Source organism: Thalassophryne amazonica, chromosome 6 (assembly GCF_902500255.1).
Source record: "Thalassophryne amazonica chromosome 6, fThaAma1.1, whole genome shotgun sequence".
Lineage (NCBI taxonomy): Eukaryota > Metazoa > Chordata > Actinopteri > Batrachoidiformes > Batrachoididae > Thalassophryne > Thalassophryne amazonica.
Window position 1 is genome coordinate 91,007,569 of NC_047108.1, and position 139,474 is coordinate 91,147,042.

The following is a 139,474-nucleotide window of genomic DNA, read 5'->3' on the forward strand; positions in this document are numbered from 1 at the left end:
CTCAATCAGGCATTAACATTTTCTCACTTTTCTCTCCTGTGTAAACAATCTCTTTTTTCTTCTGGGTGAGAAGATTATAAACAGACACACGCAGAACACAATGCGCGTGCTCTCCCTTCGCTCACTGCCTCCGGGGGTACGGATGCGGGACCTGCAAAGAATCCAAGTCATGGCCACGGAGCTCTGCGGCTGTGGTAACCGAGACCATGCAGCGGGCGCTGCAGATTTTTCCACAAGAAGTCTATCCTTGCGGGCTGCCAGAGTGCTCCGCATCAAAACAGCGAGCGTAGTCTCTGAACCTGTTGCTGGAGTGGATGCAGCTCGGCACAGCAGACAGGGGGGCAGTGTGAGTGGCCTGCTGCAGCGTTTAATGAGCCCTCAGACTCAGTAAGTGCATCAGAGGCAGTGAGAGCAATCGCGGTGATGCCGACCAGTGCCGCGACCGGCCCAGCTGATAAAGACGCAGAACACAATGCGATGTTTAAAAAAAAAAAGAAGAAGCATGCAAAATTGCACAAAAAAAAAAAATCTGTGAAACTGCGAGGCCGTGAAAGGTGAGCCGCAATATAGTGAGGGACCAATGTATTTCATAAGTAGCCACAAGAAGCAAAATCACAGAGAAAAATTATCCTGAGATATTTTCTTTTTGTACAAAAAAGGTTAATTTAAACTCATTACCAGGTGTTTTTCCTTCAAAAATGCATTTATAGTCCCCCTCTTGTAGAAGTACATCCTTTACAGGTCTTGAGGCCCATCAGGTCATTGCGTATCCCCAGATAGCATAGTGGGAAGCACATGAGAGTCTAAAGAGCGGTGGAAGTCTATAAGTCCCTCTGAATGGGACACCAGTCTAATCCAGGTTACTTCCAAAGCCAAGGCCAGCAATGCATTTGCAGCTGGGTGGAATGGGACAATGCAGATGAAATGTCTTGTCAAAGGAGACTGGCAGGTTGCCTGAAGGACACACTTGGAATTGAATCGTAGTCCATATATGGTAGTCCAACTCCTATCCCACAGGTCCACCTGCTCAGTCACATCCTGGAAATATGAAATAATTGCAAGACATTGTTAATCTGTATCCTCTGAATGTCCATGCACATTTGCAAATGATATGATCATTTAAAATTCCATGAATATTATGTTTTCCAGCTGGAACCTCATTGTTTCAAGTAGAAGGTTTGCTCTGGTGCTGTTTTTAAAACAAACTGCCATTAGCATCCACTGTGGCAGTCAGTAATGAGAGCTTTTAGTCAGCTTGCTGCTGCTTGTTCAAAGTGTGTCTACTGTATACATGTATTTCTATGGTTGTGTAGGTGGGTGGTGGATAACTGAATGCAACTGAGTTCCAGAGAAACCAAATATAATCCATATCTGTCGGCCAGGTGGTGGTGGTTTTTAAATATTAAGATCCTGACCTTTATGTTTGACAGTAGTGCTTTACATTTTTCATCCCAGGTAAGTCCCTTTGGCTGCTCCCTTGTTGCACTCAGGGTCGCCACAGCAAATCCAAGGTGGATCTGCATGTTGAATTGGCATAGGTTTTACGCCGGATGCCCTTCCTGACGCAACTCCACATTACATGGAAAAATGTGGAAGGGGTGGGATTTGAACCCGGAACCTTCTGCACCAAAGCCAAGCGCATTAACCACTTGGCCACCACCCCTGCTACATTTTTCATTCCAAATGACTCAATAACATTGAATAAGTATGACTTCTGAGAGGAAACCCAGCGTATTGCTTCATCAGCAACCCTTTCAAGCTGCTGTTTGTCTCATCTCGCAGACATGTCATTATTTTTCAAACAGAGAGATGTGTTTAGATTCTGCAACTGTTAGGTCATTGAGTCCCCACCTTTGAGAATTAGTGTCACGCATGCTGCGTGTGTTTGTGAAGGCACTGTGATTTTCCTTCAGTGTGAAGGCCTCGTCACAGTGTGTGGGAGCCAGGATCTAAAGAACCAGGGTCTGTGCCCCTGACCTGACCCTGAATATTTTCTAACGTGCACCTTTACCAAAAGTCCATCTTATCCCTGAGTAGGCTTTGACAAGCTGCTTCCGTGGTAATGGCTCTTAATTTCTGAGTAATTGCTATCTCTAAGTGATGAGGGACAAGCCCTTGCCCAGGTTGAGGAAAAAAACGTATCATGGTACGTAAACGACCACAAGTTATGAGGTTCCTTTTTCATCTCTTCCTGAAAGGCCGAGACCCCTGCTGTTCCTTTGGCCCCGAGAGAGATTTGTGTCGAGGTATGAAGCCATAACCTGAGGAGACAGAGTGCAGCGAGTCATGTGCTTGTCTCAAGATGTGTTTGTGCTGGGGAACAGGAGGGGAAGCGAAGGAAGTGAAGAGGGTAGAGTGGGATGCAGGGTCAGGAGAGAGAGAAAGGGGTGGGCAGGCACTGCAGGTGAGGGGGATTAGCTGCAGCTAGAGGCCCAGAGAAACTAAATACAGATCTGTCAACCTAATCCTCACAAATAGAAAACAGAGCTGCCCTCCCTTCAGAATCCACATAGTTCAGCACATCCACCTCCTGCCTCTTTGCCCCCCGCCCACTACTCTCTACCTCAGGCCCTCCTGCATCTCTGTTTCTCATCAGTTTTTGGCCTCGGCCGGTCTGCCTGTGCCGCCTGTTCTTTAATGACTCCTCAGACCCGCTTCCCTTTAAGAGGAGCTGACTGATCACCCACGGTCGCCTCTGACTGACAAGCGAAGGCAGCCTTATAGAGTGATGAGAGCAAGAGGCAAAAGGTCACGGCCTCTCACTGCGCAGACAACGATCTAAAAGGGCCCTCTGCATTGACTGAATGGCGCTGGGCTGACCTTTATCAGGCCTCACACCTCAGCAACGGACCTGCTGTCTGTCAACCTGAACCCTGCCGATGATACAATTGACAGAGTGTCCTGAATGATAGCATCCTGTAATGGATCAGCACTACTAAGCTGGGCATGGGTTATGGGGAGCTTAAGTAAAACGGTATCACTGACTGTCAGTAACTGATGGTTCTGGCTGGACTGCTGAGAGCTATGAATCAGATCCAAGTGACTCTGGTGTTCCTGAGAGCCATATCAGCTGCAGGCGGATGCAGGAGTGACAGGACATAGCGGATACAGGCGAAAGCAGGTATTGAATGATACAAAGAAGGAATGCAAGGTGCAGAATTTCCACCATCCATTCATGATCCAAAATCTGTGCAGGTGGAGCATGTTGATAATTCCATTGCATTATGCCAAACTGATACTGGTTTATTTTATGACAATGACAGGAGTATTAATTCGATTTCAATTTAATTCCTTTCAGCAGAAACAATTCAAACTAGGACCGCAAGCAGTCATATACGGGCCCTCGTTCCGTGCGACCGCCTACCCAGGGCAGTGTGTTCTCTTGTGACCAGATGTGGGCATGTGCGTACAGGGGCAACCACTCATCCCACAGTTCAAATTTCAAGCAAATCACGCAATGCATGAAGGAGGTATGACATGTTGATGGTTCATCCACTAGGGGGTGCTCAGTGTACAAACAGAGGGGCCAGGTGTGTTGAGGGGCCAACCGTCATCATACATGCGAAGTTTCAAGTCAATCAGGCAAAGCATGAAGGAATTATCATGACTTGATGTTCTATGGCGAATGGTCAAAATGGCGGCACCACAGTGGCCACACTCTTCAACATAGAGAAAAGCTTTCAATAACTTTTGGTTAGATTATCTCTGGATGCTGTTAAATAAATTTGAAGTGCATTGGACAAAACCTAGGAGGAGTTCGTTCAAATATAACGTGAGGAAATCATGGCAAAATGACAAGAAAATTAAAAGTGGCCGCTTCCTGTTTTGAGTAGACAAATGGTGCAAGAGACTTTTTTGTACGTCTATGCAATTCACACATGTGTACCAATTTTAATCTCCCTAGTATAAAAAAACCCCTATGGGGAGGGTTTTTTTGAAAAGTTTCAAGGGGGCGCTATTGAGGCATTTTGCCCCCACCCACGGGCAACGCCCCTATGAATTGTAAGAGGTTGTCATGCTTGATCTGTGTATCAATTTCATGATGATATGACAAATGAAAGCCGTCAAAGTAAGAACGTAATTTCATGGCAAAAGAGCGATATTCGGTACGGCACCACACAGAAGCCGTTACTCGTAAGTTCACGGCGATCTTGCCTATGTTCACCAACGTTGGTCTGCATGTTTTAGAAGTGGGAGGAAGTTGAGGGTGTAAGTATGTGAAATCAGTACCTGTTTAAGTATAATGTTTCATGGCGAAGGGTCAAATGGCGGCGCCATACCGCCCACACCCTTCAACATAGAGAAAAGCTTTCGATAACTTTGGGTCAGTATCATCTTTGATGTTGTCAAAGAAATGTAAAGTGCATTGGACAAAATCCCTAGGAGGAGTTCGTTCAAATACAACATGTGGAAATCATTTCAAAATGATTTGAAAATTCAAAATGGCCGACTTCCTGTTTGGAGTAGACTCATGGTGCAAGAGACCTTTTTGTACGTCTATGCAAGTCACACGTGTACCAATTTTCATCTCCCTACTCCAAAAAAACCCCTATGGGGAGGGGTTTTTTAAATTTTCAAGGGGGCGCTATTGAGCCACTTTGCCTCGCCCCATTGGCGAGGCCCCTATGAATTGTAGGAGGTTGTCATGCTTGACCTGTGTATCAATTTTCATGATGATATGACAAAATTAAAGCCGTCAAAAGGAAGAACGTAATTTCATGGCGAAGGGGTGATATTTGGTACGCCACCACACAGAAGCCGTTACTCGTAAGTTCACGGCGATCATGGCCTACGTTCAACAACTTGTTCTGCATGTTTTAGAAGTGGAAGGAAGTTCATGGGGTTAACTATGTGACTTCAGTACCTGTTTAAGTATAATGTTCCATGGCGAAGGGTCAAATGGCAGCACCATAGTGGCCACACCTTTCAACATAAAGAAAAGCTTTCAATAACTTTTGGTCAGTATTGTCTCTGGGTGATCTGTAAGAAATTTGAAGTGCATTGGACAAAATCCCTAGGAGGAGTTCGTTCAAATACAACATGTGGAAATCACGCCAAAATGACAAGAAAATTCAAAATGGCCGACTTCCTGTTTGGAGTAGACCCATGGTGCAAGAGACTTTTTTGTACGTCTATGCAAGTCCCACATGTGTACCAATTTTCATCTCCCTACTCCAAAAAAACCCCTAAGTGGAGGGGTTTTTGAAAGTTTCAAGGGGGCGCTATTGAGGCATTTTACCTCGCCCATGGGCGACGCCCCTATGAATTGTAAGAGGTTGTCGTGCTCGACCTGTGTATCAATTTTCATGATGATGTGACAAAATTAAAGCCGTCAAAAGGAAGAACGTAATTTCATGGCGAATGGGCAATATTCGGCACGCCGCCACACGGACGCCGTTACTCGTAACTTCACGGCGTTCATCGCCTACGTTCACCAATTTGTTCTGCATGTTTTAGAAGTGGAATGATTGTGACATCAGGACCTCTTAAAGTAAAAATAGGACATTTCCCGCCACCACCGGAGGGCGCTATGGCGCAGGTGGGAACGTAAGATATGTAGATGTTCAGGGCAGAGCCCTCATCATATCCAGCAAGTTTGAAGGATCTACGATGAAGTATGTGGGCGTGACAGCCGTTCGAAGTGAAATGGCGTGCTCCGAAAAGCTCGCCAAAGTTTGACGACCCCTAGCAGCCACGCCTTTTGACTTAATTAGAATCTTTTGATAACTTTTGATCACCATTGTGTTGTGATGATTTTGACCAAATTTGAAGATGATCGGCTGAAATCCCTAGGACGAGTTCGTTCAAATGTAAGTAGTGGAAATGGGCAAAAATGGCAAAAATTTGCTCCAAATCGAAACTTAAAATCAAAATGGCTGACTTCCTGTCGGTATTTCACCATGACAGTAAGAGACTTTTTCGTGCGTCTAGCATGTAAATATGTGTACGATTTTCGTGAGGCCACGACGAAAAAAGCCCAATGCGGAGGGGTTTTTGAAAATTTCTAGGGTGCGCTATTTCGCGGTTTTCTGCGACGCATTTCCCTGATCTCTAGTAATACTGTGAGAAATCTTGGAGTTATTTTTGATCAGGATATGTCATTCAAAGCGCATATTAAACAAATATGTAGGACTGCCTTTTTGCATTTACGCAATATCTCTAAAATCAGAAAGGTCTTGTCTCAGAGTGATGCTGAAAAACTAATTCATGCATTTGTTTCCTCTAGGCTGGACTATTGTAATTCATTATTATCAGGTTGTCCTAAAAGTTCCCTAAAAAGCCTTCAGTTGGTTCAGAATGCTGCAGCTAGAGTACTGACGGGGACAGGAGAGAGCATATCTCACCCGTGTTGGCCTCCCTTCATTGGCTTCCTGTTAATGCTAGAATAGAATTTAAAATTCTTCTTCTTACTTATAAGGTTTTGAATAATCAGGTCCCATCTTATCTTAGGGACCTCATAGTACCATATTACCCCATTAGAGCGCTTCGCTCTCAGACTGCGGGCTTACTTGTAGTTCCTAGGGTTTGTAAGAGTAGAATGGGAGGCAGAGCCTTCAGCTTTCAGGCTCCTCTCCTGTGGAACCAGCTCCCAATTCAGATCAGGGAGACAGATACCCTCTCTACTTTTAAGATTAGGCTTAAAACTTTCCTTTTCGCTAAGGCTTATAGTTAGGGCTGGATCGGGTGACCCTGGACCATCCCTTGGTTATGTTGCTTTAGACGTAGACTGTGTTTCATAATTATTGTATGGCCTTGCCTTGCAATGTGGAGCGCCTTGGGGCAACTTTGTTGTGATTTGGCGCTATACAAGAAAAAAGTTGATTGATTGATTGATAACACAGTCAGATTGCCACATTCATATATTAAAAAATGATGAGCATAATAGATCCTTTTAATTTCTTAATATTATGACACAATCACATTGCCACACTGACATATTAAAAATGACAAATGTACTCTGTACACATTAACCTTACATCTACAAGAATTAAGAATTCACAACTGGACTCATCGTTCCCCTCTGAAATGAAGCATGCGCAGTGAAGGCAGGGGGACCGATCAGAAGAGGGGACTATTCAGATCACAGTTGGTTTGACTGATCGTTCCCCTCCAAAATGACGTATGCGTGCTCCGAAATGTGCAGTATGCAAAAGGGGACAATTTTTAGGGCTCCTTCACACATAACATGATTGAAGCCGACTGGCATACGAAGGAAGAATCACATGCCACTCATGCAAAATCGGAGCTGCCTTGAACGCCTCGTACAGCTATCACCTTAACCATTCAGCACATGCACTCTACATTTGCGTGCTGCTTGCGCCTGTAACCCATTTCAATGGTGGGCAAGATGAGGTCACATTGTCAGCTGATCGTGTTCGCAGCATTTGCACTGCATGGCGTACGCAGGTCAGACATATCGTGCTGTGCCACAATATACTGCACAAAATCATGGATGGATGGATGAGATTTATTGTCATTGTCATTACACGAGTGCAACAACAACGAGATTACATCCACAATCCAATTACCACAGACATACAGCAATTAATCCACAATTATTACTTGTTTACCGTAATAATGGCACACATCAGAATTAAAGACAACACATATACATTTGACATTGTTTATGTGCACTAAACTTGAACAGTCCGTTTTCCGAATTGAGGCGATGTGAGTGTGTGGGGGGGGGCAGCAACATGTAGTTGCGCCGCCACCAGCTTGGGGGGGGAACGGGGAGCTACAGCAGCTAAAACTGCGCGGCACCCTGGAGGGGTAAGGGAGTGGCATGCGACATTGCCCATGTTGCACCATGACCGAATGACACAATCGAGGCAGCCTTCACACCAGTGGTCGAAAGACAGCGAAGTGCCACTCATGAACATCCAACACCACTCGTGGGGCACCTAGAAAAGACGGGGCTATTCGCGCTGCCAGCATGACAGTACAGTGCAGCTGACCACATTCGAGCTTTACTGTGCAAATGTCTAAGTGCCCCACATGTGGCGTTACCGAGCAACACGTGTCATGCAAGTGTACCTCCCCCAACACGTGGTATGCAAGTGTGTTGCTCCCTCCTCCGCAACACGATCCTCCTCCGCAACACATGTGGCGTGCAAGTGTGTTGCTCCTCCTCCGCAACACATGTGGCGTGCAAGTGTGTCGCTCCCTCCTCCGCAACACATGTGGAGTGCAAGTGTGTTGCTCCTCCTCTGCAACACATGTGGAGTGCAAGTGTGAGGCTCCCCCTCGCAACACATGTGGCGTGCGGGGGGGGGGGGGGGGAGTCACACTTGCATGACATGCTGATAATTACAGTGAGGAAAATAAGTATTTGAACACCCTGCAATTTTGCAAGTTCTCCCACTTAGAAATCATGGAGGGGTCTGAAATTTTCATCTTAGGTGCATGTCCACGGTGAGAGACATAATCTAAAAAAAAACCAAAAAATCTGTAAATCACAATGTATGATTTTTTAATAATTTATTTGTATGTTACTGCTGCAAATAAGTATTTGAACACCTGTGAAAATCAATGTTAATATTTGGTACAGTAGCCTTTGTTTGCAATTACAGATGTCAAACGTTTCCTGTAGTTTTTCACCAGGTTTGCACACACTGCAGCAGGGATTTTGGTCCACTCCTCCATACAGATCTTCTCTAGATCTTTCAGGTTTGGAGTTTCAGCTCCCTGTAAAGATTTTCTATTGAGTTCAGGTCTGGAGACTGGCCAGGCCACTCCAGGACCTTGAAATGCTTCTTACAGAGCCCCTCCTTTTGCCCTGGCTGTGTGTTTGGGGTCATTGTCATGCTGGAAGACCCAGCCATGACCCATCTTCAATGCTCTTACTGAGGGAAGGAGGTTGTTTGCCAAAATCTCGCAATACATGACCCCATCCATCCTCCCTTCAATACGGTGCAGTTGTCCTGTCCCCTTTGCAGAAGAGCACCCCCAGAGTATGATGTTTCCACCCCCATGCTTCACCGTTGGGATGGTTTTCTTGGGGTTCTCATCCTCTAAACATGGTAAGTGGAGTTGATCCAAAAAGCTCTATTCGGGTCTCATTTGACCACATGACCTTCTCCCATGCCTCCTCTGGATCATCCAAATGGTCACTGGTGAACTTCAAACGGGCCTGGACATGTGCTGGCTTGAGCAAGGGGACCTTGCTGCCCTGCAGGATTTTAAACCATGAAAGCATCATGTGTTACTAATGTAATCTTTGTGACTGTGGTCCCAGCTCTCTTCAGATCATTGACCAGGTCCTCCTGTGTAGTTCTGAGCTTTCTCAGAATCATCCTTACCCCACGAAGTGAGATCTTGCATGGAATCCCAGACCGAGGGAGATTGACAGTCATCTTGTGTTTCTTCCACTTTCTAATAAATAATCGTAACAGTTGTTGTCTTCTACCAAGCTGCTTGCCTGTTGTCCTGTAGTCCATCCCAGCCTTGTGCAGGTCTACAGTTTGTCCCTGGTGTGTGGGAGCTGCATTTCTGAACTGAAGACTCTGCAAGTGAGACGTTGCTCGTCACTGCTTCCGTGGTATGCTAAGTGACGGACACGTGAGTCTGCCGGTTTGAAGTATCTACGATGCCTAATATGAGGACAGCTTCGTGTGAGAAGTGTCTTTACAAGCTGACGAAGAAAGGGAAAGGTACTGTGTGCTCTAGATGTTCAGATGCTATCTCATCCAGTAATGCCACGAGTGACGACCCAAATGGTTTGAAATTGGTAAACGAGGTGCTAGTCTACACTGACCATCATTTGGAAACTAGCACTGCAGAAAACCTCACTGATGTCCTTGTGACTTTCTTCACTGTTGATGAACTGAGAATTTCTAAAGAACTGTTATGGAAAACATTCGGTGGTTTGGGAATTCTTGAGGACTGGATCAGTAGGAGAGACTCTAACAATCATTCAGAATCAATGGCTATCTGTGACGACATACTTGATGCTCTGTCAGTCTTACATGCCAACAGTGTGAACTTTGTGTGTTATGCTGCTAATTGGATCAAGATACCAAAGTGCAACCCTGAACGTAACAATGTATTAACTGTTGCAGAACGCCTTGAAGAACTTGAGGCAAAGATGAAGGTGTATAACACCAGAATGAATGCCACAGATAGTAGTGTGAGCACACGGCACGATCATCCAGGATATCATCTCTGCTGAGCAACAGAGAAATGTCACATGGCCAATCATCAATGCCGGCAGGGCTACAAATGCTGTCAATATTTCACACCATACCAATAGTCGCAATATTACTGCTGTAGGTAGCAAACCTGTGCGTGGTGGTGTTTCCACTACTCGTGGTGGTCCTGGCAGTGTGACAACCCCTCCTGGCAGTGTGATGACCTCTTCTGGCAGTGCTGGGGGACCTGGTGGTATGGCGACCCTTTCTGGTGGTGCTGGTGGCCTGGTGATGAGACGACTCCTGGCGGTGCTGGTGGACCGGGTGGTGATGACTCCTGGCAGTGCTGGTGGACCTAGTGGTGTGACGACCCCTTTTGGCAGTGCTGGTGGGCCTGGTGGTGGGACGGCTCCTGGCGGTGCTGGTGGACCGGGTGGTGTGATGACTCCTGGCAGTGCTGGTGGACCTAGTGGTGTGACGACTGCTTTTGGCAGTGCTGGTGGGCCTGGTGGTGGGACGGCTCCTGGCGGTGCTGGTGGACCTGGTGGTGTGATGGCTCCTGGTGGTGCTGGTGGGCCTGGTGGTGTGGCGACCCCTTCTGGCGGTGCTGGTGGACCTGGTGGTGTGACGACCCTTTGTGGCGGTGCTGGTGAGTCTGGTGGTCAGACGACTCCTGGCGGTGCTGGTGGGCCTGGTGGTGTGACGACTCCTGGCGGTGCTGGTGGATCTGGTGGTGTGATGGCTCCTGGCGGTGCTGGTGGGTCTGGCGGTGTGACGACCCCTCCTGGCGGTGCTGGTGATGTGTCGAACGGATTCGTCAGACAAAATCATGAACTTCGTCGTGAACGCAAATTCAACAACCGTCTGAGAAATGTGAACAGTACTCGTTCGCAACAAGGTAACAACAACTACAATCAGAATCAGAAGAAAGGAACTGTGATTGGTCAAGCTGATGGCACTGGCTTGGCAGCCGCCCCTGCACCTTCTAGAGACTTTTTTATATCTAGAGTTAACAGGGAAGTGTCTGTGGAGAGGTTAGCCAAGTATATATCCAGCAAAGGTGTTGTAGTTAGAGAACTTGTAAACAAGACTTGTAAAACAAGTCATGTTGATGCTGTGAATGCCTCATTCAAATTGCCAATTGGTTTTGACCATGTTTATAAGATTAGAAATGCAGCCTTTTGGCCCAAAGATATAGGGGTGAGGAAATGGAAAAAAAGGTCAGAAGAGTCTGATGAGTTGGATGTTAATGATGTACAGTTATGAGTGAAGTTGATTTGTCTTAACTTTTATTTTAAAACCTTTTATGAACATGGATTCTAATGCTACTGATTTTAATCTTAAAATGTTAAGTTATAACTGCAAGCACTATGTTGTAAGTGGTCCTAAATTTGAATTTTTGACATTGTATTGCTTCAAGAGCATTGGCTTTATGAGTCTCAGCTGTGTAACTTAGCTAAACTTGGCCAGGGTTATTGTGTAACAGGTACCAGTTCTATGGTTGAAAATGCCCCTAGGCATGGTAGACCATATGGTGGTTGTGCCATACTTTGGAACCCCAGTCTTCAGTGTAAAGTTGAACCTATTGAGTGCCAATCCTCTAGGGTATGTTGCGTTATGGTGTCACATAATACATTTCTCATTGTTAATGTTTATATGCCATGTGATAAAGGTTATAGGGATGAGACAAATTTCCTTGAGTTTATGGACTCATAAACTCCCTCAGACAGGCATGATCCCAATTTGGTCATATGTGGTGGTGATCTCAACACTGATGTAAGTTGGTCTTCTAGTCAATCAACAGAATTTACCCAGTTTGTCACATCCTGTCAGTTTCAGTTGTGTCTAGATTTGCCATGTTCAAATGTACCATATAAGTTTCTGAACAGTAACAATATTTCTTCAGTCATAGATCATTTTGTGATATCCATCAGTCTCAGTGAGTTTGTCGAACAGTATTCTATTGTCGATAACCATCTGTACTCTGATCACTTTCCACTGAGTATTACATTTAATATTGATATTTCTCATAATCATAGTACCACTAAGGTTCACAAACCTAAAGTATCTTGGAGGAAAGCCTAAAGCTGAGTATTTGTCTGATACAATCACAGATCCATCTCTATTTATCTGTGATGATGTACATTGTGCATACATAAGAATGCTATCTGTGATGTTTACACTCAGGTGATTGAGGCTGCCTAGATGCTGCTGATTTATGTATTCCTCAAACTAGAGCTAGGAAAAATGTACACCTGGTTGGAATGAGTATGCAGAAGAACTGAAGCAAGTTTCACTGCACTGGCATAGGTTGTGGAAGTAAGCAGGGTGTCCTGAGCAGGGTGAGCTAGCTGATAATAGGAGAGTAGCTAGGCATAACTATCACAATGCTGTTTAACAACTTAAACGTGATAATGATAAGATCAGGTCTGAGAAAATGCAAAGCCATGATAAATATAATCACCATAGCTTGTGGCATGAGGTGAAAAAAAAATGAAGGGTCAATTTAACTATCAGCCTTCTTATATTTAATTGTACAAATGAAGATGATATCTGTGATGTTTTGCTAACAAATACAGTAAGTTATACATAGTGTACATATGATCATGAGATGTTTGCCTTAAAATCTATTGATGAACTGTGTAGTAAACTATGTAGATCTGTGGTGCATACCAATGATGTGATGAAAGCTGTGAGTAAGTTAAAATCTGGTAAGGATGATGGCTATGAAGGCCTTTGCTCAGACCATATCATCAATGGTAGCAAAAATGAGTTTATTGTACACAGCTATGCTAACCATGGACTAGCTCCCAGCTCTATGTTATTAGCAACTATGGTTGCTATTCCAAAGAACAAGCATAATCTCTGTCAAGATTCAGATAATTATAGATCTATTGCCCTTAGTAGTATGTAGGCAGGTTGTTTGATCTGATTGTATAGATAAAGAGAAGGGAAAACTCGTCACATCAATCTTCAATTTGGATTCAAAGATAAGTCTTCAACTACCCAGTGTACATAGGTCCTAATGAAACCATAAGTATTATATACTATAAATGTACCAATGTGTTTGTCTAATGTTGGATGCCAGTCGTGCATTGACCGAGTTCATTACTGTAAATTATTTCGCTTGCTGATAAAGCGTAATGTGCATCCAGTAGTTCTACGATTATTGATCAACATGTACACTTGTCAACAACTTCCGGTTAGATGGGGCAGTAGTGTTTCTGTCCCCTTCAATGTTACTAATGGTGTCAAACAGGGTGGTGTCATGTCACCAGTATTATTTTCTGTTTATGTCGATGACTTACTGTGTATTTTATAAAAATCAGGTATTGGCTGCCATATAGGCAACAAATATGTTGGTACTCTAGCTTTCACTGATGACCTTACACTTGTTTTGTCCATCTGTATCTGGTCTAAGAAAAATGGTTACAATCTGTGAAATGTATGCAAGTGATTATGACATTTTGTTTAATGGCAAAAAAAGCCAGTTGTTTTTTAAAGGTCGCAATTGCAAGGACCACAAAGGTGATATTTTTGTAAATAATTCTCTTGTTGAGTATAGTGATACTGCTGTTCATTTAGGTCATCACCTATCTAGTCAAGATGATGTATGTATCTGTCAAATATGCTATTGGTCAAGTCTGGAAAAACTTCAATCGTTTATGTCAGACTTGGCCATTGTTAGTCATTCATTAAATGTAAACTATTCATCAGTACTGTTGTTCATACTATGGTGCTCCACTATGGAATCTCAATAGCACTGCTGTTAATAACTTATGTATTGCCTGGAGAAAAGCTTTGAGAAATTTATTTAGAATTGATAACAGAACTCAAGTCATATAATTGAACTTTTTGCAAATAAGCTCCCTTTAAAAACTCAGTTGATCAGTAGGTTTTCTAAATTTTATAAGAAATGTACACATCTGAAATTCAGTAGTAAGAAGTGTTGCACTTATATGTACTCAAAATCCAATGTCAGTATCAGGTAATATGTGCAAACAATTTCTGCAACATCATTTGATATAAAATCAGTTTTTGTGCCAAAGTATAATGATTCCACTACTTGCCATTAATATTGCTCAAGGAACTATTGACATTCGCGATTGTGTGCTATGCAATGTCGCATTTTTGAATATTGCCGAATGCAGTGATCTCATCTATGAAATTTGTGTAAACTGATACATGACCTTAAATGTGCCAAACCTATACATGTATTTTGTTTTACTATTGTTTTTATATATTTTTTATCTTTCTTTTGTATATATTCCGTTTCCTGTATTAATTGTACAGTTGTTTTGGGTTTTTTTTGGCAGTTGTGAAATAAAGATTATATATATATATATATATATATATATATATATACATACATACAGGTAACAAGTTCAAACAGGTGCAATTAATACAGGTAAAGAGTACAGAATAGAGGGCTTCTTGAAGAAAAATTAACAGCTCTGTGTGAGCCAGAATTCTTGCTGGTTGGTAGGGGGATCAAATACTTATTTGCAGCAGTAACATACAAATAACTGATTAAAAAAAATCATACATTGTGATTTCCGGAATTTTTTTTTTTTTTTTTTTGGATTATGTCTCTCACAGTGGACATGCACCTACAATGAAAATTTCACACCTCTCCATGATTTCTAAGTGGGAGAACTTGCAAAATCGCAGGGTGTTCAAATACTTATTTCCTCGCTGTATGTACAGACAAGATCATATGGGAATCGGCCAACCATGTCTGAGCATGCACAGCATGACAAGGTGCTTTTCAGCTGATCACCAGCCAGCAACTCACTGACAGCTGGAAATGAGGGCTCAGTGCACACGACGTGTTAAATTAAAAACACAGAGACCACAGCCAGGACAAGTATATAAATAAATACAATAACTACATACATAATTGCATAACAAATACTTAAAATAAATAATCAAAGAACAAAGTAACAGAGAGTGACACTTTGTTCTGTGCGCCGATCGAAAAGATGAACGTGGTGCTGCGAGCAGCAGCTGTTGGGATCTGTGAACCTGCAACTCACAGCTGGAGAACATGTACTGTGTTATGACGGACATTACCTTACAACACTCCACCATGAGGCACGTGCATGTGCATGCTGTCCTCATGGTGGAAATACATTAAAACACATGTCGCTTTTGCAATGGCCTGCAGCGAATGAGCCAGCACGCACATCAGCAGGTGGCTGCCCCATGTGACAAGCTCCATGTGATCATGTGAACACACAGCTGGCAATTAGACTGCGGTGTGTTTTTTTTTTTAAACAGTGACAACAGATTCATGACTAGTAATGTGACTGTGTTACATTTAAACAATGCATCATTGGTCCTCTAATGTTCTGAATCTGTGCTTCGCATTATTGTGGGCTTCCGTATATCCGCTGTTTGTGGGAGTGCAATGTGGTTGCCACACGTTCCAGGTGCTTTCACTGTGTTCGTGCACACACACGAGCATGCACAAAACCATCGCTGCGGTATTGTGCACGCCTGTCCGACCGTGTGTCCCTCCCAACAGCAGGTGCATTTTGCAAAACAGCATTTTGTTTTTTGTTTTGCGGATTTTCGGCTGGTTTCTGCTTCTTTCGTCCAACTTCATGTGAAGGGACCCTTAGGGGGGACCATTCAGACTCTGACTGCGACACTGGATCACCCTGAGGGAACCCATGCAGACATGGGGAAAACACTCAAATGCCACACAGAAAGGAGGGGAAGCAATCCCACGACCTTCTAGTCCACATACAAGTATTTAAAGGTCATGTCCATACTGAAATCATAAACAATTTAGATTCAGGCTGTTAGTGGCCATCCGATGAGCCACCTGGATTACTTTGTGCACTTTGTGTACTTGTGTGTTTCCGACAAGTGACGTCACAACTAGAAGCGTCCCAGTGTGGTGCTTCATTGGAATGCAGCTGATAATGTTAACGGAGGCACAGATTAATCCAAAGTTGACATAAGTGTGATTGTCGTGTTATGATGACTAGTTTTTAAGTGATAACTGTTAATTTTGATGTAGTAACGGTAAAAGCTGTGGCTCCAAGAAGGTTGATGTGCACCTACACTGCCATGAGTTCAGAAACGCAGCCTGTCAATAACAATCTCTGCTCCCAGGATCAGCTTTGTGCATGATTAATTATGAGTGTTGTTATCACTGAAATCTAAAAATAAATCTGCTGCCAGGGAGGACGAGCATCTCGTCAGCTGCACAGCGCACACATGCACACAGACACACAGCAGCCTTTGCAGCACACATGCACAGCTCCAAATTTACACTCAAAGTAAAAAAAAAAATATAAATAATAATAATTTAAGCCACAAAACACAAAAGGGGTTAAATCCTGAACCCGCCAGACTCACTGTCGTGTTATGGATTAATTTCCCAAACTTAAACTTCACGCGATCAAAGAAGCGTGAGATCACCGGCTACAGCTCTGCCTCTGTCTCGATCGTGGCACGTAAATTAACGTCCATGAACTCCTGGAAATAATGTATTCTGACTTTTTCCAATGTAACAAATCCATCTCCATGTCCAGGTAGTCTGTTAAAAACACAGTCAGATGTCCACACGTCCATGTACACAGCTTCAGTAGCAAACAGCGCATCACCGACACTTTAGGCTCCAAAATCTGACACGCTGAAAAAGTTAAGAGTTTCGGGGGGAAGTGTATCATCTCCTCTCTCTAAATCTGAGCCATCACTTTTCAGAAGCTTTGTTTTCGAACAGAGCAGGTTTGTTTCCCTCTGTCAGTCATTGGTAAGGATGGGTATTTGATAAGATTTTATTCATATCAGTGCCATTATCGATTCTGCTTATCGATCTGATTCCTTATCGATTCCCTTATCGCTACATCTTGTGAATTTTCTGTGTACTAAACGTAGGCTTTACAGGTTTTCTATGTCAACAACATTCTATTGAGTCCTTAAAGTAATATAAATATGAAATGGTCACTGTATCCTTGATCTCTGGACATAAATAAAAATAAACAAAATCTGTAGATTTTGTCAAAAGCATTTCCTTTCACTCCCCCTCTAGCTGCCACCTTATAGTGGTGGGGGAGTTTGCTTACCCGGATGATCCTAGGAGCTATGTTGTCAGGGCTTTGTGCTCCCGTAGGGTCTCCAAGGCAAACAGGTCCTAGGTGACGGTCACACTAAGGGCAGTTCAGGACCTCCATGACCAGTAAAAGATCAAGGAACGAGACCTCGCCCGGTATGGCGGAGCCGGGGTCCCACCCTGGAGCCAGGCCTGGGGTTGGGCCCGGTCCATGCTCACAGCCCCTGGCTGTTGGGACATGGAATGTCACCTCCTAGGGGGGAGGAGCCTGAGCTTGTGCGGGAGATTGAGATATACCGACTAGAGATAGTCGGGCTCACCTCCACGCACAGCTGGGCTCTGGTACCCAACTCCTGGAGAGGGGCTGGGCGCTTCATTTTTCTGGCGTCACCCACGGGATAGGCGGAGAGCTGGGGTCACATTACTTATTGCTCCCCAGCTCAGTCGCCAGTGTTGGAGGTTCACTCCGTGAACGAGAGGGTTGCGTCCCTACGCCTTCGGGTCGGGGACAGGTCTCTCACCGTTGTTCTTGACCTACGGGCCGAGCAGCAGTGCAGAGTACCTGACCTTCCTGGAGTCCCTGGGAGGGGTACTAGATAGCGCTCCGACTGGGGACTCCATTGTTCTGCTGGGGATTTCAACGCCCACGTGGGCGGCGACCAGGATGAGACCTGGAGGGGGGTGATCGGGAGGACAGCACGGCCTCCCCGATCTGAACCCGAGTGGTGTTCAGTTGTTGGACTTCTGTGCTAGTCACAGTTTGCCCATCACGAACATCCATGTTCGAGCACAAGGGTGTCCATAAGTGCACGAGGCACCAGGACACCCTGAGCCGGAGGTTTGATGATCGACTTTTGTAGTCATATCATCTGACCTTCGGCCAAGTGTCTTGGACACTCGAGTGAAGAGAGGGTGCAGAGCTGTCGGATGATCACCACCTGGTGGTGAGTGGATCCGCTGGGAGGGTAGGAAGCCGGTCAGACCTGGCAGGCCCAAACGTATTGTGAGGGTCTGCTGGAACGACTGGCGGAACCCTCTGTCAGCGAGGTTCTTCAACTCCACACCTCTAGGAGAGCTTCTACCAGATCCCGGGGGAGGTTGGAGACATGGAGTCCGAGTGGACCATGTTCTCCACCGTCCATTGTCGATGTGGGGCTGCTCGTAGCTGTGGTCGCAAGGTCTCTGGTGCCTGTCGCGGCGGCAATCCCCGAACCCGGTGGTGGACACCGGACGTAAGGGATGCCGTCAAGCTGAAGAAGGAGTCCTACTTATCTTTGTTGGTAGTTGAGACCCCAGAGGCAGCTGACAGGTACCGGCAGGCCAAGCATGCCGCAGCCCGTGCGGTCGCAGAGGCAAAACTCGGGTCTGGGAGGAGTTCGGGGAGGCTATGGAGGAGGACTATTGATCGGTTCCTCGAAGAGATTTCTGGCAAAACCGTCCGACGCCTCAGGAGGCGGAAGCAGCTCTCCACCAGCACTGTTTACAGTGCAGGTGGGGAGCTGTTGACCCTGAGTGGGGATGTTGTCGGGGTGGGGAAGGAGTACTTCGAGGATCTCCTCAATCCATCGTCACGTCTTCCGAAGAGGAAGCAGAGACTGGTGGACTCACAGGTCGGACTCCCATTACCCAGGCCGAAGTCACCGAGGTGGTTAGAAAGCTCCTCCGTGGCAAGGCTCCTGGGGTGGATGAAGTCCGTCCTGAGTACCTTAAGTCTCTGGAGTGTTGCCTGGTCTGGAGCTTGGCTGACACGCCTCTGCAACATCGCGTGGCCGAGTCGGGCACAGTGCCTCTGGTATTGGCAGGACCGGGGTTGTGGTCCCTCTGTTAAGAAGGGGACCGGAGGGTGTGTTCCAACTATAGGGGATCACACTCCTCAGCCTCCCCAGTAAGGTCTATTCCAGAGTACTGGAGAGAGAATTCGACCGATGGTCGAACCTCAGATTCAGGAGGAGCAGTGTGGTTTTCGTCCTGCTCGCGGGCACACTGGACCAGCTCTACTGCTCCATCGGGTGCTCGAGGGTTCATGGGAGTTTGCCCAACCAGTCCACATGTGTTTTGTGGATCTGGAGAAGGCGTTGACCATGTCCCTCGGGCACCCTGTGGGGAGTGCTCCGGAAGTACGGGGTCCTTTGTTAAGGGCTATCCGGTCCCTGTACGACCGCAGCAGGAGCTTGGTTCGCATTGCCGGTAGTAAGTCAACTTGTTTCCAGTGCACGTTTGGCCTCTGCCAGGGCTGCCCTTTGTCACCAGTTTCTGTTCATTATTTTATGGACAGAATTTCTAGGCGCAGCCAGGGTGTAGAGGGGGTCTGGTTTGGGAACCACAGAATCTCGTCTCTGCTGTTTGCGGACGATGTGGTTCTGTTGGCTTCGTCAATCAGGACCTTCCGCGTGCACTGGGCAGTTTGCAGCCGAGTGTGAAGCGTCCGGGATGAAAATCAGCACCTTCAAATCTGAGGCCATGGTTCTCGACCGGAGAAAAGGTGCTTTGCCCCTCTTCAGGTCAGTGGGGTGTCCTTGCCTCAAGTGGAGGAGTTTTAAGTAGCTCAGGGTCTTGTTCACGAGTGAGGGACGGATGGACCGTGAGGATCGATAGACGGATTGGTGCAGCATCCTGCAGTGATAGGGTGAGGAGCTCGAGTCGAGCCGCTGCTCCTCCACGTCGAAAGGAGTCAGTTGAGGTGGCTCGGGCATCTTTCCGGATGCCCTCTGGATGCCTCGCTGGAGAGGTGTTCCCGGCACGTCCCACTGGGAGGAGGCCCCGGGAAGACCCAGGACACGCTGGAGGGACTAAATCTCTCGGCTGGCTTGGGAAGCCTTGGGGTTCCCCAAGTGGAGCTGGGGGAGGTGTGTGTGGATCGGGAGGTCTGGGCGGCTTTGCTTGAGCTGCTGTCCCCGCGACCCGACTCCGGATAAAGCGGAAGAAAATTGGATGGATGGATGGATGGCATTTCCTTTCAGACATTTTGGCATGACTGTCTCTCCATACCTCTGAACTGAGCTCAGCCGGCTGCTGCATGTCAATGCAGGACATCTCATTTTGGGAGGAAAATTAAATTTTTTTGTCTGTTCTCTAAAATTGTATTGTAGCAATGTAGTTATTATTACTATTGTTGTTGTTGCTATTATTATGATTATTAGACAGTGTCTATTTTGCTGGATACGGCAAACACGCACCTAGCGATATTTGACCAGATCTCCCTCGCTGATTGGCTAGTTCAAATGACGTCATCGTAGAGTTTTATTTCAACATGGCGGCGCCCTCGGCAAGTTGACTGGACAATATTTTGCTGTACGCGGCACCGGCAAAACGGCGGGTTGCGCTGTTTTGTCAGCCGTTCTAAATTTATTCACGGCAGAACGGAACGGCCGCAGTTGGGTGGGAATTTAAAGGCGATCGGAGTTTAAGATCTCCTTATTTCACATTCATGATAGTAGCTTGATATTGGTGATTTTCATTATTGAAAATTGGCATATTTTACCATTCACTATTTTCAGGGTGGGACTGATTGAAGGTTTTGCAGACATGACACTGACAGAAAAAAAACAAGATAAACACACGTGCCGACGTGGACTTCTGTATTTTCGTTTTTTATTCTGTCTTGAATTTGCAGGTTTGGAAATCACAAATCTAAGAGATTATTTCTGTTTACCATGGCATTTTGAATGTTTTATCATGTTAGCTACACAAAATGAGGCCACTTAAGGCCAAATTAAAAAATAAGTTGTCATCATCCCCGCCCTACACAGAAATTACCAGGACTGGAAAAATTATTTCCACCGTGCCCAAAATTATTTCCACCGCGTGGTGACAAGCACAGGTGGACATCATTTTGGGCGCAGCAGTGGAAATAATTTTTGCCACACGGTGGAAATAATTTCAGGCATGGCTATGTCACTGTTTTTGAGCTGCTTTTAGCGTCCGAGAATCCCTCCGCTAGTAGGTGATTTTCTGTTTCCAATTCAAAGGGCTTTATGGCCCCCAAAAACAGCATTTAAAGATGAAAAATTAGCACCACACTCAATGCAGAGGGCACCGCCATGTTGTAATACCTTCTACGATGACGTTATTTTAACTAGCCAATCAGCGAGGACATCCGGTCAAATATCGCTAGGTGCGTGTTTGCCGTATCCGGCAAAATATACACTATGTTATTATTAATATCTAAACAAAAATAAATTTAAAAATATTTACAATTTGTAATACATTTGACTCTTTTACGACAACAAACGCTGAGCCATTAATTATTATACGAAAACAAATACACAGAAAGTGCTGAGATGCGAACAGGTTAATGCTAACTTTAACACTGAAAATGCATAGACATGCTAACGCTTTAGCATCGGTCCCGTTTTTAAGTTATAAAATACATCTATCAACTGTTTCAGAAGACCATATCAGGTCTGTTTAACATAAAAAAGGTAAATAATACTCACAGACATATGCTCTTTGGGGTTTTAGTGGGGATCGGGTCAATGCTTCATTCCTTAAAGCTTCAAAGAAGAGCCACGCTGCAGAAACAGTTGATTACAGACCCTGCAGGGGTTCTGTAATCAATGTGACATGATCATTTTTCCAGACAAAACACCCCCAAAAACAACGGCTGCTCTGATGGACTGATAAGGGAATCATTAAGCAAAAAGGCTATTGATGTCGGTGGATCGAATCTTTTCTTAAAGATACCCGAAAAGAACTGGTTCTCGATACCCAACCCTAGTCACTGGGATGTTTCTGTTTTGCTAATAAGGACGTCACACACTGAAAATGCTGAGGACTGCAGAGTGAAACATTTTCCAGAAATCCACCTGCTAACGCTCAGAGTGAGAGGAATAAAATACATCAGAGATCACTAATTATTAGCACATTTGTGCAGAGACACTTACAATATTGAGTACTTTTATGTTGTCTTACTGGGATGTTAAAAAAACGTGAGACATGTCCTTTAAACAGATCAAACATGCTTAAATTAACTACTTCTGTCTATAGGAAGGCCCCTTCAGCTTCTCCCTGCTGTGATCCCCCCCCAACTCACTTGGGGTCACCACAGCACACTGAGTTGAATCTGCATGTTGATTTAGCACAATTTCACACCGGATGCTCTGCATGACACAACTCTTCATTACATGGAGTACAGGCACAGGTTGTCTTGAACCAGAATCCTTCTGCTCTGGAAACAAGCGCACTAACCCCTTGACCAAGCTTAAGAAGCGCACATGAAACTTTGTGTGTTTTGCGACTCAGTTATACATCATGCTCCTATCAAATCTTATCTCATGAGAGCAAACACGTGCACACTACCACATGTAGTGATCTGCGAGGAACCTTGAGCATGCAGGAGATATCATCCACAATGCTGTCAACAATTTTCTGTGAGCCATACAGCTGTGTATTGTTGTAATAGATGTCTCTGTGGAGACAAACAAATATCTTCAAGTGAGCAATTCAACAAATACCGAACAGCGTACTGTCAAAACAGTATGAGCTGTAAGAGAACATTTGAAATGCAAATAAGACACAACCTTTTTGTGGCATACGAGTTGCTCTGCACAAGTTTGTAGATGACTGAGAGAATCTTCAGAATTTGTGCTGAAAACAAAAGGTATATTTTGAATTATTTTTCTCGGCATTAAATATAGGTAAACTTTTGCATCATAGTAGGGGGGAAAGCACTTTCTGTTGTAATTAGGATGTCCATGTGGGACAGCTAATCCTTAAAAGCCTCTTTCAACATGTTCTGTCTTTGCCAATTTGTCACTTAAAACAGACTCTGACTTTTACCACTGTTTATGTATACGTCCACAGTGAATATAAATGAAAGCCATATGAAACACTGTAAGGTTCTTCAATGGAGACAGGTAGGATTTCCAAAATAAAAACACTGCATATGAGCAAATAGTAAATATAAGAACAGGTTTTTGTTTATTTTCTCACCAAACTTAGTGACAGATGGACAGTCGCTCCTGATGGTGGTTACGGAACCTTCTGAACTCATCTGAAGCCCAATGGCACTGTCAAAACTCAAGTGGGAAGACATGAAAGAAAAAATTATGGACAGTCAGCAGCAAAGAACTGAAGAAACCATTGAAAAAATTCAAACGCTTCATGTGTGCTTTGTTTATCTCTAAAGCTTTGAAAATGAACTCCACCTGTACTCCATCTAAATTCCCCCACACCCGGAGGGGCTACCTGTGAAAAGATCTCCCACATACCTCAGCATCCCATTCCTTCTCTGAAAACTATAGCTTTCAATCTGTGTAACTGAAGGGCTAAACTGCAAATATTTCTGTTTTCAGTAAACCACGTTGCTATATTGTTATAAACTATAAACCATTGTTCCTGTTCTTGCTATAGTGTTTTTTCAATTCCTATTACCTCCATCACACTAGAGGCCAAATTCCATCGAAATGAAAATTCGACCCACATTCCTGAGGTGTCGTGCTGCATTCAAGGATGTCGGGCAGGAGTCTGAGAGCAGTCTAAACAGTCGGCCAACTCCAGTGGACACCCCCAATGTTTTGCACATGTGCAAACAGTCAAGGTGCAGTCGAGGTGGAAATATATCGAACTACATTCGGAGTGCAGTCTGACCGCAATCTGACTGCAATCTAAATATTTGTACGGCATGAAAAAAAAAAAAAAAAGTTTTGTTTTTTGGTTCCCAGTGGATAAGCAAGACGAGGCAAATAGGAGCGGTCGTGTCAGTAAGTGTTAGCCTACACAGCTAACCAGAGTAGCTCCAGTCTCTTGCCTGCAAAACTGACTTGACATGTTTGTGCTCCGGGTCATAAACAAACTGCAACACATGTCCCCTTTCCACCGCATCGTCACTTTTTTTTTTTGCATTTTAATTTGTGTCTAATTTGCCTAAAAAACTCAGAGAAAGTGCCATGTTTCTGTCCCTCGAAATACAGAAATTATATCATATGCGCCATATTTTTTAGTGCCCGCCCTCAAATGAGACTGCGCTGCCCAAATGGACCTCACTCGTACAGCAGTGTAAGTGCATTTGTCATATTCTCACTGCATTCAGACAGCTGTCTAGGTAATTCTGCAAATTTTACAAATTAAGATCTGGATGTTGTATTTTTCTCTTTAAAGAAAGTAAATAACACTCTGAGCATCTTGTGTGGCCTCTGCAGAACACAAAACACTTTGTATCAAAATGTATTTCTTTACCACAACATAAGTACCTGTGTTTATCTTTTAAAGGTGCGGTGGCTGACAATTAGTGTGCAAAATGAATGCAGCATCCAGAGTGAGAGAGACATTTCATGTTGCTGTGTGTTTAAATCAAGTTACCTGACATTCGCCCATCTGGATCTGTTGGGCAGCACAAGGATAGGAGCTTCATCTTTAGACAGACTACTCACTATTCCAAGGATTACTTTTTCAATTCTGGTCAAAATTTCTCTGCTAAAAATAAAAACAGAGTGACAGACAGAAGTAAAAATAAAAATCTAAAAAGCTCTACAAGTAAGCTGCTTCCTTTGGAGCCATCTTGAAAGGATTTATGGGGTCACAAGCAACTGTGATTTATTATACAGAAAAATTAGAATATGGGCTCATACACACTTTACATCATTGAGGAATGATGGACTACATCAATAAACAGTCAGATTCTGTGGAGACTTTCAAGTCCAGGCTTAAGACGTACTTTTCCCTTTCATATGGCTAGCATGCTGGTATAGTTTTGTTTTACCCTTTTACTCTTTTAATTAATTTTATTAGGAAACGGAGTGTGCTGCGGCCTTAACTTTACCTAAATTCTGGGTCTTTTAGTGAAGCTTAGGGCTAGCGGCCGGTGATCACCTTAGTCTTTCCTGTTTTTCTTGTTGTTTAATACTGACAAATTATACAGTATTTGTCTTTCTGAAGCCTGATTCTGTTTTTTCTCTCTGTTTAAGGTGCAGCTCCATCCAGAGAAGGGTGTGGTATTTGTGCTGGAGAGCCTCCTGTCCTGTGCACCAACAGCATAACCTGTATATTCGGTTTGTGAATTGTTTCTGTAATTTGTGTCTGTAGTATGGCCCGAGCAGAGGGTCACCCCTTTTTATGCCATTTTTATGCCAAAAATAGCCATGCTGAGCACGTAAAGGCAATTTTCTCAAAACTCTAACTTTTTCTAATTCATATTTCACATCAAAAAATTACAGTCATAGATTCGTTCATTTGGAAATGTAGCCATTTTTATGCTGAAAACAGCCAATTTGAGTATTCTGACTCAATTTTCTCAAAAACTGTCCGTTAACTTTTAATTTAACAAGGGCATAATATTGGTCATGGACATCGTTCCCGTCCTAAAATTATTTGCATAGATTCATTTCTTTCTAATTCAATATCAAACCAGCAGATATCAATAGACAAGCCTACAGCCCAAGCATGTTTTCACCGAGCGGCCAGTGGCAGAAGTACGAATTCTCGCCTTCGGATTGGCCACTTCACTGGAAGTGATGTGGTGCCAACCTTGAGAATTGTCTCTAGCTTCTTTCTATCAGCCAGCTGATAGCTATCATTGCCTAGAACAGTGAGATTTAGGCTATAGATCAAGCTGACCTGAAATGACCATTGTACATTAAACTGACTTCACTGACGAGTCTGACCCCTTTGAAAAGTGACCAAATTACATATAGAGGTTTTTCATGTGACGTATCGGTCACGTGATTTTGCGCCCCACGGCCATTGTGGATTACGACGCGGTGGCCGCTGTGATATGCTACGTGCATTTGGCGAACAATTGCAGAAGCTTCAACAATGGTCAATTTTTGTGCTGTCGTTGGTTGTTCAAACAGAGGTGATAAAAATGAGGCAGGTCACTCATTTTACAGGCTGCCAGCAGTTATTGTGCATCAAGCAGTGGAGTGTTACGAGCTTCCTAAGCGACGCAGAGAGACCTGGCTCAGCAGGCAGAGCAGATCTGAAGGAAGCTTTAATATGGCCAGAACCAAGCAAACCGCCCGTAAATCCAAAGCCAACGCCGCCCGGAAGAGCACTCTGGCTACCGTCGGTGTGAAGAAGCCTCACCATTACAGGCCCAGCACCGTGGCGCTGAGAGAGATCTGCCGCTACCAGAAATCCACCGAGTTGCTGATCCACAAGCTGCCCTTCCAGTGCCTTGTGAGAGAAATCGCTCAGGAATTCAAGACTGACCTCTGCTTTCAGAGCTCCACTGTGATGCTCTGCAGGAGGCCAGCGAGGCTGACCTGGTAGGCAGCTTGTGGATCAGCAGCTTGGTGGGTTTCTGGTAGCGGTGAATCTCTCTCAGTGCCATGGTGCTGGCCTTGCAATGGTGAGGCTTCTTGACACCGACGGTAGCCGGAGCACTCTTCCGGGCAGCTTTGGTAGCGAGTTGCTTCCTCTGAGCTTTTCCTCCGGTGGATTTACGGGCAGTCTGCTTGGTTCTGGCCATACTAAGCTTACTCTGTGAAACTGCTGGACACTTCGTTACATCGTCATTAAATTCACGATCCGGTACAACATACGGATCCACTGAACCAACTGTTACACATCGATCATGATAAACAGCTTTATTTCGAGTGTTTAAAGCCTCGTAATAAACTTTCATTCTCTCTATTTTCTTTCACGCGCCAGCTGCGTAGTAATCCAGGATGGAGATGGGAGCAAATTGGTCACGTGATTGAAAACTCTCTATATTTGTACTCAGTTCGGTGATGTTTTCATCTGCCAAAACGGCCACCAGATGGTGCTGGGGTAACGCCTGACCTTGAGAATTAATTCTGTACCTCAGCCAAATGTGGATTCTCGGGATTCTTGGATCCACGTTGTGCCGAACTACTTTCCTTCAGCCATCTTTGTTGATGGAGGGACAATAGTTCCACACCAAATGGATCCCCAATCTTGTTTAACGTATCAGTTTCATAAAAATACAGTCACAGCTGAGGTATAAAAACAAAATGCCATCCCCAACTCACTGGATCTGTTCACATTGCTCCCCAGACTCGGGGTGTTTTGTCATTACATCCAGTCACATCTTTATTTTAGCTAAGCTAATTTAGCAAGTGCTAGCTGACAAGCTGGCAAGTTTACCACACACTGAATTTAAATCAAACTAAAAGCACACACACACACACAACATATCTGCCTGATAAACTAGTACCTCTGACTGTTTTGGTGTAAAAAAAAATAATAAAAAATGATAAATTAGTTGTGAGCACACCCTTATTTAAATCTGTTAGCCACTGTGCTAACTGTAGCATGAGCATGTGACTATGCAGAATTACCTGCTGATTTCTTCCACACACAAGGAGTCTGTCATGCCAAGATTGTTCAGTAGTTTACCTCGCAGGCGCTCAATTTCAGTAAACTGGTCTGCTGGAGTAGATTTCATCATACATAAATAAATGTAATGCTAAGTAGCACTCTGTTGCTGTGTCATCTTGGTCATTATACATTAATAGTGGTCATTGGTCAAATCTTGCTGGTTTTGCAAGCCTTCATCTGATTGGCTGAACATGGAGGCTGGCTTTATAGCAGGCAATCCTTTGTTCCAGGCACTTTGATAATAATGAAGACGGAAAAAACAAAATTAAAGATATGTATTAAATTGAATAAAACAGAAAAAAGACAACATAAATAGTAATAAAAATGTATATCAAAATTGGTTCTTTGTTATGAGGTTTTCCATATTCGACAGTATGTAGACTGATTTTATGTCAGTCGTCATACTGATAAATACAGCTGAGTCATCAGTAATGTTATATTAGCGTCAGCTGTGTTTTTCATCTTGTCATATATAAAAAGGTGTGTTTTAGGCTAACTTAATGTCGACAATTCAGCACAGAGGTGATAAACTCTCTTTTTTCAAAACACAAACAGTATATAAACCACAAAACAAAGAATGGGATCAGCATTATGGAATGTTCAAGGTAATGACACAATCAAAGGAAAAAATAAATAGACACACTCAAGACACAACCAGAATTAAAGCATGGACAGAATGTATGTCTTGGGATGATACCAGAACTTTTCAACATTTTGCAAAATTGGACTGTAGGAACTATACTAAATGGGACCTCATTGGGTCAACATCCATCCATCCATCCATCCAATCATGGTGGGGGAGCTATCCCAGCAGTCATAGGGCATGAGGTAGGGTACACCCTGAACAGGATGGCAGTCTATCACAGGGTCACATATACGTAGACAGACAAACTCATTCACAATTGCACACACACCTACGGTTAATTTGAAGTTTCCAGTTCACTTAATATGCATGTGTTTTAATATGGGAGGAAGCCAGAGCATCACTGGGTCAACAGTTGTACTTAAACAATGAAATAGTTTAAAAACATTTCACTTGATTAGCCCCCTCTGGTGTTGAAACATAATAAAACACGTGTATGAATGGCTACATCAGTGCAGGGTCTGTGAACGAGCAAATATTTTGCTTCAGGAAGCAGGTATAATTGGGGGGAAAAAAAAAGCCAGATCAGTCAATCACAGTTGATTATGCAAACGTATTTATTAAATAACCTTTAATAAGAATTCATATCTTGATGACATGTAGGAGGGTCTATATTTCTTAAAAAAAAAAAAAAAAAAATGCTGGGAATGAGTTCAAATGAACCCCATATCCACAAAACACAATTTTACAACGTTATTTTGTATTTAGAGTTGGCTTCCCTTGACTACTAGCGTATATGTGAAAATCACAGATATGTGCTTTTATTTATTCTCAAAATCATGTAGACCATTATGTGGCCAAACTGAATGCATGCATTCACGTACTCATTCGAATGGTGAAGGTCTGTAAGATTTTAAAGAAATCTTGGTATTTGATTGACCATAAACAATATTAAATGATCATCTCACTACTCCCACAATCATAATTCTCCATGTATTATATTGTTTGCATCATTGTAAATCACACGTGGCTGTGTTTAACCAGCATTTTCTTGACAATTGTCAATACCATAAACAAGATACCATAATTTTTGTCTCCAGGCAGATCACACAACATCATACTACCTTCCCAGCATAACTGACATTGACACGGACAGACCAAACGAAGCAGTTGCGAAATCTTTCCTCTTTATCATTTTGTTTTTCAAAACGTGAGTTGAATTATTTCATTTCATCCTTTTTGGACACCTTTCAAGTTGATTTTTGAATACCATGGAGAGCAAGACAACCAGAAAAGCCACATTAGGCAAGACCAAGGACAGATTGACAGTGACACTGGCAGATTCTCATTTTGCCATGGAGCAACTTCCATTACATTAGATCTAATGGCTGAATGAGAGCAGCCTTATGTGTGTCAGACATATAAGGATGCATATTGAAAGTTCTCTGGAAAATAACAATTTTGAGCATAATCGTGGTACAGTGGTCCTTCGTTATCGCGGGAGTTACGTTCTAAAAATAACCTGCAATAGGCAAATCCGCGAAGTAGTCACCGTTATTTTTTTTTACAATTATTATAGATGTTTTAAGGTTGTAAAACCCCTCACTACACACTTTATACACTTTTCTCAATCAGGCATTAACATTTTCTCACTTTTCTCTCCTGTGTAAACAATCTCTTTTTTCTTCTGGGTGAGAAGATTATAAACAGACACACGCAGAACACAATGCGCGTGCTCTCCCTTCGCTCACTGCCTCCGGGGGTACGGATGCGGGACCTGCAAAGAATCCAAGTCATGGCCACGGAGCTCTGCGGCTGTGGTAACCGAGACCATGCAGCGGGCGCTGCAGATTTTTCCACAAGAAGTCTATCCTTGCGGGCTGCCAGAGTGCTCCGCATCAAAACAGCGAGCGTAGTCTCTGAACCTGTTGCTGGAGTTGGATGCAGCTCGGCACAGCAGACAGGGGGGCAGTGTGAGTGGCCTGCTGCAGCGTTTAATGAGCCCTCAGACTCAGTAAGTGCATCAGAGGCAGTGAGAGCAATCGCGGTGATGCCGACCAGTGCCGCGACCGGCCCAGCTGATAAGACGCAGAACACAATGCGATGTTTAAAAAAAAAAAGAAGAAGCATGCAAAATTGCACAAAAAAAAAAAAATCTGTGAAACTGCGAGGCCGTGAAAGGTGAGCCGCAATATAGTGAGGGACCAATGTATTTCATAAGTAGCCACAAGAAGCAAAATCACAGAGAAAAATTATCCTGAGATATTTTCTTTTTGTACAAAAAAGGTTAATTTAAACTCATTACCAGGTGTTTTTCCTTCAAAAATGCATTTATAGTCCCCCTCTTGTAGAAGTACATCCTTTACAGGTCTTGAGGCCCATCAGGTCATTGCGTATCCCCAGATAGCATAGTGGGAAGCACATGAGAGTCTAAAGAGCGGTGGAAGTCTATAAGTCCCTCTGAATGGGACACCAGTCTAATCCAGGTTACTTCCAAAGCCAAGGCCAGCAATGCATTTGCAGCTGGGTGGAATGGGACAATGCAGATGAAATGTCTTGTCAAAGGAGACTGGCAGGTTGCCTGAAGGACACACTTGGAATTGAATCGTAGTCCATATATTGGTAGTCCAACTCCTATCCCACAGGTCCACCTGCTCAGTCACATCCTGGAAATATGAAATAATTGCAAGACATTGTTAATCTGTATCCTCTGAATGTCCATGCACATTTGCAAATGATATGATCATTTAAAATTCCATGAATATTATGTTTTCCAGCTGGAACCTCATTGTTTCAAGTAGAAGGTTTGCTCTGGTGCTGTTTTTAAAACAAACTGCCATTAGCATCCACTGTGGCAGTCAGTAATGAGAGCTTTTAGTCAAGCTTGCTGCTGCTTGTTCAAAGTGTGTCTACTGTATACATGTATTTCTATGGTTGTGTAGGTGGGTGGTGGATAACTGAATGCAACTGAGTTCCAGAGAAACCAAATATAATCCATATCTGTCGGCCAGGTGGTGGTGGTTTTTAAATATTAAGATCCTGACCTTTATGTTTGACAGTAGTGCTTTACATTTTTCATCCCAGGTAAGTCCCTTTGGCTGCTCCCTTGTTTGCACTCAGGGTCGCCACAGCAAATCCAAGGTGGATCTGCATGTTGAATTGGCATAGGTTTTACGCCGGATGCCCTTCCTGACGCAACTCCACATTACATGGAAAAATGTGGAAGGGGTGGGATTTGAACCCGGAACCTTCTGCACCAAAGCCAAGCGCATTAACCACTTGGCCACCACCCCTGCTACATTTTTCATTCCAAATGACTCAAATAACATTGAATAAGTATGACTTCTGAGAGGAAACCCAGCGTATTGCTTCATCAGCAACCCTTTCAAGCTGCTGTTTGTCTCATCTCGCAGACATGTCATTATTTTTCAAACAGAGAGATGTGTTTAGATTCTGCAACTGTTAGGTCATTGAGTCCCCACCTTTGAGAATTAGTGTCACGCATGCTGCGTGTGTTTGTGAAGGCACTGTGATTTTTCCTTCAGTGTGAAGGCCTCGTCACAGTGTGTGGGAGCCAGGATCTAAAGAACCAGGGTCTGTGCCCCTGACCTGACCCTGAATATTTTCTAACGTGCACCTTTACCAAAAGTCCATCTTATCCCTGAGTGGCTTTGACAAGCTGCTTCCGTGGTAATGGCTCTTAATTTCTGAGTAATTGCTATCTCTAAGTGATGAGGGACAAGCCCTTGCCCAGGTTGAGGAAAAAAAACGTATCATGGTACGTAAACGACCACAAGTTATGAGGTTCCTTTTTCATCTCTTCCTGAAAGGCCGAGACCCCTGCTGTTCCTTTGGCCCGAGAGAGATTTGTGTCGAGTGTGAAGCCATAACCTGAGGAGACAGAGTGCAGCGAGTCATGTGCTTGTCTCAAGATGTGTTTGTGCTGGGGAACAGGAGGGGAAGCGAAGGAAGTGAAGAGGGTAGAGTGGGATGCAGGGTCAGGAGAGAGAGAAAGGGGTGGGCAGGCACTGCAGGTGAGGGGGATTAGCTGCAGCTAGAGGCCCAGAGAAACTAAATACAGATCTGTCAACCTAATCCTCACAAATAGAAAACAGAGCTGCCCTCCCTTCAGAATCCACATAGTTCAGCACATCCACCTCCTGCCTCTTTGCCCCCCGCCCACTACTCTCTACCTCAGGCCCTCCTGCATCTCTGTTTCTCATCAGTTTTTGGCCTCGGCCGGTCTGCCTGTGCCGCCTGTTCTTTAATGACTCCTCAGACCCGCTTCCCTTTAAGAGGAGCTGACTGATCACCCACGGTCGCCTCTGACTGACAAGCGAAGGCAGCCTTATAGAGTGATGAGAGCAAGAGGCAAAAGGTCACGGCCTCTCACTGCGCAGACAACGATCTAAAAGGGCCCTCTGCATTGAACTGAATGGCGCTGGGCTGACCTTTATCAGGCCTCACACCTCAGCAACGGACCTGCTGTCTGTCAACCTGAACCCTGCCGATGATACAATTGACAGAGTGTCTGAATGATAGCATCCTGTAATGGATCAGCACTACTAAGCTGGGCATTATGGGGAGCTTAAGTAAAACGGTATCACTGACTGTCAGTAACTGATGGTTCTGGCTGGACTGCTGAGAGCTATGAATCAGATCCAAGTGACTCTGGTGTTCCTGAGAGCCATATCAGCTGCAGGCGGATGCAGGAGTGACAGGACATAGCGGATACAGGCGAAAGCAGGTATTGAATGATACAAAGAAGGAATGCAAGGTGCAGAATTTCCACCATCCATTCATGATCCAAAATCTGTGCAGGTGGAGCATGTGATAATTCCATTGCAGTTATGCCAAACTGATACTGGTTTATTTTATGACAATGACAGGAGTATTAATTCGATTTCAATTTAATTCCTTTCAGCAGAAACAATTCAAACTAGGACCGCAAGCAGTCATATACGGGCCCTCGTTCCGTGCGACCGCCTACCCAGGGCAGTGTGTTCTCTTGTGACCAGATGTGGGCATGTGCGTACAGGGGCAACCACTCATCCCACAGTTCAAATTTCAAGCAAATCACGCAATGCATGAAGGAGGTATGACATGTTGATGGTTCATCCACTAGGGGGTGCTCAGTGTACAAACAGAGGGGCCAGGTGTGTTGAGGGGCCAACCGTCATCATACATGCGAAGTTTCAAGTCAATCAGGCAAAGCATGAAGGAATTATCATGACTTGATGTTCTATGGCGAATGGTCAAAATGGCGGCACCACAGTGGCCACACTCTTCAACATAGAGAAAAGCTTTCAATAACTTTTGGTTAGTATTATCTCTGGATGCTGTTAAATAAATTTGAAGTGCATTGGACAAAAACCTAGGAGGAGTTCGTTCAAATATAACGTGAGGAAATCATGGCAAAATGACAAGAAAATTAAAAGTGGCCGACTTCCTGTTTTGAGTAGACAAATGGTGCAAGAGACTTTTTTGTACGTCTATGCAATTCACACATGTGTACCAATTTTAATCTCCCTAGTATAAAAAAACCCCTATGGGGAGGGTTTTTTGAAAGTTTCAAGGGGGCGCTATTGAGGCATTTTGCCCCACCCACGGGCAACGCCCCTATGAATTGTAAGAGGTTGTCATGCTTGATCTGTGTATCAATTTTCATGATGATATGACAAAATGAAAGCCGTCAAAAGTAAGAACGTAATTTCATGGCAAAAGAGCGATATTCGGTACGGCACCACACAGAAGCCGTTACTCGTAAGTTCACGGCGATCATTGCCTATGTTCACCAACTTGTTCTGCATGTTTTAGAAGTGGGAGGAAGTTGATGGTGTTAAGTATGTGAAATCAGTACCTGTTTAAGTATAATGTTTCATGGCGAAGGGTCAAAATGGCGGCGCCATACCGGCCACACCCTTCAACATAGAGAAAAGCTTTCGATAACTTTGGGTCAGTATCATCTTTGGATGTTGTCAAAGAAATTTAAAGTGCATTGGACAAAATCCCTAGGAGGAGTTCGTTCAAATACAACATGTGGAAATCATTTCAAAATGATTTGAAAATTCAAAATGGCCGACTTCCTGTTTGGAGTAGACTCATGGTGCAAGAGACCTTTTTGTACGTCTATGCAAGTCACACGTGTACCAATTTTCATCTCCCTACTCCAAAAAAACCCCTATGGGGAGGGGTTTTTTAAATTTTCAAGGGGGCGCTATTGAGCCACTTTGCCTCGCCCATTGGCGAGGCCCCTATGAATTGTAGGAGGTTGTCATGCTTGACCTGTGTATCAATTTTCATGATGATATGACAAAATTAAAGCCGTCAAAAGGAAGAACGTAATTTCATGGCGAAGGGGTGATATTTGGTACGCCACCACACAGAAGCCGTTACTCGTAAGTTCACGGCGATCATGGCCTACGTTCAACAACTTGTTCTGCATGTTTTAGAAGTGGAAGGAAGTTCATGGGGTTAACTATGTGACTTCAGTACCTGTTTAAGTATAATGTTCCATGGCGAAGGGTCAAAATGGCAGCACCATAGTGGCCACACCTTTCAACATAAAGAAAAGCTTTCAATAACTTTTGGTCAGTATTGTCTCTGGGTGATCTGTAAGAAATTTGAAGTGCATTGGACAAAATCCCTAGGAGGAGTTCGTTCAAATACAACATGTGGAAATCACGCCAAAATGACAAGAAAATTCAAAATGGCCGACTTCCTGTTTGGAGTAGACCCATGGTGCAAGAGACTTTTTTGTACGTCTATGCAAGTCCCACATGTGTACCAATTTTCATCTCCCTACTCCAAAAAAACCCCTAAGTGGAGGGGTTTTTGAAAGTTTCAAGGGGGCGCTATTGAGGCATTTTACCTCGCCCATGGGCGACGCCCCTATGAATTGTAAGAGGTTGTCGTGCTCGACCTGTGTATCAATTTTCATGATGATGTGACAAAATTAAAGCCGTCAAAAGGAAGAACGTAATTTCATGGCGAATGGGCAATATTCGGCACGCCGCCACACGGACGCCGTTACTCGTAACTTCACGGCGTTCATCGCCTACGTTCACCAATTTGTTCTGCATGTTTTAGAAGTGGAATGATTGTGACATCAGGACCTCTTAAAGTAAAAATAGGACATTTCCCGCCACCACCGGAGGGCGCTATGGCGCAGGTGGGAACGTAAGATATGTAGATGTTCAGGGCAGAGCCCTCATCATATCCAGCAAGTTTGAAGGATCTACGATGAAGTATGTGGGCGTGACAGCCGTTCGAAGTGAAATGGCGTGCTCCGAAAAGCTCGCCAAAGTTTGACGACCCCTAGCAGCCACGCCTTTTGACTTAATTAGAATCTTTTGATAACTTTTGATCACCATTGTGTTGTGATGATTTTGACCAAATTTGAAGATGATCGGCTGAAATCCCTAGGACGAGTTCGTTCAAATGTAAGTAGTGGAAATGGGCAAAAATGGCAAAAATTTGCTCCAAATCGAAACTTAAAATCAAAATGGCTGACTTCCTGTCGGTATTTCACCATGACAGTAAGAGACTTTTTCGTGCGTCCTAGCATGGTAAATATGTGTACCGATTTTCGTGAGGCCACGACGAAAAAAGCCCAATGCGGAGGGGTTTTTGAAAATTTCTAGGGTGCGCTATTTCGCGGTTTTTCTGCGACCATGTGCGACGCCCCCAAAATATCGAATTTCAGATCCGGCCGGACGACTTTGGAAAGTTTGGTGAGTTTTTGAGTATGGGAAGAGGCCGAAATTTTGATTTCAAAAGTGGCAAGAATAATAATAATAACTAGGACTGCAAGCAGTCATATACGGGCCCTCGTTCTGCGCAACCGCCTACCCAGGCCAGTGGGTGCCCTTGTGACCACATGTGGGCATGTGCATGCAGGGGCAACCACTCATCACACAGTTAAAATTTTAATCAAATCACACAATGCATCAAGGAGTTATGACATGTTGATTGTTCATCCACTAGGGGGCGCTGAGTGTACAAACAGAGGGTCTGGGTGTGTTCAGGGGCCAACCATCATCATACATGTGAAGTTTCAAGTCAATCAGGCAAAGCATGAAGGAGTTATCATGACTTGATGTTCCATGGCAAAGGGTCAAAATGGCGGCACCATAGCGGCCACACCCTTCAACATAGAGAAAAGCTTTCGATAACTTTTGGTCAGTGTCATCTCTGGATACTGTCAAAGAAATTTGAGGTGCATTGGACAATATCCCTAGGAGGAGTTCGTTCAAATACAACATGTGGAAATCATTGCAAAAGAAGAAAATTCAAAATGGCCGACTTCCTGTTTGGAGTAGACTGATGGTGCAAGAGACTTTTTTGTACGTCTATGCAAGTCACACATGTGTACCAATTTTCATCTCCCTACTCCAAAAAAAACTCTACGGGGAGGGGTTTTTGAAATATTCAAGGGGGCGCTATTGAGGCATTTTGCCCAGCCCATGGGCGAGGCCCCTATGAATTGTAAGAGGTTGTCGTGCTTGACCTGTGTATCAGTTTTCATGATGATGTGACAAAATTAAAGCTGTCAAAAGGAAGAACGTAATTTCATGGCAAAGGGGCGATATTTGGTACGCCGCCACACAGAAGCCGTTACTCGTAAGTTCACGGCGATCATCGCCTACATTCAACAACTTGTTCTGCATGTTTTAGAAGTGGAAAGAAGTTCATGGGGTTAACTATGTGACTTCAGTACCTGTTTAAGTATAATGTTCCATGGCGAAGGGTCAAAATGGCGGCACCATAGCGACCACACCCTTTGACATACAGAAAAGCTTTCAATAGCTTTTGGTCAGTATCGTCTCTGGGTGATCTGTAAGAAATTTGAAGTGCATTGGACAAAATCCCTAGGAGGAGTTCGTTCAAATACAACATGTGGAAATCACGCCAAAATGAGAAGAAAATTAAAAATGGCCGACTTCCTGTTTGGAGTAGACCCATGGTGCAAGAGACTTTTTTGTGCGTCTTTGGAAGTCACACGTGTACCAAATTTCATCTCCCTACTCCAAAAAAAACCCTAAGTGGAGGGGTTTTTGAAAGTTTCAAGGGGGCGCTATTGAGGCATTTTGCCCCGCCCATGGGCGACGCCCCTATGAATTGTAAGAGGTCGTCGTGCTCGACCTGTGTATCAATTTTCATGATGATGTGACAAAATTAAAGCCGTCAAAATGAAGAACGTAATTTCATGGCGAATGGGCAATATTTGGCACGCCGCCACACGGACGCCGTTACTCGTAACTTCACGGCGTTCATCGCCTACATTCACCAATTTGTTCTGCATGTTTTAGAAGTGGAATGAAGTTGATTGGGTTAAGTATGTGACATCAGGACCTCTTAAAGTAAAAATAGGACATTTCCCACCACCACCGAGGGGCGCTATGGCGCAAGTGGGAACGTAAGATATGTAGACGTTCAGGGTGGAGCCCTCATCATGTCCAGCAAGTTTGAAGGATCTATGATGAAGTATGTGGGCGTGACAGCCGTTCGAAGTGAAATGGCGTGCTCCGAAAAGCTCGCCAAAGTTTGACGACCCCTAGCAGCCACGCCTTTTGACTTAATTAGAATCTTTTGATAACTTTTGATCACCATTGTGTTGTGATGATTTTGACCAAATTTGAAGACAATCGGATGAAATCCCTAGGACGAGTTTGTTCAAATGTAAGTAGTGGAAATGGGCAAAAATGGCAAAAATTTGCTCAAAATCGAAACTTAAAATCAAAATGGCTGACTTCCTGTCGATATTTCACCATGACAGTAAGAGACTTTTTTGTGCGTCCTGGCATGGTAAATATGTGTACCGAATTTCGTGAGGCTACGATGAAAAAAGCCCAATGAGGAGGGGTTTTTGAAAATTTCTAGGGGGCACTATTTCGCAATTTTTCTGCGAGCATGTGCGACGCCCCCAAAATATCGAATTTCGGATCCGGCCGGACGACTTTGGAAAGTTTGGTGAGTTTTTGAGCATGGGAAGAGGCCGAAATTTCGATTTCAAAAGTGAGAATAATAATAATAATAATAATAAACAGCGCAATTACAATAGGGTCCTTGTAGGATGTTGCCTACTTGGGCCCTAATAATAATAAACAGCGCAATTACAATAGGGTCCTCGTAGGACGTTGCCTACTCTGGCCCTAATAATAAACAGCGCAATTACAATAGGGTCCTCGTAGGATGTTGCCTACTCAGGCCCTAATAATAAATAATAATAATAATAATAATAATAATAATAATAATAATAATAAACAGCGCAATTACAATAGGGTCCTTGTAGGACCTTGCCTACTCGGGCCCTAATAATAAACAGCGCAATTACAATAGGGTCCTCGTAGGATGTTGCCTACTCAGGCCCTAATAATAAATAATAATAATAATAATAATAAACAGCGCAATTACAATAGGGTCCTCGTAGGACGTTGCCTACTCGGGCCCTAAATATAAGTTGCTTCAAAGTGCTACACAAGAGTAAAGTTCAAACCTGACCTTATAGGAAGACACCTCAAGCAGACCAGACCGAGTGGGGGTGACCATCTGTTTTGGCCACATTAGCAAAGACAAAGGAATTGTGAAACATGCAGAGACATAAATGTTGCAGCTAAGCAACCATATAGAGTGCAGCTATTGATTCAAAAGACGAGAGGTGAATAGCAGAGTCCATGTAAAATGGACTACAATTGGTGAGTCAGTGTTTGCAACCATCAGTTTTTTTCCCATATTACAGTCTCTGACCCATAAGCACACTCCCAATCTAAAACAGCTCCTACACAGATCCTCACACATCCCAGTCCTGGATGGATCTTGGATGTATGTTTGGATGGATGAAAGACATGTGGATCCACCAGACATGCCACCGATTCCCATCAGGCACCTGTGCTCCGTGCCGCTCCTCTGCTCATGCCTGGAATGCAGCCAAGGGACCTCCTAGTCCAGCTGGTACCTTGTCACCTTCACTCTCCATCTTCACCTACTTAGCATAGTCAGTACAGCCGCTGCTCCACGGGTATTACACTGCTCTCTGTGTCAGAAAACTGTCTGGCTGACTGCAGCAGATAGATGCCTACTTCTGAGAGGTGTAGCTGGATCAATTGTCTGCCTGGGTAGTTGTCATCCAGGAGCCAGGGAGGTTCCATATTGTGGTTAATGTGGACGGGAGTGACACCAGTGCATGTTCCCAGACCAGACCTGAAACTGATACTAAAAAGTGTGTGCATCATGACAGTAGGGATGGGTTAAATATATTCAATTCCACTTTGGATTCTGTGCCAATCTATAAACCAAACACCACAAAATATTCTTTCTGCCACAATTTCTAAGTGTCAAATCAAGGCATGGCCAAAGGGGTGGATTTTTAGGTTTAAACTTATCCCAAAGTATTTCATATTCTAATGGCAGAAACAAGGCTTCTGATTCTCATGGCAGCACGATGACATCGGTGCATTAGTGTGTTTGTGAGTGTGTGTAGGAATGGGTGACTGTGTATCGCATTGTGTGTCTGCATTAGATAGAAAAGTTCTATGAAAATGGCATCTATTTGAATTCAGTTAACCATATTGCTTTGGATCGCAATTCATTGTTTGGAACAGCTCATAAACACACACTTAACACTCATCAGCTTCACAAAGCAATTTGATATTTACAAATTCTCAACCCATTCTATTAAATAATCAGAAAATGACCCATTGCTTTATAATACTCAATAAATAATAATAAAAAATGATTTATTCATACAATCACCCAACAATTTCAAATATTTGAAACTCTAAACTACTGTTTAAGAAAATGATTCACTGCTTTGAAGCACTCAAAACACTGAGCAAATCTATTGCTTCAGAATGTCAAGCCTGGAAGCATGCACTGGTGTTATTTGCTTCCACGTTCACTACACAACCATCCTGGATTCTGACTGGTAACCACCCAGATTGAGTGCTGGTTCATCTCCACCTGCCAAAAGTAGCCATCTAGCTGATGCAGCTAAATGATAAGTATGGGGCCACTTAGCTTTTTCCGGGTTCCTGTGACCATCCGTGCTGAGACACGGTAATTGGTCGGGTAACCCGTCCCCTCCAAAAAAGGGATTCCTGGTCAAGGCCCTAGCCAAACACACCTTTAATCATGTCCTTAAATGCTCAGTAATTTGTAACTTATAAGGAAAGGACACAACTAAACAGTACAGAGATTCAATAAATGATTCAAAAGCATTTGAATTCCATAAGAAGATTCTTATGGGATTCATAAAATATGGTCAAATCCACAGATGGGTTACGCAAAGTGAACCATTACAAAGCTGCTTCATATACCCACCCCCTCTGTTTCTTCGGCCTGTCTTACAGCTGTGTCTCATACTGTATGTTCATGAGGCGCCTGGATGTGTCAGAGACCAGAAGGGGAACATTTGCAATAGCTTAGCTCCACCTGGGTAGGCTGTTTTTACAGGCCGCTGGTTTATGTGCATAGTGAGGTTATGCCAAAAACGTAGAAAAGGGTGGAAGAGACAGCAAACAGGAGGGGTGGGGGGATGGAATGCACCTCAACCCTTGCCTGTCCTTGCACCCCTACCCCACACTGCTTCATCTGGAGTTCAGTTTACCCAACAAAATGTTTCACTGTATCCTCTGTGCTTGCTTGGATGCCCCCGACCACCACTGATCTTCAACCACTTCCCTACATCACAGGCCTTCAAAAAGACTGCTGCTGCTGCTCTCTGAGGCAACACATGAAATAAATATTAATCTGACCTCTGACTGCATGCTTTGAGCTCCTAAATAGAGATAACCCAACAAAGAGGGGCATTAACTGCTACCAGAGGCATAGTAAGGGGGTGGAGATTGGGTTTAATGCCCTCCTGAAACATTTCCCACACAGTACTGGCAGAAACAAAGACTTTTAAAAATTTGAACCAATCACTTCAAAGAAAGAAAGAAAGAACGAACAACAACAAAAAAAGATTAAATCTTTTTCAGGGCTTGAAATGCTAAATGAAACAATTGCTTCAGAAAATGAGTCATTGCTGTAAAAAGCTCCAAGCAGTAACTGAAACAATTGCCTCAGTAAGTCAGTTTTGAAAAGCTCAAAACACTAAATGAAACAATTGCTTTCAGAACTGTCTTCAAAATCCTGACACTCTAAATAAGCATTGTTTCATAAATCCTGTTTTTCAAGATGTTCTAAATACTAAACAATTACATCAGAAGGTATTCACTGTTTTGAAATGTCTGTACTTTAAATAAAACAATTGCTTTAGAAATACACCATTTCAAAACCCTTATAATGCTAAATTAAACAATTGCTTCAAAGGTATACACTGTTTTGGAATGAAACAATAAATAAATAAATACTAGAAACACCAATATGCCTCACCAGCCCAAAAATGAAGCTGGAGCTGGGCTCTTGACTGCTACTGAAGAATAACAGATTAGGATAATAATATCAAAATGATTCACTGCTCAGTAAACATGAAACACTGAATCAAGCAATTGCTTCAGAGGTTATTTACTGTCTGAAATGCCCAATGTCTACATCTAACAGTTCAAAGTGCCCCAAAATGCTAAATGAAACAGTTACGTCAGAAAATCACCCCGTTATTGCAATCAAAACATGAACATGAATTAAACAGTTGTTTCAGAAAGTGTTGTTGAAGGTTCTCAGTAATCTTGTTGTTTGATATAAGATATATAAGATATATAAGATATTTCTTTATTTATCCAGATGCTTGTTTAGCTTTAAAATGTTATCAATTTTTAACTGAATTTTTTTTTAAAACACAAGCCATTTGGATGATCAGTGAAACATCTTGGACACAGCAAAACATTTAATTATGTAAAGTTTTAAATTCTTAAGACAGTGATTCACTGTGTCTAAGTGCTTAAAACACAAAATGAAATAATTGTTTTCAAAACTATTCATTTAAGAGGCACTTAACACCAAATGAAACATTGCTTCAGATATTGCTGTTTTGGAATTTGACATGAAACAGTTGCTACAGAAGATCATTGATTCATAGCTGTCAAAATGTAGATGCTAAATTGCTATTTTGCAACTGCCATACACTAAGGGGAAAAAAAAATTGCTTCAGAGTGGAATTACTGATGCAAAAGATTTGAAACAGTTACACGAAGATGTCTTTCCCACCCTAAAATAAATCTCTGCATACGCCCCGACTGCCACAACAGAGGAAGAAACAACAGAGGAGGGTGATAATTTTTCATGGGAGTGATTATACGTCTTCGGGGATGCTGTGTGTGTTTCTGCAGCTTCATTTCATGCTCCAACCTGTTGCAGAGCTGAGGTGTGTTATTTAAGCAGGATGACTCAGGTCAGAGTGAAAATGCTTTGAACAAAGATTGAGGCTAAGGTGCATGAAATTTAAGATTAAAATCATCCAGCCAGGATGTTCTCTGTGCTGGTAACAGTTTATGGCTTGGACAGCAAAAATGTAGACGCATTTAGTTTATTTAGTTCATCCCAGTTTTGTGTAAACAATAACTCAAAAACAAGAACTGCTATCATATTTTACCTCACCAAATAAAAAGAGCAGATTAAAAGATTTAGTGATTATTTTGTGGTAGACTTAGAAGCACAAGATCACTCCAAACAACACTGTTTTGTCAATGCAATATCCCATAGATATGTCTGCCATCTAATGGAGGATTAGAGGATGCTGGATAGCTTGAGGTAAATTATAAACAACTATGGCACTGCAGTCTCATTTGAGGGCAGGTGCTAAAGGGGTAAAATATGGCACACATGACGTAATTTCTCTACTTCCGGGGGAAAAAACACGTAATTTTCTCTGAGTTTTGGGCAAATCACATAAGATTTGTCCCCATAAGTGGTCAAATCCCGCGATATCACGCTGGGTTCAAATGAGACTGAGCTGCCCTATTAAAGGTGTACAGCTAGTGGGCTTTTTAATATCTAAGTGATAAAAATAATTTTGTTTGGCACCACTATAATTTTATAGTTTAGCCTTTAAATAAGGGATTCAGAATATGCCATTGTCAATATGACTAAAATTTACACTTTTTGGAAAAAATAATAATCATTTCCCCTGAAAGGAAAATTTCAACTTAACAAGGGCCATGAACTTCTTTCGGTAATGACCATAGCGATGTCACAGATCAATGGGGGGTGGGGGTGCTTCCTCTGACCTGCACAGGGAAGTTGGGAAGCACGTGGTGACAGTCAGTCAAAAGAGAGAAAGGCACGGCGACGTTAGCTGGCTCTTCACTTGAACAAAATAAACTAAGAGGGCAGAAAATAAAAATAAACTGATATTATAATCATTGAATTTTGGTGGAAACTAAATTTTGTCAGTTTTGTGAAATTTGAAAGGCTGCACAGCTTTAAGGCACAACCAGTTTTCACATGACAAGGCAAGCTAGCAAATGTCTTCATGTGAGTGTTAGCAAACAACTTAAACTAGCAACTGCCTTCTTGTGAAATTCACCTGTTTAATGTGAAAAACACCTTCACATGAGCATCAGCTAGCAAGTTAAGTTTACAGTCGCCTTTACGTGTGCAAGCACAAACAACTTAAGCTAGCAGCCATCTTCATGTGAGGGCCAGCAAACAATAGCTACCAACTGCCTTCATGTGAGATTCAGCTGACAACTTATGGTAGCAAACGCCTTCAGGTAAGCGTCACTTAAAAAGTTAGACTAGCAACTGTCTTTTTGTTAGTAACACAGCAAAGAACTTAAGACAGCGAATGTCTTCATGCCAGCATCAGTTAACAAATTAACCAAGGAACTGCTTTTGTGAATGTTAATGAACAACTTAAGCGATAAAATTGCATTATATATGGAAATGCTACATTTAGCTCAGTGCCTGTGTGTGCACGAGCACGTACGTTGCTTACAAGCAGAGGACTGTATCAAGTAAAATCTTATGAGGTTAAGCTTATCAGGTGCTTTGCATCATATAATTGACATAAAGGTGTCCAGGTCACCTCTCTTCTGCCCTTAATTGCTTTACTCCTTTATGAATGGCACTGCTGGCAGAAGTATCATTGCCATCCAGGTATGAGCTGTGCTTTATTATGATTATCTTCTTCGGGTCTTTTTAACAGCTTGTTACATTCTGTAACACCAGGTCCAATCCATGGTCTTGAGATTATACAGGGTGGGTGATGTTACTTTTAGGACAACACCCTCCATGATATAGTACTGTGCATTCGGAAATTATTCAGTGCTTGACTTTTTCCATATTTTGTTATGTTACAGCCTTATTCCAAGATGGAGTAAATTAATTTTTTTTCCCCTCAAAATTCTACTCACAACACCTCATAATGACATCATGAAAATAATTTTTTTTTTGAAAATTTATTAAAAATAAAAACTAAGAAATTTCATGTATATAAGTATTTACACCCTTTGCTCAGTACTTTGTTGAAGCACCTTTGGCAGCAATTATAGCCTCAACCCTTCTTGAATATGATGCTGCAAGCTCGGCACACCTATCTTTGGGCAGTTTTGCCCATTCCTCTTTGCAGCACCTCTCAAGCTCCATCAGGTTGGATGGGGAGCGTCGCTGCACAACCATTTTCAGATCTCTCCGGAGATGTTCAATCAATTTCAGGTCTGGACTCTGGCTGGGCAACTCAAGGGCATTCACAGAGTTGTCCTGAAGCCACTCCTTTGATATCTTGGCTGTATGCTTGGGGTCATTATCCTACTGAATGATGAGCCGTCACCCCAGTCCAAGGTCAAGAGCGCTCTGGAGCAGGTTTTCATCCAGGATAACTCTGTAGATTGCTGCATTCATCGTTCCCTCCATTCTGACTAGTCTCCCAGTTCCTCCTGCTGAAACACATCCCCACAGCATGATGCTGCCACCACCATGTTTCACTGTAGGGACGGTGCCAGGTTTCCTCCAAATATGACACCTAGCATTTATGCCAAAGAGTTGAATCTTTGCCTCATTAGACCAGAGAATTTTGTTTCTCATGGTCTGAGAGTCTTTCTGGAGCCTTTTGGCAAACTCCAGGTAGGCTTTCATGTGCCTTTTACTAAGGAGTGGTTTCCATCTGGCAACTCTATCGTGCAGGCCTGATTGATGGATTGCTGCAAAGATGGTTGTCCTTCTGTAAGGTTCTCCTCTCTCCACAGAGTGACCATCAGGTTCTTGGTCACATTCTCTCCCGATTGCTCAGACAGGCGTCCACCTCTAAGAAAACTCCTTGTGGATCCGAACTTCTCTATTTACAGATGATGGAGACCACTGTGCTTATTGGGACCTTCAAAGCAGCAGTAATGTTACTGTACCCTTCCCTAGATTTGTGCCTGGAGACAATCCTGTTTCTGAGGTCTAAAGACAATTCCTTTGACTTCATGCTTGGTTTGTGCTCTGACATGCACTGTCAACTGAGGGTCCTAATATGTAGACAGCTGTGTGCCTTTTCAGATGATGTCCAATCAACTGAATTTGCCACAAGTGGACTCCCATTAAGCTGGAGAAACATCTCAAAGATGATCAGTGGAAACAGGATGCACCTGAGCTCAATTTTGAGCTTCATGGCAAAGACTGTGAATACTTGCATAGTTGTACATGTGATTTCTTAGTTTTTTTATTTTTAATAAATTTGCAAAAATCTAAAAAAAAAAAAAACTTTAGAATTTCATCTATTCTGGAATAAAGCTGTAACATACTAAAATGTGGAAAAAGTGAAACACTGTACTTTCCGGATGCACTGTACAGTCTGTACTGTTCTGAGGAAGACTGTCTGAAGTTTTGGGATGGTGTGGGTGATCATGTCCCACATTCTGGAGATCTTGATCTCAAGGCCTTTATATTCAGACAATCTTTGTGTAAAATTTCTTGGGTGTTAAGGTCTGCTGTCAGCAACAATAACAACAACAAAATAAAATAATAGTGACGATGATGAAAGCCATCAGAAGGCTGCTCTATGCACCACAATATGTATATTCAAGTCAATATACATATGTCCGGAATGGTGTTTTTGACCATGTATGACATACATCATATGACTTGACTGACTTCGAATCAATCACAGATATTTTGCTGATCAATATATGCTTTAGATTATCCATCTAGGCTTCTTGTTTGTTGATAAATACAAAGAAGCTGGTTTTAGACCATATTTTCCTCAACCTTTGAACAGACACTCTAAAATATAATCAGGTTTCGATATGTACCCATGTCATTTTCCATTCGTGACCAGTCTTACACCTTTTTTCCTCATGATACTGTCACAAAATGTATACATTTTCAGGATGGGGTCACACTTTGCTCACTAATTTTAACCCTAACCATTAGCCCAATGCTCCCCCCCCCCCAATTCAACCGTGTCACTCCAAATTTTGTGATACTGTCACACATTTTTTTTCATGACACCATCATTAAACTCTACTCTAGTTCACCACGGGTAACATGAAGTAATAGATTACATCACTTTTTGTGATGCCATCATGAACTTATATATATATATATATATATATATATATATATATTATATATATATATATATATATATATATATATATATATATATATATATATATATATATATATATATATCCCATCCTGGACTAAAATTAGTTCAAAATACCTTATGTTTTTTGTTGCAGATGGGAATGAATATTTCTCATCAGGTTTTGAGTATATATATATATATATATATATATATATATATATATATATATATATATATATATATATATATATATATATATATATATATATAGTTTGTTTGTTTGTTTTTTAACTGGACTATGAGTCTGAAATAAAGTTATCTATCTATCTATATATATATGTATATATACTCAACAAAAATATAAACGCAACACTTTTGGTTTTGCTCCCATTTTGTATGAGATGAACTCAAAGATCTAAAACTTTTTCCACATACACATATCACCATTTCCCCTCAAATATTGTTCACAAAACCCAGTCGAAATCTGTGATAGTGAGCACTTCTCCTTTGCGAGATAATGCATCCCACCTCACAGGTGTGCCATATACAAGATGCTGATTAGACACCATGATTAGTGCACAGGTGTGCCTTAGACTGCCCACAATAAAAGGCCACTCTGAAAGGTGCAGTTTGTTTTATTGGGGGGATACCAGTCAGTATCTGGTGTGACCACCATTTGCCTCATGCAGTGCAAACACATCTCCTTCGCATCATCCGTGAAGAGAACACCTCTCCAACGTGCCAAACGCCAGCGAATGTGAGCATTTGCCCACTCAAGTCGTTACGACGACAAACTGGAGTCAGGTCGAGACCCGATGAGGACGACGAGCATGCAGATGAGCTTCCCTGAGACGGTTTCTGACAGTTTGTGCAGAAAATTCTTTGGTTATGCCAAACCGATTGTTTCAGCAGCTGTCCGAGTGGCTGGTCTCAGACGATCTTGGAGGTGAACATGCTGGATGTGGAGGTCCTGGGCTGGTGTGGTTACACGTGGTCTGCGGTTGTGAGGCTGGTTGGATGTACTGCCAAATTCTCGAAACGCCTTTGGAGACGGTTATGGTAGAGACATGAACATTCAATACACGAGCAACAGCTCTGGTTGACATTCCTGCTGTCAGCATGCCAACTGCACGCTCCCATCAAATCTTGGCGACATCTGTGGCATTGTGCTGTGTGATAAAACTGCACCTTTCAGAGTGGCCTTTTAGTGTGGGCAGTCTAAGGCACACCTGTGCACTAATCATGGTTGTCTAATCAGCATCTTGGTATGGCACACCTGTGAGGTGGGATGGATATCTCAGCAAAGGAAAAGTGCTCACTATCACAGATTTCGACTGGTTTGTGAACAATATTTGAGGGAAATGGTGATATTGTGTATGTGGAAAAAGTTTTAGATCTTTGAGTTCATCTCATACAAAATGGGAGAGGTCTGTCAATAAAGTAACGGACCTTTTTATTTTTTTCAAAAACTATATGGATTTCATTCATATGTTTTTACGTCAGACATGCTTGAACCCTCGTGCACATGCATGAGTTTTTCCATGCCTGTCGGTGACGTCATTCGCCTGTGAGAATGCCTTGGGAAGGAGTGGTCCCGCCCCCTCGTTGGATTTTCATTGTCTGGAAATGGCGGAATGAAAATGACTTTTTTTCCATCAGAATTTTTTCAGAAGCTGTTAGAGACTGGCACCTGGAAACCCTTGAAAAATTCATCTGGCTTTCGGTGAAAATTTTACTGGCTTCACAGAGAATATGGTCTGTTAATACAGCTTTAAGGACCCCTTTAAGGACGCTCAGCGCGCCGTGCTCCGAGTTGCAACGACGCGGCACAAGCCGCTGGACCATTTCTAAACGGATGGCTCTGTGGATACGAGACCGTCGTGTGCTCTTTCTCTGGTTATCACAAGAGCTGGACATCAGCCATTTTCCGGCAGATTTCACTTTTAACAAGAGATTTTGTAATGGAAAGCCGCGTGGAGGCTTCGCGCGTAAGGACGAATTCGCTTTGGAAGCGAGACAAAGGAACACCTCCGTTTCGGCGTGTCAGAGGACAAGTTTGGACATGTCCAGCTCGCCACAATTTCACTGATACTTACTGGACTGGTAAGCATTGAAAGCCGAGATAGACATGTCCAAACTGTCCTCTGACACGCCGAAAACGGAGGTGTTTCTTTGTCTCGCTTCCCAAAGCAAATGAAATCCATATAGTTTTTGAAAAAAATAAAAAGGATCGTTACTTTATTGACAGACCTCGTATGTATATATATACACACACACCAGTGAAAACAATACCTTGCTTCACCATGTTGCCAATAAAATATTATTATTATTGTTGTTGTTGTTGATAGTATTATATTTTACAAGCTTACTGAGTAATTTCCACTCTAGATCCCATTTGATTGGTCATGTGTATTTGAGATAAAATGTCATCTTTTGGAGAAATAGCTCAGTGGTGGCCAAGTGGTTAATGCGCTTGGTTTCAGTTCAGAAGGTTCCGGGTTCAAAATCCACCCCTGCCACATTTCTCCATGTAATGTGGAGTTGCGTCAGGAAGGGCATCCGGCATAAAACTTGTGCCATTTCAACATGCAGATCCACCTTGGAATTGCTGTGGTGACCCCGAGTGCAAACAAGGGAGCAGCCGTAGGGACTTACTTTTAGCTCGATTTCTGTGTAGGCTCTCAGTTGTCCAGGTGGTGTCCATAGTAGAGAAGCTTGAATCTTCGACTGGACTGGGTTGCTTGACGTGAGGACGTTTCACTTCAAATCACAGAAGCTTCCTCAGCTAAAATTCTTGCTCTGGTAGTCTGACTTCTGTCTTGACTCTTGTAGAGAAGAATAAACCAGAAGCCAACAAAAGCTGGAGTTTTTTAACCTAACCAGACCCCACCTACCGAGAGGCTGACTGCTATAGGCTAGTGACTAAACAATAGCTCTAATTAGCACCTATTGTGCTGTAGTTAGCACTCTCCTAATGACAGGACGGATGCCTCCCCTGATGTCTCCCTTGACGACTCTCTCCTGATGACGTGAATGATTCATTACCATGAACAAAAGACTGAAACTGCTTTGGCCTGAGTACCACATTGTAAACAGGGGACAAAGCGTGTCTGAGACCCGCTCCGCGGTTAAGGCTGGGTTTTAACTGTTTTACAAAGAATGCTTCCTTGACACTTCTCTCAAACCATTTCTTCTCTCTGGCTAAGATTTTAACTTCCTTGTCCTGAAACGTGTGGTTAGTGTCTTTCAGGTGGAGATGAACTGCAGACTGAGGTCCACTGGTGACCTCTCTGCAGTGCTGGTATAGCCTCTTGTGTAAAAGTTGCTTCATCTCACCTATGTAGTGTCCATTACAGTTTTCCTGACATCTGATATGATACACTACATTGCTGTGTTTGTAACTAGGGATCCTCTCCTTAGGGTGAACTAATTTCTGTCTCAAGGTGTTGACTGGTTTAAAGTAAACTGGGATTTTGTGCTGTCTGAAGATCCTCTGTAGTTTTTCCCCTACTTGTCTCTTTGTTAGAAAACAAAGAGACCAGATAGACAGGAGATGGAGACAAGAAGAAGAGGAGTGTCTCTCCCTTATTTAGCAGGAGTAGGGGAAAAACTACAGAGGTTCTTCAGACAGCACAAAATCCCAGTTTACTTTAAACAAGTCAACACCTTGAGACAGAAATTAGTTCACCCTAAGGACAGGATCCCTAGTTACAAGCACAGCAATGTAGTGTATCATATCAGATGTCAGGAAAACTGTAATGAACACTACATAGGTGAGACGAAGCAACTTTTACACAAGAGGCTATACCAGCACTGCAGAGAGGTCGCCAGTGGACCTCAGTCTGCAGTTCATCTCCACCTGAAAGACACTAACCACACGTTTGAGGACAAAGAAGTTAAAATCTTAGCCAGAGAGAAGAAATGGTTTGAGAGAGGTGTCAAGGAAGCATTCTTTGTATAACAGTTGAAACCCAGCCTTAACTGCGGAGCGGGTCTCAGACACGCTTTGTCCCCTGTTTACAATGTGGTAATCAGGTCAAAGCAGTTTCAGTCTTTTGTTCATGGTAATGAGTCATTGACGTCATCAGGAGAGTCGTCAAGGGAGCCATCAGGGGAGGCTTCCGTCCTGTCATTAGGAGAGTGCTAACTAGAGCACAATAGGTGCTAATTAGAGCTATTGTTTAGTCACTAGCCTATAGCAGTCAGCCTCTCAGTAGGTGGGGTCTGGTTAGGTTAAAAAACTCCAGCTTTTGTTGGCTTCTAGTTTATTCTTCTCTACAAGAATCAAGACAGAAGTCAGACTACCAGAGCAAGAATTTTAGCTGAGGAAGCTTCTGTGATTTGAAGCGAAATGTTCTCATGTCAAGCAACCCAGTCCAGTCGAAGATTCAAGCTTCTCTACTTTTAGCTCGATTATATATGTGTGAGAATAAAATTGAGAATGTACAGTAGCAGATGCATAATAAAGGTGAAACCTTTGTAGTTCTTCTTGTCAAAGGCGCCTCAGTGCGCCTCGGTGAGCTTGGCCTCAGCTTGGCCTCAGCCTGCGCTCACTGTTTACTGTGACTGTCACCACACTCATGGAGGACCAAACAAAGGGGGGTCTGTTCCTATTATCCTGCCCAGGACTATCAGCGCCTCACTGGGCACAAACTGAGCCCAGGCTTGGTGCTGTTGTAGGAGCACCTGGGAGTTTGACCTTGTATACCCTGCAGCAATAGGGGATTTTAAAAAAAGAGAGACAATGAGAGCAGGGAAAGAAAGTGTGAGAGAAAGAGAGGAAGATATATAGTTAGGACTGAAACCAAGACCCTTTCAAGTTCTCTTTCGGAAACCTCTGTAAAGTAAACACCTGCGGCCATTAGCTGATTCCATCTGAGGCACCGGATAGAAATGTTTATATGTTACAGGCAACTACTGAAAGGCCATTTAAAAGCAAATAGGGGATTAGATATACAGAAATGAGCAGCGACAGGCTATAGCTCTTAGGCTTTCAGCCGTTTGATTGCCATTGAAAAAAGAAGTTCTCCTTTGAAGACAAGAAACAACCACATTAATGGTTAGAGGAAGGCGAGTTAAGAAGACCCCAAGACATGCTCTGTCTCCTTTTCCTGTTTGTGATCACAGCTGTTTGGCAGTCATCGCTTGCTGAAGCCGAACTTCATTGTCATAAAATCACCTGGCAAGTTGCAGCCTGAAAACATCTCCGCTGCAGAGCTTTTAAAACTTCGAGATAAAGAGGTTGGAAGGGCCGTCTGAAACGACCGTTCGGGGGCACCACAGAGGGAGCATTCCATTAAAGCTCGGTGTTTAAGAGGTGCTGAGGCCAGGGGGGCAGATGGAAGGATGGAGCAGCTGCCAAACATCTGCACCCCCCCCCCCCCCCCCCCCCCCCCCCCCCCTCCCAGTGTGTTGTCTGTTTGTCTGTGCACTGCTGATTTTCTGTCACAAACAGTGAGGGAATGACGTGCACTGAAGGCTCTTAAGCGAATGAGGCTGTGCAGCCCTCACATCAGAAGACAGACAACCCAACTTTTTCTTGTTCTTCTTATAAATGCACGATCCAAAGCGTCCATTGTGCACCTGCACACGGTGGCACCGCTGCATGTCCCAACTTCTCTGCAGCATTCAAACTTCCGCCCACTCACAGGAAAATAATATGAAGTCAGTTATTTTCCATAAGTTCACTAACACTGAAAGCTCTATTGTCAGTCTGCACATCTGTCATTATTCAATTCACAGGAGGCTTGCAGGCATTTGGACAGCACGGTGGGGATTGTGGGAAAGGAATGACGAAATGTGCTTTATCAAACTGAGGCATCATGATACAAATCTCATCGTAATCCACTTCACATTAAGCCTGAAGTCTCAACCCTCTCTCTCTCTCTCTCTCTCTCCTCTCTCTCTCCCTCTTTCTCTCCTCTCTCTCTCTCCTCTCTCTCCTCCTCTCTCTCTCTCTGCTCCTCCCTGCATGTGCACAGCGCCTCCTCAGAACTTGCTCGTAGCCTCTAGGCTGCAGACTTTGTTGGCAGGTTGTGGATGCGGACAGACAACAGGAAACCAGTCAATAAAAGAAAGAAAGAAAGACAGACAAACAGACAAACAGAAAGAAAGGAAGGAGACTTTGAAGTGAAGTCGATGCTGCGCTTGGAAGCAGCTCCCTCAACATGAGGGGCGACATGTGACTTGTGGAGGAACACAGGCTGCTAAAAAGTTCCACATCCACACTGGTCCGAGTTTCGTCGCGCACCACCGCGCGCAATTACGCACGACTTTCGCCATGGCACCGATTTTGGACAGACGCGTCCCGGCTCTGCTCTTGGTATGGAGCTACTGCGTCCTGGCGGATTCCGCCTTTACGAACTTAACTCTGGATAACGAGTTTCATTCCAGCTTCATCCACCGACGGCTGAAGAGTCAGGAGCGCAGGGAGATGCAGCGGGAGATCCTGTCGATTCTGGGGCTGCCGCACCGGCCGCGACCCCACCTCCACGGAAAACACAACGCTGCCCCGATGTTTATGTTGGACTTGTACAACGCCATGTCCACAGAGGGGGACGAGGACAGATACTCTTACCCCTACAAGCCCGTCTTCACCACCCAGGGTCCCCCGATGGCCAGTACGCAGGACAACGTCTTGAACGATGCAGACATGGTCATGAGCTTTGTTAATTTAGGTAGGCTTTTGATTCTCTCGCCTCTTACGTCACCAAGAAAAAAAGAAAAAAGAAAGGAAAAAAAGAAAACAAGAAAATAATGTAAGAACTGAAAACAGCAAACCAAATAGAACTAGAAGGGCACTGGAACAACACATGCCTCTGCCAACACATGAAATGGTCTAACAGGTAGCCATTCTCTTGCATATTATTATTATTATTATTATTATTATTATTATTATTTTAAAGTTTAAAAATTCTGGATCCATCTTCCATTTGAATCTGCTTCAAAATTCATCTTTATACATCTCTGTAAACATTTTTTTCCATTTAATATTGAGAGATAGGGCATTTTTTTCCAACATTTTCTTTTGTGAATTTGTCCCAAATGCACAGATTTTTCTTTCTTTCTTTAAAAAAAAAAAAAAAAAAAAAATAGAATTCAAATTTTTAAAAACAGGTAAGATTGCTTGTGGATTCAGATAGCAACCCAGATTTTGTGGAGCAAAATCTTTATAGATCTCTGTAAAAAAAATTTTTCACTTTTTTTCACTCCTGTCAGATAAGGCATTTTTTCAACATTTACATGAATTTCTCTAATATCTAAGAACAGTTGAGATATGTTAGTGATCTGGATAACTGCCCAGATTCTGTTCCATGATGTGATTTTGTTGTTCCACAAAGTGTGGATTGTTATCCAGGTCCAAATCTTAGCTGTTCTGATATTTGCACCGTAATCTAAAAAAAAAAAAAAAAAAAAAAAAATCTGTGCATTATCTCTAGAGAAATTTGCAATGTCAAAAAAAATAAATAATAAATAACTAAAATACAGAGATCTATAGAGATTTTTTTTCCAGGATTTTGTATCAGGCTGTGCACGCAAACTTACCTGTTCTTAAATATTAGGAGCAATTTAAAAAAAAAAAAAAATCTGTGCATTAATAAAATCACCAAAGAATTGTTGAAAAATGCACGACTTCACATGTTAAAGAAACTGAAAAAAAAAAATTTTTTTAATCCGTCCCCTTAATCGAATATGCTTCAAAAGTGAATGTGTTGTGTCTTAGGCCATGCCCCACCCTTCCACAACAAGGTTGAAGAAAATGGACTGAGTAGTTTTTGTGCAACCTGGCTGACAGACAAACACACAAACGGCACTGACAACTTACCTTCTTGGTGGCGGTAACAATTCAAGGCACTACAGACTTCACTAATTCACACATTTTTGTCAATGAAAGTTCTTTGTCATCCAGGTGGGAGATACTTAATTCATTCCAACACAGTTTCACAAGTATCGTGAAATGTCTTGCAGACTAAAAAAAGTCTCCTAGATATCACAAATATTTGAGTTGCAGTTATTGTGGCTGTCTCCTTGGCCCAGTGGTGCACTGACTGGTTGCACTCTTGCCATGTCCCAGTTTCCTTGTACATTTGGAGTTGCGTCAGCCAGTGTAAAATTTGTGACAAGTTAACATGCAAACCTGTGCCGGATCTGCTGTGACCCAGAGCAAAATGGGAGCAGCCAAAAATAATTCTGTCACTATAAAGTGACCTCAGTAAGAATGGATTAGTTGCTATACAAGTACCTTCCAGTTTTAACTCAGTGCTCGTCTTAAGTGCCCGTGTGTGTTTTAGACAGAATATTCACTGTTTTGTTGACATTTGATTTTATTTTACACATTACCAAGCAGGTATTTGCTTGATGGTACACATTAACACTGGGACGGGCATGTTCACATAAAGTGTGTGCAGTTGCCACATTCCGCTTAATGTATTTAATGGTGCAGCCAGCTATATGTTCCGGTGGCTGACATACCAGACAGAAGCTAATATGTCAACCATGCGTTATCTAAAGAATGAACAAGTCAACAACAGCATGGGTTCAAAGTATATTCTGTCAGCTTGCACTCTATTCTGAAAGCATCTGACACTGTAAAACACGACGAGGAAACACAACCACTTAACCACTTATTCAAGTCAAATAATTCAATCTTTAAAATGGTTTTAGTCAACTAAAAACAACTTGACTTAGTGTTGATGATGTGTTGATGATTAGTGTGATGCACTAATGTAGTCATTTCAGGTATTTTACATTCATGCACAGTAGGGGCGTAACAGTACACCAGTTCCACAATACGATAGGTAGCATGATACGTCTGTTGTATCATGATCCAACACAATACTTCACAATAATTATGCAGAAATTAATCTGCGGTGAATGTTTAACTTTATCTTAAGATAATTTGTAACCCTTGATGTTATATGTTTCCTATTGTATATTTTATAAATTGTTTATGATTGTTCTGTAAGAGGTCATTATTTCTTCCATGCAGTAGTTGGCTTTTTATGGTATTGCAATAGTCACTTAAAAACAGAACAATATGATTCGATACAGACTCTGGGATGCTGTGTAAAATGTAAATAAAAACAGAATACAATGATTCGCAATCCTCTTCAACCTGTATTCAATTGAAGACACCACAAAGACAGATAATTCCATGTTCAAACTATAGACATTTTTGTTTTTATGCAAATGTGTGCTCATTTTGAAATGGATGCCTGCAACACATTTCAAAAAAGTTGGGACAGTGGCATGAGTGGCATGAGTGTCATGATTGGGTATAAAAGGAGCATCCCCAAAAGGCTTAGCCGTTCACAAGCAAAGATGGGGTGAGGATCACCACTTTGTGAATAACTGTGTGAAAAAAATAGTCCAACAGTTTAAGAACAATATTTCTCAACGTTCAATTGCAAGAAAATTTAGGGATTCCATCATCTACATTCCATAATATATCAGAAGACTCAGAGAATCTGAGGAACTTTCTACACATAAGCGGGCAAAGGCCGAAAACCAACATTGAATGCCCGTGACCCTTCAATCCCTCAGGCGGCACTGCATTAAAAACAGACATCAACGTGTAAAGGATCTTACCGCGTGAGCTCAGGAACTCTTCAGAAAATCATTGTCAGTGAACACAGTTTGTCACTACATCAACAAGTGCAAGTTAAAACTCTACCATGCAAAGTGAAAGTCATACATCAACAACATCCTTAAAACCACCCGCCTTCTCTGGGCCTGAGCTCATTTGAAATGGACAGACGCAAAGTGGAAAAGTGTGCTGTGGTCTGATGAGTCAACATTTCAAAATGTTTTGGGAAATTATGGATATCGTGTCCTTTGGACAAAAGAGGAAAAAGACCATCCAGATTGTTACCAGCGTAAAGTTCAAAAGCCAGCATCTGTGATGGTATGGGGGTGTGTTAGTACCCGTGGCATGCGCAACTTACACATCTGTGATGACACCATCAATGCTGAAAGGTACATCCAGGTTTTGGAGCAACACATGCTGCCATCCAAGCAACATCTTTTTCAGGGACGTCCCTGCTTATTTCAGCAAAACAATGCCAAGACACATTCTGCATGTGTTACAACAGTGTGGCTTCATAGTAAAAGACTGCGGGTACTAGACTGGCCTGCCTGCAGTCCAGACCTGTCACCCAAATGTGTGGTGCATTATGAAGCGCAAAATACGACCCCGAAGACCCCGAAGTGTTGAACCGCTGAAGTCGTACATCAAGCAAGAATGGGAAAGAATTCCACCTACAAAGCTTAAACAATTAGTGTCCTCAGTTCCCAAACGCTTATTGAGTGTTGTTAGAAGGAAAGGTAATTTAACACAGTGGTAAACATACCACTGTCCCAGCTTTTTTGAAACATGTTGCAGGCATCCATTTCAAAATGAGCAAATATTTGCACAAAACCAATAAATTTTAAAAAGTTTGAACATTAAATATATTGTTTTTGTGGTGTATTCAATTGAATATAGGTTGATGAGGATTTGCAAATCATTGTATTTTGTTTTTAATTACATTTACATACGCAACGTCCCAACTTCATTGGAATTGAGGTTGTAATTAGTGCAAGAATGTTATGAACATTCAGAACTATTATGTTCTATTAAGTTAATTTAACACAAATCCATTAAGTTTATTTTTATGTATTTCCAATAAATTTGCTGACTTAAATTGTTTAAATAAACTTAAGTGGTTTAAGACATTAAATTTAAGTTGAAATAACTCATCAGGTTTGGCGTTGCATAATACTAGTACACTACAAAATACTGCAGTATGCTGTTGTATCTCTGCTCCCCGAGTGTTTCAACACCACAGGGCTTATCTAATCAGCATGTTTACTGACTTATAAAAGTCATAGTTTATGTTATAACCATCAGCAGTAATCAGGGTTAAGTGCAAATAATCATGACATTAGCAGGTGTTGTCAGATTTATAGTTTGATAAACACCATAGTAATTCAATTTGCTCAACAAATTGTGCAGTCACAGCAGCCTCGTGTTCCACTTGATTAGTTGTGAGCTGATTAACCTTTGTCATTGTTTGGTACAACTCAGGCAGTGAGTAGGTGGCTAAATGCTGGCTGAACCAATATAAATGTCACATATGAGTCCTCTGCAACAACTGGAAGGTTACGTTCAATTTCGGGAAGCTCATTGTTGCAGCGACTTGGCAATCGAAAGGGAGTTGACACTGGTTCCTCCACTGCGCTGTGTAATTACTGTGGGAGCCGCTGCATTGTAACTATTTTGAGAGGTGGCAACACAGATGGATTTGACCGCATGGAGTCACAAATTCAACAGCCTCTGTCTTTGCAAGAATAAGTGTGTATGAGTGTGAATGGCAGACGAGAGATGAATCAGGTGATTTCTTTGGGAGAGATGAAAAAAAAAATATGGCTCAGATCAATGGTAAATGGACTGCATTTATATAGCGCTTTTCCATCTGCATCAGACGCTCAAAGCACTTTACAATTATGCCTCACATTCACCCCAATGTCAGGGTGCTGCCATACAAGGTGCCCACTACACACTGGGAGCAATAGGGGACCTTGCCCAAGGGCAGCTGTGGTTACCAGGGAATTCCTGTAAAAAAATACAGCAGTTAAATGTACAAAAAAAGAGAGCTCTTGTTTGTAGATTTAACAGTTCCTTTAATGTGAGTCAGCCGTGGTTCATTCACTGTAAAGCCATATACATATTATGTCTGTAATGTTATCTACTGTGCTGCTGTATGTTTTACAGGAATTCCCTGGTAACCACAGCTGCCAGCGTTTTCCTGTACAAAAAAGTCATTTTTTTACAGTGTAGCAATGCCCCGACGATCGAGCAGATAATGTGCCTTGTGCCTATTTTGCCAGTGGACAATTTATGTATTCCATCGGTGATGCTGAACATCTGAGCAAGAATACTGTATGTCGTATGATTCGCAAGGTAGTACTTGCTCTATCTAAACTGTTGGATGCATTTGTCGTTTTCACTGGCCATTTATCCACAGTGCAAATCAAAGAAGGGTTTTATGCAATCGTGTGTAATTACTAATATCAAAATAGGTCTAATGCATGTCCATTAATTAGGCGAAGTGGGGCTTATCAAGCTATGAATATAAACCTACCGTTCTGAAGGATGTTTTTATATTTCATCTTCACCTGCTGCCAGGTGCGTTTGTCACTGCTATTGCATCTGAAATATTGACAGGATTATGAATAGCAATCATACAGTCAAGGTAGCCTATTTAGGAAACATTAGATTCATCTAACATTTATTAGTAGGCCTATGCCCACTTCTGAATCGTGTTGCATCTGGGTGTAATTAATGACAGAAGGTCATTTTTTTACACATATTAGACATTCCACAGGTTAATCATCTGTAACAGATTTAGGGAACAATTGAATTGTACTTACGCATTTACCCGATCAGCAATACGTTGCCAACAAGCCTGTCTTGCTTTATTGGCAGACGATGTGTTCGATTTCCCCCTTAATATTAATTTAAATTCCTCATAGCTCCGCATAATAATCGTGCATTCTTCTTCGGTAAAGTAAGGTGACCACGCCATCATTGAAAAATGATTACGTGTGCTGCAACCTGCCCCTTTTATGTGAACGCGCACAAACTCCAATTAGGTTAACAGAGGTTCAACAAATCAACATCTTATTCAGCGTCGTAGTACCGATTAACACCACTTGAGAAAACCAGGTTTTGTCAACCCCGGTTTAAGAGGTTGACCCTGGGTTACATCTGAGTAAGTTAACCCCGCTTCGTAGTACAGGCCCCAGCTCTCACTCATCACTCATCTTCAGCTGCTTATCCGGGATTGGGTTGCGGTGGCAACAGCTCCAGCAGGGGACCCCAGACTTCCCTCTCCCAGGCCACATTGACCACCTCTGACTGGGGGATTCTGAGGTGTTCCCAGGTCAGTGTGGAGATATAATCTCTCCACCTAGTCCTGGGTCTTCCTCAGGATCTCCTCCCAGATGGATGTGCTTGGAACACCTGGGTGCCTGGGCATCTCACTATTAAGCTGGGGAGCATCCTTACCAGATGCCCGAACCACCTCAACTGGCTCCTTTCAACGAGAAGGAGCAGTGGCTGTACTCTAAGCTCCCCATGTATGACTGAGCTTCTCACACTATCTCTAAGGGAGACACTAGCCACCCTCCTGAAGAAGCACATTTTGGCCGCTTGTACTCGTGATCTAGTTCTTTCAGTCATGACTCAACCCTCATGACCGCAGGTGAGAGTAGGAATGAAGATTGACCAGTAGATTGAGAGCTTCGCCTTTTGGCTCAGCTCCCTTTTGTCACAACAGTACAGTAGAGTGAATGCAATACCGCCCCTGCTGCGCCGATTCTCCTGCCAATCTCACACTCTATTGTCTCCTCACTCATGAATAAGACCCCGAGGTACTTGAACTCCTTCACTTGGGGCAAGACCGCATTCCCTACCCAGAGTAGGCAATCCATTGATTTCCTGCTGAGAACTAGGGATGTCCCAATCAGGTTTTTTGGCCCTGATCCGATTCCAAGTCATCTGATTTTGAGTATCTGCCTATACCGAGTCCTGATCCAATACTTTAAAAAACTGAATGAACAATGAACAAATGTTAAATATATAATAATTTCATTTTAATCACCTTATTTTATTATTTATCACTTAAACAGTGCACTTCTCCTTGAGGTAGCTTCAACAATCAAGTAATAATCTACCAGACTTAAAAAATGTACAAATTTCCATGTTATTTAATTTGTCTAAAAATAAATGTCCAAGGTTCCTTATGTTAAACAAGAAATCATCTAATCTGAAATAACAGGTGGTTTTAATTTACAGATGAAAGGGTTTCTAAAGAACCATTTATTGATTTAGCTATTTTAATTACAAGTGTTCTAAACTTTTTAAAAACAGTAATCAGAAATTTTGAGGTAACAAACAACAACAACAAAAAAACATTTCCAAGGATTTTTCTTCAGAAAACTGCTCCTGTTTTGTACAGATCAGTGGTTTCTGCCACTAGTCTTCCGTGTTTTGGTCGTCAGAGGATTATCAAACTCTTAACTCTTGGTCGCCGCTTGTCAGCCTGGCGACAAGCGGCAATGTGCACTCCTGTCAGAAGCGTCGCTTTAGTTCGGCTTTTGACGCAATGCTTCTGACGCCGCTAAAAAGCAACACGTCTCATTGAAAATAATGCTTTTTAGACCGATTCTTGACGCCTCTGACGCCTCTGACGAGTGAAAGTCCCATTAATCTGTAATAATGAGCTTGAAATAGCGCTGATCAAAATAATGAGGATAAAATATATATCGGATTCCTAATCGGGATGCAACGTCCGATTTCGATCAAGTCTGAAACCACGTGATCGAGCCCAATTTCCGATCACGTGATCGGAAAAGGACATCCCTACTGAGAACCATGGCCTCAGATTTAGAATTGGTAATCCTCAGCCACTTCACACTCAGCTGTGAACCAATCCAGTGAGTGTTGGAGGTCACAGGCTGATGAAGCCAATAGGACCATATCATCTGCAAAAAGCAGTGATGAGACCCTGAGCCCACCTAGCTGGAAATCCTCCTCCCCCTGACCATGCCTCGATATCCTGTCTATAAATATCACAAACAGGATTGGTGACAAGGCACAGCCCTGGAAGAGGCCAACCCCCACCGGAAATGAGTCTGTCTTACTGTTGAGGACCCGAACACAGCTCCTCACTTTGTGAGTATAGAGACTGGATGGCCCTGATAAGGGACCCCCTCACTCTATACTCCCGCAGTACCTCCCACTCCCACAGTAGCGCCCGGGATACCCGATCATATGCCTTCTCCAAGTCCACAAAACACACGTAGACTGGATGAGCATACTCCCAGGCCCCCTCCAGGATCCATGTGAGAGTGAAGAGCTGGTCGGTTGTTCCAGGGCGACAAGCGTTTTTACACATTTTGGGTGTCATTGTACACACCCAAAATGGGTGGCCCTTCCAAACTTAGCAATTCTTACACTAATCAAAACGCTTATTAATGACATCATTGTGTAGATGCAAATAAGTTTACTTCATGGAAACTCACCAAGTCAGTGGGTTTACTCTCGGTCAGGTGATATCATAGAAAAAGACCAGGCCAGTATATTCATCTCTGGGTCAACAGGCCCTGAGTTATGGATATTTCCCCCTCTTGTAAACCCAGTTTGTAATCCAATATTCATTTTTCTTCCAGAATGTAATACTTTACTCAAATTACACCCTTACAACATATTAAACATTATCTGTAATATACATTAAAGTCATCTTCTGGCATTTATATATTTTGCATGCATCACATGAAAATATCATGTTTATGTTTACAAACATCATTTGAATATATCAGGTGTATGTTTATTAAGAGCTGTTACCTAAGCTTGTGCAGAAAATATGTACATATGTGTCATTATCTAACCTTGTGCACAGATTATATATGCATTTTATCAAACATTTAGTAAAATATAATCATTAATACACAACATAATCATCTTGTAGCATTAGCAAATTAACATAAAATGCTTTGTTATTAGCTCATTGCTAGTCGCTGATAAAATTACACCACACAAGTGCTGGTTTCCACTTGCACCACCTAATGTCAGCTAGCTGCTGCTACCTGCTAACAGTGTCAGTGGCGCTAACATAAAAATTAAATGGTCGCAAAATTTCACTCAACAAAAATACTCGAGCACAGACTTCTTATGTGGAATGTTATTACATGTACATGTACAGAAAGTCATTATCAGTTTTCTCAGGTTTTTGTAATTAAAAAAAAAGAAAAGACAAACATGGTTGAGTTCACGGTAGCGAGGAGCCACTGCTAGCAGGAGTCTGGTGTCTGGACTCCTCTTGCTTGTGCACAGCTGTCACTCAAAGCAACTACCCTCCTAATTACACAACACTTAAGGCTTAAAATAGCTTAAACTGATGAGTTATAAGGAACCCCCCCCCCCCCACCCCCCATTCCTCCATACAGTTATTACAAAGTGGGGAAACTAGTTATACCAGGCCAGAAACACATACAGGCCACGGAGCAGGTGATTAGAGACCCTGCAAGGTTTATGACAAATGTGGATGTGGAATCCATTAGCTTAGTGGGGAAATTAGTGCAGAAAATCCACTATGGTATTTAATATGTGCGACCTACAACTCACGTGGAATGTCTCAAACCTAAACCTACTTCCAGGCTACTCTGGAACCACCTCTAAATCCAAACAGTCCAACTGTCAACCCTACTGAGGTCCTTAGTCTGGGTCTCATTAACATAAGATCACTGTCCTCAAAATCATTGTTGATTAATGATCTAATTATGGATCATCACTTAGATATGATTGGGTTATGTGAAACCTGGCTTAAACCTACAGCTGTCCTCCCTTTAAATGAGGCCTGCCCACCCCTGGCAAAAATTATGGAATCACCGGCCTCGGAGGATGTTCATTCAGTTGTTTAATTTTGTAGAAAAAAAGCAGATCACAGACATGACACAAAACTAAAGTTATTTCAAATGGCAACTTTCTGGCTTTAAGAAACACTATAAGAAATCAGGAAAAAAAATTGTGGCAGTCAGTAACGGTTACTTTTTTAGACCAAGTAGAGGGAAAAAAAAATATGGAATCACTCAATTCTGAGGAAAAAAATATGGAATCATGAAAAACAAAAGAACGTTCCAACACATCACTAGTATTTTGTTGCACCACCTCTGGCTTTTATAACAGCTTGCAGTCTCTGAGGCATGGACTTAATGAGTGACAAACAGTACTCTTCATCAATCTGGCTCCGGCTTTCTCTGATTGCTGTTGCCAGATCAGCTTTGCAGGTTGGAGCCTTGTCATGGACCATTTTCTTCAACTTCCACCAAAGATTTTCAATTGGATTAAGATCCGGACTATTTGCAGGCCATGACATTGACCCTATGTGTCTTTTTGCAAGGAATGTTTTCACAGTTTTCGCTTTATGGCAAGATGCATTATCATCTTGAAAAATGATTTCATCATCCCCAAACATCATCATCCAGTCATCCACAGTCCACGATTGCTTTTCCTTAGCCCATTGTAACCTTATTTTTTTCTGTTTAGGTGTTAATGATGGCTTTCGTTTAGCTTTTCTGTATGTAAATCCCATTTCCTTTAGGCGGTTTCTTATAGTTCGGTCACAGACGTTGACTCCATTTTCCTCCCATTCGTTCCTCATTTGTTTTTTTGTGCATTTTCGATTTTTGAGACATATTGCTTTAAGTTTTCTGTCTTGACGCTTTGATGTCTTCCTTGGTCTACCAGTATGTTTGCCTTTAACAACCTTCCCATGTTGTTTGTATTTGGTCCAGAGTTTAGACACAGCTGACTGTGAACAACAAACATCATTTGCAACATTGTGTGATGATTTACCCTCTTTTAAGAGTTTGATAATCTTCTCCTTTGTTTCAATTGACATCTCTCGTGTTGGAGCCATGATTCATGTCAGTCCACTTGGTGCAACAGCTCTCCAAGGTGTGATCACTCCTTTTTAGATGCAGACTAATGAGCAGATCTGATTTGATGCAGGTGTTTTGGGGTTGAAAATTTACAGGGTGATTCCATAATTTATTCCTCAGAATTGAGTGAGTCCATATTTTTTTTCCCTCTGCTTGGTCTAAAAAAGTAACCGTTACTGACTGCCACAATTATTTTTCCTGATTTCTTATAGTGTTTCTTAAAGCCAGAAAGTTGCCATTTGAAATTACTTTAGTTTTGTGCCCCCACGACGTTCCAAGCTTTGGTTAATGACGTCTTGCGGGACTTCCTGCACCAATTCGTCTTCGTATATCTGGACGATATACTCATCTTTTCTCCAGATCCTGAGACTCATGTCCAGCATGTACGTCAGGTCCTGCAGCGGTTCTTGGAGAACCGGCTGTTTGTGAAGGGCGAGAAGTGTGCGTTTCACTGCACCTCGTTGTCCTTCCTGGGGTTTATCATCTCCTCCAACTCCGTCGCCCCTGATCCGGCCAAGGTTGCGGCGGTGAGAGATTGGCCCCAACCAACAAGCCGTAGGAAGCTGCAACAGTTCCTCGGTTTTGCAAATTTCTACAGGAGGTTCATTAAGGGCTACAGTCAGGTAGTTAGCCCCCTGACAGCCCTGACCTCTCCAAAAGTCCCCTTCACCTGATTCGGATCAGTGCGAAGCCGCGTTCAGGGAGTTGAAACAACAGTTCTCGACTGCACCAGTTCTGGTGCAGTCCGACCCTGGCCACCAGTTTGTGGTTGAAGTGGATGCCTCTGACTCAGGGATAGGAGCCGTGCTATCCCAGAGCGGAGAGACCGATAAGGTTCTTCACCCGTGTGCCTACTTTTCTCGCAGGTTGACCCCGGCTGAACGGAACTATGATGTCGGCAACCGAGAACTCCTTGCGGTGAAAGAGGCTCTTGAGGAGTGGAGACACCTGTTGGAGGGAGCGTCTGTGCCGTTCACGGTTTTCACTGACCATCGGAACCTGGAGTATATCAGGACCGCCAAGCGGCTGAACCCCAGGCAAGCCCGCTGGTCACTGTTCTTCGGGCGTTTTGACTTCCGGATCACCTATCGCCCCGGGACCAAAAACCAAAGATCAGATGCCTTGTCCTGGGTACACGAAGACGAAGTCAAAACTGAGCTGTCGGATCCACCGGAGCCCGTCATTCCAGAGTCCACTATCGTGGCCACCCTCACCTGGGACGTGGAGAAGACCGTCCGGGAGGCCCTGGCACGGAACCCGGACCCCGGAACTGGACCAAAAAATCATCTGTACGTCCCACCAGAGGCCAGAGCTGCAGTCTTGGATTTCTGTCACGGATCCAAGCTCTCCTGTCATCCAGGGGTGCGAAGGACCGTGGCAGTTGTCCGACAACGCTTCTGGTGGGCGTCTATGGAAGCTAATGTCCGGGAGTATATCCAGGCGTGCACCACCTGTGCCAGGGGCAAGGCAGACCATAAGAGGACCCAAGGACTTCTCCAGCCTCTCCCGGTGCCTCATCGCCCCTGGTCCCATATCTGCCTGGATTTCGTCACGGGCCTCCCGCCGTCCCAGGGCATGACTACCATCCTGACGATAGTGGACCGGTTCTCCAAGGCGGCCCACTTCGTGGCCCTCCCGAAGCTCCCAACGGCCCAGGAGACTGCTGACCTCCTGGTCCACCACGTCGTTCGTCTGAATGGGATACCAGCTGACACAGTCTCGGATCATGGTCCCCGGTTTTCCTCTCAAGTCTGGAGGAGTTTCTGCAGGGAACTGGGGGCCACCGTGAGCCTCTCGTCCGGGTATCACCCACAGACGAACGGACAGGCAGAACGTGCCAACCAAGAGTTGGAACAGACCCTCCACTGTGTGACATCAGCGCACCCGACGGCCTGGAGTAACCATCTGGCCTGGATCGAGTATGCACACAACAGTCAGGTGTCTTCTGCCACCGGCCTCTCCCCGTTTGAGGTGTGTCTGGGGTACCAGCCCCCGTTGTTTCCCGTGGTGGAGGGAGAGGTCGGTGTGCCCTCGGTCCAGGCCCACCTGCGGAGGTGCCGTCGGTTGTGGTGCACTGCCCGTTCTGCCTTATTAAAGGCCTGGACGAGGGCCAAGACCCATGCAGACCGCCGGCGGTCCCCGGCCCCTGCATACCAGCCCGGGCAGGAGGTGTGGTTATCTACTAAGGACATTCCCCTGCAGGTGGACTCACCCAAACGTATGGACAGATTCATTGGACCCTTCAAGATCATCAAAGTCCTCAGTCCGGCCGCAGTGAAGCTCCAACTCCCGGCTTCGCTGCAGATCCACCCTGTTTTTCATGTCTCCCGGATTAAACCGCACCTCACCTCACCCCTCTGTGCTCCCGGTCTGGCACCGCCTCCTGCCCAGATCATCGACGGGGAGCCGGCTTGGACAGTGCACCGGCTCCTGGACGTCTGTCGAATGGGCCGGGGGTTCCAGTATTTGGTGGACTGGGAGGGGTATGGACCCGAAGAACGCTCCTGGGTAAAGAGGAGCTTCATCCTGGACCCGGCCCTCCTGGCCAATTTCTACCGCCGTCACCCGGGGTCCTGTTGTGTGGGCCGCCAGAAGAGGAGGTACTGCTGGCCCACCACCAGAGGGCGCCCTGCCTGAAGTGCGGGCTTCAGGCACGAGAGGGCGCTGCCGCCACGGACACAGCTGGGGGTGACAGCTGTCACTCATTATCTCATGACAGCTGTCATCCATCTACACTTCATCATTCCACTCCATAAAAACCGGACGTCATCTCCACCTCATTGCCGAGATATCATCTACCTGTGAAGGTAATATTCTCAGCCGTAACACTAAACTGTGTCTTAGTCTGAACTCTTTTTGCAGCCGCTTTCCTGTGGTGTTCCTTATCTGAGAGATTGGCGTTTGGTGTGATCAGCGACGGCTTCGCTTCACACCCCAACCATATAAGTGGTTAGACAGGAGCTGCACGAGTGTGTGTTAGAGGTGGAGGTGGAATTCCCACCATTGTTGTTACTGGGTGTGCATGCACCCACATCTGACTGTTTTTGCTCCTCGCCAGCAGTACCAGATCCGACACTCGGAGACGGTGGCCACCTGGGGACTTGGAACTTGGCGGCTCCAGTATTCTCCAGGTTCGGTGGCGGAGGAAATCGTGTGGTTCCGGTTCTTCTCAGGACAGACGTCTTCTATCCTCGAGCCTGCCCACATGTCACCTTTGTGGATTGACTGTTTGCTCAAATTCTGTAATTCTCTGTGTTTTTGTTGTGCTCTTTCACAACAGTAAAGTGTTCATATTCCACTCTTTCATTGTCCGATCATTTACGCCCCCTGTTGTGGGTCCGTGTCACTACACTTTCCCAACAGAGATCGCGGGTGCAAGCGGCTGAGATGGGTTTCCTCCGCAGGGTGGCTGGGCACTCCCTTAGGGATAGGGTGAGGAGCTCAGTCACTAGGGAGGAGCTCGGAGTCAAGCCACTGCTCCTCCACGTTGAAAGGAGTCAGTTGAGGTGGCTCGGGCATCTTTTCCGGATGCCCCCTGGACGCCTCGCTGGACAGGTGTTCCGGGCATGTCCCATTGGGAGGAGGTTCCGGGGAAGACCCAGGACACGCTGGAAGGATTACATCTCTCGGCTGGCTTGGGAACACCTTGGGGTTCCCCCGGAGGAGCTGGGGGGGGGGGGGGGGGGTGTGGATCGGGAGGTCTGGGCGGCTTTGCTTGAGCTGCTGCCCCGCGACCCGACTCCGGATAAAGCGGAAGAAAATGGATGGATGGATGATTCTGTTTTCTCTCTCTGTTTGAGGTGCGGCTCCATCCAGAGATGGGTGTGGTGTTTGTTTCTGTAACCTTCCTGTTCTGTACACTGGCAGCATTTCCTGCATGTTCATTTTGTGAATTGTTTTATAAACTATGTCTGTTACATGGCCCAAGCAGAAGGTCACCCCTTTGAGTCTGGTCTGCTTGAGGTTTCTTCCTAAAATTATCAGATGGAGTTGTTCCTTACTGCTGTCGCCTGTGTGCTTGCTCTCGGGATTGGTAAGGTTAGACCTTACTTGTGTGAAGCGCCTTGAGGTAACTTTGTTGTGATTTGGCGCTATATAAATGAAATTAAATTGAAACACATTTATTTCTGCTGTAAAGTTTGAGATTTTAACATGGGGGTCTACGGAAGTGCCTTGATTTTGGAGCCAGTCTTCACCGGTCGTTCAAGTAACGGCAAAATTTGGGACTTCTATGTTGGCTTAGTTTTTTAGCACCTGAGTGGGGCTTGCTCAAAGACAGACAATCGCTCCTCTTGAAGTCTTATGGCGAATGCACTTACAGATGAAACATTTCTGAGTTGAGTCTCCCTTGTGGCATGACACACATTTGGATCTAAAGTGTCTGTTTGTCACTGACTTTGCTCGTCTCCACCTCGTTGCATTTGCCACTGCGGTTTCTTTTTAGGACTCTCAATGAATCACATGCGATACAATCAAAGATACGTGCAGACAGCTTGATTCCAAACAGCGGATGACAAGGAAGTCTCGTTTCTCATATCTGATTTGACCTTTCATATCCACAAATCAGATTTAGGCTCACATGTGGAAGCGGATAGTTCCAGGGTGAAACCTGCCTCTCGCACAGCGACTGCTGAAGCAGGCTCCAGCCCCCCCACCTCACCCCCACCCCATGACCCTTAATTGGAATAAGTGGGTTTAAAAAAAATGGATGGATAGATAGATGTAGAAGTGGCCTAAGTTGAAAAAAAAAAAAAATCACATTACTCAAAAAAAAAAAAAAAAAAAAAAAAAATTGTTTGGTAATGTGAATAGACATCTTATCGTGTTGATTAACTGTGTTCAATCCAGCCTCTGCGCTTTCCACATTTTCTCTTTGTGGGTTTTTTTCTTATTTAGGTTGTCTGAGAGCAAAATGAGTGTGGCTTTCATTTAAATGTCCCTTAAAACTCGGTCTCCATAATTACCATGCCAAGGTATATTAGTCAGACTGTGTAGTGGAGAGAGCTTCCGGAGAGAGGTTGTTTTCCCGGACTGGTCTGAATTTTAAGTCTATCACGAGAGGCCAGTATCTGATGTCGCTATGGATGGATCGCAGAACTATAGTTACCGACTGCGACATACACGTTTGATGCTTCACACGTGTATGTGCACTGCAGGAAAAAGCAAAAATGCTTTAAAGCACCGCTTCCTCTTCTCTCCATGCACTTTATTGTCTGTGTGCGCGGCAGAGTCCAGTGCAGCGAGTTAGGGTGGGTGTGGCTTTGTGACAGACCCCAGGCCACGGATGTCCTCTGACTGAGTCACAGTTTAAAAGTCCAGCTGTGTAAATGCTTTACCACATACAATCAACAAAAATATAAACGCAACACTTTTGGTTTTGCTCCCATTTTGTATGAGATGAACTCAAAGATCTAAAACTTTTTCCACATACACAATATCACCATTTCCCTCAAATATTGTTCACAAACCAGTCTAAATCTGTGATAGTGAGCACTTCTCCTTTGCTGAGATAATCCATCCCACCTCACAGGTGTGCCATATCAAGATGCTGATCAGACACCATGATTAGTGCACAGGTGTGCCTTAGACTGCCCACAATAAAAGGCCACTCTGAAAGGTGCAGTTTTATCACACAGCACAATGCCACAGATGTCGTAAGATTTGAGGGAGCGTGCAATTGGCATGCTGACAGCAGGAATGTCAACCAGAGCTGTTGCTCGTGTATTGAATGTTCATTTCTCTACCATAAGCCGTCTCCAAAGGTTTTTCAGAGAATTTGGCAGTACATCCAACCAGCCTCACAACCGCAGACCACGTGTAACCACACCAGCCCAGGACCTCCACATCCAGCATGTTCACCTCCAAGATCGTCTGAGACCAGCCACTCGGACAGCTGCTGAAACAATCGGTTTGCATAACCAAAGAATTTCTGCACAAACTGTCAGAAACCGTCTCAGGGAAGCTCATCTGCATGCTCGTCGTCCTCATCGGGGTCTCGACCTGACTCCAGTTCGTTGTTGTAACCGACTTGAGTGGGCAAATGCTCACATTCGCTGGCGTTTGGCACGTTGGAGAGGTGTCCTCTTCACGGATGAATTCCGGTTCACACTGTCCAGGGCAGATGGCAGACAGCGTGTGTGGCGTCGTGTGGGTCAGCGGTTTTCTGATGTCAGTGTTGTGGATCGAGTGGCCCATGGTGGCGGTGGGGTTATGGTATGGGCAGGCATCTGTTATGGACGAAGAACACAGGTGCATTTTATTGATGGCATTTTGAATGCACAGAGATACCGTGACGAGATCCTGAGGCCCATTGTTGTGCCATACATCCAAGAACATCACCTCATGTTGCAGCAGGATAATGCACGGCCCCATGTTGCAAGGATCTGTACACAATTCTTGGAAGCTGAAAATGTCCCAGTTCTTGCATGGCCGGCATACTCACTGGACATGTCACCCATTGAGCATGTTTGGGATGCTCTGGACCGGCGTATATGACAGCGTGTACCAGTTCCTGCCAATATCCAGAAACTTCGCACAGCCATTGAAGAGGAGTGGACCAACATTCCACAGGCCACAATTGATAACCTGATAAATTCTATGTGAAGGAGATGTGTTGCACTGCATGAGGCACATGGTGGTCACACCAGATACTGACTGGTATCCCCCCCCAATAAAACAAAACTGCACCTTTCAGAGTGGCCTTTTATTGTGGGCAGTCTAAGGCACACCTGTGCACTAATCATGGTGTCTAATCAGCATCTTGATATGGCACACCTGTGAGGTGGGATGGATTATCTCAGCAAAGGAGAAGTGCTCACTATCACAGATTTAGACTGGTCTGTGAACAATATTTGAGGGAAATGGTGATATTGTGTATGTGGAAAAAGTTTTAGATCTTTGAGTTCATCTCATACAAAATGGGAGCAAAACCAAAAGTGTTGCGTTTATATTTTTGTTGAGTGTATATTCAGTATGTACACTGCAACATGTAACACAGGTCACCTCGAGTACTGGGTGTGTGCCGGACACGCATGGTTAACAGCCAACAATGTGCACGCGCACACACACACACACACACACACACACTCTCTCTCTCTCTCTCTGTCTTGCCCTAAACCACCATCTAAATTTCCGTAAGCCCTTACAGTCACTCCAAATGCCCAAATTACTCTCTGTACTTCCTGCACCACATTAAAGTGCTGTGACTTGGACGTCTGCTATTTACATCCTGTATGACAGCAGCTGTAGGTAGCACCACCATCACCTGTTTGTGTGTGTGTGGGCTGGGCGGGTTGTAACCTTTGACTGTAAAGTGCAGTCACGTGATGCATTAGTCATAGCTTCTTCATTAGCCCCATTCTCATGCAATCCAAGAAGTACTATGAAGGCAAAAGGCACCTCTTCCCTTTGTATGTTTCTGGGTGTGCATTATCTGAGTATTAGCGCACATTGCCATGGTGTTTGCCCATTTTGGGGCATTTTTAGGAGTTAGAACCTGTTTTGATGAGGTTCTGCCTGTTTAACAGCGGGGTTGTAAGGGCTCATTTATGCCCCAGTTACCATATGTCCCTAAATCTGTCCCCATGTTTTAACTGGTTTAACTGTTGCTACACTCAAAAAACTGATGCACTGGATGAAATCAATTCAGTTATGTGCAGGTTTTCCATCTAATAAATATATGAATGTGAGATAACTTCTAGTTAGTTTAGTATTCTGAGAATAGTGCAACTTTTGGCTGTTGCATACCCAGTCACAATGTTATGGGGGATCAGAGCAGAGAAGGATGTTAATAAAAGAAAACAAATCAAATTTAGGCTCAAGTCTTCCAGCAAACTGTAGCTGAAATTTCAACTCTTTCTTTCAAGTAAAAATACTTATCTGTTCCATGATGCGATAAAGCTGTGTAATTGGTGATGTAGCAGACAAAAGCTACATGAGTACCCACAGAACCCTATTACTCTAGTGGTTACACAGTGGGCTTGAGATAAAAGGATCCTTCTTTCAAACCCTGGTCAGGCTGGAAAATCACTAAGGACCCTAGGGCAAAGCCCCCTTAATCCCCAAGTTGCTCCAGATGTGTAGTGACTGCCTTGCATGGCAGCACCCTGACATTGGTATGTGTGAATGGGTGTATGTGAGGCATCACTGTAAAGCTGTCTGAGCTTCTGATTCAGACGCAAAAGCACTATATACAGTAGTGTTTTTTTTATTTCATTTATATAGCGCCAAATCACAACAGAGTTGCCTCAAAGCGCTTCACACAGGTAAGGTCTAACCTTGCCAACCCCCAGAGCAACAGCGGTAAGGAAAAGCTCCCTCTGAGGAAGAAACCTCAAGCAGACCAGACTCAAAGGGGTGACCCTCTGCTTGGGCCATGCTACAAACATAAATTACAGAACAATTCACAGACAAATATACAAGAAATGCTATTGGCGCACAGGACAGGAGGATCACCAACACAAATACAACTCCCATCTCTGGATGGAGCTGCACCTTAAACAGAGAAAAAACAATGAGGCATCAGAAAGACAAAAAATACTGTATAATTTGCCAGCATTAAACAACAAGAAAAACAGAGAAATACTAAGGTGATCGCCGGCCACTAGCCCTAAACTTCACTAAAAGACCCAGAATTTAGGTAAAGTTGAGGCTGCAGCCCGCTCCAATTACTAATGAATGAATTAAAAGAGTAAAAAGCGTAAAACAAAACTGTATCAGTATGCTAGCCATATGAAAGGGAAAATAAGTGTGTCTTAAGTCTGGACTTCAAAATCTCCACAGAATCTGACTGTTTTATTGACGCGGGGAGATCATTCCACAGAACAGGGGCACGATAAGAGAAAGTTCTACGACCCACAGACTTCTTATTCACCTTAGGGACACAGGTTTTGAGTATATTTCTTATTGTTACATGGGAAACAAGGTACCAGTAGATTCAGTAGATTCTCACAAATCCAGTAAGACCAAGCATTCATGATATGCACACTCTTAAGGCTATGAAACTGGGCTATTAGTTAAAAAAAGTAGAAAAGGGGGTGTTCACAATAATAGTAGCATCTGCTGTTGATGCTGCAAACTCAAAACTGTTATGTTCAAACTGCTTTTTTTTAGCAATCCTGTGAATCACTAAACTAGTATTTAGTTGTATAACCACAGTTTTTCATGATTTCTTCACATCTGCGAGGCATTAATTTTGTTGGTTTGGAACCAAGATTTTGCTCGTTTACTAGTGTGCTTGGTGTCATTGTCTTGTTGAAACACCCATTTCAAGGGCATGTCCCCTTCAGCATAAGGCAACATGACCTCTTCAAGTATTTTGACATATCCAAACTGATCCATGATACCTGGTATGTGATATATAGGTCCAACACCATAGTAGGAGAAACATGTCCATATCATGATGCTTGCACCACCATGCTTCACTGTCTTCACTGTGAACTGTGGCTTGAATTCAGAGTTTGGGGGTCATCTCACAAACTGTGTGCGGCCCTTGGACCCAAAAAGAACAATTTTACTCTCATCAGTCCACAAAATATTCCTCCATTTCTCTTTAGGCCAGTTGATGTGTTCTTTGGCAAATTGTAACCTCTTCTGCACGTCTTTTATTTGACAGAGGGACTTTGCGGGGGATTACTGCAAATAAATTAGCTTCACACAGGCGTCTTCTAACTGTCACAGCACTTACAGGTAACTCCAGACTGTCTTTGATCATCCTGGAGCTGATCAGTGGGTGAGCCTTTGCCATTCTGGTTATTCTTCTATCCATTTTGATGGTTGTTTTCCATTTTCTTCCACGCGTGTTTTTTTTTTTTTTTTTGTCCATTTTAAAGCATTGGAGATCTTTGTAGATGAACAGCCTATAATTTTTTGCACGTGCATATACATTTTTCTCTCTCCAATCAACTTTTGATCAAATTACGCTGTTCTTATGAACAATGTCTTGAACGTCCCATTTTCCTCAGGCTTTCAAAGAGAAAAGCATGTTCAACAGGTGCTGGCTTCAACCTTAAATAGGGGACACCTGATTCACACCTGTTTGTTCCACAAAATTGACAAACTCACTGACTGAATGCCACACTACTATTATTGTGAACACCCCCTTTTCTACTTTTGTTTTTACTAATAGCCCAATTTCATAGCCTTAAGAGTGTGCATATCATGAATGCTTGGTCTTGTTGGATTTGTGAGAATCTACTGAATCTACTGGTACCTTGTTTCCCATGTAACAATAAGAAATATACTCAAAATCTGGATTAATCTTTTTAGTCACAAAGCACTACTATTATTCTGAACACTACTGTATATAAGATATTATACGGTCTGCACTGTCACACGGTTTATCAGTCAAATTCGTGGAAAAATGTAATTGGATTAGAATACATCTTTGCCACAGTTGTTGCAACAATTACACGTATAAGATATTATACGGTCTGCGCTCTCACACGATTTATCAACTGATTCATGGAAAAAATGTAATTGGATCAGAATCGTGCATATACTGCACACAGTACCACTGTGGGCATGCTCAGCAAATTTCATGTCATGGGGCTGCATTCATTGTCACTCGTAATTGGCAGTAACCTGATGTATAATCATGTCTAATACACAGAACTTTAGAGTGCTGTTGTGGACAGTGAGGCTCAATTTCCTCAGTTTTGGAACTGGGATGTGACAAATTGGCAAAGGGAAAGTCTCATGGCAGTTTACTCAGTCATGGCTGAGAATGTTTTTTAAAACTTGAGCCAGTGTACTCTTTTATCAAGTTTAAGGTACAGGTGGTGCACTCCCTTATTGTTTGTTTTGAGTTATTGTGTCATAAATGGGAAAATGTGGACTCATTCATCCATCTATTCCTTCATTCACTGCATTTTATAGGGCAAATGCCTAGACTTTTCCAAAGCCAAGGAATGTGGTTTATAGTTGTTCAAATTGAACCAGTAAGGTGTGATGTCCAAACCCTGCCTAAATTCAAGTAGTGAGTGGAAGCGGTGGTCATAGAAGGGAGCAGTACTGTGCACACATGGTGTGCGGAGTGGCTCAGTGAACTCAGAGCTAATTATCCTCAGTGTTACCTTGGTGACGTGACAGTGCACCACCTGGTCCTCAGCATTTCATGACCCCATGTTCTTTCCCGTAGGAGATGTCAGTTGCACAGTTCCAGCTTTTATTTTTGAAAGTATTAAGAATCTATGATGTAGAAGAGAGGTAAAGAAATGTTTGATTGGTGAATTCTTTTGGATTTATTGCAGGTTTTATCTTTTCGACACTTGCGTCACCGACTCACACAGCTGCAGTTGTATCGCGCTGCTGTCACGCTGGAGACACTTGCTTAACTCGGCTTCATAATTGAGACGTGGAAGCTAACTTACGTCTTACAAATACACTCATATCTTGCGTGGTCCCGTTTTGCTCGCTCTCCGCCCTTCCCTGTGCTCTCTTTGCATTCCTCTCCACAGCGTGCTACCCGAGGTGCAAAGATTAATGCAGATGTTTCTCTCTGTCTGCGTGCCAAAGCAGCTGCAAGATGAAACTTTATCTTTTCTGAATCCATTGCGTCCCTTTTGTTCTGACCCCTCCAACCTTCACCTACACCATCACACTCCAACCCATTTCCTGCACCACATCTGACCCCCCGAGTCAGCCTTGTCCCACATGCAGAGACACTTAATACCAAATTTTCCTGCCTACCTTCCTGTATCAACAGTATGTATTAAAAGCGGTGGCCTCCTGGTCGTAGTAGTGCCGCGCAGTGTTTACTCTTCCACCTCCTGCTCTGGCCGTCACCCCAAGAGGTTTTAACCTCCCGTGCTCCCAGACATAAAATATTTCAACACTTTCTCAAGTTCCCTTGTGTGTTTTTTCCACCCCCCCCACGCCACCACCTCCTATTTTTGACACACTTTCTCTGAACTCTAAATGCAACTTTCCCTTTGTTTCCCATAGCACATATTTATACTTTCTGTATCTCACATTGCTAAAAGTTGCCTTGATTTGATTGATTGCTCTGTCTCACTTACTGTATGACCTCCAGGCACACATGCACACACACGAGTAGGCAACAGCGTTAGGTTTATGTATGCACGCCCATGCACAAATGCACTCAGGTTTGGAAAAAGACAGAAACAGACACTATTTTGCCCAAAAGGAATGTTTCTGGAGCTAATTAGTGCTCTTGAGTGATTGCTTTATGGCTTTCTGCAGGACAGGGAGTGAGCAGAAGTGGAGGAATGTAGCAGTTGATACAGACAGTCCTGCGGTTCTGTGAGGTAATTTCACTAATAGACTTCATGGTTTGATGTATTATTTGAGGATTTGGTGTGTGAATAAATAACACAAATGATGACAAAGGTTTCTCCTCTCATAAGGTCCAGACAGCAAAATGTCACTTGCCAGAACAACTCAGAACATTGCTTCTTCCCCCACCTTTAGTTATCTGTCAGATCCACCTGTTGAACCATCGTGTCAAAGGTTGTATTTGGATGGACTTAACACATGGAGGTGCTTTCTGGGAGAGATGATGAAGAGCTCTGCTTGTGGGACTGGACAATGTGGCAAGTGGTCAAAAGGCCTTGGTGTAGTACGCAGCAGGCATTCCTGATCTCCTCCAGTGATGTACGGAGCCTCTGCACTGCCAAGAATGTTGGGCTCATATTAGATTTTGTAATAATTTCCTTCTCTTGGATTGCTGCATTCTTCATTCTGTCCTGCACCTGGCTTCAGTTTTGTCGTAAACTGAGTAGAGTTGTAACAAGTAGTTGTGTCAACAGATGAGAAAGTTCTTGTTGATGGTGTATAAAACTTGAGAGAAAGTTCAGTCGTGGCCAGACGTTTACATACTCTCATCATGAGTGTAAATGTCATGGCACTCTGGGCCTTTAAAAGAATTCCTTGATTTATTGATTTATTTTTTTTCCAATTTCTGGCACAGCATTCATCTTTAATCAGGGGCGGAAACCTCAACAAGGATTTTGTGCACATGTTGTAACACAGGCCCAAAACAATACCTAGAGGGTCTCATATATACATACACCCATGAAGATTTGTAAAGAGAAGTTTAACATGTTTCAACCTGGGCTCACTTTTTAGATGTTTTGGCTTTTCAAGACAAAACTAAGATGAATCAGAGCACTGAGAATGCAAACACCTGTCATAGGCTAAATGACTAGTAAATGTAATGGCATGGGGCAAGCAATACCCCTCTCCCCAAACAAACAAACAAATGAACAAAAAACCTCTCAGTCACTTGCTTCTTGCTACTATTGAAGAGGCAAAAATGTCATAAGAAGAGTTTCATAGCAGGAAGAGCATCCTGGCAGAGGAAATCTTTTGCATGCTTACTGCACCAAATGTGTGTGTAGAGGTTATACTCAACAAAAATATAAACGCAACACTTTTGGTTTTGCTCCCATTTTGTATGAGATGAACTCAAAGATCTAAAACTTTTTCCACATACACAATATCACCATTTCCCTCAAATATTGTTCACAAACCAGTCTAAATCTGTGATAATGAGCACTTCTCCTTTGCTGAGATAATCCATCCCACCTCACAGGTGTGCCATATCAAGATGCTGATTAGACACCATGATTAGTGCACAGGTGTGCCTTAGACTGCCCACAATAAAAGGCCACTCTGAAAGGTGCAGTTTTATCACACAGCACAATGCCACAGATGTCGCAAGATTTGAGGGAGCGTGCAGTTGGCATGCTGACAGCAGGAACGTCAACCGGAGCTGTTGCTCGTGTATTGAATGTTCATTTCTCTACCATAAGCCGTCTCCAAAGGCGTTTCAGAGAATTTGGCAGTACATCCAACCAGCCTCACAACCGCAGACCACGTGTAACCACACCAGCCCAGGACCTCCACATCCAGCATGTTCACCTCCAAGATCATCTGAGACCAGCCACTCGGACAGCTGCTGAAACAATCGGTTTGCATAACCAAAGAATTTCTGCACAAACTGTCAGAAACCGTCTCAGGGAAGCTCATCTGCATGCTCGTCGTCCTCATTGGGGTCTCGACCTGACTCCAGTTCGTCGTCGTAACCGACTTGAGTGGGCAAATGCTCACATTCACTGGCGTTTGGCATGTTGGAGAGGTGTTCTCTTCATGGATGAATCCCGGTTCACACTGTCCAGGGCAGATGGCAGACAGCGTGTGTGGCGTCGTGTGGGTGAGCGGTTTTCTGATGTCAGTGTTGTGGATCGAGTGGCCCATGGTGGCGGTGGGGTTATGGTATGGGCAGGCATCTGTTATGGACGAAGAACACAGGTGCATTTTATTGATGGCATTTTGAATGCACAGAGATACCGTGACGAGATCCTGAGGCCCATTGTTGTGCCATACATCCAAGAACATCACCTCATGTTGCAGCAGGATAATGCACGGCCCCATGTTGCAAGGATCTGTACACAATTCTTGGAAGCTGAAAATGTCCCAGTTCTTGCATGGCCGGCATACTCACCGGACATGTCACCCATTGAGCATGTTTGGGATGCTCTGGACCGGTGTATACGACAGCGTGTACCAGTTCCTGCCAATATCCAGCAACTTCGCACAGCCATTGAAGAGGAGTGGACCAACATTCCACAGGCCACAATTGACAACCTGATCAACTCTATGCGAAGGAGATGTGTTGCACTGCATGAGGCAAATGGTGGTCACACCAGATACTGACTGGTATCCCCCCCCAATAAAACAAAACTGCACCTTTCAGAGTGGCCTTTTATTGTGGGCAGTCTAAGGCACACCTGTGCACTAATCATGGTGTCTAATCAGCATCTTGATATGGCACACCTGTGAGGTGGGATGGATTATCTCAGCAAAGGAGAAGTGCTCACTATCACAGATTTAGACTGGTTTGTGAACAATATTTGAGGGAAATGGTGATATTGTGTATCTGGAAAAAGTTTTAGATCTTTGAGTTCATCTCATACAAAATGGGAGCAAAACCAAAAGTGTTGCGTACAAACCACCAATCAAATGATAACAATCTATTTAGGCATGATATAAAAATCAATATTGTTCTGATTCATTTAGTTTTTATCCTGAGCAAAAAGATGACCTACAAACACTGAAAAACAGAGCCTAGGTTATTAAACCCTTTAAATCCCTTTTAATTAAGTGTTGGTGAAAAGTCCAAAATGTCCGTTAACTTTTCAAGAATTCTTAACTTCCTACTAGTGCTTGTGACTGATTACAGTTGAGACCTTCTTTGCGTTCACAAAATAGACCCGATCTAGCGTGTACAGCAAGTGCATCTGCAGTGTGCCCATTCCTACTCTGCTGTTTACACGATGCACAATCTTTGCACAAAGTAAGGCGCAAAGGGGTTTTACTATTCATGGGTGTGTTTTGGCCTTAATATGAATTAGATTATCTATCATTGCTCAGAGATGTGCACAATTAAAACTGCCACATTAATAATTACAACCCCTGGCAATAAAAAAAAAAAGAAAGTATCATCACTGCCAGAGGTCAGGACTGGTGCTACCAATCATTTTCAGGAGAAATGTCTAATTGGTGCAAATAGAATTTAAACTCAAAATTTGCTATTTGTTTGACGTGTTTATTAAGATTTGAGTATTCAATGAATTTTGTTGCCTTTAGTCATTAAAGTGGTTAAGCTTCCATTTCTGACAAGGTGTTCTATTAGAGCCTGTAGAAACTTGCAAACTTGTAGGAGGTGATGGTCTCGTGGTTAAGCAGTGGGCTTCAGACCAGGTCCTATTGGTTCAAACCCCCAACCTTGGGCAAGGCCCTTAATGCCCAAGTTGCTCCCGGTGTGTAGTGAGCGCCTTGGATGGCAGCAGCCTGACATCAGTGTGTTTGTGTGAATGGTTGAATGTGAGGCATTGTTGTAAAGCACTTGGAGCTTCTGATATAGATGGAAAAGCGCAATATAAATGCAGTCCATTTATCATTTGTATCTTGCAACAAAAGTTACATCAAGATTTAGAAAGCAAATTAGAAGACAGAATATAATATCATACTCATCATTTTTTTAGTTCATCCTTTAGTCATTTGGTGCAGTATTAGTGTTATCTGTGCATTTGGGTTGGTACATGGGTCTCGATACATCCGCCCATTTAGCCGGTTCCCTTTGATCTGGATTACTTTGGTCTGGCCTTATCAGTGACCAGCACCATCTAAGACTCCCCTGCACTCTGTGACGGTACCAAGCAGGGGAACTGATAGCAGATGTGAGTCAGAACTCAGGCAGAGATGTTACAAGCAGTACCAGAGCTGCTGTGAAAAACGTACACAGCCCTCTTTGCTGAGATGGAAAAGTGAAAGATTTAAAAGAAGAATGGGGGGAGGAAGATGCCAAAAGTGGAGGACAAATCCTTGGAATCCATCTCTTTGTTCCTTCTTCTTGTGGGAATATCAGGTGCTTGTTAGGAGAGCTATGTGTAAAATACTCTTTTAGAGCCACCTACCCTGCTCAGCCACCAGCTGCACCGTGGGATCTGTACTCCTTCTACAACTGAAAGACTGCATTAGCGGAAGCTCGTAATACTGACTAGATTTCTCGCTGGGCTCCGACAGCCAAGTCAAAGCTTGTAAAACAAGACAACAATTCTGTGGAAGTGTTTTTATGATAAGTGATGAAATACTGAGTTTGTGTACTACAGAATATGAACTGCATGGGCCAGATATGTAGTTACTTAAAAAGCACATAGTTGGGCTGCCAAATAGGCTATAATCAAGCAAAAGTGTGTGTGTGTGTGTGTGTGTGGGGGGGGGGGGGGGGGGGGGGGGCATTTAAAATCAAGGTTCCAAGAAGTCTGTATGTGACTTGGAAGGATTTTGTGTCTTTATGCATTTACATGTACAACTGTGTGTACTGTATGTGAATTTTCCCAGCGATCTAATGCGAGGGTACTTGGCTGTTTCAAGAGCGTGTGGCTGCTGAAGCCGAAAAATGAAAGAACATAAAAACAAGGGGAAGAGAGGTACAGTTGGTGGGTGAAACACATATAGCAGAGTTGGGACAAAGTCACCATCAAGTCACCCTCAAGTCATAATGACCACCAGTTATTTGCAAGCTGACTTGAGACTTGACTTGTGACTTGCAGATTGATGACTTGAGAGTGACTTGACAGTGACTTCACCCCACCTTTGACATATACAACCCCTGGCAAAAATTATGGAATCACCGGCCTCGGAGGATGTTCATTCAGTTGTTTAATTTTGTAGAAAAAAAAGCAGATCACAGACATGACACAAAACTAAAGTCATTTCAAATGGCAACTTTCTGGCTTTAAGAAACACTATAAGAAATCAGGAAAAAAAACTGTGGCAGTCAGTAATGGTTACTTTTTTAGACCAAGCAGAGGGAAAAAAATATGGACTCACTCATTTCTGAGGAATAAATTATGGAATCACCCTGTAAATTTTCATCCCCAAAACTAACACCTGAATCAAATCAGATCTGCTCGTTAGTCTGCATCTAAAAAGGAGTGATCACACCTTGGAGAGCTGTTGCACCAAGTGGACTGACATGAATCATGGCTCCAACACGAGAGATGTCAATTGAAACAAAGGAGAGGATTATCAAACTCTTAAAAGAGAGTAAATCATCACGCAATGTTGCAGAAGATGTTGGTTGTTCACAGTCAGCTGTGTCTAAACTCTGGACCAAATACAAACAACATGGGAAGGTTGTTAAAGGCAAACATACTGGTAGACCAAGGAAGACATCAAAGCGTCAAGACAGAAAACTTAAAGCAATATGTCTCAAAAATCGAAAATGCACAACAAAACAAATGAGGAACAAATGGGAGGAAACTGGAGTCAACGTCTGTGACCGAAATGTAAGAAACCGCCTAAAGGAAATGGGATTTACATACACATCCACAGTCCACGATTGTTTTTCATTAGCCCATTGTAACCTTGTTTATTTCTGTTAAGGTGTTAATGATGGCTTACGTTTAGCTTTTCTGTATGTAAATCCCATTTCCTTTAGGCGGTTTCTTACAAGAGTTTGATAATCCTCTCCTTTGTTTACTTACTGACTGCCACAATTTTTTTTCCCTGATTTCTTATAGTGTTTCTTAAAGCCAGAAAGTTGCCATTTGAAATGACTTTAGTTTTGTGTCATGTCTGTGATCTGCTTTTTCTCTACAAAATAAACAACTGAATGAACATCCTCCGAGGTCGGTGATTCCATAATTATTGCCAGGGGTTGTAGTTGTCATGCCGTGAGCGGACGGGTCCCTCGCTGCTTGGCAGACATCTTACCAGTTTCTGGATACAGTAACTCCACAGAATGCTGCTAAAGGATGTGGTTTCTTTGTTACTACCTTTGCCTTTCAGCAACATGGACTCTCTTGTCAAAGTTCTATGAGAACAGGAAGTGTTAAGTTCCCATTTCCAAGATGATTCAGTTTGTCCTGCAGGTTCTTAAGTTGCTAGCGTTGGCGCTCCAGCTTTACCACTTTGGGTAAAGCATCTGATGCCTGGGTGCTCTGTGAGGGCAGATGAAGTGCACCAAGTTACAGATTGTGACATACAGCATCTGGTCTTTAGCGAAAACAAACTTTTGTGATGTTGGAACCCAAATGTGTACAGTTAATTGGCGTGACTGGCTGCAAAGAGAGGGGATAAGTCATGATGCATAATAATACTTTGCACTGAGATACCAATTAAACAACTGCAAATTATAAAGAAGACAATTGTCCTTTGACCTCCACATTAGATATATTACGAGGACTGCTTTCTTCCACCTCCAAAATATAGCGAAGAGTCGTCTCATCCTGTCTGTGGCTGAAGCTGAGACCCTGATTCATGTGTTTGTCTCTTCTAGATTGGACGAATGCAATGTTCTATTTTCTGGTTTACCACAGTCCAGCATTAGGGCTCTCCAATTGGTTCAAAATGCTGCTGCCAGACTTTTGACATGAAGCAGAAAGTTCAACCACATGACACCCATTTTGCATCTCTTCACTGGCTTCCTGTCCCTGTGAGATCAGATTTTAAAGTTCTGCTACTACTATAAAATTGTTCACAGACTGGCACCTCCCTGCCTAACTGACCTAATTAACCCTACGTACCGGCTCAGGCTTTGCATTCTGAGGGTGCAGGACTACTTTGTGTCCCTAAGGTGAATAAAAAGTCTGCGGGTCACAGAGCTTTCTCTTATCATGCCCCTGTTCTTTGGAATAATCTCCCTACGTCAATAAAATAGTCAGATTCTATGGAGACTTTCAAGTCCAGACTTAAGAGGCACTTATTTTCCCTTTTGTCAGGCTAGCATACTGGCATAGTATGTTTCTATGCTTTTTACTGTTTTAATTCATTTTATTGGGAAATGGAGCGTGCCGCGGCCTCAACTTTATCTAAAGTATGGGCCTTTTAGTGAAGCTTAGGGCTAGTGGCCGGCGATCACCTTAGTATTTCTTTTGTTTTTCTTGCTACTTCATGCTGACAAATTATACTGTATTTCTTGTCTTTCTGATGCCTGATTCTGTTTTTTTCTTTTCTCTCTGTTTGAGGTGTGGCTGCATCCATAGATGGGTGTGGTGTCTGCTTTGGAAACCCTCCTGTCTTGTGCACTGGCAACATTTCCTCTATATTGTTTTGTGAATTGTTCGGTAATTTATGTCTGTAGCATGGCCAAAGCAGAGGGTCACCCCTTTGAGTCTTGTCTGCTTGAGGTTTCTTCCTCAGAGGGAGGTTTTTCTTACCACTGTTGCCTGTGTGCTTGCTCTGGGCATTGCTAAGGTTCAACGTTACTTGTGTGAAGCACCTTGAGGCAACTTTTTTGTGATTTGGCGCTATATAAATAAAAATCAATTGAAATTGAAATTTACAATGCTCATACGACTGAGGGTATTTTAACATTGCATTATATTTTTTATCTACATGCAGCATACATTGTTTGTGCACACACACGAAGGGGGGCTGAGCAGCACTCAGCAGCAGGATCTGAGAGAGAGATTCTCTCAGAGAGAGAGAGAGAGAGGGAGAGAGAGAGAGAGAGAGAGAGAGAGAGAAAGAGACAGCGCTCTCTTCTGGATAGGGAATACCAAAAAATGCGTCAGTTACTTCAGGACCTGACTCCTGAGCTTACTGATACTCTGTGGGTCTTTCATAGTTTAGCACCTGGTGCCATTTCTGTACCCATCCCTGTTCACAAGTGTGGTGCTCTGACCTTTTTTCCATAACCTTTCTTTCGGCTTTGTCATAGTGTCAGTAATGGTATCGACGTACTTAAAGCTGGTATTAGTCTCAAAGTCAAAGTTTTAGTATCGTGACAACTACAGTTTAACTTGTGACTGTAAAAATCAAAAAGTCAATTCTTCCTGTGAGGACGTCTTCACAGTCAGCACACATATGCTCACGTACACACTCGCACAAGCCATTCGTTCTGTTAATGATTGTTAAGTGAGCATAAGTTATAGCATGAAACCCTGTTGACCCTCGCCCGGGGACTCTGTCAGGCCCTGCACGAGTATAAATACATCACACATGCATGATGTCATCAGCTCACCAGTGGGCAGGATGTTTCCCTACGTGGTAATCACCCTGCTGTTACTAGTCACCCGTTACTGATGACATCAAACCTCTTTTATGGGATAAACATTCCCTGTTTGCAGCCTGTTTTTACCCACTGTCTTTTCTTTGATTGTTGGCTTGTTTTTCTACTACTGTGTTAGATTTTGTCCGTTTTATACATATAACGGACAAAATTCGCTGGTCCGCCTGAATCTGTTATATGCGAGTTTTACTGTATTGTGTTGATGAACTGGACTTATTCGATCATCTAGTCACTGCTTTTTACAGGCCACATGTCGAGGTTTGGGAAAAGTGCTGGCTGAAGAAAGCTGGATGTTGTGCTCATCAGTTGTGTAACCGAGCGGAAGGGGAAAGGGGAGGTGATGGTCTAGTGGTTAAGTGTTGGGCTTCAGACCCGAGGATCCTCAGTTCAAACCCCAGCCTGACTGGAAAATCACTAAGGGCCCTTGTGCAAGGTCCTTAATCCCCTAGGTGCTCCCGGTGTGTAGTGAGAGCTTTGCATGGCAGCAGCCTGACATTGATGTGTTTGTATGAGTGTGTTTGTGTGAACTGGTGAATGTGAGGCATCACTGTTTGAGCGTCTGATGCAGATGGAAAAGCGCTATATAAATGCAGTCCATTTACCATATTTTAAGCAAGCACATGAAAGTCAGAGAGATTATGAAGGTGCACCAGTCAAAACCCTGCATGTCGTTCTTCAAATCACATTCATGAGTTTTTTACACTCAAAACAATCTGATCCTGGTTTGAGGCAACTTGGAGTAAATTCCTGGCTTCAGGAATCGGACGTCTTTTTGGAGAGAGTTAATGAGCCCTGCAGGGATGTAAAACCAGGTGGAAATAATGGTGCCTCAGTTAAGTATGGAACTAAAGGTGGTGTGGGAGCTGGTGAAGTTTAAGCTGCCAGTTGGGACAAGTGAAAGTGGTATCAGAGATTAACACCCCCCAACAAGTAGTAGAAGTGTGCGGGGCAAGACTGAGGGGTGTGAAGGTGCTGAACAGACACTTGGGTTAATGCGAGCCGTCATATCTGTCCGCTGCTGCTCCGCAGCCTGAGGTGTCGGAGAACTGTCTTCGGTCGACAGGCCCGGCAGGAGAGGAGGAGCAGGAAAAGAGAGATCAAAGCTGTCGCAAGGAAAAGAAAAACACAGAAGAGGAATGCTTTGATAGTTTTTAAAAGTGTTTTCAATTTACAAAATCAAATAAAAATAAAGTCTTAGAATCAGTGCATGAAAGAAGACAAGAGAGAACCTTCAGTCTCAGCTCATTCTCTGGGAATGGATGTGAGATTTCAGCAGGCGTAGAGTCCAGTCAGAAACACGACACGGAGCAGGAAGAAAGTTCTGCTGATGATAACAATGATTTTTGTTTTGTTTTTTATTAACTACGGCAGTCAGGCAATAAAAAAAATTGTTAATTATAAGCTTTGTAGTTAACTTAAATTCTTGATGTGGAAAAAAAACAATTTGTCACAGGTAGACATGGGTTTAAGACAGGAAGCCAACAATTAGCAATTCACCACCACAACAGTAGGGGGTGTGATGAATTTTGTGAAAAGTAGCCTACTATCCCATGAAAGTCATTGATTGTGAAAACTGGAAAAGTGAGATTCTGAAATGGCAAAGTTAGCGAACCAATCGCAGCCGGTGTGGTCTCCATCGTCTCGACGTGTATTTACAATAGGGCAGCGCAGTCTCGTTTGAACCCAGTGTGGTATCTCGGGATTTGACCACTTATGGGGAGAGCCACTCCCATTGTGCAATATATACACAGCATAGCTTCACACAGGAAAATGGTGTACTGCTTTGTTTTCAGCTGTGATCACCGAAGCAGTCGCGAGGTTGTGTCAGTAAGTGTTAGCCAACACAGCGAACCAGAGTAGCTGCAGTCGCTCTCCTGCACAACCGCCTCAACACATGTCCACTTTCCACCGCTTCGTCACTTTTTCTTTGTATTTTCACTTTGTTTGCATGTAATTTGCTCAAAAAAGCAAAGAAAGTGCAGTGTTTCTTTTCCCCGGAAGTAGAGAAGTTACACCCTCAAACGAGATTGCGCTGCACAATTTTTGGGAGGTGTGCGTCAGGCTTTGGAGAGGGGCCTTTAAATTTTTTTTTTTTACAAGTTTGTGAAGTCCTAAATCTTATACTCGAGTGCGATTTATATACAGTACTGAAAAATCACACATTCGTTATTTCTTATTGTGAAAATAATTATTTATGTAGGGCTTTACCAGGAATCAAGCTGCTAAACAAAATAAACTCCAATAATAAAAGAATAAACGCCAAATACATTATAACAATGCCAAAAATTCTGAAACTAGAGTTGACAATACAGAAAAAGGTGTGATTTATACTTTGATATTTTTCTTCTTCAAGAAGTATTTTTTTTTTTTTTTGACAGGGGTGACTTATACTTCGGTGTAACTTATACTCTGGAACATATGGTAATTTCTCACATCTAAATTTGTGTGTTAGTTTGACTGCTGTAATGTCTGGACACCAGGTGCATGGTAGAATGGGAGGTGGAAAAAGTCATCAGCATTGCCACATCTGTGATGAGTGCTGCCGTGCACGTGTGTGGCCTGCATCATCATCATCATCTGCGGCATCGTCAGCAGATTGTATAAAAAGATCAGACGTTAAAGCAAATGATAAAGGCAGTTTGCTGTGAATGTGTCGTTTGTGTTTGCATGCTTGTGCATTGCTGAATCTCTAATTATGGATTACAGAAACCCATAATGATTGTGTTAGGATGCTCTGACGCACAAGTGCATTCACTGCACGAGCATATTACTTTGTAAACAGTTGCAAACGTCTGTGTGCGTGTCCGTATGTGGCATGGCAGCAGAGCTGGATTCTAACTTCTTAAAATGAAGGGCTCATACGCTTTGTTCGGGTGTGTTTGCTAAGTTTGCGGTGTGTGCATGTGTGCTACACAGGTGGGGCGATGGCTGCTCAGTTCCTCCCAAAGGAAGTCATAAATGCCCCCACTCGGCTTTAACTGTACCTTTTGTCATTTAATGAGTGCCATACTGTTACAATTACCTGTAAAGAGGAGGACCCCAGCTCGGCGCTCTGAGGGCTGCCACAGCTTTCTCTGGAAACATATTCATTTTTTTAAGGAGTGGAAATGTGAAGGAAACACTTAATGTGGGAGTTTCTCAGCATCATCCAGCTGTTTTTACAAGAAGAGATAAAGCGCTCCGGCAGTGTACGGGCGAGTGACGGCGCCGTAGGCTGAAGAACAGGTCTGGTTTTCCCTCCAGAGGGAGCGCACCTGCAGCTGACTGCAAGAAAAGGGAGCGCTCCCTGGTGTGAAAGGTTTGCAGGGAAAAAAACGGCATGAAAGGGCGCAGTAAACATGAAATTGTTGTGTAATGGTAAAGATAGATGCCATGGGTTTAAGGCACTTATAACAACTGAATGTGCACATTGTCAACCGACCCAGAGTAATGTTGTAAAGGTAAGACTATGATGTAAACTCTGAACATGGGGTGATGGGGCGGCCCTTATAGGATTGGCAGATGTGGGCTAATATGGCTAGTAGTCAAAGAAGAAAGAAAAATAAACTGCATATATGATAGTTGGGCACTAAGTTGGGGAGCACGCAGCATCACAGTCAATAACACTTTAAATTAAGCTCCTTGTAATAAGCATTAGTAAATTAGTAATAACAACCTTACAAGTACATAAAGATGCTTATTGGTAATATGTGTTAAGAAGACTGTTAGTAATGGCATAATAAACATTCATTATTACATAATTAAATGCTCATAAGAACCAAAAAGGTGTTAACAGTTTATTAATTGCTTTAGAATTTCATGAAATACACAAAATTCTCATAATTGTTCATAATAGCATTTGAGTAATAGATATGGAAACTAGAAGGCATTCAGGGAGTACATACCTCCGCCAAGGCCACAGACTGCTTAAAACATCTGCTGGATACAGGATTAAAAGTATGTTCCAGGTCAAATTAAAAATAAAACTCGTCATTTTCTTGGACTTCAACCATTAGCTCAAATAATTTAATCAACATCCTCTCACAGCTTTTTGCGGTAAATGTTGCTATGTACTGAATTATTTCCCAGAACATTATCTGTCTGGTCATTAAGATTCATTGAAACCTGTGAGTTATCCGACTAAAAGTCAAATCAACCAACCAACCAATAAACAAACAGAAAAACAGATAAAAGTCAGCGAAAATATGACCTCCTTGGCAAAGGAAAAAAAATGTACTCTACACTGAAAAAAGAGAATGTTTGAACCAACTTAAAAAAGTGTTACAATTTGTAAAAACCTGAATGAATAAGTTGTTTGAGAATTGATTTAACTTTCAAACTTAAATTCAAACAACTTAAGTTGAATTAAGTTGTTTGAACTTAAGTTTGTAAGTTAGAGTTGATTTAACTTTCAAAGTTAAGTTCAAACAACTTAATTCATTCAGGTTTTTACAAATTGTAACACTTTTTTAAAGTTGGTTCAAACATTCTCTCTTTTCAGTGTACATCAAGTGGATATCTTGTCAGTTTTCCAGCCTTTTCACCATCATCCTTGTGTATCAGATGTTATTCAAATGAGTTAAGTGCAACTATGCATTTAATAAAAATGAAGTATACTTTTGCAACTACTGGATCTAAATCTAGGGCAATGCCATGTAATCAAACAGTAAATGTGTGTATTATGGTATTGCTAACATGTATTTAGTGTAATTAACACATAATAATATTAATATGCATTTTATAAGGACTTATAAAGGCCTTATTACTAGTTAGCAAACACTTAAGGAACACTAATTAACAAACACAAAGTCCTGGAAAAAAAAATAAATAAATAAAAATAAATATATATATATATATATATATATATATATATATATATATATATATATATATACGAGGGCTGTCCGTAAAGTATAGGTCCTTTTTATTTTTTTCAAAAACTATATGGATTTCATTCATATGTTTTTACGTCAGACATGCTTGCACCCTCGTGCGCATGCGTGAGTTTTTCCATGCCTGTCGGTGACGTCTATCGCCTATGAGCACTCCATGTGGGAGGAGTCGTCCAGCCCCTCGTCGGAATTCCTTTGTCTGAGAAGTTGCTGAGAGACTGGCGCTTTGTTTGATCAAATTTTTTTCTAAACCTGTGAGACACATCGAAGTGGACATGGTTCGAAAAATTAAGCTGGTTTTCAGTGAAAATTTTAACAGCTGATGAGAGATTTTGAGGTGATTCTGACGCTTTAAGGACTTTTCACGGTGCGAGATGTCGCGCTGCGCTCTCAGGCAGCGTCATCAGCCTGTTTCAAGCTTAAAACCTCCACATTTCAGGCTCTATTGATCCAGGACGTCGTGAGAAAACAGAGAAGTTTCAGAAGAAGTCGGTTTCAGCATTTTATCCGGATATTCCACTGTTAAAGGAGATTTTTTTAATGAAAGACGTGCGGACGGGTCCGCGCGTCGGGACGCAGCCGATGCGGCGCGGCGGCACAGGAAAAACACCTCCGTGTTGATAACCATTTGTAAAATCCAGGCGGCTTTTGATGGCTTTCAGTGGAGTGAGTATATGAGAAATTGTTTATCAGCTGGAGATGTTCCAACTTGTCCTCAAGGCTTCCAACAGAGGTGTTTTTCCTGTGGCGGAGCGTCGCGGCGGCTGCGAGCCGACGCTGCAATCCGCCTGCACGTCTTTCATTAAAAAAATCTCCTTTAATAGTGGAATATCCGGATAAAATGCTGAAACCGACTTCTTCTGAAACTTCTCTGTTCTCTCACGACGTCCTGGATCAATAGAGCCTGAAATGTGGAGGTTTTAAGCTTGAAACAGGCTGATGACGCTGCCTGAGAGCGCTGCGCGACGTCTCGCACCGTGAAAAGTCCTTAAAGCGACAGAATCACCTCAAAATCTCTCATCAGCTGTTAAAATTTTCACTGAAGACCAGCTTAATTTTTCGAACCATGTCCACTTCGATGTGTCTCACAGGTTTAGAAAAAATTTTGATCAAACAAAGCGCCAGTCTCTCAGCAACTTCTCAGACAAAGGAATTCCGACGAGGGGCTGGACGACTCCTCCCACAAGGAGTGCTCACAGGCGAATGACGTCACGGACAGGCGTGGAAAAACTCACGCATGCGCACGAGGGTTCAAGCATGTCTGACGTAAAAACATATGAATGAAATCCATATAGTTTTAGAAAAAAATAAAAAGGACCTATACTTTACGGACAGCCCTCGTATATCCTTTCGGTGCATTTGATGATTTGCGAGGCTGTTTCTCTCATTTTTGCCAGCCACAACATATGCAGAGGTGATGTCAGTGTCTGCAAATTTTAGAGCAGAGTTTATTACTTTGCTTTTGTATGCAAATTGAACAGCATACAGTTTGGACCGTACACTGACTTGAGTTGTGGCTTCCTGTTCGTAACTGATGCTGCCGCCCTTTGTTGTGGGCTACAGGTTTGTTGTTGTCTTGCTCCTGTACAAGTTATTTTCTTCCTGCTTCTACAGTTTTTGTGTTTGCTTAGTAAAAGTGAATTAGACAGTTTTCTGTCAGTGTGACATTTTGCCATTTTTGACAAAAAAAGAAAAAGAAAAATTTTGTCATTCATGGGCAGAGATTTGAGTGTGTGTTTATTGTCTTTAATCAAACACTGTAAGACGAAGTATTCAGGTCCCACTGAGATTTGAACTTGCATCAGTGGATTCAGTGTCTGGCATACTAACCATTTCAATGTGGAACTGGAAATTCTTGCCTAAAGTCGCCAGGAGAAAATGTGTTAGTGGTTTGTACAGCTGGATCTCAGGTTTAGAGTCATACGGGCAATAATAGTATAAATAAAGAGATCGAGGATAGTTGGTAACCATTTAAAATGAACTATGTTACAGGCCTATGGAAAGCAGTAAAGGCTTTTGGTTTTGTGTGCACCTGATCCTGTCAGTTCTCAGAAATAAACCAGAGTAGGTCCTGATTAGTACTTGGCTTGGAGACGGTTTAGGAAATCAGCAGCTGTGTGTGTTTTTCCACATAGAACTGGAATTGCATCAGGAAGGGCATTGGGTATAAAACTTGCCAAATCCCAATTGTGGATCGGTATTGGATCTGCTGTGATGATCCTCAACAATCCGAAAGACACCTAACCTTCAACTATTTTTGACAGTAGAGTTTTCAGATCACTTCACTGTGGGCTTATAGAAGATGGTGAACAACAACTCACAAAAGCAAGGGTCACAAACCCTAGAGATCACCTGCACTGGTTGTTCTTCATGTGTACCTGTTGCAGCCACAGGCTGATAGGTCAAATCTGGAGTTTCCTAGCTGCTGATTGGCTGAAAACACCTGACTTAATTAATTACCAGTTGGTGGAACAAGGAGAGTTGAAAAACATGTGAAGCAGGTGATCTCAAGGAGCAGGGTTAGTGACCCCTGAACGATCTCTCATTGAGGATTAGCTTACTTTTAGTCCAACAAATCATCTCAAAGGGTTGCCATTGTACACAGTGCATCCAGAAAGTATTCACAGAGCTTCACTTTTTCCACATTTTGTTATGTTATAGCTTTATTCCAAAATGGATGGAATTCATTGCTTCATCAAAAAAATACCCATAATGACAATGTGAAAAAAGTTTTTGAGATTTTTGCAAATTTAGTGAAAATAAAAACAACAACAAAAAACTAAGAAATCACATGTACATAGGTACTATTCACAACCTTTGCCATGAAGCTCAAAATTGAGCTCAGGCAGTGGTGGGCACCGTTCAGATAATCCAATAACCGATAATTATCAAAGCTAATGTTGTTGTTAGCGGATTAGCTTTTCAGATAAGTTTTAAAACCATCATTGGGCCACTTATCTTACCATAAATTTAGTTCCAATAACTTTTAGACGGCTAACATTTTTTTAATAGCTAGTAACTTGAAAAACATTTATAATCCCTTTTGCTCCTGTCTGCTATGTATTTTGCAGCAGTGAGATGGCTAAGAGGAGATAAGCTCAACTCTCCTCCCAGCAGAAAGGATCTGGCTACTAAACTGCCACAAAAAAGAAAATCATTACTTCTTTATCCTATACAGTGGTCCAGCGATGAGGCAGAAGTCCTGAAATGGGAAGCAGGTTTCACTTGGGGTTTTGCTTTATAAATAAAATTATTCCGGATAGAATTACAACAATAATGTAAACTCTTAAAATGTATGAAGTGGATATATGACACATATCTGTTAATTTTAAAATAATGCACTAATTTGGAAGATTTGAACATTAACACACAGGTGCCCAAAGGGATTATGGGTAAACTTAGCCTCTGCTCATACTGACTGGTTGACTAATTTATTCTATATAAAAACTAACACAAGTGAATCAATGTAATGTGTGTTGGTGTTTACAAATAAATGTGCTTTTGTAAAATATGTCATTTTTTTCATTCGTGTAAAAAAAAAAAAAAAAGCATTTGCAAAGTCAAAAAGTCTATTAAATTGTGATTCCGTCCGTGTGATGTAACTGGTGTCAAAATGCATAGAACACTGCCATGTACTGGCATCCAGTTATATCACAGTGTTATCGATCGCAGGATTTTAAAATTATCTGTAGGTTTCCAAAACCTGAGAGACCACCCACGTGGAGATTCACGTCCTTCCGAGCAGATCAGAAAACTTTTAACACACCACACATGGCAGGAATATCTGATAAGATGACCAAGAGCCCAATGATCACTCTGTCAGAGCTCCAGCATTCCTCTGTGGAGAGAGGAGAACCTTCCAGAAGGACAACCATCTCTGTAGCACCACCAATCAGGCCTGTATGGTAGAGTGGCCAGATAGAAGCCACTTCTTAGTAAAAGGCACATGGCACCCCTTCTGGAGTTTACCAAAAGGCACCTGAAGGACTCTCAGACCATGAGATACAAAATTCTCTGGTCTGATGAGACAAAGATCAAACTCTTTGGTGTGAATACCAGGTGTCATGTTTGGAGGAAACCAGGCACCATCCCTACAGAGAAGCATAGTGGTGGCAGCATCTTATCAGGATTAATCTAATCAGGATTCAAGAAAGATAAATGCAGCAATGTACAGCGACATCCTGGATCAAAACTTTGTTCATGTTGTCATTATGAAGTGTTGTGAATAGAATTTTGAGGTGAAAAATGAATTTCATCCATTTTGGAATAAGGCTGTAACATAACAAAATGTGGAAAAAGTGAAGCGCTGTGAATACTTTCCGGATGCACTGTATATGCAATGTGCATGGATGCTTTCACTGTTTTATAAGCTTATAGGTGACATATTGTTATGTGTGTGGGGCCTATCTGAAAGATGATCAACGTGAGGGGTAGGCAGAGATGATGAGAGATAAGACGCTGACCCTAGCGATGTTCTGCTGTGATATGAGAGAAACGGGGCCTGTGCGGGCACATCCAGGTACAGAGGATCGGGAAGCTGAGACGAGGCTGTGAGACAGAGGAGAGATGGCGTTAAGTCATGAGAACCATATGATTCACTGGGACTAAGAGAGGAAGAGAGAGAAAACAAAGGGCCCCATAAAGCTGCCAGATTCTGCTTGCATATCTCTATCAGAGCTCCACGTGCACCAGATGAACTGCTCAGATCCCAGACCTTGTAAATATTTGAGTGGTAAGCCACCGTGTATATTTATATATACATGTTTAATCTGACTTTGACCCAGAAACTGACATATGATGTCAGCTACTTGCTAACAGCTGATCTTAGTGGTATGTGTTTGATAAATCAGGTCGGATTGGGTGATGACACCTCAGTATTGGGGTGCATCATTTTCCCTCTTAGTCATTGATTTCTATGTCTCCACTTTAAAAATGTTCCATTCCAGTAAATAATAACAATTGTCAATTTTGAGGTGATTTGGTTAATGTTTAGGAGGACCACAGTGAGGCTATAATTCTCTGCAAATTTAAGTTTGCAATTTTCCTGATTGATGGTAGACTAGTGTCATATTTGAACTAATTCTCAGATAAAATGAAAACAGTGTCGTCTGCCTATTGAAACGTATGGAAGAACTTTTCAGGCAGTTTTACTTCCCAACAACTTTCAGTATCAGTTTCACTTTCAGTTTCATACCTCATGTCATTCTGTTTGTTATAGAAATTAGCACAGACTACAGAAATGGAGAGGAAATATCCCTCTGCCTTATATTGTGCAAAGAGACAATATAAACAATAAGCAAAGTGTATATTAACAATTCTTTGAAATCATACATTTTGACTTTTTGATGGTTTTTGGAGAATTTCAAAGCTTATTTTGATTTTGCTGAAATTTGTGCTGTAGTAATTTCTTGGGTAGTGTAACAAAATAAACCTAGGAACAAGGTGATTTTCAAAACTTATTGAAAAAAGGAGGGAAATGATGCACCCAATTCAGCATCACACTACTTACGACCATGAAGTGGTTTTGAGCCAGATTAATGTTTTTACAAAAAGGTTGGAGTGCCAATTCTGCAAGCAACCCCCCATTGACAGATGATGGGGAGAACATGCAAATTCTGCACAGAAAGGAACTGGGCTTTGGTGAAACCAAACTAATGACCTTCTTGCTATGAGACTCATGCTCCCTAGAAAATGAATGTAAAGCTAAAAGAGTCTAAAGATAACTGATTATGAAACCAAATAATGCTAAACCTCTGAAAATATAAAACTAAAAGAAAGCTAATGGTATAAAACACTGATCATAAAACTAAATGACCATAAAACTAAGAAAGTATTTGAACTGAAAGGTAACTGTATTAAGCATCTGTAAAAATATATAATAAAAAGATAAGAAAATATAATGCTATCTTAAATGTAACGATTGACTATTAAACTAAATGACAGTAAAGCAGAGAAAATGTAAATCTACCTGAAAGCTAAAGTATTTTAAATAACTATGCAAATAAATGACAATAAAGCTGAAAAAACTTTAATGCTAACTGCTAATTAAAAGCTAACAATGCAAAACTGACTATAAAACTAAGCGACTGCCAAGCTAAGAGAATATGAAGCTAAGTGAAAGCTAACAATGCAAACAGACTATATAAGTAATTGCTGACAAAGCTAAGACAATATGAAGCTACCTGAAAGCTAAATGAATGTAAACTGACCATGAAATTAATGATGACAAAGCTAAGAGAATAAGCTAATTGAAAGCTAACTGAATATAAAACTGGCTGCAAAACAAAATTAATATAAAGCTTGTAGAATAGACAGCTGGTAGCTCAATGGGAAAGGAGTTGGCAACCAATATGTAGACATGGGTTTGATTTATGAGAGAAAATTTGATGAAAACAAACAAACAAACCTAAAACCTGAGTATCCGTGACAGTATGAAGAAGTCACACATGTACCTTTGAAGTCACAGAGATTATTTTTCTCTTCCATAAACAGAACAGTATTTCAAATTCATCATTACAGGTCCACCAATCTTGAGCTATGCATAAAAAATTATAAACTCCTACATTCTCTGTTGTACTACAGTTGCTGCAGTGAAACTAATGCAAATCGCATTCATACACCCATATAAAAAATGTGAAGACATGATCAAAACTCCCTCATCTGCAAGTTGATATGTGAATTCATCTAAGGAGAGTTATATACCTGTGGAGTATTTTATCACAAATACATACATTTTTTTTTCTTCTTGAAACAGGTTGGGAATGGATGAGATTTGACCATTATCAATGCCTTATCGACTCTGGTTAGCTGCCCTTTTCTTTATGGATTTCCTAATTGATTCCTGATCAGTTTCTGTTTGGAAAAATGTCAAACTACTACTATTACTACAACTGTTTTTGTATCAATACAGCAACTCTTTTCTTGTTTCTAGACAAATGGGTTTTTGCAACACTAAACTATCAGAAAACATTCCCGCATTGATAAGAGGAACTGACAATGCTTGAGAAACCTAATTCCAATGGACTGAAAAACTGAGACCTCGATCAGAATTGGTTCACGATTCCATTTCTTAAAAGAGGCACTTGTTTTTTTTCCCCATATCTGTCTCATAACAAACCTCACATTTGTGTTTTCAGTGGAACATGATAGGGAGTTCCTACCAGTGCGGCGGCATCATCGAGAATTCCGATTTGACCTGTCAAAAATTCCTGAGGGTGAGGTCGTGACAGCTGCAGAGTTTCGGATGTATAAAGACTTCATCCATGAACGTTATGACAATGAGACCTTCCGCATCAGTGTCTACCAGGTGCTGGAGGAACATTCTGACAGGTATGATCATCCAGAGTTGATTTATTTATTAATAACTACACCAAGGACATAATAAAATCATTAGTGTTTATTTAGTTTTCTGTCTGTTAGCAGGATTATGACAAAATTTTCACCACAGATAGATATTAGACCAAGGAAGAATCCATTAAATTTGGGAGGTGATCCAGATCCGGATTCTGGATCAAGTTTCACTTTCTATAGGCTTTGAAGGATTACTCTTAGCGGGATTACATCAAAACTACTTCACCGATTTTCACCAAATTTTCACCACAGACAATATATTAGGCCATGGAAGACTCCAGTAAATTTTGGAGGTGATCCGTATCCAGATTCTGGATCAAGATTTCACTTTCTGTATGCTTTGACAGATTACTGTTAGCAGGATTACATCAAAACTACTGCACAGATTTTGACAATTTTCAACACAGATACATATTAGGCCATGGAAGACTCCACTGAATTTTGGAGGTGATCCAGATCTGGATTCGGATTCTGGATTAAGATTTCCCTTCATATAGGCTCTGAAGGATTACTTCAAAAATACTTCACAGATTCTCACCACATTTGCACCACATATAGATATTAGGACATGGAAGACTCCACTAAATTTTGGAGGTCATCTGGATCCAGATTCAGGATCAATATTTCACTTTATATAGGATTACATAGAATACGTAAGAATCAGCCTGTTGTCTGCTTTTAACAAAAAATGCTTTTGGTAGCCTACTTATCTGAAAATGCATAGAACCTAACTATGGAAGCTCCTGTAATCCGAACAGGTTCTTGCTCCACCTCCTGTGCTTGGCTAATCGATACAGAAGGTGGATGTAAATAACACTAGTGAGGTGGCTCTGCGGTGGCCCATGTCCTGCTCTCATCAACCCCTCCAAAAGGTTTCTGTTGTCCAGAGGGAACAGCACAGTCATTTATTCCTTTGCCAGAAACGGGCCTGAATGCATGAATGAAGCTGTGACACACTATCTACCCAGCCAGAAAATAGGTCGGGAATACATGAATGGCCAATGAAGAACAAGGGATTTTAGTCTCCATTAGAGAAAGAGTAGAAAAAGCAGAGCTTGTATGAAACAATAGAACTCTGTTAGATATTCACCATTTCTCTACTTCTGCAGCTGTGCTTCTTTCTCCTGCTTTCCCAACCAAATTCCTACCAGTGATGCAGTGTTCTTAGTGTATGAAAGGAGCAGTCGTTTACAAAGCCATTATTGTCAATTAAAAAAAATGAAGTGTTCCCTTGGGCCTCACCATCTGGAGCCCTTTCTCTCTCTCTCTCTCTCTCTCTCGCTCTCTCTCTCTCTCTCTCTCTCTCTCTCTCTCTCTCTCTCTCTCTCTCTTTCAATCTGTCACACTCCTCTGAATCCTTTCTCCACTCCATTACTTTTCTTCACACTTCCCTCACTTATCTTTCTGCTCTCTGACATGGGTTCAACTTTCAGGTCCTTTTTACTGAAGGTGCTGTCTGTGTAGAAAATCCACTTTTTTTTTTTTTTTTTTTGTTTCTTTGGCTTACTGTCCAGGGAGTCCGACCTCTTTCTGCTAGACTCTCGGGTAATCTGGGCAGCAGAAGAAGGCTGGTTGGTGTTTGATGTGACAGCTACAAGTAACCACTGGGTCCTGGACCCTGGCAGGAACCTTGGCCTCCAACCTTTCCCTGGAGAGCAATAATGGTGAGTTACACTCACATTTGTCTGTTCCCTGGTGTTTTGAAAAGTGCATGACCACCTACTGAAGACAATAGCAAAGACAATAAAAGGACATCAAGAACAAATAAATAAAGATACGGTGACAAAAAAAACTAGTGAGCAAAGAGAGCTTTGAACACATCTGTAACACAGCGTCAATGAAAAGTATAGGCTTTACAAAGGTATGTCTAATAAAATGACAGGCACCATTCAAGGTGAAAATAAATGGAACTAATTCAGAGTAGACAGGACATTCTGAGCCTGATTTACTGAGATCCCATCTAACAAGGGCTAAATTATGTGGGCTTTCCAAACTTTTGCACCTTAGGTCGGAGAATCTGTTGCGGGTGATTTACTAAGAATAAATGCGTACCTGCATGGCACAGTGGATTAGTGGTTAGCACTGTTGCCTCCCAGCAAGAATTAACTGGAATTGCTTCCCACCTGGTCCTTTCTGTGTGCAGTTTGCATGTTCTTCCTGTGTTTGTGTGGGTTCCCTTTGGGTGCTCTGGTTTCCTTCCACTTCCAAAGACAACAGGTGAGGTGAATTGGAAACCTTATAATTGTCCAGTTCTCCTTGCAAAAGAGGTCTTGAGCTCAATTAAATTATTTGACATAAAAATTAAATATAAATAATCATCTAGGGGAAGTGTGACATTTCAGACCTCCAATTAAAAGTGTACTGGAATGCCACCTGAAATCAAAGTTCCTACTATAGCAAAGTTGGGGCAATCGATCTATCCCAACTTCATCGAGATGCACGCCTGTGAATGGTAAAACATCAACTAGACAACAACAAGACTTTCAATTGACAGGTGAATGTGTTTGTTTTATATGTGGCCCTCTGACTGACTGGTGGCACAAGCCTTTAATTGGAATTAGCAAGTATGAAATGAATGAATGAACTGCGTACAAGACACGGGGTGGTAACATGACAGCAGGATGTACATAATGATTTGGGGTGTGTGTTAATGACCATAAGCGCAAAATGAAATTGAATCAGCCACTTACAGGTATGCAACAACCTGTGTTCAGTTACACATTAATTCTGCCACATATCATATTCCTGCCACTGGAAATGACAAAAACAAAACAAACAGACTAGGGATCGACCGATTATTGGCACCCAAGTCACATTATGCTGCATGTATAATCACAGTATGGTGGAATCGGACCATGCATTCTTCATACAGTTCTGTGCTCCGAACTGTTGTGTGTATTCACACCGTTCAATGCACATTGATGTATGGTGACACAACTGGTATATTGCTACTACTGGGTTGAACTGCTTTTGCCTTCAGAGCTGCCTGTCATAGATTCAACAAGGTGTTGGAAACATTGATCAGAGATATTGGTCCATATTAACATGAAAGTATCACGCAGTCGCCCTTTCAACCAGTCTGTCCATTCTCCTCTGACCTCTGATATCAACAAGTCATTTTTCATCCACACAACTGTCGCTCACTGGATGTCTTCTCTTTTTGGAACATTCTCTGTTAAAACTTAGAAAATCCCAGCAGATCAGCAGCTTGATAAGGTTTGGTATATCAGTGTGGTTTGGTAACCTCACACTACCATGAAGGTGATGGAACGGAAGGAGTACCAGGTCCCTGCAGTCTTTGTATGACCAGTCTGTTCTCAGGTACGCTCAGAGGATATTGACTGACTCATCACATATCCTCGGTAGGCGGTACAGATTTCCAAAATTTAAGATGGACCGTTTCAAAAGTCATTTGTGCCGATGTCTGTCAGACTTCTGAATAAGATTGCGTAAGGCGGTGGCAAAACTGTGTGATGGCTCCATGGTTCTTATGGTTATGAGAAGTGTTCAATCAATCTATCAATCAATCAATTTTATTTATATAGTGCCAAATCACAACAAACAGTTGCCCCAAGGCGCTTTATATGTAAGGCAAGGCCATACAATAATTACGTAAAAACCCAACGGTCCAAAACGACCCCCCTGTGAGCAAGCACTTTGCGACAGTGGGAAGGAAAACTCCCTTTTAACAGGAAGAAGAACCTCCAGCAGAACCAGGCTCAGGAGGGGCAGTCTTCTGCTGGGACTGGTTGGGGTCTGAGGGAGAGAACCCCAGGGAAAAAGCCATGCTGTGGAGGGGAGCAGAGATCAATCACTAATGATTAAATGCAGAGTGGTGCATACAGAGCAAAAAGAGAAAGAAACACTCAGTGCATCATGGGAACCCCCCAGCAGTCTAAGTCTATAGCAGCATAACTAAGGGATGGTTCAGGGTCACCTGATCCAGCCTTTAGCAAAAAGGAAAGTTTTAAGCCTAATCTTAAAGTAGAGAGGGTGTCTGTCTCCCTGATCTGAATTGGGAGCTGGTTCCACAGGAGAGGAGCCTGAAAGCTGAAGGCTCTGCCTCCCATTCTACTCTTACAAACCCTAGGAACTACAAGTAAGCCTGCAGTCTGACAGCGAAGCGCTCTATTGGGGTGATATGGTACTATGAGGTCCCTAAGATAAGATGGGACCTGCTATTCAAAACCTTATAAGTAAGAAGAAGAATTTTAAATTCTATTCTAGAATTAACAGGAAGCCAATGAAGAGAGGCCAATATGGGTGAGATATGCTCTCTCCTTCTGGTCCCTGTTAGTACTCTAGCTGCAGCATTTTGAATTAACTGAAGGCTTTTCAGGGAACTTTTAGGACAACCTGATAATAATGAATTACAATAGTCCAGCCTAGAGGAAATAAATGCATGAATTAGTTTTTTCAGCATCACTCTGAGACAAGACCTTTCTAATTTTAGAGATATTGCGTAAATGCAAAAAAGCAGTCCTACATATTTGTTTAATATGCGCATTGAATGACATATCCTGATCAAAAATGACTCCAAGATTTCTCACAGTATTACTAGAGGTCAGGGTAATGCCATCCAGAGTAAGGATCTGGTTAGACACCATGTTTCTAAGATTTGTGGGGCCAAGTACAATAACTTCAGTTTTATCTGAGTTTAAAAGCAGGAAATTAGAGGTCATCCATGTCTTTATGTCTGTAAGACAATCCTGCAGTTTAGCTAATTGGTGTGTGTCCTCTGGCTTCATGGATAGATAAAGCTGGGTATCATATGCGTAACAATGAAAATTTAAGCAATGCCGTCTAATAATACTGCCTAAGGGAAGCATGTATAAAGTGAATAAATTGGTCCTAGCACAGAACCTTGTGGAACTCCATAATTAACCTTAGTCTGTGAAGAAGATTCCCCATTTACATGAACAAATGTAATCTATTAGATAAATATGATTCAAACCACCGCAGCGCAGTGCCTTTAATACCTATGGCATGCTCTAATCTCTGTAATAAAATTTTATGGTCAACAGTATCAAAAGCAGCACTGAGGTCTACACAGAACAAGCACAGAGATGAGTCCACTGTCTGAGGCCATAAGAAGATCATTTGTAACCTTCACTAATGCTGTTCTGTACTATGATGAATTCTAAAAGCTGACCTGAAACTCTTTCAAATAGACCATTCCTCTGCAGATGATCAGTTAGCTGTTTTACAACTACCCTTTCAAGAATTTTTGAGAGAAAGGAAGGTTGGAGATTGGCCTATAATTAGCTAAGATAGCTGGGTCAAGTGATGGCTTTTTAAGTAATGGTTTAATTGCTGCCACCTTAAAAGCCTGTGGTACATAGCCAACTATAAAGATAGGACCTGATCATATTTAAGATCGAAGCATTAAATAATGGTAGGGCTTCCTTGAGCAGCCTGGTAGGAATGGGGTCTAATAGACATGTTGATGGTTGGATGAAGTAACTAATGAAAATAACTCAGACAGTAACAAATCGGAGAGAAGAGTTCTAAACCAAATACCAGCATCACTGAAAGCAGCCAAAGAAACGATACGTCTTGGGATGGGTATTGACTTAATTTTTTCTCTAATAGTTAAAATTTTATTAGCAAAGAAAGTCATGAAGTCATTATAGTTAACAGTTAAAGGAATACTCAGCTCAATAGAGCTCTGACTCTTTGTCCAGCCTGGCTACAGTGCTGAAAGAAAACCTGCGGTTGTTCTTATTTCTTCAATTAGTGATGAGTAGTAAGATGTCCTAGCTTTACGAGAGGGCCTTTCTTATAGAGCAAATCAGACTATTTTTCCAGGCTAAGTGAAGATCTTCAAATTAGTGAGACGCCATTTCCTCTCCAACTTACGGGTTATCTGCTTTAAGCTGCGAGTTTGTGAGTTATTACCACGGAGGTCAGGCACTTCTGATTTAAAGCTCTCTTTTTCAGAGGAGCTACAGCATCCAAAGTTGTCTTCAATGAGGATGTTAAAACTATTGACGAGATACTCTATCTCACTTACAGAGTTTAGGTAGCTACTCTGCACTGTGTTGGTATATGGCATTAGAGAACATAAAGAAGGAATCATATCCTTAAATCTAGTTACAGTGCTTTTCTGAAAGACTTCTAGTGTAATGAAACTTATTCCCCACTGCTGGGTAGTCCATCAGAGTAAATGTAAATGTTATTAAGAAATGATCAGACAGAAGGGAGTTTTCAGGGAATACTGTTAAGTTTTCAATTTCCATACCATAAGTCAGAACAAGATCTAAGATATGATTTAAAGTGGGTGGGTGGGACTCATTTACATTTTGAGCAAAACCAGTTGAGTCTAATAATAGATTAATGCAGTGTTGAGACTGTCATTCTCAGCATCGTGGTGGATGTTAAAATCTCCACTAGAGTTATCTTATCTGAGCTAAGCACTAAGTCAGACAAACGGTCTGAAAATTCCAGAGAAACTCACAGTAACGACCAGAGTGGACGCTAGATAATAACAAATAAAACTAGTTTTTAGGACTTCCATTTGGATGGACAAGACTAAGAGGCAAGCTTTCAAATGAATCCAAAGTGGGAGGATGCCGTCTCTCCTAACAAGACCAGGTTTTTCCCCAGAAGCTTGCCAATTATCTATGAAGCCCACCTCATTTTTTGGGCACCACTCAGACAGCCAGCAATTCAAGGAGACACTGCGGCTAAACATGTCACTCCCGGTCCGATTGGGGAGGGCCCAGAGGAAAACTACAGAGTCCGCATTGTTTTTGCAAAGTTACACACCGATTCAATGTTAATTTTAGTGACCTCCGATTGGCGTAACTGGTGTCATTACTGCCGATGTGAATTACAATCTTACCAAATTTACCGCTTAGCCTTAGCCAGCAGTTTCAAATTTCCTTCAATGTCGCCTGCTCTGGCCCCCGGAAGACAATTGACTATGGTTGCTGGTGTCGCTAACTTCACATTTCTCAAAACAGAGTCGCCAATAACCAGAGTTTGATCCTCGGCGGGTGTGTCGTCGAGTGGGGAAAAACAGTTAGAAATGTGAACGGGTTGGCGGTGTACACGGGGCTTCTGTTTAGAACTATGCTTCCTCCTCACAGTCACCCAGTCGGCCTGCTTTCCCGGCTGCTCGGGATCTGCCAGAGGGAAACTAATGGCGGCTAAGCTACCTTGGTCCACACCGACTACAGGGGCCTGGCTAGCTGTAGAATTTTCCACGGTGCGGAGCCGAGTCTCCAATTCGCCCAGCCTGGCCTCCAAAGCTACGAATAAGCTACACTTATTACAAGTACCATTACTGCTAAAGGAGGCCGAGGAATAACTAAACATTTCACACCCAGAGCAGAAAAGTGCAGGAGAGACAGGAGAAGCCGCCATGCTAAACCGGCTAAGAGCTAGTAGCTGCGCTAAGCTAGCGGATTCCTAAAAACACACAAAGTGAATAATGTGTAAATAATTTAGAGGTGATTCAGCAGAGGGAGTGCTTTAGTTAAGGCACGTGAAGATTACACTGTGAAACAAATCGTTATCTAGGTAATTAGGTCAATCTAACTGCGCAGATTAAACAGCTAACAGATACAGAAAAACACCGCTGTGCTCCGGAACAGGAAGTGATACAATACCGCAGTGAGAGGCAACCACCAGTAGAGGCAAGCAAGGGGGGGGAGGGTTGTCTGTTATATTGTCAGTTTGTTGTGTCATATATTTATTTGCATATTTATGCGGGGTGTTTATATTGGATGGGGTTTTTATTGTTTTTATTCATTTTATTGTTTTTACTGTGTTTTATTATTGTTTTTATCGTGTATTATATGCAGTATGAGTCCAAGAAGAATTTCCATTTTTGGCATAATAAAGTATATCGTATCATTCTGAAATACTCAGACGAGCCCATCTGGCACCAACAAAAATGCCATGTTCAAAGTCACTTTAATCCTCTCTCGTCCCCATTCTGGTGCTCAGTTTCAGCGTCATCAAGTCGTCTTCACCACGTCTACATTGAGTTCCTGCCATTTGATTGGCGGATTAGCTATTTGTGTTGTCAAGCAATTGAACAGATGTATCTAATAAAGTGACCGGTGAGTGTATATTGTACCTACATTAATGGTAAATGTTCGCCAGGTGGTGATATTGATGTACAAGCTTTGATCATTACAAAGTTAAAGTACATCACTGCACAACAGTGGTTTGTGCTATGGCTCAATAAAATGGACTGTTATTAAGGGGGCTAATAATTTTGAACCTGTGTCATTCTCGGCCTTGGCTCGGGTTTTAGGTCTTAGCCCGTGGCGTATTTCCTTTGTGATTTTCTGGTTTTACTTTTCACTAGTTAATACTTTATCATGTTAGTCTTAATTTATTAAAAGTTTATTGTTTCGCTTTGTTTATTATTTAGTCACTGGTTTCATTCAGCGCCTCATCATTTAGTATGCAGTCATTCAGTTATTCATTGCTTTTCCTTGTGTTACACTTTTGTCACTGGTTCATTCTTTGCTTATCATTTATTGTGTAGTTTGTATTTGTTCACTCTAGGTCTTTTATGTTACTTTAGTCTTAGTTTAGTTCTGTTTATCACATTTGTTATATAATGCTTAGTAACAGGATTTTGTTTTGTTTTTTATCTTCAGTGTTGCTCATCAGTTTATGTTCCATTTGTCGTTTATTGCATTATTCAGTAGTCACCAGTTTTTGTTTTATGTTCATCACTTATTCTCTGTTTAATCAGTAGTTTGTTTTGGCATTTTTATTGTATTCACTTTGCTGTAACAACAGTTCCAATCTAGTTTTAGTTTTAATCATTAGTTTTCTTGTTTTCCCCTTTTTGACTTGTCACGTTAGCTCTTAAGTTTGCCCCCTTTTTTGCTCACATTAATTATTTGAGCACATCATGTTTCTCAGAGTTAGTTTTTCTGTCACTCACTTCTCTTGCTTTGCACCGCTTTGCTTTGCCCTCCCGCACTCTCTTGCCTTTCTTCCCTCTTCTTTGTTCACTAAACCACACCTCTTTCCAGAACCTTCCACACACCTGCTTCACATCAACCTGATTAGTTTGCTCCTTATTAAAACCCTCTCAGTTCCACAGATCACTGCCCGATTGTTGACTTTGTTCACTCTCTTGTCTTCAGTTCATGTCTTGTTTGCTTCTCAGTGTTTTGACCTTGCTTGTTTGCTCGGATCTCCACCTTGCCTTAATCCTGAACTCAGCTTATATTTTGACTCTGCCTCTGTTTTGTCTGTGATACTCCTCGATGCCATTGGTATGACATCACCTCGTATTTTTAACCACGTCCCAGCCCTTACCCTGTCTGATACCTCTGCCTCATTATCTGATTACCCGTGTACCGAATCTACTGCCTGGTTACAAAATAAAGCCTTTTATTCATCACAACCAGCCATGTCTGAGAGTCTGCATTGGTTTCGACCTGTTTCCTGTGTCAATCCATCACAAGCCCTGACACCCTGGTAGTTTTTGGTTTTTGTGAAATAATTTGTTTCTGTGTGCAAAGTAAAATAATGTAAGCATCCAGAACAAAAGTAGAATGTTTAGAAATGCTGTGTTGAAAATTCCTTGCTTCGTTAAAAAAGCACTTGGGAAAATTTTTAAGAAAGCATTAAACTGCATAGAGGAGCTAATAGTGTTGTCCTTATCTGTAGCAGGTACCAGTGTTCACTGGGTGCCAACACAGCATTTAATGTCTTCCTTTTCATGTGAGCTCTGGAACAATATTTGAAATATAGATATTTCAAAAGTTACAAAACAGCATGAAGGATTGCTTTAGAGTTTGCTAGGACTAAATTGCAGTGCCGACAAAAAGTTGTGGCAACATCCCCAGCCACATGTTCTATCTATTCTTTAATTGCATTGTACTTTTCCCATTCTGTTGTATATTCTGGCCAACATATACCCACAGAATGGGTATCACATTATTTTCCAGCAGGTGCTAACATAACTGATGTGAAGGGCATTGAAGAAATGTCTCTTTGTTATTACTACACACGCAAAATAAAATTGCTTTTGGGATTGATCTGGTGCATCAAAGTTAAAATAATCAGCTCATCCTCTTTATGTACTTTATTTCATTTGGTGGGTCAGATGTTGATGTAATTTACTGGCTGGGATGAACTACCTCACTCACCCACTCGCCTACAGATTTGTTGTCGCAGCCATCCACCATTACCAGCACACGCAACGTGTTCCAGCCTGCAGTGTAGCTTTATTTTTTGCTGAAGGTGAAGTTTATTTCAGTGTAATACTGCTTCTCATCCTTCAGCAATGTCATCACCTATCACACCCTCAGCATCATTAGCAATCATGCAGAAAACTCACTGTTATTTGGGATAAGCCCTCAGTAGTACTTATCATCAGGCTGAGATGTTAATCAGTGGGGAACTTTATCAGCAAACAGGGCATGTTTCAGAGAGCTGTCTCTCTCAGGACTGCAGGACGTTACATGTTAGGTGGGGAAAACAGATGCTGCGTTGCTTTCATGTTGGGTGCGCTCTTGGGGAGGCTGCATGGGGAGTGTGTATTTGTGTGTTGGATCGCATGGAGGGTTATGGGTGAGCATGTACAGGCAGGCGCACGGGACGTCCCGCCGCCGGCAGCGACTGCAAGCCTGGATTTAACACCAAACAATGATCAGTCACAAATTCTTCCATGTGAGAACATGAACGACAGCACCGGAGTGTGCGTGCATGTGAGTGAGTGAGTGTGTGTGTGTAAAACACACAAGTATGCCTGTTGGATGTTCAGCATTCGTTCTTGGAATTTTAGAGGCAGATTGAAAGTACTTCAGAAGGAAAATATAATTTGTAAAAATTAGTGCACAATTAAGTGAGCAACAAAAATGGTTTCAGTTAAGAACAGCAGGACCACACACATGCAAAGTAAACTAAATACGGGTGCAGCCATCAGGCACACAAATGCACTTTTTCAATAAATAAATAAATAAATAGAATTTTCTTCCTCTTGATGAATTCCACCTGTTATTCTGTGCTGTCTGTCTCCCCCTGCAGGAGAAAGCGTGAATCCTCGTGTGGCAGGGTTGATTGGCCGCAGCGGGCCTCAGAATAAACAACCCTTCATGGTGGCCTTCTTCAAAGCCACTGAGGTGCACCTGCGTAGCATCCGCTCAGCACCAGGGGGCGCAAAGCAGCGAAACCCCAACCGGTCCAAAGGCGCAAAGACCCAAGAGGCGCTCCGAGTTGCAAACATTGCAGGTAAAGTCAGATGTGTTGCACGTGGGATGTAGCATTTGCATTGATGTTGTTGGGTTTGGGCGTTCGCGGGCTCCGTAAAGAATCCACAAACACAACGCTGATAAATGTGAACGTAGACCACAAATATATAATAACTTCCAGCCGACCGCGCTGTCAGAATTATCATGATCCTTACACAACAAAACATACGGTGCAGACTTGGGGCTTTTGTGTTGGAGGTGTGAGACGGCTGCATTTATATGGAGCACTGAAATATAAGACTAATGTCGGTGCTTCAGAAATGCCTCTGCTGTCTTTGTTTATTTACCCAAGCATTACAGAGCGGTTGGGGCTCGGTTCCCTACGTGGAGGTAAGGGAGCAGAGGCTTTTATGGCAGAACACATCTGCAGTGCGCTGTGGGGCAAAAACACATGGACCAAATGTTTGGAACATGGATACCAGCGGTCTCTAACTGGATGATGGGAACCAGTCGCTCATGATCGCTTCCAATGCGAAACAGTCGCAGTGACTAATGTACCACAGAGACCTGACGGGCAAAGGGGTCACCAGATGAAGGGAAAGAGACTGGAGATAGAAAACAGTGTATTCTTATTAACATGTGGAAGATTTAACGGGGGAAACAAATGGCAAACTGGCTGAAAGGGAGAGAACAGACTGAAGTGATGAAAAATGTGGCAAGCTCGCTTGGTGTACATCTGTTTCAGGCATTGGGAAAAGTCAAACCCTGCAGGAAAGCGACCTCTCGGCAGGACGTATCTGGGGGTGATTTTCTTGAGACATTGTCTAAATGTTCCGTTTTGTTTGAGGATAGTGTAATTTGACTGTTTAGGTCTGTTCTTGATTGTCTCTGCCCAGTTAAGGTCTTACAACAGTAAATAATTACTCTTTGTGCAAAATGGAATAATAGCACACATAATGAAGTGTAATCTCTATCTTTCTCAATGTGTGTCTTTCAGAAAATAGCAGCGCTGATCAAAAGCAGGCATGTAAGAAGCATGAGCTGTACGTCAGTTTCAGAGACCTGGGGTGGCAGGTACGACGAGCAGCAGCCAACATGTGGTACTCCTGGTTCTTATCTCAAACTCAGACCATATATATATATATATATATATATATATATATACTTTAAATCCAAGTCAGCCCAAAATCTTTCAGCTATGCACATGCTCGAACTGGCTCGTGTCGGGCCGTTTGGTGCCAGAATACAACCAGATGTGCTGACACTGAGCTGCAATACTCCTGACAAACTGGTGGTCCGTTCTTTCTCTTCAGGCACCAGTATACTTCACGATGAAAGGAAAAGTGATATTAAAAAAAAGGCCAGGGAACACGTGCACTATGGATTTTAACAACTTTTTAATTGGATTCCAAACCAGCAAGGTGCATGAATGGCAATGAGGCACCATATTGCACCCCTTATCTGGGACATGGTTTTGGTAGCACCAGTTTTAATAAGATATCCTAGACCTCATTCTCTCAAGACACACGATCTTCAGGGCTTCTAACTCCAGATAGGATTTAAAATCTCTCCATGTTGTTCTGAGTCTACCCTGGGGTGCTCAGAATCTCTCCAGAGAGAGGTGTGCAAGGAGGAATCCTAATACGATGTCATCAAAGGACTGTTTTTGATGACAAATTATCAGTGGTTGTTCTTTGAGCTCATCCAGATGTCAGATCCACTGACACTGTATTCAGTGTGACCCCAGCCACCCTATGAAGAACACTAATGACTATGATCATGACCACATGTGTTGAATACTTCAGAGAATTGGTACCTTATTTGTAGGTGTTAGGGGTGTGTGACCCTGACAAGACAAACTGGTTTAGGGTATGGTGCCGGTCCCAAAATGATTCAACAGATCAAAATGAGTCCTTTCATCACCTTGTCTAACAGAGAAACCAGGACCTCTTCCTAGGACTGAGTGGGAAGGTCACTTTTTGACCTGCACATTAGGTATTACGGGGACTGCTTTCTTCCACCTGTGAAATGTAGCAAAGATCCGTCCTATCCTGTCTATGGCTGATGCTGAGACCCTGATTCATGCAGTCCAGCATTAGGGGTCTCCAATTTGTTCAAATGCTGCTGCCAAACTTTGACATGAAGCAGAAAGTTTGACCACATTACGCCCATTTTAGCATCTCTTCACTGGCTTCCTGTCCCAGTGAGATCAGATTTTAAAGTTCTTCTACTAGCCTATAAAATTGCTCACGGACTGGCACCTCCCTACTTCGCTGACCTAATTAAACCCTACGTACCGGCCCAGGCTTTGCATTCTCAGGGTGCAGGACTACATTGTGTCCCTAGGGTGACTAAAAAGTCTGCTGGTCACAGAGCTTTCTCTTATTGTGCCCCTGTTCTTTGAAATGATCTCCCTGCATCAATAAAGCAGTCAGATTCTGTAGAGACTTTGAAGTCTAGAATTAAGATGGACTTATTCGTATGGCTAACATACTGGCATAGTATGTTACTATGCTTTTTACTCTTTTAAATTCATTTATTAGGAAATGGAGCGTGCCACAGCCTCAACTTTATCTAAATTCTGATTCTTTTAGTGAAGCTTAGGGCTAGTGGCCGGCGATCACCTTAATATTTTTTCTGTTTTCTTGTTGCTTAACACTGACAAATTATGCTGTATTTGTTGTCTTTCTGATGCCTGATTCTGTTTTTGGGAGATGGTGTGGTGTCTGTTTCTGTAACCCTGCTGTCCTGTGCACCAGCAACATTTCCTGTATATTCGTTTTGTGAATTGTTTTGTAAATTGTGTCGCTAGCATGGCCCAAGCAGAGGGTCACTCCTTTGAGTCTGGTCTGCTTGAGGTTTCTTCCTCAAATCATCAGAGGGAGTTTTTCCTTACCATTGTCTGTCACCTGGGTGCTTGCTCTAGGGGTTGGTAACATTAGACCTTCCTTGTGTGAAGCGCCTTGAAGCAACTTTGTTGTGATTTGGCGCTTTATACGAGGTCTGTTAGAAAAGTAGCAGACCTTTTTTTTTTTTTTTTTGCAAAAACTGATGGATTGAATCACGTGTGCATGTTGATGGCCGACCGGAGCGTGGCTCGCTCTCCACCGTTGTGCGGCCATCTTTAAACCGGTTGTACCACTCCTTAATCTGTGTGATTCCCATATCATCGTCACTGAAAGCTGTCTGAATCTTCCGAATGGTTTCCACCTGGCTGTCGCTCAGTTTCTGGCAAAATTTGATGTGGCGCTGCTGCACTCGTTACGTCATTTTCCTTGCAATAAAAATCCACCCAGCGCGCTGCACATGTCCTCACAAATGCTGCTTGCCAGCAACTGATGCAATCGACAGGCGTGAAAAAATTCACACATGCGCACGAAGGTTCAAGGTTGGCTCACGCAAGCAGGCTTGATTTAGAACCATCAGGTTTTTGCAAAAAAAAAAAATAAGGTCCAATACTTTTCTAACAGACCTCGTAAATGACCTCTACTGAGGATAGATAGACTATAAATTTTGGTGGTAAGTTCTGGGCTTGTGGAGGTCTTGGTACAGCGACACAATCTGCAGAAAGTGTTTCTTGGGAATTTTCACGTCACTTGTCTGTAGGGGAAAGAGCCGGACATATACATAGTTCTTATTGAAAACCTTATGTTTGGCAGAAATAATATGAAATCCACTGGCACATATTAAAATCTGCAGATATTCATCGACGATTTGGAAACAGTGCCTTTGAACATAGTTAGTTATGATTTGCTAATGTTGGTGGGAGATATGTGACCAATCATGGCTGAGGGAGAGATCAGAAGCAGAAATACACAAGAGAAAGTTCTATTTGTATACTTACACAGGACATGAATCAGCATCGCTGCAGTCATGATATACAGCCATTTGTCCAGAATTTTTTTTTTTTTTTTACTTGTTTTGAAGCATAGTAGAGTCAACAATCTCGCAGACTTTCTCTGTCCTTGATTCTCTGCTTTCACTACAATATTACATTTTTTTTATTTGTTTTTTCCACCTATCTTTACCTCTGTCTTAAATTCTCAGGATTGGATCATTGCTCCAGATGGGTATGCAGCATACTATTGTGAAGGAGAGTGTGCCTTCCCACTCAACTCCTATATGAACGCCACAAACCATGCCATTGTTCAAACTCTTGTGAGTACCAATAAGAATAATATTAACAGCGCGTTACAGTCTAACTGTTGTCACCTGTAATTCAATAATGGTCGTGTTGATACGAGAGCTGGTTGCCTATATAGCAATTTAATTGTGTTAATTTCATGAATGAATGAATATATGTTATTTGCCAAGTCTTAAGCAATGCCAGTGCTACCTGCACTCTTTAACACCATTGAGGGTGCTCTTCAACCTTGATGTTGAGCACCTTCTTGCCTGACTGCTGGCAAAATGTCCACAGCAGGCCTGTATCTACCTGTAGTTTGTGTTAACCCTGCCTTTCTTGTTGGTGGTTTAGTCAACTATACTAAGGGGCACATTAAGGATGGTCTACATTTTGATGAGTGAATGCCCAGCTTTAAAATGATATAAAGGACTAAACCTAACTATAACTTTATAGCTTATCTTACCCATAACATGGATCTGTCTCTGTCCTATTGAAAGCTGTCTCTTTTATTATTTCCTGCTGGCTGTACTGCCAGAAAAGAGATGTACAGAGCATACAGAAAATATTCACAGTGCTTCACTTTTTCCATATTTTGTTATGTTACAGCCGTATTCCAATATGGATGAAATGCATTTAGTTTTATTCATTTTTTTAATTTTAATGAAACATCGACATACAATACCCCATAATGACAATGTGAAAAAAGTTTTTAGATTTTTGCAAATTTATTAAAAATAAAGAAATCACATATACGTAAGTATTCACAGCCTTTGCCATGAAGCTCAAAATTGAGCTCAGGTGCATCCGGTTTCCACTGCTCATCCTTGAGATGTTTCTACAGCTTAATTGGAGTCCACCTGGGGTAAATTCAGTTGACTGGGCATGATTTGGAAAGACACACACCTGTCTACATATAAGGTCCCACAGATGACAGTGCATGTCAGACCACAAACCAAGCATGAAGTCAAAGGAATTGTCTGTTGACCTCTGAGACAGGATTGGCCTGAGACACAAATCTGGGGAAGGGTACAGAAACATTACTGCTACTTTGAAGGTCCCAATGAGCACAGTGGCCTCCATCATCCGTAAATGGAAGTTCGGATCCACAAGGAGTTTTCTTAGAGCTGGACACCTGTCTGAGCAATCAGGAGAGAATGTGACCAAGAACCTGATGGTCACTCTGTCAGAGCTCTACTATTCCTCTGTGGAGAGAGGAGAACCTTACACAAGGACAACCATCTTTGCAGCAATCCATGAATCAGGCCTGCATGACAGAGTGGCCAGATGGAAGCCACTCCTTAGTAAAAGGCACATGAAAGCCTAGGTCCCACTGAGCACAGTGGCTTCCATCATCCATAAATGAATGAAGTTTGGATCCACCAGAACTCTTCCTAGAGCTGAGTGATCGGGGGAGAAGGGCCTTAGTCAGGGAGGTGACCAAAAAGCAGATGGTCACTCTCTCAGAGCTCCAGCATTCTTCTCTGGAGAGGAGAACCTTCTAGAAGGACAACCATCTCTGCAACAATCCACCAATCAGGCCTATATGGTAGAGTGGCCAGACAGAAGTCACTCCTTAGTAAAAGGCACATGGCAGCCCACCTGGAGTTTGCCAAAAGGCTCCTGAAGGGCTCTTAGACCATGAGACACAAAATTCCAAGGTCTGATGAGACAAAGATTGAACCATGTGGCGTGAATATCAGGTGTCATATTTGGAGGAAGCCAGGCACCATCCTTACAGTGAAGCATTGTGGTGGCAGCATCATGCTGTGGGGATGTTTTTCAGTGGCAGAAACTGGGAGACTAGTCAGGATTGAGGGAAAGATGACTACAGCAATATTCAGAGACCTCAGACTGGGGCGACGGTTCATCTTTCAACAGGACAATAACCCTAAGCACAACATCTGTGGAGAGATCTGAAAAGGGCTGTGCACGACGCTCCCCATCCAACCTGATGGAACTTGAGAGGTGCTGCAAAGAGGAATGGGCAAAACTGCCCAAAGATAGGTGCACCAAGCTTGTAGTATCATATTCAAGAAGACTTGCTGTAATTGCTGCCAATTTCAATTTATTTTTCAATTTATTTTCATTTATATAGTGTCAAATCACAACAAGGTTGACTCAAGGCGCTTCACACAAGTAACGTCTAACCTTACCAACCCCCAGAGCAACAGCGGTAAGGAAAAACTCCCTCTCTGAGGGAGTTGGTCTTCCTCAGAGGGAGTTGATGCCAAAGGTGCATCAACAAAGTATTGAGCAAAGGCTGTGAATACACATGTACATGTGATGTCTTAGTTTTTATTTTTAATAAATTTGCAAAAACTTCAAACAAAACTTTTTTCATGTTGTCATTATGGGGTGTTGTGAGTTAGAAATTTGAGGGGAAAAATTACTCCATTTTGTAACAAGAAAATGTGGAAAAAGTGATCTGCTGTGAATACTTTCCTGATGTACTGTAGAATTACGCTCCATGCATCCCTGTGTGTGTGTGTGTGTGTGTGTCAGTCATATTTTCTTGAGCATGTGATATCTTGAGTAATACTGTTTCGAATCTCACCAAATTTCAACTGGATATCCTAAATATTTTTTTTTTTTTCTGGGAAACGATTTAACATGACCATGATTAGACTTAAGGCCCCCATATATATATATATATATATATATATATATATATATATATATATATATATATATATATATAATATATATATATATATATTGTGTGTGACATGATTTTCCCTTGGGAGAGGTAATCAAATGCAAAAGTGCAACTTACCAACAACTTTTGGCTCTAACACCAAGCAAGGACCAGTTAAAAGCTGCCCCCTTGTGGTACAACCTTGACACTACCAACTGTTGCATGTGCAAGTGTGCCTGAGTGTGTCACTGTACTTACATGAACTGACACAATTCCTAATTGTCCTCATACAAATGCACAACTGACAAGGTATAGGTTCCTGACACCCCTGAAAGACAATGAGTTGAGCAGCATCATCTGTCAAGTTCTTATGGACACAAACCAGGATAAATTTTGCAAAGACAAAATTTTCAGACAGCAACAATATTGTGGTTTATTACAATATGAATCAAAGATAAGTTACCAGGTCATCTTCTTATCTGTAGCGTTTTTCCACAGTGGTGAACATCATATTGCAAAATATAAATAACCATTTGAATTTCGCCTTTGTTTCTAATACACAGGTTCATTTCATCAACCCAGAGACGGTCCCTAAGCCTTGTTGCGCTCCCACGCAACTCCACATCTCTGTGCTATACTTTGATGACAGCTCGAACGTCATCTTGAAGAAATACCGCAACATGGTGGTCAGAGCGTGCGGCTGCCACTAGACGGCCAGCACGCTCACGCAGAGACTAACTAGTAGCAAGTGCTGCATACTCATCGTACTATGTGCACGCAGTGTGGACGCTTTGTAAAGGGAGATGTTTTGAGAGTTTCAACACGGACGGTTTACTAGAAATAAGAGCTCGCATTTCTTTTTCAAGGTTGTTTGTGAAGTACAGGAAACGTTCTAAAATGTGGCTGGGCAGGAATTTCGTCCAGTGCAATGCACATGCACAAACTCACACCCACACTCATGTTTGTGCTTTCTACTGAGTGAACAAGACATTTAAAAGCAGTGATTGTCAATCTTTTTGTTTTTTTCTATATTTGTTATTGTAGTTTATTCTTTTACTGTAGATTCTATTATAGATATTTTTATGTTCTGAATCGATGAATTCTTCTTGTGTACAATATTGTGTAAATATCTTTTTTTTTCAAAGAAAAGCAAGAAGTGTATTTATTTCCTGGAATACCCACTGGGTGTGTGTGGCCTTGTTCGTAAGCTGCCTCTTCTGTATCATCTTTCACACAATACTACGTCAACTCAGAAAACATGGTTCACACAAGTATTTTGACACGAGTACTGAGTTCAAACTCACCCATTTCTTCTTGCACATATGTCACATTTTGGTGGTGGGAGATTCAGAGCAGTGGTGGGTGCAGCTAACCTAAAAGTTAGCTTTGATAATTGCTATCTGCTAACTGAAAACGTAGCTGTATTAATGCTAAACAAATAAACCACTAAAACATTGAGTTGAAACTATCAATAACTGCTAACCCTTAACTTCTACTATATAAATTTAGCTTTGGCTTGGTTGTTTTGACTCTAAAACCTCGAAAAACAGACCTTAAGAGATGATATTTCAACATGTTGCGCGTTAGCATGGAGGTTCCTAGGTTTACGATGCTAACATCAGACGATGATCAAGATGCATAAATAATAATAATTAAAGGAACAAATGAAATTAAGTAGTAGTTTCTATTCAATGTACAATTTATACACAGTGCAGAAAGTATTAAATGAATAATAAATATTAAGAAATAAATTACACATGGAAAATCATTTTAATAATCAATTGCTCTGGCTTAGCATGGTGCTTGTCCACGTTATGCTTGCTGCCTTTGTGTGATGTGCCCATTTCACTTACTAAAATAGCATATAAGCTCTCTCTCTCTCTCTCTCTCTCTCCATATATATATATATATATATATATATATATATACACGGTGCATCTGGAAAGTATTCACATCACTTCAGTTTTTTTCACATTTTGTTATATTATTCCAAAATGGAGTAAATTCATTTTTTTTTTTCCCCTTAAAATTTACTCCCAATACCTCATAATGATAACATGAAAAAGGATTACTTTTTCAGGAAGACCCCTGGTGGATCCCAACTTCTTCCATTTATGGATGATGGAGGCCTCTGTGCTCATTGGGACCTTCAAAGCAGCAGAAGTGTCTCCAGAGAATTCCTTTGACTTCATGCTTGGTTTGCGCTCTGACATGTACTGTCAACTGTGGGACCTTATATGTAGACAGGTGTGTGCCTTTCAAAAATCATGTCCAGTCAACTGAATTTAGCCCAGGTAGAATCCAATTAAGCTGTAGAAACATCTCAAGGATAATCAGTGGAAACAGTTCCCATGGGAAGCTCAGTTTGAGCTTCATGGCAAAGGCTGTGTATACTTAGGTACATGTTATTTAGTAGGGTTTTTTTTTATTTTTAATACATTTCCAAAAATCTAAAAAAAAATAAAAAAAACGTATTCACATTGTCATTATGAGGTATTGTGTGTAGGATTTTGATGGAAAAAATAAATTTCATCCATTTTGGAATAACAAAATTTGGACAAAGTGAAGCGCTGTCAATACTTTCTGGATGCACTATATATATTAAAGTTAGCAGAACTAAATTTCGTGAATGGTAATTGGTCCACTGATCACTGTCAGATTTAGATGAAAAGCTAATCCACTAATGAAAGTTAGCTTTGCTAATTAGCTGTTTTCTGATTAGCTGAACTGTGCCCGCCACTATAGGACAACATCGACCCATGGGTATATCTACATACATTACCAAATCAAAGCTGTTACATAAACCTGAATCACATCTTCAAGACAACAATCAGATGCCAGTGAGTGCCTCACAGTATCCATTCTGTTCTGTGTGCTCAACACTTTCAGGTCTTACTTCCTCTGCTGTAATACAATCTGTCATATTTAAAAAGTCTATTTATTTTGCTGGTGAAACTGTTGTTCAGCAGCAAGTCCATATTCTCTACTTTGTTTTACTGCTGAACCGGTACAGAAATAAACTGGGAGAAAAGCAAGGAGAAAAATGTTGGAATGGACTGTTTAATGTGGGTGAAATGGGAAGTCAAACTACTAATTCGAAACAGGACACATGCTGATGTGATCATAAGAATCCAGTATATCCTCTGCAACAACAGAAATGTGTCACACACAATTGCAAACAACACAGCATGTAGGGGATCATTGGAAGCAAATATGCTGATGATACTGTTGTCGCAAATTATTCTTTTGCAGCAGCACTACTAGGTATACTTTATGAAGTCTTTGTCTATTTTAGCTTAACATTGTCTTGAAGACTGCTTTTTCAACCTGGTTTCTATTTTTAGACAATTTTTGGGTTTGATGTTTTACTTTGGGGTGGGGGATTTTAACAGCAAAATATCAGTATCCTGACAGAGCTACATGTGCATGGTTACATTTGAGTAGTGTGATCACAAACACTGGAGCTCAGATCTCGGATGCCATGTCACTGACACAACTCTGATTTAGCAATAACTACTAATATTACTGTTCTTACTACTCAGACAATAAAGTCTCTTAATTCCATCAACAACATATGGGCTAAAACGGGTCTAGTTTCTCACCTTACAGTCCAGTATGATTGACTGATAAATTCCTTATTGTGTAAGTTATTCAGATGGGCCAGGCTTTATGGAGAGGTGAAGTAGTTATGATTACCAACCACTTTGTCACGTTATTTTTATGGACTACACACAATAAATGCTCTAGTGTCTTTTTTATCTTCTTTAAACTGAGCTATAGCAATTACCTCAGGTTACACTAATCTTGTATGAGCACAAGCAGTTGTGTAAAAGGAGTTTTCTGCTGTTTATCTCAAGCATGGAGGCTTTTAAGGATGCATTTGGAAAAACACACTGTGCATCTTTGGATCACCCATTTTGGCAAAGACCATGGGTGCATGCAGATAAAAAAATATAATGCATGGCCGTATGAGTTTTTGACCTCTTAAAATAGGTCAAGGTTAGCCACCTTGTCCACGGTCTTTGTTCCAAGAATGTTCCCTGTGAATTTGAAGACCCTGGCAGTAATAGGACTGGACTTATGCTGAGCACGGACAGCCACAAGGCCTTCGCCATACCCGATGGCCTATTTTGGCCTTGTGTAATAAAATCCAAAGTCAACAGGATGGGACATGCTTGTTTGTGATTTTGAGAGGTGTTTGGACCACTTGCTCTTCTTTGGGCACACGAGGGCATGCCGGACAAATCATCTCAAAGGGTTGCCATTGTACACAGTGCATCCAGAAAGTATTCACAGAGCTTCACTTTTCCACATTTTGTTATGTTATAGCTTTATTCCAAAATGGATGGAATTCATTGCTTCATCAAAAAAATACCCATAATGACAATGTGAAAAAAGTTTTTGAGATTTTTGCAAATTTAGTGAAAATAAAAAACACAAAAAACTAAGAAATCACATGTACATAGGTACTATTCACAACCTTTGCCATGAAGCTCAAAATTGAGCTCAGGCAGTGGTGGGCACCGTTCAGATAATCCAATAACCGATAATTATCAAAGCTAATGTTGTTGTTAGCGGATTAGCTTTTCAGATAAGTTTTAAAACCATCATTGGGCCACTTATCTTACCATAAATTTAGTTCCAATAACTTTTAGACGGCTAACATTTTTTTAATAGCTAGTAACTTGAAAAACATTTATAATCCCTTTTGCTCCTGTCTGCTATGTATTTTGCAGCAGTGAGATGGCTAAGAGGAGATAGCTAACTCTCCTCCCAGCAGAAAGGATCTGGCTACTAAACTGCCACAAAAAAGAAAATCATTACTTATCCTATACAGTGGTCCAGCGATGAGGCAGAAGTCCTGAAATGGGAAGCAGGTTTCACTTGGGGTTTTGCTTTATAAATAAAATTATTCCGGATAGAATTACAACAATAATGTAAACTCTTAAAATGTATGAAGTGGATATATGACACATATCTGTTAATTTTAAAATAATGCACTAATTTGGAAGATTTGAACATTAACACACAGGTGCCCAAAGGGATTATGGGTAAACTTAGCCTCTGCTCATACTGACTGGTTGACTAATTTATTCTATATAAAAACTAACACAAGTGAATCAATGTAATGTGTGTTGGTGTTTACAAATAAATGTGCTTTTGTAAAATATGTCATTTTTTTCATTCGTGTAAAAAAAAAAAAAAAAGCATTTGCAAAGTCAAAAAGTCTATTAAATTGTGATTCCGTCCGTGTGATGTAACTGGTGTCAAAATGCATAGAACACTGCCATGTACTGGCATCCAGTTATATCACAGTGTTATCGATCGCAGGATTTTAAAATTATCTGTAGGTTTCCAAAACCTGAGAGACCACCCACGTGGAGATTCACGTCCTTCCGAGCAGATCAGAAAACTTTTAACACACCACACATGGCAGGAATATCTGATAAGATGACCAAGAGCCCAATGATCACTCTGTCAGAGCTCCAGCATTCCTCTGTGGAGAGAGGAGAACCTTCCAGAAGGACAACCATCTCTGTAGCACCACCAATCAGGCCTGTATGGTAGAGTGGCCAGATAGAAGCCACTTCTTAGTAAAAGGCACATGGCACCCCTTCTGGAGTTTACCAAAGGCACCTGAAGGACTCTCAGACCATGAGATACAAAATTCTCTGGTCTGATGAGACAAAGATCAAACTCTTTGGTGTGAATACCAGGTGTCATGTTTGGAGGAAACCAGGCACCATCCCTACAGAGAAGCATAGTGGTGGCAGCATCTTATCAGGATTAATCTAATCAGGATTCAAGAAAGATAAATGCAGCAATGTACAGCGACATCCTGGATCAAAACTTTGTTCATGTTGTCATTATGAAGTGTTGTGAATAGAATTTTGAGGTGAAAAATGAATTTCATCCATTTTGGAATAAGGCTGTAACATAACAAAATGTGGAAAAAGTGAAGCGCTGTGAATACTTTCCGGATGCACTGTATATGCAATGTGCATGGATGCTTTCACTGTTTTATAAGCTTATAGGTGACATATTGTTATGTGTGTGGGGCCTATCTGAAAGATGATCAACGTGAGGGGTAGGCAGAGATGATGAGAGATAAGACGCTGACCCTAGCGATGTTCTGCTGTGATATGAGAGAAACGGGGCCTGTGCGGGCACATCCAGGTACAGAGGATCGGGAAGCTGAGACGAGGCTGTGAGACAGAGGAGAGATGGCGTTAAGTCATGAGAACCATATGATTCACTGGGACTAAGAGAGGAAGAGAGAGAAAACAAAGGGCCCCATAAAGCTGCCAGATTCTGCTTGCATATCTCTATCAGAGCTCCACGTGCACCAGATGAACTGCTCAGATCCCAGACCTTGTAAATATTGAGTGGTAAGCCACCGTGTATATTATATATACATGTTTAATCTGACTTTGACCCAGAAACTGACATATGATGTCAGCTACTTGCTAACAGCTGATCTTAGTGGTATGTGTTTGATAAATCAGGTCGGATTGGGTGATGACACCTCAGTATTGGGGTGCATCATTTTCCCTCTTAGTCATTGATTTCTATGTCTCCACTTTAAAAATGTTCCATTCCAGTAAATAATAACAATTGTCAATTTTGAGGTGATTTGGTTAATGTTTAGGAGGACCACAGTGAGGCTATAATTCTCTGCAAATTTAAGTTTGCAATTTTCCTGATTGATGGTAGACTAGTGTCATATTTGAACTAATTCTCAGATAAATGAAAACAGTGTCGTTGCCTATTGAAACGTATGGAAGAACTTTTCAGGCAGTTTTACTTCCCAACAACTTTCAGTATCAGTTTCACTTTCAGTTTCATACCTCATGTCATTCTGTTTGTTATAGAAATTAGCACAGACTACAGAAATGGAGAGGAAATATCCCTCTGCCTTATATTGTGCAAAGAGACCAATATAAACAATTAAGCAAAGTGTATATTAACAATTCTTTGAAATCATACATTTTGACTTTTTGATGGTTTTTGGAGAATTTCAAAGCTTATTTTGATTTTGCTGAAATTTGTGCTGTAGTAATTTCTTGGGTAGTGTAACAAAATAAACCTAGGAACAAGGTGATTTTCAAAACTTATTGAAAAAAGGAGGGAAATGATGCACCCAATTCAGCATCACACTACTTTACGACCATGAAGTGGTTTTGAGCCAGATTAATGTTTTTACAAAAAGGTTGGAGTGCCAATTCTGCAAGCAACCCCCCATTGACAGATGATGGGGAGAACATGCAAATTCTGCACAGAAAGGAACTGGGCTTTGGTGAAACCAAACTAATGACCTTCTTGCTATGAGACTCATGCTCCCTAGAAAATGAATGTAAAGCTAAAAGAGTCTAAAGATAACTGATTATGAAACCAAATAATGCTAAACCTCTGAAAATATAAAACTAAAAGAAAGCTAATGGTATAAAAACACTGATCATAAAACTAAATGACCATAAAACTAAGAAAGTATTTGAACTGAAAGGTAACTGTATTAAGCATCTGTAAAAATATATAATAAAAAGATAAGAAAATATAATGCTATCTTAAATGTAACGATTGACTATTAAACTAAATGACAGTAAAGCAGAGAAAATGTAAATCTACCTGAAAGCTAAAGTATTTTAAATAACTATGCAAATAAATGACAATAAGCTGAAAAAACTTAATGCTAACTGCTAATTAAAGCTAACAATGCAAAACTGACTATAAAACTAAGCGACTGCCAAGCTAAGAGAATATGAAGCTAAGTGAAAGCTAACAATGCAAACAGACTATATAAGTAATTGCTGACAAAGCTAAGACAATATGAAGCTACCATGAAAGCTAAATGAATGTAAACTGACCATGAATTAATGATGACAAAGCTAAGAGAATAAGCTAATTGAAAGCTAACTGAATATAAAACTGGCTGCAAAACAAAATTAATATAAGCTTGTAGAATAGACAGCTGGTAGCTCAATGGGAAAGGAGTTGCAACCAATATGTAGACATGGGTTTGATTTATGAGAGAAAATTTGATGAAAACAAACAAACAAACCTAAAACCTGAGTATCCGTGACAGTATGAAGAAGTCACACATGTACCTGTGAAGTCACAGAGATTATTTTTCCTCTTCCATAAACAGAACAGTATTTCAAATTCATCATTACAGGTCCACCAATCTTGAGCTATGCATAAAAAATTATAAACTCCTACATTCTCTGTTGTACTACAGTTGCTGCAGTGAAACTAATGCAAATCGCATTCATACACCCATATAAAAATGTGAAGACATGATCAAAACTCCCTCATCTGCAAGTTGATATGTGAATTCATCTAAGGAGAGTTATATACCTGTGGAGTATTTTATCACAAATACATACATTTTTTTTTCTTCTTGAAACAGGTTGGGAATGGATGAGATTGACCATTATCAATGCCTTATCGACTCTGGTTAGCTGCCCTTTTCTTTATGGATTTCCTAATTGATTCCTGATCAGTTTCTGTTTGGAAAAATGTCAAACTACTACTATTACTACAACTGTTTTTGTATCAATACAGCAACTCTTTTCTTGTTTCTAGACAAATGGGTTTTTGCAACACTAAACTATCAGAAAACATTCCCGCATTGATAAGAGGAACTGACAATGCTTGAGAAACCTAATTCCAATGGACTGAAAAACTGAGACCTCGATCAGAATTGGTTCACGATTCCATTTCTTAAAAGAGGCACTTGTTTTTTTCCCCATATCTGTCTCATAACAAACCTCACATTTGTGTTTTCAGTGGAACATGATAGGGAGTTCCTACCAGTGCGGCGGCATCATCGAGAATTCCGATTTGACCTGTCAAAAATTCCTGAGGGTGAGGTCGTGACAGCTGCAGAGTTTCGGATGTATAAAGACTTCATCCATGAACGTTATGACAATGAGACCTTCCGCATCAGTGTCTACCAGGTGCTGGAGGAACATTCTGACAGGTATGATCATCCAGAGTTGATTTATTTATTAATAACTACACCAAGGACATAATAAAATCATTAGTGTTTATTTAGTTTTCTGTCTGTTAGCAGGATTATGACAAAATTTTCACCACAGATAGATATTAGACCAAGGAAGAATCCATTAAATTTGGGAGGTGATCCAGATCCGGATTCTGGATCAAGTTTCACTTTCTATAGGCTTTGAAGGATTACTCTTAGCGGGATTACATCAAAACTACTTCACCGATTTTCACCAAATTTTCACCACAGACAATATATTAGGCCATGGAAGACTCCAGTAAATTTTGGAGGTGATCCGTATCCAGATTCTGGATCAAGATTTCACTTTCTGTATGCTTTGACAGATTACTGTTAGCAGGATTACATCAAAACTACTGCACAGATTTTGACAATTTTCAACACAGATACATATTAGCCATGGAAGACTCCACTGAATTTTGGAGGTGATCCAGATCTGGATTCGGATTCTGGATTAAGATTTCCCTTCATATAGGCTCTGAAGGATTACTTCAAAAATACTTCACAGATTCTCACCACATTTGCACCACATATAGATATTAGGACATGGAAGACTCCACTAAATTTTGGAGGTCATCTGGATCCAGATTCAGGATCAATATTTCACTTTATATAGGATTACATAGAATACGTAAGAATCAGCCTGTTGTCTGCTTTTAACAAAAAATGCTTTTGGTAGCCTACTTATCTGAAAATGCATAGAACCTAACTATGGAAGCTCCTGTAATCCGAACAGGTTCTTGCTCCACCTCCTGTGCTTGGCTAATCGATACAGAAGGTGGATGTAAATAACACTAGTGAGGTGGCTCTGCGGTGGCCCATGTCCTGCTCTCATCAACCCCTCCAAAAGGTTTCTGTTGTCCAGAGGGAACAGCACAGTCATTTATTCCTTTGCCAGAAACGGGCCTGAATGCATGAATGAAGCTGTGACACACTATCTACCCAGCCAGAAAATAGGTCGGGAATACATGAATGGCCAAATGAAGAACAAGGGATTTTAGTCTCCATTAGAGAAAGAGTAGAAAAAGCAGAGCTTGTATGAAACAATAGAACTCTGTTAGATATTCACCATTTCTCTACTTCTGCAGCTGTGCTTCTTTCTCCTGCTTTCCCAACCAAATTCCTACCAGTGATGCAGTGTTCTTAGTGTATGAAAGGAGCAGTCGTTTACAAAGCCATTATTGTCAATTAAAAAAAATGAAGTGTTCCCTTGGGCCTCACCATCTGGAGCCCTTTCTCTCTCTCTCTCTCTCTCTCTCTCTCTCTCTCTCTCTCTCTCTCTCTCTCCTCTCTCCTCTCTCCTCTCTCTCTCTCTTCAATCTGTCACACTCCTCTGAATCCTTTCTCCACTCCATTACTTTCTTCACACTTCCCTCACTTATCTTTCTGCTCTCTGACATGGGTTCAACTTTCAGGTCCTTTTTACTGAAGGTGCTGTCTGTGTAGAAAATCCACTTTTTTTTTTTTTTTTTTGTTTCTTTGGCTTACTGTCCAGGGAGTCCGACCTCTTTCTGCTAGACTCTCGGGTAATCTGGGCAGCAGAAGAAGGCTGGTTGGTGTTTGATGTGACAGCTACAAGTAACCACTGGGTCCTGGACCCTGGCAGGAACCTTGGCCTCCAACTTTCCCTGGAGAGCAATAATGGTGAGTTACACTCACATTTGTCTGTTCCCTGGTGTTTTGAAAAGTGCATGACCACCTACTGAAGACAATAGCAAAGACAATAAAAGGACATCAAGAACAAATAAATAAAGATACGGTGACAAAAAAAAACTAGTGAGCAAAGAGAGCTTTGAACACATCTGTAACACAGCGTCAATGAAAAGTATAGGCTTTACAAAGGTATGTCTAATAAAATGACAGGCACCATTCAAGGTGAAAATAAATGGAACTAATTCAGAGTAGACAGGACATTCTGAGCCTGATTTACTGAGATCCCATCTAACAAGGGCTAAATTATGTGGGCTTTCCAAACTTTTGCACCTTAGGTCGGAGAATCTGTTGCGGGTGATTTACTAAGAATAAATGCGTACCTGCATGGCACAGTGGATTAGTGGTTAGCACTGTTGCCTCCCAGCAAGAATTAACTGGAATTGCTTCCCACCTGGTCCTTTCTGTGTGCAGTTTGCATGTTCTTCCTGTGTTTGTGTGGGTTCCCTTTGGGTGCTCTGGTTTCCTTCCACTTCCAAAGACAACAGGTGAGGTGAATTGGAAACCTTATAATTGTCCAGTTCTCCCTTGCAAAAGAGGTCTTGAGCTCAATTAAATTATTTGACATAAAAATTAAATATAAATAATCATCTAGGGGAAGTGTGACATTTCAGACCTCCAATTAAAAGTGTACTGGAATGCCACCTGAAATCGAAGTTCCTACTATAGCAAAGTTGGGGCAATCGATCTATCCCAACTTCATCGAGATGCACGCTGTGAATGGTAAAACATCAACTAGACAACAACAAGACTTTCAATTGACAGGTGAATGTGTTTGTTTATATGTGGCCCTCTGACTGACTGGTGGCACAAGCCTTTAATTGGAATTAGCAAGTATTGAAAATGAATGAATGAACTGCGTACAAGACACGGGGTGGTAACATGACAGCAGGATGTACATAATGATTTGGGGTGTGTTAATGACCATAAGCGCAAAATGAAATTGAATCAGCCACTTACAGGTATGCAACAACCTGTGTTCAGTTACACATTAATTCTGCCACATATCATATTCTGCCACTGGAAATGACAAAAACAAAACAAAACAGACTAGGGATCGACCGATTATTGGCACCCAAGTCACATTATGCTGCATGTATAATCACAGTATGTGGAATCGGACCATGCATTCTTCATACAGTTCTGTGCTCCGAACTGTTGTGTGTATTCCACACAGTTCAATGCACATTGATGTATGGTGACACAACTGGTATATTGCTACTACTGGGTTGAACTGCTTTTGCCTTCAGAGCTGCCTGTCATAGATTCAACAAGGTGTTGGAAACATTGATCAGAGATATTGGTCCATATTAACATGAAAGTATCACGCAGTCGCCCTTTCAACCAGTCTGTCCATTCTCCTCTGACCTCTGATATCAACAAGTCATTTTCATCCACACAACTGTCGCTCACTGGATGTCTTCTCTTTTTTGGAACATTCTCTGTAAAACTTAGAAAATCCCAGCAGATCAGCAGCTTGATAAGGTTTGGTATATCAGTGTGGTTTGGTAACCTCACACTACCATGAAGGTGATGGAACGGAAGGAGTACCAGGTCCTGCAGTCTTTGTATGACCAGTCTGTTCTCAGGTACGCTCAGAGGATATTGACTGACTCATCACATATCCTCGGTAGGCGGTACAGATTTCCAAAATTTAAGATGGACCGTTTCAAAAAGTCATTTGTGCCGATGTCTGTCAGACTTCTGAATAAGATTGCGTAAGGCGGTGGCAAAACTGTGTGATGGCTCCATGGTTCTTATGGTTATGAGAAGTGTTCAATCAATCTATCAATCAATCAATTTTATTTATATAGTGCCAAATCACAACAAACAGTTGCCCCAAGGCGCTTTATATTGTAAGGCAAGGCCATACAATAATTACGTAAAAACCCCAACGGTCAAAACGACCCCCTGTGAGCAAGCACTTTGCGACAGTGGGAAGGAAAAACTCCCTTTTAACAGGAAGAAACCTCCAGCAGAACCAGGCTCAGGGAGGGGCAGTCTTCTGCTGGGACTGGTTGGGGCTGAGGGAGAGAACCAGGAAAAAGACATGCTGTGGAGGGGAGCAGAGATCAATCACTAATGATTAAATGCAGAGTGGTGCATACAGAGCAAAAAGAGAAAGAAACACTCAGTGCATCATGGGAACCCCCCAGCAGTCTAAGTCTATAGCAGCATAACTAAGGGATGGTTCAGGGTCACCTGATCCAGCCTTTAGCAAAAAGGAAAGTTTTAAGCCTAATCTTAAAAGTAGAGAGGGTGTCTGTCTCCCTGATCTGAATTGGGAGCTGGTTCCACAGGAGAGGAGCCTGAAAGCTGAAGGCTCTGCCTCCCATTCTACTCTTACAAACCCTAGGAACTACAAGTAAGCCTGCAGTCTGACAGCGAAGCGCTCTATTGGGGTGATATGGTACTATGAGGTCCCTAAGATAAGATGGGACCTGATTATTCAAAACCTTATAAGTAAGAAGAAGAATTTTAAATTCTATTCTAGAATTAACAGGAAGCCAATGAAGAGAGGCCAATATGGGTGAGATATGCTCTCTCCTTCTGGTCCCTGTTAGTACTCTAGCTGCAGCATTTTGAATTAACTGAAGGCTTTTCAGGGAACTTTTAGGACAACCTGATAATAATGAATTACAATAGTCCAGCCTAGAGGAAATAAATGCATGAATTAGTTTTTCAGCATCACTCTGAGACAAGACCTTTCTAATTTTAGAGATATTGCGTAAATGCAAAAAGCAGTCCTACATATTTGTTTAATATGCGCATTGAATGACATATCCTGATCAAAAATGACTCCAAGATTTCTCACAGTATTACTAGAGGTCAGGGTAATGCCATCCAGAGTAAGGATCTGGTTAGACACCATGTTTCTAAGATTTGTGGGGCCAAGTACAATAACTTCAGTTTTATCTGAGTTTAAAAGCAGGAAATTAGAGGTCATCCATGTCTTTATGTCTGTAAGACAATCCTGCAGTTTAGCTAATTGGTGTGTGTCCTCTGGCTTCATGGATAGATAAAGCTGGGTATCATCTGCGTAACAATGAAAATTTAAGCAATGCCGTCTAATAATACTGCCTAAGGGAAGCATGTATAAAGTGAATAAAATTGGTCCTAGCACAGAACCTTGTGGAACTCCATAATTAACCTTAGTCTGTGAAGAAGATTCCCCATTTACATGAACAAATTGTAATCTATTAGATAAATATGATTCAAACCACCGCAGCGCAGTGCCTTTAATACCTATGGCATGCTCTAATCTCTGTAATAAAATTTTATGGTCAACAGTATCAAAAGCAGCACTGAGGTCTAACAGAACAAGCACAGAGATGAGTCCACTGTCTGAGGCCATAAGAAGATCATTTGTAACCTTCACTAATGCTGTTTCTGTACTATGATGAATTCTAAAAGCTGACTGAAACTCTTCAAATAGACCATTCCTCTGCAGATGATCAGTTAGCTGTTTTACAACTACCCTTTCAAGAATTTTTGAGAGAAAAGGAAGGTTGGAGATTGGCCTATAATTAGCTAAGATAGCTGGGTCAAGTGATGGCTTTTTAAGTAATGGTTTAATTGCTGCCACCTTAAAAGCCTGTGGTACATAGCCAACTAATAAAGATAGACTGATCATATTTAAGATCGAAGCATTAAATAATGGTAGGGCTTCCTTGAGCAGCCTGGTAGGAATGGGGTCTAATAGACATGTTGATGGTTTGGATGAAGTAACTAATGAAAATAACTCAGACAGAACAATCGGAGAGAAAGAGTCTAACCAAATACCAGCATCACTGAAAGCAGCCAAAGATAACGATACGTCTTTGGGATGGTTATGAGTAATTTTTTCTCTAATAGTTAAAATTTTATTAGCAAAGAAAGTCATGAAGTCATTACTAGTTAAAGTTAAAGGAATACTCAGCTCAATAGAGCTCTGACTCTTTGTCAGCCTGGCTACAGTGCTGAAAAGAAACCTGCGGTTGTTCTTATTTTCTTCAATTAGTGATGAGTAGTAAGATGTCCTAGCTTTACGGAGGGCTTTCTTATAGAGCAACAGACTATTTTTCCAGGCTAAGTGAAGATCTTCTAAATTAGTGAGACGCCATTTCCTCTCCAACTTACGGGTTATCTGCTTTAAGCTGCGAGTTTGTGAGTTATACCACGGAGTCAGGCACTTCTGATTTAAAGCTCTCTTTTTCAGAGGAGCTACAGCATCCAAAGTTGTCTTCAATGAGGATGTAAAACTATTGACGAGATACTCTATCTCACTTACAGAGTTTAGGTAGCTACTCTGCACTGTGTTGGTATATGGCATTAGAGAACATAAAGAAGGAATCATATCCTTAAATCTAGTTACAGTGCTTTCTGAAAGACTTCTAGTGTAATGAAACTTATTCCCCACTGCTGGGTAGTCCATCAGAGTAAATGTAAATGTTATTAAGAAATGATCAGACAGAAGGGAGTTTTCAGGGAATACTGTTAAGTTTTCAATTTCCATACCATAAGTCAGAACAAGATCTAAGATATGATTAAAGTGGTGGGTGGACTCATTTACATTTTGAGCAAAACCAGTTGAGTCTAATAATAGATTAAATGCAGTGTTGAGACTGTCATTCTCAGCATCTGTGTGGATGTTAAAATCTCCCACTATAGTTATCTTATCTGAGCTAAGCACTAAGTCAGACAAAAGGTCTGAAAATTCACAGAGAAACTCACAGTAACGACCAGGTGGACGATAGATAATAACAAATAAAACTAGTTTTTAGGACTTCCAATTTGGATGGACAAGACTAAGAGTCAAGCTTTCAAATGAATCCAAAGTGGGATGGATGCCGTCTCTCCTAACAAGACCAGGTTTTCCCCAGAAGCTTTGCCAATTATCTATGAAGCCCACCTCATTTTTTGGACACCACTCAGACAGCCAGCAATTCAAGGAGAACATGCGGCTAAACATGTCACTCCCGGTCCGATTGGGGAGGGGCCCAGAGAAAACTACAGAGTCCGACATTGTTTTTGCAAAGTTACACACCGATTCAATGTTAATTTTAGTGACCTCCGATTGGCGTAACTGGGTGTCATTACTGCCGATGTGAATTACAATCTTACCAAATTTACGCTTAGCCTTAGCCAGCAGTTTCAAATTTCCTTCAATGTCGCCTGCTCTGGCCCCCGGAAGACAATTGACTATGGTTGCTGGTGTCGCTAACTTCACATTTCTCAAAACAGAGTCGCCAATAACCAGAGGTTGATCCTCGGCGGGTGTGTCGTCGAGGGGGGAAAAAACAGTTAGAAATGTGAACGGGTGGCGGTGTACACGGGGGCTTCTGTTTAGAACTATGCTTCCTCCTCACAGTCACCCAGTCGGCCTGCTTTCCCGGCTGCTCGGGATCTGCCAGAGGGAAACTAATGGCGGCTAAGCTACCTTGGTCCACACCGACTACAGGGGCCTGGCTAGCTGTAGAATTTTCCACGGTGCGGAGCCGAGTCTCCAATTCGCCCAGCCTGGCCTCCAAAGCTACGAATAAGCTACACTTATTACAAGTACCATTACTGCTAAAGGAGGCCGAGGAATAACTAAACATTTCACACCCAGAGCAGAAAAGTGCAGGAGAGACAGGAGAAGCCGCCATGCTAAACCGGCTAAGAGCTAGTAGCTGCGCTAAGCTAGCGGATTCCTAAAAACACACAAAGTGAATAATGTGTAAATAATTTAGAGGTGATTCAGCAGAGGAGTGCTTTAGTTAAGGCACGTGAAGATTACACTGTGAAACAAATCGTTATCTAGGTAATTAGGTCAATCTAACTGCGCAGATTAAACAGCTAACAGATACAGAAAACACCGCGGTGCTCCGGAACAGGAAGTGATACAATACCGCAGTGAGAGGCAACCACCAGTAGAGGCAAGCAAGGGGGGGGAGGGTTGTCTGTTATATTGTCAGTTTGTTGTGTCATATATTTATTTGCATATTTATGCGGGGTGTTTATATTGGATGGGGTTTTATTGTTTTTATTCATTTTATTGTTTTTACTGTGTTTTATTATTGTTTTTTATCGTGTATTATATGCAGTATGAGTCCAAGAAGAATTCCATTTTTGGCATAATAAAGTATATCGTATCATTCTGAAATACTCAGACGAGCCCATCTGGCACCAACAAAAATGCCATGTTCAAAGTCACTTTAATCCTCTCTCGTCCCCATTCTGGTGCTCAGTTTCAGCGTCATCAAGTCGTCTTCACCACGTCTACATTGAGTTCCTGCCATTTGATTGGCGGATTAGCTATTTGTGTTGTCAAGCAATTGAACAGATGTATCTAATAAAGTGACCGGTGAGTGTATATTGTACCTACATTAATGGTAAATGTTCGCCAGGTGGTGATATTGATGTACAAGCTTTGATCATTACAAAGTTAAAGTACATCACTGCCACAACAGTGGTTTGTGCTATGGCTCAATAAAATGGACTGTTATTAAGGGGGCTAATAATTTTGAACCTGTGTCATTCTCGGCCTTGGCTCGGGTTTTAGGTCTTAGCCCGTGGCGTATTTCCTTTGTGATTTTCTGGTTTTACTTTTCACTAGTTAATACTTTATCATGTTAGTCTTAATTTATTAAAAGTTTATTGTTTCGCTTTGTTTATTATTTAGTCACTGGTTTCATTCAGCGCCTCATCATTTAGTATGCAGTCATTCAGTTATTCATTGCTTTCCTTGTGTTACACTTTTGTCACTGGTTCATTCTTTGCTTATCATTTATTGTGTAGTTTGTATTTGTTCACTCTAGGTCTTTTATGTTACTTTAGTCTTAGTTTAGTTCTGTTTATCACATTTGTTATATAATGCTTAGTAACAGGATTTTGTTTTGTTTTTTATCTTCAGTGTTGCTCATCAGTTTATGTTCCATTTGTCGTTTATTGCATTATTCAGTAGTCACCAGTTTTTGTTTTATGTTCATCACTTATTCTCTGTTTAATCAGTAGTTTGTTTTGGCATTTTTATTGTATTCACTTTGCTGTAACAACAGTTCCAATCTAGTTTTAGTTTTAATCATTAGTTTTCTTGTTTTCCCCTTTTTGACTTGTCACGTTAGCTCTTAAGTTGCCCCCTTTTTTGCTCACATTAATTATTTGAGCACATCATGTTTCTCAGAGTTAGTTTTTCTGTCACTCACTTCTCTTGCTTTGCACCGCTTTGCTTTGCCCTCCCGCACTCTCTTGCCTTTCTTCCCTCTTCTTTGTTCACTAAACCACACCTCTTTCCAGAACCTTCCACACACCTGCTTCACATCAACCTGATTAGTTTGCTCCTTATTAAAACCCTCTCAGTTCCACAGATCACTGCCCGATTGTTGACTTTGTTCACTCTCTTGTCTTCAGTTCATGTCTTGTTTGCTTCTCAGTGTTTGACCTTGCTTGTTTGCTCGGATCTCCACCTTGCCTTAATCCTGAACTCAGCTTATATTTGACTCTGCCTCTGTTTTGTCTGTGATACTCCTCGATGCCATTGGTATGACATCACCTCGTATTTTTAACCACGTCCCAGCCCTTACCCTGTCTGATACCTCTGCCTCATTATCTGATTACCCGTGTACCGAATCTACTGCCTGGTTACAAAATAAAGCCTTTTATTCATCACAACCAGCCATGTCTGAGAGTCTGCATTGGTTTCGACCTGTTTCCTGTGTCAATCCATCACAAGCCCTGACACCCTGGTAGTTTTTGGTTTTTGTGAAATAATTTTGTTTCTGTGTGCAAAGTAAAATAATGTAAGCATCCAGAACAAAAGTAGAATGTTTAGAAATGCTGTGTTGAAAATTCCTTGCTTCGTTAAAAAAGCACTTGGGAAAATTTTTAAGAAAGCATTAAACTGCATAGAGGAGCTAATAGTGTTGTCCTTATCTGTAGCAGGTACCAGTGTTCACTGGGTGCCAACACAGCATTTAATGTCTTCCTTTTCATGTGAGCTCTGGAACAATATTTGAAATATAGATATTTCAAAAGTTACAAAACAGCATGAAGGATTGCTTTAGAGTTTGCTAGGACTAAATTGCAGTGCCGACAAAAAGTTGTGGCAACATCCCCAGCCACATGTTCTATCTATTCTTTAATTGCATTGTACTTTTCCCATTCTGTTGTATATTCTGGCCAACATATACCCACAGAATGGGTATCACATTATTTTCCAGCAGGTGCTAACATAACTGATGTGAAGGGCATTGAAGAAATGTCTCTTTGTTATTACTACACACGCAAATAAAATTGCTTTTGGGATTGATCTGGTGCATCAAAGTTAAAATAATCAGCTCATCCTCTTTATGTACTTTATTTCATTTGGTGGGTCAGATGTTGATGTAATTTACTGGCTGGGATGAACTACCTCACTCACCCACTCGCCTACAGATTTGTTGTCGCAGCCATCCACCATTACCAGCACACGCAACGTGTTCCAGCCTGCAGTGTAGCTTTATTTTTTGCTGAAGGTGAAAGTTTATTTCAGTGTAATACTGCTTCTCATCCTTCAGCAATGTCATCACCTATCACACCCTCAGCATCATTAGCAATCATGCAGAAAACTCACTGTTATTTGGGATAAGCCCTCAGTAGTACTTATCATCAGGCTGAGATGTTAATCAGTGGGGAACTTTATCAGCAAACAGGGCATGTTTCAGAGAGCTGTCTCTCTCAGGACTGCAGGACGTTACATGTTAGGTGGGGAAAACAGATGCTGCGTTGCTTTCATGTTGGGTGCGCTCTTGGGGAGGCTGCATGGGGAGTGTGTATTTGTGTGTTGGATCGCATGGAGGGTTATGGGTGAGCATGTACAGGCAGGCGCACGGGACGTCCCGCCGCCGGCAGCGACTGCAAGCCTGGATTTAACACCAAACAATGATCAGTCACAAATTCTTCCATGTGAGAACATGAACGACAGCACCGGAGTGTGCGTGCATGTGAGTGAGTGAGTGTGTGTGTGTAAAAACACACAAGTATGCCTGTTGGATGTTCAGCATTCGTTCTTGGAATTTTAGAGGCAGATTGAAAGTACTTCAGAAGGAAAATATAATTTGTAAAAATTAGTGCACAATTAAGTGAGCAACAAAAATGGTTTCAGTTAAGAACAGCAGGACCACACACATGCAAAGTAAACTAAATACGGGTGCAGCCATCAGGCACACAAATGCACTTTTTCAATAAATAAATAAATAAATAGAATTTTCTTCCTCTTGATGAATTCCACCTGTTATTCTGTGCTGTCTGTCTCCCCCTGCAGGAGAAAGCGTGAATCCTCGTGTGGCAGGGTTGATTGGCCGCAGCGGGCCTCAGAATAAACAACCCTTCATGGTGGCCTTCTTCAAAGCCACTGAGGTGCACCTGCGTAGCATCCGCTCAGCACCAGGGGGCGCAAAGCAGCGAAACCCCAACCGGTCCAAAGGCGCAAAGACCCAAGAGGCGCTCCGAGTTGCAAACATTGCAGGTAAAGTCAGATGTGTTGCACGTGGGATGTAGCATTTGCATTGATGTTGTTGGGTTTGGGCGTTCGCGGGCTCCGTAAAGAATCCACAAACACAACGCTGATAAATGTGAACGTAGACCACAAATATATAATAACTTCCAGCCGACCGCGCTGTCAGAATTATCATGATCCTTACACAACAAAACATACGGTGCAGACTTGGGGCTTTTGTGTTGGAGGTGTGAGACGGCTGCATTTATATGGAGCACTGAAATATAAGACTAATGTCGGTGCTTCAGAAATGCCTCTGCTGTCTTTGTTTATTTACCCAAGCATTACAGAGCGGTTGGGGCTCGGTTCCCTACGTGGAGGTAAGGGAGCAGAGGCTTTTATGGCAGAACACATCTGCAGTGCGCTGTGGGGCAAAAACACATGGACCAAATGTTTGGAACATTGGATACCAGCGGTCTCTAACTGGATGATGGGAACCAGTCGCTCATGATCGCTTCCAATGCGAAACAGTCGCAGTGACTAATGTACCACAGAGACCTGACGGGCAAAGGGGTCACCAGATGAAGGGAAAGAGACTGGAGATAGAAAACAGTGTATTCTTTATTAACATGTGGAAGATTTAACGGGGGAAACAAATGGCAAACTGGCTGAAAGGGAGAGAACAGACTGAAGTGATGAAAAATGTGGCAAGCTCGCTTGGTGTACATCTGTTTCAGGCATTGGGAAAAGTCAAACCCTGCAGAAAGCGACCTCTCGGCAGGACGTATCTGGGGGTGATTTTCTTGAGACATTGTCTAAATGTTCACGTTTTGTTTGAGGATAGTGTAATTTGACTGTTTAGGTCTGTTCTTGATTGTCTCTGCCCAGTTAAGGTCTTACAACAGTAAATAATTACTCTTTGTGCAAAATGGAATAATAGCACACATAATGAAGTGTAATCTCTATCTTTCTCAATGTGTGTCTTTCAGAAAATAGCAGCGCTGATCAAAAGCAGGCATGTAAGAAGCATGAGCTGTACGTCAGTTTCAGAGACCTGGGGTGGCAGGTACGACGAGCAGCAGCCAACATGTGGTACTCCTGGTTCTTATCTCAAACTCAGACCATATATATATATATATATATATATATATATATATATATACTTTAAATCCAAGTCAGCCCAAAATCTTTCAGCTATGCACATGCTCGAACTGGCTCGTGTCGGGCCGTTTGGTGCCAGAATACAACCAGATGTGCTGACACTGAGCTGCAATACTCCTGACAAAACTGGTGGTCCGTTCTTTCTCTTCAGGCACCAGTATACTTCACGATGAAAGGAAAAGTGATATTAAAAAAAAGGCCAGGGAACACGTGCACTATGGATTTTAACAACTTTTTAATTGGATTCCAAACCAGCAAGGTGCATGAATGGCAATGAGGCACCATATTGCACCCCTTATCTGGGACATGGTTTTGGTAGCACCAGTTTAATAAGATATCCTAGACCTCATTCTCTCAAGACACACGATCTTCAGGGCTTCTAACTCCAGATAGGATTTAAAATCTCTCCATGTTGTTCTGAGTCTACCCTGGGGTGCTCAGAATCTCTCCAGAGAGAGGTGTGCAAGGAGGAATCCTAATACGATGTCATCAAAGGACTGTTTTTGATGACAAATTATCAGTGGTTGTTCTTTGAGCTCCATCCAGATGTCAGATCCACTGACACTGTATTCAGTGTGACCCCAGCCACCCTATGAAGAACACTAATGACTATGATCATGACCACATGTGTTGAATACTTCAGAGAATTGGTACCTTATTTGTAGGTGTTAGGGGTGTGTGACCCTGACAAGACAAACTGGTTTAGGGTATGGTGCCGGTCCCAAAATGATTCAACAGATCAAAATGAGTCCTTTCATCACCTTGTCTAACAGAGAAACCAGGACCTCTTCCTAGGACTGAGTGGGAAGGTCACTTTTTGACCTGCACATTAGGTATTACGGGGACTGCTTTCTTCCACCTGTGAAATGTAGCAAAGATCCGTCCTATCCTGTCTATGGCTGATGCTGAGACCCTGATTCATGCAGTCCAGCATTAGGGGTCTCCAATTTGTTCAAAATGCTGCTGCCAAACTTTTGACATGAAGCAGAAAGTTTGACCACATTACGCCCATTTTAGCATCTCTTCACTGGCTTCCTGTCCCAGTGAGATCAGATTTTAAAGTTCTTCTACTAGCCTATAAAATTGCTCACGGACTGGCACCTCCCTACTTCGCTGACCTAATTAAACCCTACGTACCGGCCCAGGCTTTGCATTCTCAGGGTGCAGGACTACATTGTGTCCCTAGGGTGACTAAAAAGTCTGCTGGTCACAGAGCTTTCTCTTATTGTGCCCCTGTTCTTTGAAATGATCTCCCTGCATCAATAAAGCAGTCAGATTCTGTAGAGACTTTGAAGTCTAGAATTAAGATGGACTTATTCGTATGGCTAACATACTGGCATAGTATGTTACTATGCTTTTTACTCTTTTAAATTCATTTTATTAGGAAATGGAGCGTGCCACAGCCTCAACTTTATCTAAATTCTGATTCTTTTAGTGAAGCTTAGGGCTAGTGGCCGGCGATCACCTTAATATTTTTTCTGTTTTTCTTGTTGCTTAACACTGACAAATTATGCTGTATTTGTTGTCTTTCTGATGCCTGATTCTGTTTTTTGGGAGATGGGTGTGGTGTCTGTTTCTGTAACCCTGCTGTCCTGTGCACCAGCAACATTTCCTGTATATTCGTTTTGTGAATTGTTTTGTAAATTGTGTCGCTAGCATGGCCCAAGCAGAGGGTCACTCCTTTGAGTCTGGTCTGCTTGAGGTTTCTTCCTCAAATCATCAGAGGGAGTTTTTCCTTACCATTGTCTGTCACCTGGGTGCTTGCTCTAGGGGTTGGTAACATTAGACCTTCCTTGTGTGAAGCGCCTTGAAGCAACTTTGTTGTGATTTGGCGCTTTATACGAGGTCTGTTAGAAAAGTAGCAGACCTTTTTTTTTTTTTTTTTTGCAAAAACCTGATGGATTTGAATCACGTGTGCATGTTGATGGCCGACCGGAGCGTGGCTCGCTCTCCACCGTTGTGCGGCCATCTTTAAACCGGTTGTACCACTCCTTAATCTGTGTGATTCCCATATCATCGTCACTGAAAGCTGTCTGAATCTTCCGAATGGTTTCCACCTGGCTGTCGCTCAGTTTCTGGCAAAATTTGATGTGGCGCTGCTGCACTCGTTACGTCATTTTCCTTGCAATAAAAATCCACCCAGCGCGCTGCACATGTCCTCACACAAATGCTGCTTGCCAGCAACTGATGCAATCGACAGGCGTGAAAAAATTCACACATGCGCACGAAGGTTCAAGGTTGGCTCACGCAAGCAGGCTTGATTTAGAACCATCAGGTTTTTGCAAAAAAAAAAAAATAAGGTCCAATACTTTTCTAACAGACCTCGTAAATGACCTCTACTGAGGATAGATAGACTATAAAATTTTGGTGGTAAGTTCTGGGCTTGTGGAGGTCTTGGTACAGCGACACAATCTGCAGAAAGTGTTTCTTGGGAATTTTCACGTCACTTGTCTGTAGGGGAAAGAGCCGGACATATACATAGTTCTTATTGAAAACCTTATGTTTGGCAGAAATAATATGAAATCCACTGGCACATATTAAAATCTGCAGATATTCATCGACGATTTGGAAACAGTGCCTTTGAACATAGTTAGTTATGATTTGCTAATGTTGGTGGGAGATAATGTGACCAATCATGGCTGAGGGATAGATCAGAAGCAGAAAATACACAAGAGAAAGTTCTATTTGTATTACTTACACAGGACATGAATCAGCATCGCTGCAGTCATGATATACATCCATTTGTCCAGAATTTTTTTTTTTTTTTTTACTTGTTTTGAAGCATAGTAGAGTCAACAATCTCAGACTTTCTCTGTCCTTGATTCTCTGCTTTCACTACAATATTACATTTTTTTTTATTTGTTTTTTCCACCTATCTTTACCTCTGTCTTAAATTCTCAGGATTGGATCATTGCTCCAGATGGGTATGCAGCATACTATTGTGAAGGAGAGTGTGCCTTCCCACTCAACTCCTATATGAACGCCACAAACCATGCCATTGTTCAAACTCTTGTGAGTACCAATAAGAATAATATTAACAGCGCGTTACAGTCTAACTGTTGTCACCTGTAATTCAATAATGGTCGTGTTGATACGAGAGCTGGTTGCCTATATAGCAATTTAATTGTGTTAATTTCATGAATGAATGAATATATGTTATTTGCCAAGTCTTAAGCAATGCCAGTGCTACCTGCACTCTTTAACACCATTGAGGGTGCTCTTCAACCTTGATGTTGAGCACCTTCTTGCCTGACTGCTGGCAAAATGTCCACAGCAGGCCTGTATCTACCTGTAGTTTGTGTTAACCCTGCCTTTCTTGTTGGTGGTTTAGTCAACTATACTAAGGGGCACATTAAGGATGGTCTACATTTTGATGAGTGAATGCCCAGCTTTAAAATGATATAAAGGACTAAACCTAACTATAACTTTATAGCTTATCTTACCCATAACATGGATCT

At 42.1% G+C, this 139,474-nt stretch overlaps 3 protein-coding genes across 3 annotated transcripts in view; 2 read left to right on the top strand and 1 right to left on the bottom strand.

Annotated features, from left to right (window-relative positions):
- Positions 1-22,467: 22,467 nt before the first annotated feature.
- On the bottom strand, positions 22,468-27,579 carry LOC117511489 (meiotic recombination protein SPO11-like). Its single transcript, XM_034171508.1, has 5 exons — positions 27,435-27,579; positions 24,496-24,609; positions 23,128-23,213; positions 22,716-22,782; positions 22,468-22,603 (listed from the first exon to the last, which is right to left on the bottom strand). Exons 1-5 carry the CDS (start codon positions 27,542-27,544, stop codon positions 22,468-22,470), a joined length of 513 nt encoding a protein of 170 aa, XP_034027399.1. The 5' UTR covers positions 27,545-27,579.
- Positions 27,580-52,474: 24,895 nt separating this feature from the next.
- Positions 52,475-115,978, top strand: LOC117512643 (bone morphogenetic protein 7-like). Its single transcript, XM_034172792.1, is given in 8 exon segments — positions 52,475-53,185; positions 96,542-96,734; positions 98,270-98,393; positions 98,395-98,419; positions 107,763-107,966; positions 108,924-109,000; positions 111,974-112,084; positions 115,251-115,978. Coding segments are annotated over 8 exon segments (1,278 nt in total). The 5' UTR covers positions 52,475-52,788; the 3' UTR covers positions 115,398-115,978.
- A 4,807-nt stretch (positions 115,979-120,785) lies between these two features.
- Positions 120,786-139,474, top strand: part of LOC117511490 (bone morphogenetic protein 7-like) — a 21,858-nt gene continuing 3,169 nt past the window's right edge. The window contains exons 1-6 of the mRNA XM_034171509.1: positions 120,786-120,895; positions 123,416-123,667; positions 125,205-125,353; positions 134,682-134,885; positions 135,845-135,921; positions 138,918-139,028. Coding sequence (XP_034027400.1) covers positions 120,786-120,895; positions 123,416-123,667; positions 125,205-125,353; positions 134,682-134,885; positions 135,845-135,921; positions 138,918-139,028 — 903 coding nt within the window. The remainder of the gene's footprint in view (positions 120,896-123,415; positions 123,668-125,204; positions 125,354-134,681; positions 134,886-135,844; positions 135,922-138,917; positions 139,029-139,474) is intronic.

Bases quoted from the DNA above. Each gene is read 5' to 3' on its own strand.
- LOC117511489 (XM_034171508.1), bottom strand. From the start codon at position 27,544: ATGATGAAATCTACTCCAGCAGACCAGTTTACTGAAATTGAGCGCCTG. The intron at 24,610-27,434 runs GTAATTCTGCAT...TTTTATTTTTAG, and splicing joins TGTGTGGAAGAAATCAGCAG to CAGAGAAATTTTGACCAGAA. The intron at 22,604-22,715 runs GTTGTGTCTTAT...TTGTCTCCACAG, and splicing joins AACTCGTATGCCACAAAAAG to AGACATCTATTACAACAATA.